This window comes from Ostrea edulis, chromosome 5 (assembly GCF_947568905.1).
Source record: "Ostrea edulis chromosome 5, xbOstEdul1.1, whole genome shotgun sequence".
Classification (NCBI taxonomy): Eukaryota; Metazoa; Mollusca; class Bivalvia; order Ostreida; family Ostreidae; genus Ostrea; species Ostrea edulis.
In genome coordinates, this window is record NC_079168.1 from 91954190 (window position 1) to 92086618 (window position 132429).

The following is a 132429-nucleotide window of genomic DNA, read 5'->3' on the forward strand; positions in this document are numbered from 1 at the left end:
TTTTTTTTTTTTAGAAGATTTTCCCTATAGCAGGGATGTGACTGAATTCCTCAGAAATCAGTGGAAAATTGGTCAAAAAGGGAGGAAAACACCTCACCCTACCTAGAAAAATATCATTTTCTGCCATTTTAGATCAAATCCAGAATTTCATTTTATCAAAAATTGAGCAAATCAGAGGATTTCCTCTGAAAAGAGGAAAAATCACACCCCTGCTATAGATTCGTATGCAAAACTTTGATCTCCCATTGTGGACCCAACCTATCCTCGTAGGCAATGATTTAAACAAACTTGACTTTGCACTATACCAGGAAGCTTTTATGTAAATTTGAACTTTTCTGGCCCATTGGTTTTTGAGAAGATTTTCCCTATATATTTGTATGTAAAACTGATCCCCTATTGTTGCACCACCCTACATCTGGGGGTGGGGTGGGGGTCATGATTTTAACAAACTTAAATCTGCACTAAGCCACGAAGCTTTCATGTAAAGGTAAACTTTTCTGGCCCTGTTCATGTGAAGATCTTTAAAAACTAGTTCTCATTTTGGTGTCGAAAATTTTTGTTGCAAAATTGTGATTTACTGTTTCAATGACAGAAATAAATTAGGTTTATAGACTTGTTATTAATATTTGTAAGAAAACCTATCTAAAGGCTCTGAATGAAGTAAAATTTCTTGTACAAAAATAGATTTCTATATAATTAAGGGATACTATATGATACATCTAGAAGATACAAGAGGCCCATGGGCCACATTGCCCACCTGAATCACCTTGGCCCTTCCGTTGTTCAGCTGTTATGATTTTAAAGATTTTTTTTATCAATCTTTATTCTCATGAAAAATGTTGACCCCATATTATGGCCCCAAAGGATCACATCATAACTGAAAAAGTCAGTGTATCAAACATGCAATGCACATGCATGCATGTTCAGAAAAAACTGACATTCCGTCTGTACATCTACAGATGCTATACTATCACCCTATAAAAGGTTTCATCTTAATCCCTAGGGTAGTTTCTGACGGACAGACAGATGACAGACAACAGGCGATCAGAAAAGCTAAGCTCAGGTGAGCTAAAAACCTGTGACTTTCACTTCCAATGCTGGGTGCCTGATGAAAGAACATCTTGGGGTTGATGGGACTTATATCTCATATTTGCAAACCAAGCTCCCTAATTAATGTGCTACCATGACAACCAAGACAGAGTGTGGTATGGGTATTATTAAAGATGGGCAGTGATCAAATGAGAAGCTCTGCAATACATATATATCATTACTACAGTCACTTGATTCGAAGAGTCAGATCACGTTGAGTTGACAGGCACAGATCATCAGATCACACGCGATGCGAAGCGTATAGTTTGATCTGATGATGCGCGCCTGTCAACAAGACGTGATCCAACTCTTCGGATCAAGTTACTGTAGTAATGATAAATTTATTATATACCCCCTTATGCATTTTAAATCCACATTTATAAGATAATAAATGTAATCCAAATTATGAAAAATATAGACATACAGTGAAATTATATTTTGTGTACGCAGTTTTGTTTGTGACGCGGTCAATATTTTCCACATAAAATGTTGCGGTGATGCATTGTGACGTTATCAGTTTCTGAGGATACTGATACGGAATCAGAAAAGCAGTGTGGTGATCAGGAAAACCGGATCACACTCTGTGAAATCCACAGTATCAAAAAACGATATATTGATGGGTATATAATAAATACCAGTACAGTGTATGCAAGTTGCATACAAAATTAAGGCATCGGGCATATGGACATAAAATATGAATGTATCAGATCTACAATCAAAGATCTCATCCATTACAACATACAACATACATCAGTTTCACTGCTTTATTCCATTCAATGAGTATCACTGTAATTACACAATTACAAGTCATGTTTTAATTACAACTCGTGTTTTGGCATGTCAGTTTTGATATTCCCAAGCTGAGCACTGTTACATAGGACTAACAGTGGAGGGAAAAAAGATTTTAAAAATACAAAAAATTGCACTTTGCCCCTCATTTGACATCAGGTCATATACCAGCATAACCCTTAGTCGTGGTATCACTATGGAGACACTGACAGTTCTATTTCTAGATAAGTCCACCGGCCTGCATGGCTTTGATGGAACGCAGAGCTTTTTTGGCGGCAGCACTTTTGGCAATTCTGTAGTTTCTGCCCACCCCAGTAAACACACCTTTAGTCACCACATTGACGCTCACTCTTATTTTGCCTTCTAAAGTTCTTTCTGGTTTTCTGTAATAAGATTAATAAAGATGAATAATTTTTTTTGGTCTTTTTCACAATATGAAAGTAGAATTTGATCCAATTTATTCCATTAATAGTACTCTACTAGTCCTGTACATGTTTAATAACAATTATCAAATGCAAATAACTACGTATTTACACAATCTAATTAAAATCAGATCCTAAGATACGCTCATAGTCGCTACAATAGGATCTGACATAATCCCATAGGAGGTCACATCCGCATGACCTTTCGCTTGGAATATTCATGAGAACTATTAGCCAGTCAGATTGTGCCACACAGACATTGATGGCTATTTAGGCGGTTCCAGGCAATTCGTAAACAAGTTGTAGTAATCTCTTCCCCACAAAGTTTACTCCACACTATAAAATTGTATCTTCTCACATAAAGAACTTTAAAACTTTTGCAATAATGCCTTATCTACTCCATTCATACAAACAACAAAAGGTAAGATATCAAATACACCCAAATAAAATTAATTGTGAGTTGCAATTTATGTATGGGTAGGGACGGGTATGATTTGGATGGTTTTCTTAATTAACACGAGGAATATAATGCCAGTCGACGTAAATGGTGCATTGTGACATCACATCAAGCTGCGATGTGTTTTCTTTCAAACCAAACAATTGCAGCCATTTTCTTTGAATTATGAACACCAATGACTTCATAGGCAACACTCTGATTGGCTAACATAAAGTTCACATGAACATGACCCCTAGTTGAGTTATGTCAGATCTTCTTACTCAGAGTATACGACACAGACCTAAGTCTGATTTTAATTAGATTGGTATTTACATAATCACCCCAAAAAAAAATTAAATTCCTGATGTTATAAATATTCTGCGACTTTCAAAGCTTTTGCTGGACATTTTGCTCTTTTGAAACCTACTCAAACTTGGCTGTCTCTGGCTCCATCTCCAGCAGTTCGCGTACCGGAGACTTTGGGATACTCTTCAGGTATTTGTCTGAGAAAGAGAAAGAAATAAATGAACAGTTTGAAACTGCATATAAATTTCAGTATCTTGAAGGTTTTATAACGTGTTCTAAATTTCAAACAACAATAATCACTCAATTGTATCACATTAATTAGAGATATGAAATCGTATGACACTTGCCAATCTGGGGCTTCATTATACGATAGTAAACTTTCCACACAGTGTCCAGGGACATTCCACTGTCCAGATAGATGGCTCCAGCTAATGACTCGAAAATATCCCCCAGAGCTTTTGGCACCTCCAGTTCCACATGCTCTTCATCCTCTCCCTCTCCCTGCAAGTTTTAATCATTTAAAAGGTGCTTCAGTATTCTATCCACTACTAACATACTGCATTTGTTAGCTTCAGTAGTGAAAGAAATAAAGATCTCCTTTAAAGAAACACACAACACTGCAAGCATGTTACTGAAAGACAATTTGTTTTACAAACCTCATCATCACTGAGATCAATTTCATCTTCACGTTCTTTTTGCCTTGCCACAAATTTTTCGATGACCCCAAACAAAGGAGGAGAAATGGCCTTAAAATACTTGTGGAAGTCCCACTTCACAGCCAGGGCAGCGAAAATGTTATTGTTGACCAGTGCTGACCTCAGGTCAGTGAGCACACCTGGCGAGTATTTGCAGGAGTCTTCATAAAGATGACGGGTAATGACATAATCCAAAATGGCATCTCCAAGAAACTCCAATCTGACAAACATTAAACTTTCAATAACTGTCCAAACAACTAACTGGAAGGTTGAACAATGACTGTAGAATGCAGAAGGCAGACCAAAGTCCAATATCATTTGAGCCGTTCCTAGCAAAAAGGGCCCTTAAGTATATTAATGCTAAAGCGTGAACTATAGAGAACATCCCTCAAAATATTAGAGCAATATTGTTGGATAAGATAAGGGCCTTTTTTGCTAGGAACGGCTCATTTCTATTTATGAATCCTGAACAAAACTGCTTTGACATACAGTAAATAAGTATAGACAACATCATAGGCACAGAAAGTCACATCTATCAACATAGGCCTAACTTTTGCAGCCCTTCACCGGCAGTGGTGACGTCTCCATATGAGTGAAATATTCACGTGAGGGACGTTAAACAATATTCAATCAATCAACCCGAAAGAGTTAGACTACATCAAAGGGGAGGCGAATTTCATTTATATGTGGTAACTTTCACAGGGGCCATTTTTAATTATTATAATAACAAGAGGCCCATGGGCCACATCGCTCACCTGAGTCACCTTGGTCCATATCAGAAGATTTTCCATATCTATTTGTATGTAAAACCGTAGTCCCTATTATGGCCCCAAACCTTCCCCTGGAGGCCATGGTTTTTGCAAACTTGAATCTACACTATGTCAGAAAGCTTTCATGTAAATGTGAACTTCTTTAGCTCAATGGTTCTTGAGAAGAAGATTTTTAAAGATTTTCCCTATATATTTGTATGTAAAACTTTGATCCCCTATTGTGGCCCCATCCTACCCCAGGGGGCCATGATTTTAACAAACCTGAATCAGCACTATATCAGAAAGCTTTCATATAAATCTCAGCTTTTCTGGCTTAGTGGTTCTGGGAAGAAGATTTTTAAAGATTTTTCCTATATATTTGTATGTAAAACTTTGATGCCCCCCTTGAGGCCCCATCCCATCCCCGGGGTCCATGATTTTAACAAACTTGAATCTGCACTATATAAAAAAAACAAAAAAACAAACAAACAAAAAAACAAAAAAAAACTTTGACCCCCTATTGTGGCCCCATCCGATCCCCGGGGGCCATGATTTTAACAATTTAGAATCTGTACTATATCAGGAAGCTTTCATATAAATCTCAGCTTTTCTGGCTCAGTGGTTCTTGGGAAGAAGATTTTTAAAGATTTTCCCTATATATTTGTATGTAAAACTTTGACCCCCTATTGTGGTCCCATCCGACCCCCGGGGGCCATGATTTTAACAATTTAGAATCTGTACTATATCAGGAAGTTTTCATATAAATCTCAGCTTTTCTGGCTCAGTGGTTCTTGGGAAGAAGATTTTTAAAGATTTTTCCTATATATTTGTATGTAAAACTTTGATCCCCTATTGTGGCCCCATCCGACCCCTGGGGGCCATGATTTTGACAATTTAGAATCTGTACTATATCAGGAAGTTTTCATATAAATCTCAGCTTTTCTGGCTCAGTGGTTCTTGGGAAGAAGATTTTTAAAGATTTTCCCTATATATTTGTATGTAAAACCTTGATCCCCTATTGTGGTCCCATCTGACCCCCGGGGGCCATGATTTTAACAATTTAGAATCTGCACTACCTAATAAAGCTTATCTATAAATTTCATCTGTTCTGGCCCAGTGGTTCTTGAGAAGAAGATTTTTTAATGACCCTACCCTATTTTTACCTTTTCTTGATTATCTCCCCTTGGAAGGTGGCCTGGCCCTTTATTTTCACAATTTAGAATTCCCTTTACCTAAGGATGTTTTGTGCCAACTTTGGTTGAAATTGGCCCAGTGGTTGTTGAGAAGAAGTTGAAAATGTGAAAAGTTTACAGATGGACGGACGCCGGAATATGGGTGATCAGAAAATCTCACTTGAGCTTTCAGCTCAGGTGAGCTAAAAACATCATTAATGCATACACCAAGGTAAAATGTACTCCAGACAGTAGGAAAAGTAATAAAAGAGCAAATTACTGTTATAATGAAATTGCTTCGATTGTTTATACTGTGTATATACATGTACTTGCATAAAAGTTTACCCACACATAAGTCGGTGACCCTTTTTTCAAAGAACATTTAAAAAAAAAAAAATTAATTTGACACTTACCCTTTTATAAGTCAGACTGAATTTTTTATCAGATTGTCCATCAACTTACTACCTATTAGCAAGAGTTGTGTTTCTTTGTTGTACATATATTTTCTGAACATTGATCTTGGCCTGAAGGTTATAAAACTTTTACCAAACTCATACTTAAACTCAGCCATGTTTGTTTTGATTACAACTCTGAACAAGCTTCGAAACATACTCAAAAAATCTAAAGCATTTGAGTATGAGAATAATCTTATAAAGTTTTATAACCTTCACATTTGAGTACGAGTACGATTTAGTGCACAGAGTTTGAGTATGCAAACGTGCTCAAAAAAGTTTTATAACCTGCAGGCCTGGTCTCTTTTACTGATAACCTGCAGGCCTGATCACTATTACTGACAAGAGGCCCATGGGCCACATCGCTCACCTGAGTCACCTTGGCCCATATCTGAAGACTTTCCATATATATTTGCATGTAAAACCTTAGTCCCTATTATGGCCCAAACTACTACCCTTTGCAAACTTGAATCTACACTACGTCAGAAAGCTTTCATGTAAATGTCAACTTCTTTGGCCCAATGGTTCTTGAGAAGAAGATTTTTAAAGCTTTTTCCTATATTTGTATGTAAAACTTTGACACCCCCCCCACTTGTGGCCCCATCCTACCCCCTGGGGGCCATGATTTGAACAAACTTGAATCTACACTATGTCAGAAAGTTTTCTTGTAAATATCAGCTTTTCTGACTCAGTGGTTATTGAGAAATAGATTTAAACTATATATTTGTATGTAAAACTTTGATCCCCCTTGTGGCCCCATCCTACCCTCGGGGGCCATGATTTGAACAAACTTGAATCTGCACTATGTCAGAAAGTTTTCATGTAAAAATCAGCTTTTCTGGCTCAGTGGTTCTTGAGAAGAAGATTTTTCCTATATATTTGTATGTAAAACTTTGATCCCCTATTGTGGCCCCATCCGACCCCCAGAGCCCATGATTTGAACAAACTTGAATCTGCATTATGTCAGGAAGCTTTCATGTAAATCTCAGCTTTTCTGGGCTAATGGTTCTTGAGAAGAAGATTTTTAGTTTTTTCCCTATATATTTATGTGTAAAACTTTGATCCCCCCTTGGGGCCCCATCCTACCCTCGGGGGCCATGATTTGAACAAACTTGAATCTGCACTATGTCAGAAAGTTTTCATGTAAAAATCAGCTTTTCTGGCTCAGTGGTTCTTGAGAAGAAGATTTTTAAAGATTTTTCCTAGTATATATTTGTATGTACAACTTTGATCCCCTATTGTGGCCCCATCCAACCCCAGGGGCCCATGATTTGAACAAACTTGAATCTGCATTACGTCAGGAAGCTTTCATGTAAATCTCAGCTTTTCTGGCTTAGTGGTTCTTGAGAAGAAGATTTTTAAAGTTTTTCCCTATATATTTGTATGTAAAATTTTGATCCCCCCTTGTGGCCCCATCCTACCACCGGGGGCAATGATTTGAACAAACTTGAATCTGCAATATGTCAGGAAGCTTTCAGGTAAATTTCAGCTCTTCTGGCCCAGTGGTTCTTGAGAAGAAGATTTTTAAATGACCCCACCCTATTTTTGTGATTATCTCCCCTTTGAAAGGGACATGGCCCTTCATTTGAACAAACTTAAAAGCCCTTCACCCAAGGATGCTTTTGGCCATGTTTGGATGAAATTGGCCCAGTGGTTCTGGAGAAGAAGTCGAAAATGTGAAAAGTTTAACAGACGGACAGACAGACGACGGACAAAAAGCGATCAGAAAAGCTCACTTGAGCTTTCAGCTCAGGTGAGCTAATAACCTGCAGGCCTGGTCTCGATTACCGATAACCTGCCGGCCTGGTCTCTATTACTGATAACCTGCAGGTCTGACCTCTATTACTGATAACCTGCAGGTCTGACCTCTATTACTGATAACCTGCAGGTCTGACCTCTATTACTGATAACCTGCAGGTCTGATCTCTATTACTGATAACCTGCAGGTCTGACCTCTATTACTGATAACCTGCAGGTCTGACCTCTATTACTGATAACCTGCAGGTCTGACCTCTATTACTGATAACCTGCAGGCCTGGTCTCTATTACTGATAACCTCATGTTGAATACTCTAAGTAAGAAAATAATTTTCTTAAGGTTATACTTTAGTTTTGGTCTTTTTGGTAGGGTGATTGAAACTGTAATTGCATCACATAAAACCTGGATATTTTAGAGAAAAATTTAATTATGAGATGCTCAATTCCCAAGCTATCTGTACCCAGAGTCCTGGCCAAGCCATCCTTCTAGTAAAGTGTGGTCAAATAATTGGATGATTTTAAATTACAAACTGGTTCTTCATAAAATGTTTGCATTAAAATGCAGTATATTGACTTTATCTTTTAAATAATGAATTAAATACGTTTTCATTAACAGCAGCACTGTATTCACAGTGGTAAGTACTCAGTTATTTCTAAAACTATCACCCTTGTTCAATTGCTTCTGATTAAACATTCAAATGCAGCAAGTTGTGTGGTAAGAAAAACTTTCCAGCAGTTGTATGTGTGCTTAAGTCAGACATAAACTGCAGAGTAAAAATTTCACACACCCCCCCCCCTCCCCCGACTTACATGCGAGTCTACACGGTACATGTGAGTGATCATTCTGTATGGTAATATGAACTACATGTATAATGAGAGCGTACACACCTTTGGTAGCAGTCTGTAACTAAGTGTATAATGAGAGCGTACACACCTTTGGTAGCAGTCTGTAACTACGTGTATAATGAGAGCGTACACACCTTTGGTAGCAGTCTGTAACTACATGTATAATGAGAACGTACACACCTTTGGTAACAGTCTGTAACTAAGTGTATAATGAGAGCGTACACACCTTTGGTAACAGTCTGTAACTAAGTGTATAATGAGAGCGTACACACCTTTGGTAGCAGTCTGTAACTACATGTATAATGAGAGCGTACACACCTTTGGTAACAGTCTGTAACTAAGTGTATAATGAGAGCGTACACACCTTTGGTAACAGTCTGTAACTACCTGTATAATGAGAGCGTACACACCTTTGGTAACAGTCTGTAACAGTGTTGTAGTGATACGAGGCGTGTGTAAAGGCTTGCAGAAGGTAAGATTTGTCCTTAAATTCATAGCCTATCTTCTGCTCCAAGGTACTGTATCCCTCCAGCAGACGACACAGAATTCTGTCATAACCAGGAACATGTGCAAGTATTGGAGATTCTGGGCATTGTAGACTCAGCAGCTCAGTCTATTCAGCAAACACATTAATCTTATTCAGCAGACACATTAATCTTATTCAGCAGACACATTAATCTTATTCAGTGAACACATTAATCTTATTCAGAGAACAAATTAATCTTATTCAGAAAACAAATTAATCTAATTCAGCAATCAAATTAATCTTATTCAGTGAACACATTAATCTTATTCAGCAAACACATTAATCTTATTCAGTGAACACATTTATCTTATTCAGCAATCAAATTAATCTTATATATATTCAGTGAACACATTAATCTTATTCAGCAAACACATTAATCTTATTCAGAGAACACATTAATCTAATTCAGCAATCAAATTAATCTTATTCAGTGAACACATTAATCTTATTCAGTGAACACATTTATCTTATTCAGCAATCAAATTAATCTTATATATATTCAGTGAACACATTAATCTTATTCAGCAAACACATTAATCTTATTCAGAGAACACATTAATCTAATTCAGCAATCAAATTAATCTTATTCAGTGAACACATTAATCTTATTCAGTGAACACATTTATCTTATTCAGCAATCAAATTAATCTTATATATATTCAGTGAACACATTAATCTTATTCAGCAAACACATTAATCTTATTCAGAGAACACATTAATCTAATTCAGCAATCAAATTAATCTTATTCAGTGAACACATTAATCTTATTCAGTGAACACATTAATCTTATTCAGTGAACACATTTATCTTATTCAGTAATCAAATTAATCTTATATATATTCAGTGAACACATTAATCTTATTCAGCAAACACATTAATCTTATTCAGAGAACACATTAATCTAATTCAGCAATCAAATTAATCTTATTCAGTGAACACATTTATCTTATTCAGCAATCAAATTAATCTTATATATATTCAGTGAACACATTAATCTTATTCAGCAAACACATTAATCTTATATCCATGAAGGTAGTGATAAACAAGTCAATGTTACAGGGGTTTAAAAAGTCTCATTTAAAGTCGGCATTTCGCAAATTCTATGGTCGCTATAATGATCTAGTTTGCCAATACAACCTACCACTGGGTCAAATGCTGTCTGATGTGTTTCATACCAGTACAGAACTATTATTTTCACACCAGTGGATGTTACCAGCATATTTTAATTTACTTACATTTTCATTTCTTCCTTTTTTGACCTGTGGCAGAACTTTAAGGCCCAACCAATGCATGAATTTCAGAGCAGCTTTCTTTCCACACGAGGTAAGATAACAGCCGATGAGAGATTCCACACAGTCTGCTATGCTCTTGTCGGGAATACTATGCAGAGTCTGCAAGTTGTAAGGGATCACGACTTGGTCCTTCTCCTCTTGTCTGACTCTCTCAGGCAAAGTCTCCAGCTCCTCTAACTGCTCCTCAAAATCCTCATGGTCTTCATTGGAATTTTGGACTTCAAGTCTCCTGCCATTTAAGGAACACCCTCTTCCTTCACCTGTGTCACTACTGGGATCATCAGTTGCATCAACAATTTTTGGAATCCAGTTCAAACTGGCATTTTCCTGACAAAATGCATCAAAAATACTGGCCTCTTTCACCTTCTCAAGCTGACCTAGATTGTTTCTTATCAGAAGAACTTTTGGAACTGGTCCTTTCCTTTTTTCATCATTGATGATGTAGCCTGGAGGTAACCAATTTTCATAGGGTTCAAACTTTGTGGATATCATGCATTCCGCAAATCCTTTCCTTTTACCGAGTCTGTACAAGTTACAGTTGCTGACCTGTTTACTTCTCAAGTAACTCAGCTTCCCTTCATGAATCCCAGGATAGGTACAGTACAGGTACACAGTAATAGCATACTTCAGAAAAGAATCTCCAATGGTTTCCAGCCTTTCCAAGCTGAAGAAATCGTTGGCATTGGACATGGTTAGAGCTTGCAAAATGGTACAAGGACTTGGCCCAACAAATGTACTCAAGTCCACTTCTTGGTCAAGAGATATGGACAGTTCTGGAAATTTGACATCCTCTTTGGTATCTTCAATCTTGGATGAATGACCACACTGCTTTTCTTGAAGTTTAAAAACACCTACATCTGGAAAATCAGTGAAAATGGGTTCATAATTTTGGTTGTTCTTTGATGGACTGTTTGTGACATGGGTATTCATCTCATTTAATTCTGCAGTCATTTTCATCTCATTTAATTCTGCAGTCATTTCATTCAGAGATTTCTCTGATATAACATGAACTTTATCCAACTTTTTGCTGATACTTTGGTCCTGCAAAGTTTCAACCCATTCATCATCATGTTTTAGAAATCCATTTTTGCCACATTTGGAATGATCAGACTTATTGCTTTGAATATCACAGACATTATTAGCTGCCTTGTCATTTTGGAATGCCACACTGATATTCTGCTCTCTATCACAGCTAGCTTTCTTTGTATCACATGCATCCTCTTCAGAGGTAAAACTGTTATTATCACAACTAATATGACTAGCTCTTCCTGAATCACAACCATTTATTGATTTATTTATGGATTCGTCATGTTCCTCATTGTCATTCATGAGATTGGCACTACCACCATTTTCCTCTTCTATTTTTGGATCAAATCCAAAATCCAATGGTTGAAATCGAAAACCCTCTTCCAACTTAACTAGCCCTATACCAGTTCCCCCTGCAATTTTCAAACGAATTTCATCTGCCACAAGCAAGTAGTTCAATCTATACAAAATGGTTGGTAAGCAGACAGCTTTCCTCCATAGTGAGGCAGGAAAGACATGAATCTCACAAAGTTCGGGGACAAGAATCTGTTTTTGCTGAAGGTTCTCCCTCCTTGCTTTTTTTGTTTCTGCACTGCTTGTTGGCAGGGCCACTCCTTTCTGATTCATGTATCTAGGAGTCAACAGATTCAATCTGGCAGAAGTATGGTCCACATCCAGTAGTGGTTGGTCTTGGTTGGTAATGGTGAGACCATACTTGGTTGTGTAATAGGCACAGAATGTCTTATATAACTCTGGAGAAGGAAATGGCGAGGAGGGATTAAGATCAGACCTGATTTCTGCCACGTAAAAATGCTGTGGTTGGTCAACATTGCGATAGGATGGCATCACTACTGCATCCTCATACTCCTCTTTTAAAAAGACAAACTCTTCTCTTTTGGAGTCATATATATTTCTCCGGATGTGTGATTTGGAATCTTCCACTTTTTTTATGAAGCCCCAGTCAAGGATCACATTGCCTTCACCATCTACAAGCAGCAGATAATATTTAGCAATAAACTCTATTTTTAAACCTTTCCTACAGGACTTATTTGCATTTACTTCTGCTGAGAAACTATCTATTATCTCAAAGAAAAAGAAACCAGAATACCTTTATTAAGTGGAACAATTAAGTATCCCAGTTCACTCTTTTCTGAACAAAACTCCATGGGGTCTTTCTCCAAACGGAGGACATTAGTGAACGTGAACCTGTGAAACTCCCTCAATCTCCTCAGTTCCTCTGAGGAAAGAGAAACGTTGCAGTTGAGAAGGTCAATGGAGGCATTTACCTCCCCTGATCTTGTATACACTGGGAATGTTGGCACCTTCCAAAAGAAACAATTTCTTTCAAACATATAGTATGTTGATATACTAGCAGTATTGCACATTATGAAAAGTGTATTAGTATCTATCATACATAAGTATTTTTATCTGCACATCTGACCATAATTTTAAACAAAAAAATTCATAAACTCATTCATTTTGGAGTAACAGGGATCAACATTAACAGTTATCCTATTGCCCAGGGCAAATGAAAACCCAGTTTGAACAAATGAAACTCGATACCCACTTTTCTGATCAGGCAAGTGATTATTTCAGTAGAATATGTGATTTTTTTTTTAATTGTTAAGCTTCATAAATATAGAATATCACGAAATGAAGTGTGATTCCATCTTTCCCGTTTTCTTTATGGAATCATCAAATTTTTTAACTAGTGAAAGTCCATTGTCATACCACGTTTTATTGAATCAGTAAGTCATTCCAAATAAAAAAACAAGCACCGCGGTGGTCTAGAGGTATAGCATTTGCCCCACATACAGAAGGTCGGGGTTCGAATCCAGGCTGAGACAGACCTAAATCATTAAAACAGATAGTGCCAGTTCCATCGCAAAATGCCCTTCATCAGGTATGAATGTCACAGGTCCTCAGAGATGACCTTAAAAACGGATGTCCCGTGTCACAGTAGGTGTATCATGTTAAAGAACCCTCACTGCTCAATGGCCGTAAACGCCAAGCATAGGCCTAAATTTGAAGCCCTTCACCGGTCTTGGTGAAGTCTCCATATGAGTGAAGAAAAAAGGGACGTTAATTCACAGTTGTAACCTCTTACATTTGGTAGGGTAAATAAGGAAATTCACCAACTGACCTTTATCTGACCCCGCAAAGAAATATAATTAAAATGACTGGCTGATAGGTGTATTAGAGTTTAAAATTTTCGGACAGCAAAGTTTTTCATTAGAACAAGTGAAAGTTTGAGTTTACTTGCCCAAAGGGCAAGCAAGATACTTGAATGAAGGAGAGATTTTACTTTCACATTTTATCACTTTTCCTACAGTCAGTGTGTATGACATGTGTTTATTGTACAATGTGTACCTGAGGAATCGGTTTGGAGGTAAGAATTCCAAATCCTCTTAAAGTGTCCTCCGGGGCACAGATCTTTCGACCCCTTGTGTTCTGTTCATCTGAGATGGCTTTGCTCAACTGAAGTGTTACATTGTACAACATGCACTCCTCTGTTGTGGGATGGCTTTGTAATAATGAGCCAGCTAGCTGTGAAAAACAATGAACACTTTCAATACTGCATAAACAAAAAAAAACAAAAAAAATTTAAATAAAAATTATTTTTACAAAATCTGCAGTTCCTTACAAAAGAAAATTTACCCGTTATGAGATTCAGTACATACTACCAGTCTTACCTTTTTGAAATAGTATTGCTTTCGTTTGGTGGTGCCTGGTCTTCCCTCTCCACTGAAATCTTCACCATCTTCCATCTCTAATAAGTCCTCTTCTTCTTCCTCCTCCTCCATGCTGAAGACTTCCTTCCCAACAGGATTAAGCTGATCATCTAGTTCTCCTTCAGTAAAGGAGAAAAAACATTCATGACTGTAATGTGTGGAATGCAAGGTTTAAAATTTCTCCAAGATCTTTTTACATGCAAGTTAAAGGGGCATTAGCTGTGAAAGTGATGGCAACAATATTTTCTCAAAATCGCTCAGTTGCATAGGAATATATGTTGATGACTAATAAAAACATTTATTTTGTACAAAAACAAGAGCAACCTACTAACACAACGTTAGATAACTGCTTTTAGTGTAAAGAAATATATAAGGAAGAGTCATTGTCTTGCAAGACAATAATTATTTAATCACCAAAATTACACATGCATGTCCCTGCATTGAGGTTAAACAGTGTTTGAAATAATTAGTGGTGTTATTACTGAAATATATTATATTGAGCAATTTTCATTGAATTCAGTTTTTTGTTTGCAAAGTGACAGCTAATGCCCCTTTAAAGTGTCATTCATATTTCCTAACGTATGTTCATTTACAACAGGCTTTACCTGCTTTGTGTAAGCATTCACATAATTTAAGAGCTACAGCTTTCTTGGCAAGATTCTTTGTTGGCATTGGTTCTCCCTGTATAGAAAAGTATTAAAAAGTATGGTAAATGAAGACAGCACTAATCAGAATACTACAACAATACATTGTACAAAGACAGTCTTCTTATTTTCATTTTTTATGTTTTGGTACCTGAACAGGATGCTTGTAAGGGGAGTTAATAGGCAGACTCAGTGTGGCAACATACAGCTTCCCCTCCTCACTGCAAGTCTCCTGCATTGTACACTTCGGGGTCAGGTGGGTAAAGGCATCACTGGGTAACTTTGCACAGTATCTGTGAGTCAGAGCAAAATTAAACTGCATGCACTACAACAAATTGCAGAATAACAGAATTCTGTACCTTCCAGATTTTCATTACAAGAAGACTTTTACTGCAAATTTTATTCGTGGTAAAATAGAAGTTTGCCATTTTTCCTCACTTTTATAAACATTTATAGAATTAGTTTATATTTGATATTTTCCATCATAAAATCTTGACAATTAGAACCTGTTCACAAAGGCGATAGCTGTGTTCATGGTGACACAGATCTGAGGATTGCCTGCGTTTGGAAGATATGACGGTAGAACTGATGATCCATTCTCATAAAGACAGTCTTCCACATCCGATTCTTCATCATCAATCTTCTTTCCTATCAATACCTAATGAATACAAAATACATGTGCCTTTAAAGTACTTGAACGTCCCAAGCCCTTAAGGATGGGTGAGGGGCGAGGGGTGGGGTAGTAGGCACTTACACTTTCTATTCCCTTGAACACACTGTAATCCTTCATGAAGGTATCCTTCTTGTTTTCTTCTACCAGAATTAAATATTCAGAATCCCTTGCCCTGGCTCGTCCCTAAAACAAAACAAATATTACTATGTGTTATGTTTAAGCAAATGGAAATTTAAGGTGTATCATATTTAAAAAGTGTGTATTAAAATACTAGTGTATATAATAGCACTTTTTTGAAGTTAAAGTGCTGTATACTTATTAATTAATTAGGTAACTAATTAGATAGGTGGAGCATGTTCTAGTATTCCTACCTTGGACTGGCTGTATGACTTGTAACTTCGAGGAGGATCAAACTTGACAATTAGATTACATTTGGGAACATCTATTCCATCCTCCAAAACAGTGGTTGAAATTAACAAATTCAGATCTTGCAGTCTGAATTTCCTCAAAACATCCTCTTGCTTCTTCCAGACTCCTTTCTTAGATTTTCTATCTTTCAATCCTTGTCCAGTTAAATGCTGACTTTTCACGAAACAGAGATTTTCATCCCATGAACACACTTCTTCCAAAAACTTGTTAATAGCCAAGGCAACATAACGGTGATCTACAAATATAATACCACAAAGGTATTTTTCGTTGTCCAAGTTCAAGGGATCTAAAGGTTTTATTTGGTTCTCATTTTCTGGTTCCTTTTTCACAGCTATGTGGAGAATGTTGCCTTTGTATGATCTGTCTGTTTCCTCATCTGAAATGATCTCAGAGTCATCTGACATTTCTGATTCCTCCTCCTCGCTGTCCCCATTCTGACCCTCCTCATCCCCCTCCATGTCCCCCCCACTGCTGACTATCATAAAATCATAGTCAGGCTTGTATTTACGCAAGTGGTTCACCAGTTGATACACCCTGGGTGTAGAATACTGTAGCAATTCTTCTACATCATAATTTGGTGTAAAATTTTGTTCGAACAATGTGGTCACTATTCTTAAATGTGTTAAACAATATTTCAGAAATTTTTTGTGTATTGACACCATCTCGTGCTTATCCACTTTTTCTATCTGATTGATGAACATATTTGCAATGCATGATGCACACCATGGACCTAATGTGTACAGAATGTGAAGACATTCTGTAAAGACAAAAATGGGAATTTCTTTTGGGTCACGATTATCATCTTCTTCATCTTCCATATTGCAGTCTCTCAGAAATTCCAGAGCACTGCTCAAAACATCGTCTAGCAATGTCAAAGTACCAGTCATATCCTCATAGTTGTCACAGTAGGTTAAGTATTCCTTTGGACGGATCCCGTACCTCTCTGCGATAACCAGAGTGGCAGTCTCTGCCTTGGCGTGATAATGATCTTCCAGTGATGTAATGATACTGCCCAGTTCCTCTGGATCCTGACATTTTTGACTAATAAATGAAGATGTCAGTCCAAGGATCCTACATGAATGATCTTTTGGAACTCCGCTGTGGATGATTTTCATGATGCTTTGGTATGGGTGGTCTTGCTGCAGAACAAGGTGACAGTTTTCAAGTATGACTAGACTAATTTGACCTGGAAGCAGAATATTTTTCAGCAGCAAGTCACTGAACACAGATGGTTTTGTCACCAATATTTGATGGTCATTGAGCAATGTTTTTGAGTCTGATTCCTCTTCTAATGCCTCTGGCAATGAAATAACGTTAAGATCACTGTGATGCTTGATGACTTGACACATTTCTTGAATCCTGTCATCTGCAATAAAAATAGGTATTCAAAAACACACAATAGTATTATCACTGATATAAGCAAATGCTACTATATGTACAGTGCTCCCTCGATATATTGCCCCTCATTATAATGTACAGTGCTCCCTCGATATATTGACCCTCATTATAATGTACAGTGCTCCCTCGATATATTGCCCCTCATTATAATGTACAGTGCTCCCTCGATATATTGACCCTCATTATAATGTACAGTGCTCCCTCGATATATTGACCCTCATTATAATGCCACCCCCACTTACTGCCTGAAAATCCCAAGAACAGATTTCCTCCCATGTTAACAACTCCGTTATAATGCCAACCCTGCATAATGACATACGCTACGGATTTTCACAAACAAATGGTCAAATTTTATTGGGTTTACCCTTGATAATAATGCCAATTACCTATCACCCATCAGTAATCATACCTGTACTTTGATTGCGGTGCAGTGAAGTGTGACAGTCTGGACAAGGTATTTAGGTTAATTACTAATAATTGCTGAATTAAACTCAATATAATCCAAATAACTTTATGGTATTAAATTTCGTTTGACTGCTCAGTGAATTGTTCGTAATGGTGAATTCGTTACCTTGTCACCCCCGCTTTATTGCCCAAATTTGTCTTGAACAAAAGTTGGCAATATACCGAGGAAGCACTGTACATGTATTCATATTCCATTGATAAGAATAATTGAAATAAAATAGTTCCTTGAATTTTTCACTTAGTATATGCTATCGGTATGTCATTTACTTAATGTTTCAAATGAAACTATTGCTTTGGGCTTATTGTAAAAAGCTGACCATGGACTTTGGAGAGTTGGAGAGGGTGGAGTCAGTCAAAATTCAATCACAATTTTAACCCTCCTAATGTCACTGTAAAAGTACGGGTTACCTCCCATTGTATTTTAACGCACCGTGTAGCAAGAACAACAACTCTGCATAAATGAAATATTTTTCATTGAAGAAAGTAGCCTATTGCGTGCTTTTGAAATGTATTTATTAACAAAACAATACATACGGTTTTCATGAAGTATTAAGTAAATTTGGTCACTCATTTGAAATCTTGCTTAATTGACTAAAGTACATACAAAAATAATTTTAAACCCCCTTCCATTGGATATCCTTCCAATTTGCAGTCGTGTAGTTTTTAGATGCTCTGTAGCATATTTCAGCACACACACACATACACGCATGTATTCATGGTGTTTTTATTTTTTTCTGAAGTCTCACACAGTACGACTATTAAAATACATCATATCTGTTACAAACAAGAGGCCCATGTGCCACATTGCTCACCTGAATCTTCTTGGCCCTTCCGTTGTTCAACTGTTGTGATTCTAAAGATTTTTCATCAATCTTTATTCCTAGGATATTTTTTGACCCTATATTGTGGCCCTATCCTAGCCCCAAAAGAATCACATCATAACTGAAAATGAATTCATATAATAAAGAGTTCCCTCAACATGATCTTGCTGTTCTGGATAAAACCAAGGTCACAAGGTCATAGATCATGGTATAATATGAAAGACCTAGCCATAAGAAATCTGACTGAATAATGTTGAACATCCCTCACGAGAATTTTTCACTCATATGGAGAGGTCATAAGAAATCTGTATACAAAACATGAAAGCTATATTTTAGATATTGAATAGGTAAGATTTTTATTAAAAGCAAGTCAAACTTCAAGGTCAAGATCACAAGGTCAAAAACGAAAGTATAACAAGGTCTTGTCATAAAGAATCTATAAACAAAATATCAAAGCCCATCTTAAATAGTTCAAGAAATATTGAATAGGTGAGTTTTTTAAAAGGCCAAACTCCAAGGTAAAAAGATCAAACAACATTGTGTCACAAGGTCTTGTCATAAAGAACATATCTTAAAAATATGAAAGCCCTACCTTAAATAGTTCCGGATATATTGAATAGGTTCTTAAGTATATAGGTTCTTAACAGTAGGTTAAACTCAAAGTTCAAGGTCACAAGGTCAAAGGACATATGAAATGAAAGCACTTGCTATAAGAAATTTATATGCATGATATGAAAGATCTACCTTGAATAGTTCATGATATATTGTATAGGTGACTTTTTAGAGTAGGTCAAACTTCCAGATCAAGGTCACAAAATCACACACCATTGCTTCAAATGAAAGGTCTTACTGTAAAGAATGTATTTACAAAATATGAAAGCCCTAGCTTAAAAAGTTATTGCACAAACTTGGATCTACTCTATGTCAGGAAGTATTCATGCAAAGTTGAACTTTTCTAGCCCCATGGTTCTTGAGAAGATTTTTAAAGTTTCCCCTACATACTCGCAAGTAAAACTTTGATGACATATTGTGGTCCCACCCTACCCCAGGGGGCCATGATTTTAACAAACTTGAATTTGTACTATGTCAGGAAGCTTCCCTGTTTATTTGAACTTTTTTGACTCAGTGGTTCTCGAGAAGATTTTAAAAGATTTCCCCTACATATTCGCATGTAAAAATCTGATCCCCTATTGTGGCCCCATCCTACCTCCATGGGCCATGATTTTAACAAACTTGAATCTGCACTATGTCAGGAAGCTTTCATATCAACAGCTTTTCTAGCACAGTGGTTTTTGAGATTTTTTAATTGACCCCACCCTATTTTTGTGATTATCTCCCCTTTGAAATGGACATGGCCCTTCATTTGAACTATCTTGAATCCCCTTTGCCCAAAGATGCTTTGTAAAAAGTTTGATTGAAATTGGCCCAGTGGTTATATAGAAGAAGATGAAAATGTGAAAAGTTTACGGACAGACAGACAACGACAGACAAAATGTGATCAGAAAAGCTCACTTGAGCCTTTGGTTAAAAGGGGGAATCCTTTACAGTTTATGAACATAACCGCTATGAAAACTAATGATTCAAGAGTAAATTAATTTTACTATAAGACTCCACCCCTACAAAACTAAGTGGAGCAAACATTGTCTGTGACTAAATTTTTACAGCATCTCTATACTGTAACTGAAGTCCACGGTGAGCCTTTTACCAGTGTTTTAGTACTATTTTTTCTATGATCCTGACTTTCAGTACTTTGATTTCTATGATCTTTTTGTGTACCTGAGCTCAGACAGACTACACTTCTCTTCCCTTCATTTTGTAGCTGCTTCCTGAGCTCTGTGGAGAACTCCTTCAGCAGCATCACAGATAGAAAGGTATTTCCTCCACTCGATCCTAAACACACAATGGTATTCTTCTGTAAGGCTGCATCAAGAAGTTCCACCTACAATTTAATACTTTATTGTGACAGGCTTTCTAATTCATATGCATTATAAAAAATACTACTTATTATTATGAATATATGTTAACAAACTTTTACCAATATACACTTGCGCTCTTTTTCTAAGATTATTCTCTTTATCTAATGATCATGCTGATACCTGATATGTCCTCGGGGTGAAAGTATGAGAAGGAATGTCTTCATTTCGCAGATGGCGCGGTAACCTTTTAGCGGTTCCACTTTCTGTTCTAACCATCTGAAAGATAGAAAATTCACACTGTAAGCCAATTCAGCATTTATAATTCATAATCCTGGGCCTATGCCTAATAATGGATTAAGTAGGAGCATCTTATCTGTCTACATGTTGCAAAGAATTTAAGATAGTCCTAATTTCTTTCACAATAGCAATGCTCATGCTGCAAAATATGCCCATCGAAGTACTCAGTAAATCAATATCATTTTATCCATAAACACCGACAGACAGTACTTTACACTTGAATGATTATAACCATTTATGAATCCATCTAATACAATTCCGTGGCGATTGACCCGCGTCAGGTATTGTACATTTTTTATGGAGTATTGCGGTATTCATTGGGGTTTGTGGCGATTCCTATTCCCTGAAAATTTACGATAATTTGAATATTTTTTGAGTCAATTGCATATTTTTTGGTATTTTCCTGTAAATAAATGATGTGACTCTGTCTAAAGGTGTATTTGGTGTTGACTTTTATGCATAGAATTCATTGAATAGGCATTTATTAGAGTTTTGTTTGGTTTCTGATGTTAAGAAACTGCATCAGGAAATGTTACATTCAGAGATTCCAACATTTTCCCTATGTTTTCCAATCTTTACATCATGTTTAAGTATAAAAGAGGGGTATGCTGAGACACTCGCTTTCTTCTGCTCTGGATTTACTTTGAGAAGGTGTGCTTTGGGGATATAGGCTTGGGAGTTTTTGAACTTTTGGATTAGTTTGAGGATTTTATTAGGAATTTTGAGGTTTTAGAGCTTTTGGATTAGTTTGAGGATTTTATTAGGAATTTTGGATTAGTTTGAGGATTTTACTAGGAATTTTGGATTAGATTGAGGATTTTACTAGGAATTTTGGATTTTATTAGGAATTTTGGTCATATTCCACAATTGCTTACTAAGGAAATAAACTTTTGTTGGAAACTTTAATATCTTACAGTTTACTGTTAAATCTTGGAATTTTTTTCAATTTGATCAGAAATTGAGCCTGGTGTGCCTTGCAATTATTACTTTAGTTAAGGCCACAATTTTTTTATTTCTTGGTTTACGGATCTGCCGACCCTAATTTCTGGGGAATCGGAAAAAAAAATAAAATGCAAAATTGCTACTTTTTTTTAATTCCGCCGATTCTATCCAAAATGTCAAACCGAAAATAAAAATAAAATGCATTTTCAATTTTACGAATAGAAAATCGTGAAACGCAAACCTATTGATTTGTATGTGGTAATCACTATTTGTTTTGCGAAATATCTTTATTCCGTATTTTTAAAAACCATTTTAATAGATATGGCCACGCACGTTGACAGTAACGATACCTATATCGTTCTTGTTGACGAAACAGATGCCAGATGGCATTTCGTCACGAAAGAAAAAATGAATTGATAGAAATAAATATTTCTCATATAATTGGCGGTATTCTTACTGCTAACATAACACGAAATGCAGTGCTATTTGGGTGTCTAAAGATGAGAGGAAGGTACAGTTGTTAGCGACTTTACTAGATAGGATGTTCTATCGTTAAAGTGATAATGCCCTACGGACCCGGTTTGAGTGTGGTGAGGGCCTGTACCGAGACATAGTTAGATTATTCTAACTAGTGACTTTATACCACAGCAGTACATGTCATAATAAATGTATTCAATTCAATTATTTATTGATTCACCAAGCATGTTGGCATACAATCATGTTACATAATATGAGATATATAATGACAATAAACTAATTACTAACAGTTCGTTTACATATATGTAAATACAAGTATATATATTTGATATGTACCTGTGATATTAGACTATATGCAATTTAGTATTGCATATTACATAAATTAAATGTAGTTATAGCACTCTACTTTTGGTGCACAATTCAAAACATTCATGTAAAAATTCACAAAACCTTCTAGCATGAACTACATTGATAGGGTTGCATAGTGCTTTACAATGGTTTTCCTTTGATATATCATCGTCTGAATTGTAGATGTTCAAAGGGTAATATTTCTTTCTTATATCTTTATGTATTTGAATACATGTACGTGCATATCTGCTGTCAAAAATCCTAACAGTGTGAGAAATTATTAGATGCTTTTGATATTATAATGAACGCCTGTAAAAATTTGACCAGATAAAACTCAGAAAGGTATGCATATTTCTCGTAAATTAGTATACCTTGTATAGTGGTGGAAAGAATTTGAGTATCAAATAAAAATGAAAAACAACAAACATTTCTTTCAAAAAGGTGGTAGCATGATAATTCCATGGGCATGTCTATGTGGGGAAAATGGGGTTAAAAATTATTTCATGGGGGTATAAACATTCTGAAATTAAAAATGGAATTACTACATACAATTGTAATAGTGCTTATATTAATTTTTTTTCTTTATGTTTACAATTTGTAAATTGTAAAATCTTTATTGAGCATATAAAGCAAAATTACTGAACTAAAATCTTTATTGAGCATATACAGCAAAATTACTGAACAACATTATATAAATACTGGATATTTTACAACATCAAAGAGATATGACCTTGTACATTCTCGGCTTATGTTCTACCAAAGTGTAACATACACATGTAATAGTTGTACTGTATAACATGCAGGATGGCCCAATGCAATACAACTTTTGCCAGAGTAAATACTGGACTTGTTAGCATCCAGCATGTTTTACAGCACATTTCTGTAAAAATAAAACAAACAAAATGCATGCATGGGAGTTGCTTTTTTTCTTGAAAGATATTCAATTTAAAAATAAAGTGCAAAACTTATTTACAAAATCTTTTACCATGGTGGGTAGAAGTTTTGAAAATGCCGACTAGAAATATTTCTTAGTTGCCATTTAGCGACCTGTTAGCAAATGTGACTTGGAGCGCTGTAAATAAAATGTTGAAAAAATATTGTTTTTAAATTATTTTCAATAAAGACGCCAAAACACCTGTTGATGGTAATGTTTACTCTCTCGCTAAAGAGGGATAATCGCGTTTTTGCGAGAATATCTCGCTATAGGGGAAGTCGCTAATCTAAGGAATATTGGTATTGAAAACTGAATGTGAAAACAAGGACAATTCAGACAATTATTTCGATAAGATTTGTGCATTTGTGCAGTACAAAAGTCCCAAAACAGCACCAGACACTGATCCAGTACGAAATAAATGGATTAACCAAGTTTTGTCATCATTTCATCTACAGGCTACAGCTTCATAAATCAAACCATTGCTACATTTAAGTTCTGAAAATTCAAATGTTAATATATCTGATAAACAGAAGTACAATAATGAATATATAAACTGGTTGGGAACACTTCCCCTATAGCGAGATATTCTTGCTAAAACGCAATTATTCCTCTTTAGGGAAAGAGTAAACATTACCATCAACAGGTATTTTGGCATCTATATTGAAAATAATGGCAAATCCCGTGCAACGCTGAGTAAGTGCAACACACAGTCAACATGATGCGAATTGTTTCTTTGAAATTGACAACATAATCAAGAAATTGCATATCAAAGTTGCTGCGCAAGAGGGAAGCAGTCTGAAATCCAAAACACATCGTGAGTGTTTTTGTTTTAATTAATATATTTGCAGAAGTATCAGACATTTTAGCACTTAAATTTTTCTTCTTTTTACGTGAAACACAAAGAGATGTTCTCCACGGGTGTTTTTCTCAGTTGTACGGGATATATTCTCTCTCGCTAGAGAGGGATAATCGCATCTTAGTGAGAATATCTCGCACTAGGAGAAGTGTTCCCAACCTGATAAACAGGGTATGATATAGCCTAAATGATTGAGATAATCATAATAATTCTATTCATTATATACCCATCAATGTATTGTTCTCTGATACTGTGGATTTCACAGCATGTGATCCGGTTTTCCGGATCACCACACTGTGGTTTTCTGATTCCGTATCAGTATCCTCTGAAACTGATGCCGTCACAATGACGTCACAATGCATCAACGCAACGTTATTTGTGGAAAATGTTGACCGCGTCACAACCGAAACTGCGTACACAAAACATAATTTCATGGTATGTCTGTGTTTTTGATAGTTTGGATTACATTTATTATCTTAGAAATGTGGATTTAAAATGCAGAAGGGGGTATATAATGAATTTATCATTACTACAGTAACTTGATCCGAAGAGTTAGATCACGTCTCGTTGACAGACGCGGATCATCAGATCAAACTCGACGCATCGCGTCTCGTGTGATCTGATGATCCGCGCCTGTCAACTCGACGTGATCCGACTCTTCGGATCAAGTTACTGTAGTAATAATATATATATCTAGTTTAGCTGCAATAATGTAGCCCTCTCCGATTGGGGGGGGGGGGGGGGGAGAGAAAGAGAGAGAGAGAGAGAGAGAGAGAGAGAGAGAAACGTCAGAATAAAAATAATCCGATAGGTGCTATTGAAGAAAAGGAAATTCGAGTTAAAATTTAAAACTCACTTCCTTTACAAATTGCATAGGCCTATATCCTACAGAACAATCGCATTGTTTGAAACGTTGAAAACATCTACATATATATACCTCGACAGACTAAAGCTTTCCACTGTGCAAAAAAAAAAAAGTATTCAGCTAGCATTCACATCATCATGATCACCATGTTGAATGTTCTTCATTGTTCGCTTCCTGAGCGACGTATAAGACAGACATTTTCATTTGATACTTTGCTTGTTCCAACCAATCAAAATATCTATACGAAATAACTGGTTCAACATGTAAACTGGTTCTCAATGTTGTAAAGTCCCAATGGGTGACATGAAGAAATACATAGTTGAGAAGGTATTACGGTATAGCACCTATCATTAAATATCCTGTCACAGCCGATCAAACTGTGTTTATGATCAGCAGAACTGGTTTCATATCCAGTTGACAATCTTTGTAGATCTAATAAAATGAGATATTTTGAATCAGCTTATCAGATGTACTCCGAAATAATCTTGCTTTTCTTAGTAACTCTTAGTTAGAATAATCTAACTGTGTCTCGGGACAGGCCCTATCGGGTCCGTAGGACATTATCATTTTAACGATAGAACATTCTATCTAAGTAACTCTTAGCCTCGAGTTAGACTGTAATTGATATTTTGAAACGGATCAACCTCAAGGGGATAAAGAATTAAATGATTTTAATCAAGATATAGGACCATGTCAAAAGAATACAGTACTTGGCCATAAGTATGTCCCCAAAGAAAATTTCCACTATATATTTCATACAAAACCAAACATTTTCAAAATTTTCGCTTGGAGCCAATTTTTCCTCTATTTGAATGAAATAAAAAACATTTTGTTTAAAAATATCAGAAGAAACTGTCATAATTTTGAGGGGAAAAAAATGTTACAATGCAATATTGCAGAGAGATAACATTTCAATCATAATGTTGATATTTTTAATTCCAAAATTACACATACTTATATAAAGAGTAAGTACTCTCAAATCAAAACCTTGTATTAGAATTGTCAAATCTTTACAATAGATTATGATATAATAATTCTGAAATTATTAGATGATACTGTAAATAATTCTGAGATCAGTGCTTTTTATTTCATCAAAATTGATCAAGAAATGAGTTTAGGAAAATTAATTGAAAACATAATTATCCAGGTTTTGTATGAAATATGAAGTGGAAATTTTCTTTTGGAACATACTCATGGCCAGGTACTGTACATTGAATATTTATACACAAACATTGGCTCTGTATTCAAGATAAGCAAGGCTATACTACAATATATAGAGAAAAAAAACCTTTAAAACATTACTTTCTTTCAAACACAGTCGAAGGTTGTGATTTAGCTTAAATGGTGCTAAAGTATACTAGTACTTACCCTGCATTGATCAAGTTCATCTGAACAAGGGGAAAGCCCTCTCCCCTCCCCCTCCCACCCTCTGAATAGTGATAAATACTTCGTAAGAGGTGTTTTAACGAGCCATTAAATAAAATTTTAGTGTAATGAGCTACCTTAAGAAAGAAATTTCATTTTTGAAAATGCATAAGCATTGAATGCTTTATGCCAGTATACTTAATGAAGCATTTTAAATTAGTATTTGAAATAGACTTTGTAGTTTTCTACAGTGTCCTAGTCTTTGGATGGGAAGTATTATGGTATAGTAATGTCTTTATATGTCCATCCATCCATTTTAGGTTTTCGCTTTCTATTTTCATTTTTCTGTTACATATCAAGCTGAACTTGCTCTGTAGCTTCTTTGTGAAACAATGTAAATCATGATGCAATTTTGATCCATTTGGACCTCTTTTGCAGGAGTTTTGCCCCTTTATTTGAAATTTAATGTTACATGGAGCCTGGAGGGTACATAATTTGTCCATCTAATTCAATGTTGATTTTCTTCAATTTTTGAGAAAATTACTGTTTGATGAACTTGGTCAGTTTTGAGGAAGTATTATTGGTTTGTATGTTTAGCTCCGCTCATAGTTTTCAACAACTTAAAGATGTACATATTGCAAGGATTTTGATTCCCAACAATTTTCTTATTTTCTTTGATGTTTGAAAAAATTGCAGGTTGTTGAAGTTTTGTGGAAAATATTTTACATAATTAAATATTTTTTTGTTTGTCTATTTACCTTCTGTCACAGTTTTAAGCAAGGGCCTTTTATTCATGCGATGCAAAAGAAATTGCGGCTTGATGATGCTAATACTACTTTTAGTAATTAAAGTTCTACAAATCATGGCTTAAGAGAAACACCCAACATAAGCTTGTGACGGTTGTATTATGTACCATTTATCAGAGTCATTGGAGGCCTTGCAAAGTCTGAAGGGATCAAGGTGACTGTGTACAGAATGGGCCAAATAAAAGTTTCTTGATAGTATGTCACTGGTCTTGTTAGCTCAGTGGTAGAGTGTTTGCTTCATAACCAGGAGGTCAAGAGTTTGAGCACCACTCATGCCATGGCCATGTTGATCCTAAGACGTAAGCATTTTCATTTGATAATTGGTACATTTTTAGTTTGCTTCTACAAAATTGACAAGAACTAATGGAGTCACGTCCACTGTCACACCAGCTTAAGGTAGCTCACTACACTAAAGCTAATACTCTGTATAACACTACGTCACAAGATGGCGAAAAATGCTTTGTGGAATTATTTGTATCGATTGATTTGTTCGTAGCTCAGTGGTTAAATCATTGGGCTGATGAACTGCAAATCTCGAATTCAAATCCGCCAGAATCTTTAAAGTTGTTCATATGTGTTGAAATAAATTTTTGAAAATCATGTTTTTATCCAAATTTGCATATTTTCTGCCTTTTTGACATATATCATCATGTCTTTTATGATTAAATCAATTCGTACTGATTTGAGAAACTATTTCAGGGTATAGTGAGCCACCTTAAAGTTTATTACTTCAAAGTTTCTTATTTTTGTAGACAACACTCATTAAAACTTTTAGCATAGTAATACCACAATCATAATAGCTAAATTATTCATGATCACCTACATTTCACAGTTTATTGACTTGGTTAAAGACTTAAACCTAATTATAAATTTGTCTTTTTTCCAGGTCTAGTCTTTGTACCTGAATAGTTTGATAAATTTCCAACCATTCCTATCCTGGTTCCTCAATTTTCCCCTTTACCATAACCTACATAATGAACTTTGAATATTGTTGCGGTCCAGTAATTTTTGCAGCCAGTAGGAGACTGATGTGTTGCCATGCAATACTCTCAGAATGCTTGTTTGATTGAAATTTTTAGGAATGAAATTTCACTTTTGAAGGTCAAACAATATTTGAGATATCATCTTACAAATTAACAATATGTAACCACTAACCAGGTGACTTTGACCTTTAAACCTTTAATCATAGAGAGGTTCATTGCTAAACTTCAAATGGTATTTGAAATGACATTTGTAAAAACTGATATTTACTGGACAGATCCAGATTATTTGAATGGACTTTTTTTGTATATATATTTAGGCACCACCAAATATTTATTATATACCAAACTTCATAACCGAGGAAGAGGAACAGTACCTACTACATCAGGTTAATTCTGCACCAAAGCCAAAATGGACACAACTTTCCAACAGAAGATTACAGAATTGGGGCAAGTTCTGCATTTAGATACATTTCTTTTAACATAATCCCATGTTTTAATGAGTTTTAATGCAGACATGTACATGTAGTTATAGAGATTAGAAACTGTCTGCCATCACAATTTTACAGATGCCTTAAAACACCCTTCCTATCTCACAAAAGAAATACTGAGTTTTATATGGGTACCAAATGTACTCTATTAACTAAGAGTTCTGGGAGTTAGAATTTCTGGCTTAATTAATTAAGAGTTCTTGGAGTTTTATTTGGTTTAAAACTGTCCAGTTTACAAGGGCATTGTACTGCACAATTTTATACCTTTAAATCTGAATAAGGTTACAACATGTGGAATAGTATACATAAAAAAAATTAATTGCTTGAAAAACAAATTCTGGGGCAATGGATTTGATTCTTGGATTGAGCTACAGCATATATAAACAAAATCCATTTACAGTAACAGCATAAAGTACAATATTTATACCCTGCACAATGAAGGTGTGGAGAGTATAATGTATTTGACCCATCTGTCAGTCCATTAGTCCATCAGTCGCTTTCTTGTCAGCATAACTCCTCTGAGACTGCTTAACAGAATTTCGTGAAACTTTGTAGTTAATAAGTACACACTGTGTAGATGTGCATGTTCCCGGGTAATTTTGATTCTGAATCAACAATTTTTCTGGGAGTTATGCCCCTTTTGAACTAAAAGATTTCTCAAGAATGTTACCACTGGGCCACTAAAGCTGAATTACATGAAGGTGTTCTGATATAGTGGAAAAATCATGACCCCTGGGGTAGGGTGGAGCTATAATAGGGGATCAAAGTTTTACATTTTGATATATAGGGAAAATCTTTAAAAATCTTCTCAAGAACCACTGAGCCATAATAGTGGAGATTTACATGAAAGCTTCCTTAGGGCTGTTCCATTAAAACATATGAGGTACCCGGGGACGGCAATTTAAAAAAAATCTATGGGTGCTTGTCATTGGTAGAAAATTGCATCTATGGTGGGTACCTACTGCCAGAAAACTGCATCTGTGGGTGGTTGTTTTGATAAAATCTTTATTTTTTTTACCGAAACTGAGAGGAATGCAACAAGAGAAGGGAAGGGTTGAAAGTAGAATGTGAAACAAACGCCGTTTTCTGTCTTCATTTTATCTCGGTCGATGAGGTTCCGCGATCCGGTTATCGTTTCCGGTTTGACTCTAAAATTATAGCGACCGGAAATTAGGGCCGTGAGAGGGCTTTGCCCTCTATTAATTTTTTTTCTTTATGTTTACAATTTGTTAATGTAAAATCTTTATTGAGCATAATACAGCAAAATTACTGAACAACATTATATAAATACTGGATACATCAAAGAGATATGACCTTACACATCCTCGGCTTATGTTCTACCAAAGTGTAACATAGATACATGTATATAGTTATACACTGAATTTGAAATTGCATTTTTTTTCCAAAATTCATATTAATATACTAGTCACTCTAAAGAATTTTTTATCTAATATTTTTAAAATACATGTTTTGTTTATTTGTACTCATGAAATAATGTTAATGATTTATTGAAAATGAAACAATAGATATTAAAAATGTTTATTTTATTTTATTTTTTTCCCTCCCGACCGACCCTAAATTTTATTTTTAAAATCCGTAAACCAATAAATTAAAAAACTGTGGCCTAATAGTTGTTCTTGAACATTTACAAAACTAGGCTTTTTATGGACAGGTAGACTTATAAAATTGATTTAGCTCATCGTGTTTAAGAAAGACAGTCTTGATAAAATAAATTGATGGTTCTATGATTAAGCTTCATTGATGGCCAGTTATTTGAATGGTGATGAGACCCAAGATACTCTTCTCTTTACTATCATGCTTGGGAACATCTGAAAATAGACCTCTATTCAGGGGTTATAAATAGTCATTCATACATATTGAATTTAAAGAAAAAGTGTATTTCACATTTATTTCACTTCTATGGGTGGTGCCGCACTATCTAAAATTGCTTCTGTGAGTGGTCCCTCATTACATTTTTATGCTTCTATGGGTGGTTACCCAAATTTTAAAGTGCCTTCCCTGGGTACCTCATATGTTTTAATGGAACAGCCCTTACATAATGCAGATTCAAATTTATTAAAATCATGGCCCCCTGGGGGAAGGGTGGGGCCACTATAGGGATCAAAGTTCTTCATGCGAATATATATGGTAAACCTTTAAAAATCTTCTTCTCAAGAACCACTGAGCCATAAGAGTGGAGATTTACTTGAAAGTGTAAAATTCCCAACATAGTGCAGATTCAAGTTTATAACAGAGTACAACAAAACTCACTAGTTTGTAAGAAATCTATCATATCTTTTCTTTAAAACAGGTGGCTTGCCTCATCCAAAGGGTATGGTGGCCGAAGAAATACCACAGGTAGTGTTTACAGTTTTGTTACAGAAATACCACAGGTAGTGTTTACAGTTTTGTTACAGAAATACCACAGGTTGTGTTTACAGTTTTGTTACAGAAATACCACAGGTAGTGTTTACAGTTTTGTTACAGAAATACCACAGGTTGTGTTTACAGTTTTGTTACAGAAATACCACAGGTTGTGTTTACAGTTTTGTTACAGAAATACCACAGGTTGTGTTTACAGTTTTGTTACAGAAATACCACAGGTTGTGTTTACAGTTTTGTTACAGAAATACCACAGGTAGTGTTTACAGTTTTGTTGCTACTCTGTTGGATGAAGAATTTGGATTAGGAACAAATGTCTATTAGTTTATTTTTGGCCATTTACTATAAACAAACAAAACATTCATTCCTTACATCCATATTTTATTAAGTATTGGCTTTTATAAGTTATGAGGTCTTTTGCACATCAGTGTCTTCATTGAGAATTGGAAACAATATTGAAATACCAATGCTATTTAGCTCACCTGAGCTTTTCTGATCCCCCGTTGTCCATCGTCTGTCTGTAAACTTTTCACATTTTTATACGCCCGTCTTAAGATGGCCCGTATTATGTTATGGCCTTCATGTCCATCCGTCTGTCCGTCCGTCTGTTAGCTTTTTCGTGTCCGGCTCATAACTTAAATACTATAAGGCCTAGAATAATCAAACTTTGTCAGTTGATACATCTTGGGTAGAAGGTGTGTCGCACATTAAAACCAGGTCGCTGTGACTTTTAATTAAGAAGATATGGCCAAATATGGTAAAACCCTGTCCGGCTCATAACTTGAAAACTATTTGATCTAGAATCATGAAACTTGGTCATCTTATGCATCTTAGGTAGAAGGTGTGTCGCACTGTACTTTAAGGTCACTGTGACATTTAGTTGAAGTGATTTTTTGAAAAAAGTATGTTATAATTGGTACAATCCCTACTCATATAAGAGTTTTGTAGAAAACCTCATTCAAAAATGTTACATCAAGAAAACACATATTTTTTTTATGATATACTGTACAGCTTTTTTTTAGCCTATGTAATGTTTCCTTTGTTTCTAACAATAACATGAGAAATTCCACTTGTCCCATGGGAGTAGCATGCAAAGGGCATTTTGACAAGACTAATTAATGAGTTTTGTGTAGAGCATCTCTGATCAACATGATCAAGCAGGTGTTATCTTTATCTCTAGGGAATTGGGCAGAGAGATCTTAGCCTCTTAATTGCAGATATACCAGAAATTATTTGTGAAAGTGAATTTGTTTGTTGTGGTTAGTCTTTATTTTCAAAATTAATTTGACATTGTACTATATAATTTTTAATTTTTTTTCTCAGCAACCTATATGCAGAGTATCATTTCTCACTAAGACAACAAATGGTTGCAATATGTATAAAGGCCTATTTTAATGATTAGTATTTTGATGTTTTGTTATGGCTGTGGCATTGTTCAGAAAAAAGATATACAATGAACAAAGCTGCAGATTGGGCATTTGTGTAAATCTGAACAGATGAAATAGTATTGCAATAACCATATTAAAAAATGTTAATTCAAGAAACTACACATTCTTCATTATATACACTGTACTATACAGCAGTATATAACAAACAAATTATTTCTTTTGTGTCAGTAACAAGAGAAATTTCCCTTGTCCCATGGGTGTAATTATCAAGCAATTCAGGAGGCATTTTGCTAACAGAAAAATTGCATTCTGTCAAATTACAGATTAATTAATGAGTTTAGAAGATTTCTGTTACAGCAATCTGATCAAGGAGGTGCTATCTATATCTCTTGCAATCAGGGAATTGGGCAGAGGAATCTGGCCTTCTAATTGATCTGTCAAATTTTAGAACAGTTCTAATTGGTAGCCATTACTTTGAAAGTTAATTTGGTATAAAGTTTAAGAATTAATATGATATTGTAAAATATATTTTTATTTTATATCTCAACAACAAGGTGCAGATTGTCATGTCTCACTAAGATGACAGTTTTACAGTCTAAGAATAAACATAATGACTAATGTTTGATGTTTTATTACGCTGTGCATTGTTCTTCATTCCTTAAAATACAATGAGCAAAGCTGCAGATGTGCATTTCTCAAGTCTAACACAACCAGTTGAGAAATATATGATGTATTATTTTTTTCTAATTAATAACTACACCATAGGAGATGCACCAGTGTTTGAAATAACCGTTTTTAATCTATATTTATTTATATTGACATCACCATGCATATTTTACTTTTATACTTGAAGATTTGACAAAGGCAGATACTGATATATGTATTTTTTGATATGTTGAATAAATCAACCTTTTTGAGTATTCCCATTTATTGTAAGTTGTTTGCTTGGATAAAGGGCTATCTTGCACTTTAATCATTTCATTGAAAACATTTGGGAAAATGTTTTTATATCCTTTTAAAAATCATCAAGCTTACATTATCAATATTTGAAGCAATGTCACATGAGGCCATAAAGTGGGTAAGATTCTTAAAGGAAGGTTGACATTTGGTTCCATGCATACCTATCTCTTCATGGTGATATGTTCATGTTAACAATATGTGACGGGCGTATCATGTGCCGTGGCGGTGCACTTTATTTACTTCTTCTCAAAAACCACTGGGCCAATTTCAACTAAACTGGACAAAAAGCATCCTTGCTTGAAGGGCTTTCAAGTTTATTCAAATAAAGGGCTATGCCCCCTTTGAATGGGAGATAATCACAAAAATGCCAAAATAGGGTGGGGGTCATTTAAAAAATTTCTCAAGAACCACTGGGCCAGAAGATCTGAAATTTTCTTGAAAGCTTCCTGGCATAGTGCAGATTACAGTTTGTTAAAACCATAACCTCCAGGAGTAGGATGGGGCCACAATAGGGGATCAAAGTTTTACATGCGAATATAAAGGAAAAATCTTTTAAAATCTTCTCAAGAACCACTTGGCCAGGAAAGTACAAATTTACATAAAAGCCTCCTGACATAATGCAGATTTAAGGTTGTTAAAATCATGGCCCCCGGGTATAGGTTGGAGCCACAATAGAGGATCAAAGTTTTACATATAAATATATAGGGAAAATCTTTAAAAATCTTCTTGTGAATAATCACTGGGCCAAAAAAGTTCATATTTACAGGAAAGCTTCCTGACATAGTTCAGATTCAAGTTTGTTAAAATCATGCCACCCCCACCCCCCTGGGAAGGATGGGGTCACAATAGGGGATCAAAATTTTACATACAAATTGTGTAAGGAAAATCTTTGAAAATTTTCTTCTCAAGAACCATTGGGCAAAAGAAGTTTTACATTTACATGAAAGCTTCCTGACCTAGTGCAAATTCAAGTTTGTAAAAATCATGGCCCCTGGGGGTAGGTTGGGGCCACAATAGGGATCAAAGTTTTATATGCAAATATATACCGATAAGGAAAATCTTGAAATATGGGCCAAGGTGACTTAGGTGAGCGATGTGGCCCATGGGCCTCTTATTTTTTTTTTTTTCTAGTGGCTGAAAATTTACACAGAAAAAGTAGCAGCCTTGGGGTTATTTGGTGACAAAATGCCGAACCATATCCTAGTCAATGAGTACCTGGCTGGACAAGGAATTATGGTAAAAGTTGCTTATGTTTTAAACAAATGACATACTTCCTGTACATTGCAAATTATCCATTTTGCAAAAAAAACTTTTCTGAATTTGCTTGTATATTCAAAAATACTTGAGGGTATGAACTGTGATACTTCACGCCAGCATACTTTATGGAGCACGTTAGCGCTTCATGAAAAATATGCTGGCTTGAAGTGCTGCAGTTCCTTCATGTATTTTCAAAAAAGAAGTTTATTTCTTATATTTACATTCTGCTTTCATTTCTGTTGAAATTCCCAGCCATTGATATTAACGTACTATATTTATCAAGATTCATACTTGCTTCTTTCACAACAGAAACACATTAAGGAAGAAAGTGCTATCGTTACAAACATTGGAAACATAAATACATGTATATGATTTTGCAGCCACATGAGGATGGTCCTCTCTTTTTCCCAGTCGTCTCCACAATAAGTCTGGGGTCCCATACAGTGCTAGAGTTTTATCGCCCACTTAATGCAAAGAATGAGTACAGGGAGGATGTGGTAAGTTAAATCAGAGAATCTGTACAGAGAGGATGTGATAAGTTAAATCAGAGAATCTCTACAGAGAGAGTGTGATATGTTATATCAGAGAATCCGTACAGAGAGGATGTGATAAGTTAAATCAGAGAATTCATATAGAGAGAGTGTGATAAGTTAAATCAGAGAATCCGTACAGAGAGGATGTGATAAGTTAAATCAGAGAATCCATACAGAGAGGATTTGGTAAGTTAAATCAGAGAATCCGTACAGAGAGAGTGTGATAAGTTAAATCAGAGAATCCGTACAGAGAGGGTGTGATAAGTTATATCAGAGAATCCGTACAGAGAGAGTGTGATATGTGAAATCAGAGAATCTGTACAGAGAGGATGTGATAAGTTAAATCAGAGAATCCGTGATAAGTGAAATGCGTACAGAGAGGATGTGATAAGTTAAATCAGAGAATCCATATAGAGAGAGTGTGATAAGTTAAATCAGAGAATCCGTACAGAGAGGATTTGATAAGTTAAATCAGAGAATCCGTACAGAGAGAGTGTGATAAGTTAAATCAGAGAATCCGTACAGAGAGGATGTGATAAGTTAAATCAGAGAATCCGTACAGAGAGAGTGTGATAAGTTAAATCAGAGAATCCGTACAGAGAGGGTGTGATAAGTTATATCAGAGAATCCGTACAGAGAGAGTGTGATAAGTTATATCAGAGAATCCGTACAGAGAGAGTGTGATAAGTTAAATCAGAGAATCCGTACAGAGAGTGTGATAAGTTAAATCAGAGAATCCGTACAGAGAGAGTGTGATAAGTTAAATCAGAGAATCCATACAGAGAGGATGTGATAAGTTAAATCAGAGAATCTGTACAGAGAGGGTGTGATAAGTTAAATCAGAGAATCCGTACAGAGAGAGTGTGATAAGTTATATCCGTACAGAGAGGATGTGATATGTTAAATCAGAGAATCCATACAGCGAGGATGTGATAAGTTAAATCAGAGAATCCATACAGAGAGGATGTGATAAGTTATATCAGAGAATCTGTACAGAGAGGATGTGATAAGTTAAATCAGAGAATCCGTACAGAGAGTGTGATAAGTTAAATCAGAGAATCCGTACAGAGAGAGTGTGATAAGTTAAATCAGAGAATCTGTACAGAGAGGATGTGATAAGTTAAATCAGAGAATCCGTACAGAGAGTGTGATAAGTTAAATCAGAGAATCCATACAGAGAGTGTGATAAGTTAAATCAGAGAATCTGTACAGAGAGGATGTGATAAGTTAAATCAGAGAATCTGTACAGAGAGGATGTGATAAGTTAAATCAGAGAATCCATACAGAGAGGGTGTGATAAGTTAAATCAGAGAATCCGTACAGAGCGAGTGTGATAAGTTAAATGAGAGAATCTGTACAGAGAGGGTGTGATAAGTTAAATCAGAGAATCCATATAGAGAGAGTGTGATAAGTTAAATCCATACAGAAAGGATGTGATAAGTTAAATCAGAGAATATGTACAGAAAGAGTGTGATAAGTTAAATCAGAGAATCCGTACAGAGAGAGTGTGATAAGTTAAATCAGAGAATATGTACAGAAAGAGTGTGATAAGTTAAATCAGAGAATCCGTACAGAGCGAGTGTGATAAGTTAAATCAGAGAATCTGTACAGAGAGGGTGTGATAAGTTAAATCAGAGAATCCATATAGAGAGAGTGTGATAAGTTAAATCCATACAGAGAGGATGTGATAAGTTAAATCAGAGAGTCCGTACAGAGAGGATGTGATAAGTTAAATCAGAGAATCCGTACAGAGAGAGTGTGATAAGTTAAATCAGAGAATATGTACAGAAAGAGTGTGATAAGTTAAATCAGAGAATCCGTACAGAGCGAGTGTGATAAGTTAAATCAGAGAATCTGTACAGAGAGGGTGTGATAAGTTAAATCAGAGAATCCATATAGAGAGAGTGTGATAAGTTAAATCCATACAGAGAGGATGTGATAAGTTAAATCAGAGAGTCCGTACAGAGAGGATGTGATAAGTTAAATCAGAGAATCCGTACAGAGAGGATGTGATAAGTTAAATCAGAGAATCCGTGATAAGTGAAATGCGTACAGAGAGGATGTGATAAGTTAAATCAGAAAATCCATACAGAGGGAGTGTGATAAGTTAAATCAGAGAATCCGTACAGAGAGGATGTGATAAGTTAAATCAGAGAATCTGTACAGAGAGAGTGTGATATGTTAAATCAGAGAATCCATATAGAGAGAGTGTGATATGTTAAATCAGAGAATCCATATAGAGAGAGTGTGATAAGTTAAATCCATACAGAGAGGATGTGATAAGTTAAATCAGAGAGTCTGTACAGAGAGGATGTGATAAGTTAAATCAGAGAATCCGTACAGAGAGAGTGTGATATGTTAAATCAGAGAATCCGTACAGAAAGAGTGTGATAAGTTAAATCAGAGAATCCGTACAGAAAGAGTGTGATAAGTTATATCCGTACAGAGAGGATGTGATAAGTTAAATCAGAGAATCCGTGATAAGTGAAATGCGTACAGAGAGGATGTGATAAGTTAAATCAGAGAATCCGTGATAAGTGAAATGCGTACAGAGAGGATGTGATAAGTTAAATCAGAGAATCCGTACAGAGAGAGTGTGATAAGTTAAATCAGAGAATCTGTACAGAAAGAGTGTGATAAGTTAAATCAGAGAATCCGTACAGAGCGAGTGTGATAAGTTAAATCAGAGAATCTGTACAGAGAGGGTGTGATAAGTTAAATCAGAGAATCCATATAGAGAGAGTGTGATAAGTTAAATCCATACAGAGAGGATGTGATAAGTTAAATCAGAGAGTCCGTACAGAGAGGATGTGATAAGTTAAATCAGAGAATCCGTACAGAGAGGATGTGATAAGTTAAATCAGAGAATCCGTGATAAGTGAAATGCGTACAGAGAGGATGTGATAAGTTAAATCAGAAAATCTATACAGAGGGAGTGTGATAAGTTAAATCAGAGAATCCGTACAGAGAGGATGTGATAAGTTAAATCAGAGAATCTGTACAGAGAGAGTGTGATATGTTAAATCAGAGAATCCATATAGAGAGAGTGTGATATGTTAAATCAGAGAATCCATATAGAGAGAGTGTGATAAGTTAAATCCATACAGAGAGGATGTGATAAGTTAAATCAGAGAGTCTGTACAGAGAGGATGTGATAAGTTAAATCAGAGAATCCGTACAGAGAGAGTGTGATATGTTAAATCAGAGAATCCGTACAGAAAGAGTGTGATAAGTTAAATCAGAGAATCCGTACAGAAAGAGTGTGATAAGTTATATCCGTACAGAGAGGATGTGATAAGTTAAATCAGAGAATCCGTGATAAGTGAAATGCGTACAGAGAGGATGTGATAAGTTAAATCAGAGAATCCGTGATAAGTGAAATGCGTACAGAGAGGATGTGATAAGTTAAATCAGAGAATCCGTACAGAGAGGATGTGATAAGTTAAATCAGAGAATCTGTACAGAGAGAGTGTGATAAGTTAAATCAGAGAATCCGTACAGAGAGAGTGTGATCAGTTATATCCGTACAGAGAGAGTGTGATAAGTTAAATCAGAGAATCCATATAGAGAGAGTGTGATATGTTAAATCAGAGAATCCATATAGAGAGAGTGTAATAAGTTAAATCAGAGAATCCGTACAGAGAGGATGTGATAAGTTAAATCAGAAAATCCGTACAGAGAGAGTGTGATAGTTAAATCAGAGAATCCATACAGAGAGGATGTGATAAGTTAAATCAGAGAATCTGTACAGAGAGAGTGTGATAAGTTAAATCAGAGAATGAGTACAGAGAGGATGTGATAAGTTATATCAGAGAATCCGTACAGAGAGGATGTGATAAGTTATATCAGAGAATCCGTACAGAGAGAGTATGATAAGTTAAATCCATACAGAGAGGATGTGATAAGTTAAATCAGAGAATCTGTGTTGCGAGGATGTGATAGAGTTGCCTCTCATCTTTTCCTAAACTATATATGAATAGGAAAGCTTTGAGTCACTTCCAGAACACCATTTTATTCTGATTTACACACTGCAGTCATGTGATGTTGCAGTTTTAATAGCTCTTGATACTTCTGGTGCAGACAATACATGAACAGGTAATAGGGGATTTTCTAGTTTTTCCATGTCCTGTTTTATTCAGCATTTAGTCACTATTACTCATAGTTTTTTTTAGACATTGTCATTTCCAGTTTATTGTCGTTAATTAAAATACCCAAGTGTATAGCCTACTGAAGTGGATGTTGATTCAATGCAAGTATCGAACTGAAGAAATTTTTGTCATTGATTAGTGTTTTTTGTTCCTTTTATCATAAAAGTAACCTATAAAGGCTATGTAAGCTTGCGATTGGTATGAATTTGGAAATCCTTTTTAAAAATGTTGTAGGTATTCAGTATAGAATTTTTTTATCTCAAGTTCTTGAAAGTCAATCGATGATCGATAAAGAAAAATGATTGAATTATTGGAAATCATCAATAAAAATGTGATAAAATAATTCAGACATACCAGCTATTGAAATTTATGACGTCATGATTTATCTTTGCTAATATTGGGCACCATTGGAATGAACGGCGATTTCAGCATTTCAAATCTGATAATGGATATATCAGGGAGGGGGAGGAAATGGTCCCCTTTTTAACAACCATTGTTTTCTATTATTCATATATACAAATAAAGATATATTTTGTGACACAACCCCCAACCCCAATTTTTTATGGCAGCAGAAGTGAATGGTATGAATGCAATTTCGAAGTTATGAAGTTAATCCATGTGTTCTCCCCTCGATTCAAGAAAGAAACTCTTTGTATGTATTAAATTAACGTAATAAAGGGGGAACGTAATAACGGGGTTCCACTGTATTAAATCTTAGAAAAGCTTTATCTCTATTTCCGTAGCAGGAATCTCCCTTAGCCTTATGTATTGTGACAATTATTTGTTATCATAATGATTATAACAATATTCATGGCCTTCAGTGTCAACTGAGCCCATGGTTAGTAGCAATAGACTGTAAGCATGTTGTGTGTTGTGTGCATAATTATAAATGAAACAGTGAACAAGTGAATGAGGGTTTTATACTGGAAGTATTTCATTTAAACCTTGTTCTTCTGAAGTACAATGAAAAATGAATACAGCTGTGTGCCAAAATTACATCATTCATCAAGGGAGGGGGATGAACATGGGCTGATTTAAATGCTTCAAACTTCATCTTTCCTTCTATTGTAATTGAATTTGAATTGTACGCTATAGTACTTGGTAATCTTTAAGGTCTGTGGGCCTCTTGATCCATTTTCCAATACAGAAAAAGGGGTGTTGCTGCATCAGAAAGATCACAGCAACATGGTAAACTATTATCAAAGTTGAATTACACGTTAGGTTTGTAGTTTCTTGCACTTTTCTTTCGACACATTTATGCTTCAATATGTAGCCTTGGTATGTTCCCAACAAATTGCCCCCTCCCCAGCTGGTATTGGGAAGTTGTTCCGTTGCAGTTCATTTCGACCTGCTTTGTAAACTGAGGTACACATAACACCCATTTTTTGGAAATATTGTTTAAGCTCTGGTACATATAAAGTGTAAAAATCTGTCATGTTTTTAATTTTCTTCCACTTCTGAATAGGGCTAGCGAAATGTAAAGGAGTGTATAAAATTGGAGGGAGAATGGTGTTCCAGTAGTAACCCAAGCTTTTCTATTGAATAATTTTATATGATCAAGGTAAAATTCTTAGCTACAAATGAACTTTTAAGAAAGTTCATTGTAGGGAATGTTAATCTTTGAATTTGTAAAAGTGGTTTGTAATTTGCGTTTCTTTTGATGGCGATTATAACAATTGATGATTTACAATACTGATATTTTGTTGTCCTTTCTATAAATAGTGCTTCATTTCCATGTAGGGTTTATAAGTTTTCCTCTGGTTTCTTTCCAGCCTGAACAAACTTCCTTTGACGACCGTTTTGTGACCTCCATTTTGCTGGAACCAAGAAGTCTTGTGTTTGTGTGTGATGATATGTATAAAACTTATTTACATGGAATAAGTGAACGGACTTTTGACACAATCACAGAATCCATAGCCAACATTGAATTGTGTGAGATGGCCAAATCAGTGAATGACAAATTAACAAGGACTTCCAGAGTGTCATTAACTATTAGACATGTTCCAAAAGTGTTGAAAGCTAAGATCATGTTTGGTAAAAAGTAAAATTTCCTCTTTTATTACTTCATTTTCATTGAGGGTTTCAAGTTATTTAGATTATGTTTGCCCATCCACTTTTCAATGACATTCTGTAATGTTTTCACATTTCAACTTATTCCTTAGAGTTATTGGGCCATTTGTGCCAGTTTTCAGTGCTCAAGAAATCTTGGATGCAGGGGCCTTCAAGTTTGCTCAAAATGAAGGTACAAACCATATCTCCTGAGATGCAAGAATAAGTAGCGAAAATATGGTGAGATATTGATTTGAAACTTTACTGATGACAAGTCTAGAATTTGATATACATGCAACAAGTGAAGATTGGGCAATGTCAGGATCTGATTCTGGACTTTATCTCGAGCTAGTTGACAACTGTTCATGTCAATGAAGCATCCTCATAGAGTGTAGATCATTTGCTTATGGAACTTGGGTCACCTGTGTAAAGTTTTATATAGAAACAGGAAAAAATGATATAAACGTCTACTTGAATCTGATTAAAACATTTTTGTTATGCAATCCTTTGTGTTTTTAAGCTTTTATATAGAAGAAAGTCCACTTGTAGCGAAAAGGTTACCTGTAGGTGTCCAATAAGCTGACAATTGCTGTCCATTATTTTAAAGAACAGATACTGTCCGCTCTTAAAAATAATGGAAAGTAATTGTTAATTTATTGGACAGTGCCAAGTAAACCCAATAACTTATTTGACGTCTACAGGTAGGCTGAAAATAAGAGAAAGACAATACGTTTGTCAAAGACATACCAATTTAATTTTAATTTCCCTACAAGTAAGAATCAACACAGATATCGGAAAAATCACTGAAACACTTAAAACAATATTTTCCCTTAGTAGAATTATCTGCTCCAAGCGTCACAATTTTTAAATTCCTTTGGCTATTATTATATCGCATTAAAACTTAAATTTGAAAGACATATTTCCATGCTGTATTTGAATTTCGTTGGCACATTCCAAAACTTTCATGATGCTTTTTAAAAATGTTTTCTTCATTAGCATATTCTAATTCTGAATTATTATTTTCGCTTTCATGAATCGATCATTTCATTTCACGAGATGGGCTTATTGGGTTCTTTTGGCTGGCGTTAATAATTACCTCATCCAAATATTCGAAAAAACAATGCTTTTCAGATCAAAATTTGGCTCCATAACTTTCTCACCCTCCATATACAGAATAACACTTAAGATAGTATTCACAGTACTTTCATTAAAATCCTTAAATTTTGATTGTGCAATGAAAATGCTCTCCCCATCATAGGATGACTCGGGACTACAGTGAGTGAATATAAAATCTGCAGGACAAGACTACTTACCTGAAATTGTCCAATATGTGAACAAAAGAAACAGACTTTTATGCATGGCAGACTATTCAAAAATAGCCTTATTCATACTGATCATTGTCAATGGGTTTACCTGAGCTTGTCCATTCTTAGAACAAAAGATGTAATGTTTTAAGTAGGATATAAGCCTCAAACTGTCCATTCTGTGAGAGAAAGAATATAACTGATCAAGGCCCATAGTTTTTGGCTTATATCCTTTACATAAAACTTTGATCCCCTATTGTGGTCCCATCCTAACCCCAGGTTTCATGATTTTAACAAACCTGAATTTGCACTCCAGAACCACTGGGCCAATTTCAACCAAACTTGGCCAAAAGCATCCTTGGGTGAAGGGCTTTCAAGTTTGTTCAAATGAAGGGCCATGTGCCTTTCAAAGGGGAGATAATCAAAAAAATAGGGTGGGATCATTTAAAAATCTTCTCAAGAACCACTGGGCCAGAAGAGCTGAAATTTGCCTGAAAGCTTCCTAACATATTGCAGATTCAAGTTTGTTCAAATCATGGCCCCTGGGGGTAGGATGGGGCCACAAGGGGGGATCAAAGTTTTACATACAAATATATAGGGAAAAACTTTAAAAATCTTCTTCTAAGGAACATACAAATATATAGGAAAAATCTTTTTCTCAAGAACCACTGAGCCAGAAAAGCTGATTTTTACATGAAAACTTTCTGACATAGTGCAGATTTAAGTTTGTTCAAATCATGGCCCCCTGGGGTAGGATGGGGCCACAAGTGGGGGGGGGGGTGTCAAAGTTTTACATACAAATATGGGGAAAATCTTTAGAAATCTTCTTCTCAAGAACCATTGGGCCAAAGAAGTTGACATTTACATGAAAGCTTTCTGACGTAGTGTAGATTCAAGTTTGCAAAAATCGTGGCCTCCAGGGGTAGTTGGGGCCATAATAGGGACTAAGGTTTTACATGCAAATATATATGGAAAGTCTTTAGATATGGACCAAGGTGACTCAGGTGAGCAATGTGGCCCATGGGCCTCTTGTTTGACCCAGTGTTTCTTGAGAAGATTTTCCCTATACATGTATATTTGTATGTAAAACTTTGATCCCCTATTGTGGCCCCATCCAAACCCCAGGGGTCATGATTTTTACCAACTTGAATCTGCACTATGTCAGGAAGCTTTCATGTAAATTTCAGCTCCTCTGGCCCAGTGGTTCTTGAGAAGATTTTTAAGTGACCCCACCCTATTTTTGCAATTATCTCCCCTTTAAAGGGGGCATGGCCCTTCATTTGAACAAACTTGAAAGCCCTTCACCCAAGGATGCTTTGTGCCAAGTTTGGTTGAACTTGGCACAGTAGTTCTGGAGGTGAAAAGTTTATGCTGATGACTAGACAACAGACAAAGGATGAGGTGAAACAGCAATTAGAGTACACCCCCCCCCCCCCCCTCCTTTCCGTGGTCAATAAAAGCAATAGTACAGTACGAATTAAAATTTTGTACATAGAGGCCACAGACGATGTTTTCTAAATAATTTTAATTTTCTTCGTGAGGAATGTCGAAATATCAATTGATTTTTAAACCCCATAACAAGCAGTTTTCGTCATAGTACTCCTTCATGAATAATGATAAACAAAGTGGTCGGGTCTTAACACAAAGGACACCATTCACTTTAGGAAAATGAATAGATGACATTATTTAATTGTGTTAGAATCTTGATATTTTTTATCAAATGGAAGCTTTGCATGATTTTCACTGAATACATGTACATATATCCTGCACATGTGATCGGTATTTTGACAGTCTCTACCCAGAGTTGTCGTTCCTTGCTCTCACTTACACCTCTGTTAACGTCTCAAAATAGGCAATGCTATTCCACATGTATATCCACTTTTCCCCGGCTAATAAAACTAAGAACAATTTTATAAAATATCAGGAAAATGTAGGACAAGCAACTATTTGTAGATTTTTTTCCATTACTATATATTCTTCATGTGCCTATGTATAGGCCTGGTGCAATAGAACTACCCAATATCCACGTTTCAACCCAAATCAATGCTTCTTGTGTCACAAAAAGACTTGACATCTGCTCAATATTTATTTATTTACGTATATTTTTGTAACTGAAGTCAAAACCATACTTTATTTGAGCATACGTGCCATTTTACAAAAATCTTGTAAAACCCTTGAGACGTTGACAGAGGTGTAAGTGAGTGTAAGGAACGATAGCTCTGGGTAGAGATTGGTATTTTGAATGCATGTTACGAGGGCGAGTCAATAAGTAACCAGCTTAAGTTATTTCCGGTTGAGATCCACCTCTTCTTTTTTGATGTAATTGATCTCTAGTGTGATGCACTTGGACCAACGGTGTTCAAGTGCCATCAGCCTGGAACTGAAAAAGTCAAGGTCAAACAGGTTTCCATAATGGAGGCTTCTAGTGAAAATTTGGCTTATCTTCTTTTATGTCCCCCCCCCCCCCCCCCCCCATCAAAGGAGAGAGGCATATTGGTTTGGACCTGTCGGTCGGTCGGTAGACCACATATTGTCTACTCAATATCTTGAGAACCATTCACTTCATGATAATGATCGATATTTCATATGTGGGTTTGTTATGAGTAAAAGAGGACCCCTATTGTTTTTCAGATCAAAAGGTCATGAATCTAATCTGGACATAAGAATATACTGTCCGCTCAAAATCTGGATAACCTTACGCTGGTACATACATCTTCAGGAGAAGATGACCCCTATTGATTTTGAGGTCACATGGTCAAAGGTCAATGTGGACATAGTAATATGTGAGCCGTCACGACAAAACCAGGCTTAGTTGAGTTTTACGTCATAATTGAGAAAACGGCGTTAAAAGAAATGTAAAACATTACGTTGGTTTTGTTTTGTTTTGTTTTCCCCCCACGTTATTGATTATGTGTCATATATCGAGCTGCGTCCTTTGTTTTGTTTGGTAATATGAAATGATTATAGATTGCCCTTTTAGAATATGTAAGACAAAATTGTAAAAAATAGTATAAAGTCATAAAAACTCTAATAAAAAATATATGCAAAGATTTAGATTGGTAAAAAACTGAGTGTAGTACTGCACAATGTAGCGAGATAAAATGTCGGCCTACTTATGCACGTTAGCATTCATGAAAATTACTTTAAAAGTTGTTCATCTTGTTTGGTCGGCCTCGGACTTGTCGAAAACGAAAGTAGCAACTTAGCGGGTGTTGTTGAAACGCGGTACGGAACATGGAATGGAATGTCATGAGTTCAATTTTTGTTCTAATCAGCATGACATGTTCCACAAATTAATGTACATAGTTTATCAATATCAATAAGATCATTGTTTTTGTTGTATGTGTTTCTATGTAAGTGGATAGAGGTGTAATATTTTATTAGTTATACAAGGATATCGAGAAAACTACATGCATTGTGATTATGGTAAGTAAAAAATAAAATGAATTGATCCCTACATAGTTTAGCAATGGTAATGGTTTTCGTGCATATTTTGTTAATTACAATTTTGCTGTCTATTTAATCACTAATTAATCAATACTAGAATTTACGAAAACAAAATATGTGAAAACAAATGCAAAGTCGTTGAAATTAAAAACCAAAAATTCACACTCATATGTATCTGTCAATGTAATTATTGGACTGTGTTATGAACTAAATAAGAAAATAAACTATACATATGACAATTATTTCAACTCTTTCGAAAAATTTACAATGATTGCTTGATTGTATCTTGCTTAACGTCTCGCTCGAGAATTTTTCACTCATATGGAGACGTCACCAAGATCGGCGAAGGACTTCAAATTTAGACCACCTTTGCTCGGCGCTTACGGCCATTGAACAGTGAGGGTTGTTTGGCGTGCCACTCCTACTGTGACACGGAGCATCCGTTTTTACAGCGAATTACAAAACACCGGTTGAGTTTTCTATTGCCTGCTGGATTGATCAATAGACTTTACAATTTGGTCAACCAAGAATCACATTTGGTCTGAATTTAGGTCACAAAGTTACTCAAGCGTAGATTGCTTTTACAGGTAAATCTGAGTTGATTTCAGTGTCTTTTGCAGCTATTTCCCTAGTTTTTTTTAAAAAGTGAATATCAATTAAAATCAAATTTGATTATATTTCTCTCAAATTTACATTTGAATACTTTAACATGTTTAAGTAAAAAAAAAAAGTTGCACTCTCTTTCTCTTTCATATTTGAAACATTATTTCTAGTCTTTCTAAATCAATAAATTTGGAATAAAATCAAATTTGATTATATTTCTCTTTCAAAAATACCTTTGATTACTTTAGTAAAGAAAAGGGTGCATTCTCTCTCTCTCTCTCATAATTTTTTAAATTATTTATTAAATTGAACTCTACTAAACTCTCACCAATTTCACTTTAGAAATTTTCATTAGACATCTCACAAAGTGTCCACATGTACCATTCATCTGTTTGTCAATCTATATTTGAGGTCAGTCCATGATTCATATCACACAAAGAAAACTTCCAGAATACTCTTCTATTGTTACTCACCGTTTCTGACCAATAGAATTCATGTTATTCTAGCTAAACCATTCAGGTTCAGTCTTCTATTGTTTAGTTATTCTATTTATAGTTTTCAGGGTTGGTAAGTGCACATCTACCTAGCAGTGTCTTTCTTTGGGAATTTTACAACACCTATTCAGCTTATAACCATGAAAATAATAAGATGGAGAGATATTTTAGAAATAGAAAGGAAATTTCTGAAGAAACAAACGGCATTATCATGTTATTTGATTCGCGAGAAAGTGTAAGAATTATTTGCTCTTTAAATTTGGTTTATTCCGTTGAATTACTATAGGATTATGCAAATTTTCAAACATTTGCATATGGCACAGGTGAAAGAAGTATAAATTAAAACAACCTTGTAGGGGGATGGTGAAATTGCTGAAATTATTACTGAAATAATCAGTAAAACTAGATGGGGTTATTGTCACTCACACTGAGAGAAAAAAGTTCTTTGTCATACCTGAATAACTCTGTGACCTAAATTCAGACCAAATGTGATACTTTGCTGACCAAATTGTACAGTATATTGATCAATCCAGCAAGCAATTGAAAACTCAACCGGTCTTTTGTAATTCGCTGTAAGGTCATCTCCGAGACATTCACACCTGATGCCGAGCGCTTGGCGATGGAACTGTCACTAACGACTAAGGTCTGTCGCGATCGGGATTCGAACCCCGGCCTTCCGCATGCGGGGCGAACGCTCTAACCTCTAGACCACTGTAATTGACAATGAATCCACTTTTGAAAAAAAAATTACAATTTTTTTTATACATATGCTTGTATGTTTTGTTTTGGAGGGTGTAAGTGCTCTTAGCACAAACATTAATCATTCTTTCGCAGAAATGTTGACGTCGTTGAATGAGAAAAACTATGCTATAGACAGCAGGATGATGCCTGTAAAGGGATTTTCTGCCTCCATGTTTTATTGACTCAATTACAGGAAAAGCAGTATTTTTTGCTGCAGTAAAGGGAGCGCAATACTTTTGACCTAAACATTTAACCAATTTCACATTTGAAATTGAAACCAAAAATAATTGAACACCCCCCCCCCCTCCTTCTTCAACGGCAATGGCAGAATTAAAGACATGCATGTTTTTAGTTTTTGTTTGAATTGTTATATTTCAATTGTTTCATTTATGATTAAAAATCTGTACTATGAACAGTATATTCAATACAGTATCATGAGGGTGACATTAAGAGTTTAAATCTGATTTTAAATCCCTGAATTCATCGTATCAACAAGTAGAGATGTTAGTCCAATGAACATGCACTGTACTTGAAATTAACTTCATTTATATTTAAAAATAGATTAAAGGACACATCACATGTTTTCAAAGTATGCTTTATATGTATTTTGTCTTTCTTATGCTTACAGTATAATTAATTCTGATAGTTCATTCGCCGAAATATTGCGATAATTAGCCACAATACGGATTTAGATCTAAGTGCCGATTTCAAAACTCGAAAACTACACAAAATATTTCATTTAAAACGCATTTAGAGTAGTTGTAGGCATGAAAAGAATTAAATTAATCTTGATGAAAAAAATTAAAAGTTTAGAAACATGAGATATGTCCTCTACGAAACTCCTTTAACAACTATAATAATTATATAATCAGAAAGTTTAATTAACCTGATTCAAATTGATCAGTTCTTTATCTTTTCATAGATATTACATGTCCTTCCAATCATAACTTGGTTAAATCTTTTCTTTCCTTTCTTTCTTGCAAAAGAGGGGGGGGGGTGTTACAGTGAATGAAAACTATATGTACATGAGTGCACAATAAGACACTAGAAAATATTCAAAATATATCATATCAACTATATCTCCTCAATAATTTTAACCTGAAAATCAAAGAAGATACATGTAGTAGAGAGTGCAATGATACCGGGTATTACCCATGAGTCAGCTGCGTTTGTTTATATACATGCATCCCTCTAAAAACAGGAAATAATTGTAATTCACATTAACTCATTCTCTTAAATCAAGGCTGGTTATGATTTTTAAAAAAAAATGTATTTCATTGCTTCAACCATTCAATGTAGCAAGACCTATGTGTAATTATGATAGTAAAAAAAAAATCGTTCTATCTACATATTGATTTTTTTTCGTTCCGTTTTCTATTCCGCGTTTTAGCAACACCTTTACGAATGCAAACAATCGGTGCAATGGAAATAAGACTTAGTAAAAATTTCACTTGTATTTGATGAATTACGCTAAAATTACCATGAGTCAGTCAGGTATTATCAGTAAAGTACCGGACGAAATGATCTGTGGCCATTTAACCAAAACTTAAGTAAATTTGAAATTCGTTAATTAATGAGCTTTCTGCACTTTTGTCCCAAAATTAATTAGAACACCTAAGATATGCAAATAGTACTCAGCGACTGTTATTAATTTGTTGTCAAGAATACAATGACTTTATTGTAGGAGTAAACATTTTCGATTCTTTTAGTGTTTTCTGTTCTTAAAAGAACAGTAAACATTATAAAAATATTGCACACGTAACGTTACATATATAAAGGTAATTCAATTTTCAGGAGGAAGGTGTCAACTTTGCAACTCAATAAATATAAGAAGTTTTCATATTTTTATTTATTAATATAAAACCTATCTAAAAATGTTAAAATCTCATTTTGTTGAAAAAACGCAATAAGCCTGGTTTTCTGGTGGCTCATCACATATATATTGTCTCCAATATTTTAAGAATATTTGCTCGATTGACACCAAACTTGGTATACTGGTACAGCATAAGGAGTAGATGATCCCTATTGATTTTTAGGTCACATGGTCAATCCACTCAACATAGGAAGATATTGTCTGCTCAATATTTTGAATTGATGATACTACTATCAATTAAATGATGTGTGTATAACCCTTTTCAATTTTGCACCATGGGGTCATCTGTGTTTTACAAACATCTGTTTAAAATATCAACGATATGGGCTACGTTTATTGCCATACAAAATTTAAGTTTATGATAATATACAACCATAGCCTAAATCATTTAACTGTACATAATATCATCCATATATTTCCAGATCTGTAAAAGTATGGGCAGGGCCTATAGGAATTTCAGCTAATGAGGAAACCCCAAGCTTAAACTCAGACCGTTTGTGGCGAATTTATGCACCCTGTACACATTTAAATCATGAAAGTGCAGTTGCATCATAACATGAAACATGCATTCTGAGAATATTGCATGGCAATACATTGTCCCCTACTGGTTGCAAAAATTACTGTACCACAACAATATTCAAAGTTCATTATGTAGGTTATGGTAAAAGTGAAAATTGGGGAACCAGGATGGGAATGGTTGGAAATCAACTACTATTCGAGTAGAGACTAGACCAGGAAAAAAGACAAATTTACACATATAATTAGATTTAACCAAGTCAAATAAACTATGAAATGTAGGTGATTATGAATAATTTAGCTACATTGTTGTATTACTATGCTAGAAGTTTTAATGAGTGTAGTACTCTTATCTATAGAAATAAGAAACTTGGATGTAAACTAACAATTCATGCTATTTTTCTAAGCCCAAGGGCCATAACTTAATGAGCAAGATGCGTTTGTAAAACACAAATGCCCCCAATAATGACCAATTCCAAAGATGGCCAAGGTCACAAGTACAAATATCTTGGTACCAGTAGAAATATCTTGTCACAAGAAATGCTCATGTACAATATGAAAGCTCTAATATTTACCATTTAGAAGTTATGACCTGTCAAATTTTTTAAAAGTAGGTCAAATGCCAAAGGGTTTAGTACCCACAGAAAGGTCTTGTCACAAGGAATACTCATGTGAAATATCAAAGCTCTAACACTTACTGTTCTAAAGTTATCAGCAAGGTGAAAGTTTCAGACAGAATTAAACTTAAGAATGACAGACAGGAAAATTTTTTTCTTGGTTTCCACAGACTTATAATCCCCAAGAAATATTCAAATTACAATTTCATATTTACTACTGTACTTTTCAAAAACGTCAAAACAAATTTGTTAATGATAAAAGCGATGAATGTAAACCTAGTGTTTACAGGTAATAGGAATTCCAATAATAGGCCTCTGTGTTTTCTTTAAAGGGAACGTAGGGTATAAAAAAATATTTTCACATTTCAAATACTAGATATTTAGTAATTAAGTCCACTGGTTATTTCCATTTGATTGTAATCTGTTGTGTAGAAATTGGCATTTAAATATAGCTACACATCATCTGCTGGAGGCTGCCATTTTGCAAAATAAAGTTATCGCTCTTCAAGATATTTCCCACAATCCCATCTGCTAATGACGTATACCGGGCAATTGCCTCTCAGTGAAAGCAGCTGATCATGTCTGACTACAAAGGATACCAATATGAGGCTGATTAAAATGAAGAGGAATTATTAGCAGCTTCAAATGAAAACACTAGTGAATTGGGATGGATTGATGAAAGCGACACTCTTAATTCTTAAACTTTTAATTTTGAATTCTTTATACAGGATTGTTCATTATCTTCACTTCTTCATTCTTCACTTGAACATTCCTTAGCACATATGATGGACAATGACTGGACAATTCTATCTGTATATGTTGCACAAAGTTGATTTATTCTTCAATATGGATTGAGAGTGGGATAGTTTTGTCACTATTGATGTCTTCATTGAGCTGAAAATATAAAAATGAAATCAAACCATTACTTTATAACTTAAGTAATGAATTTTCGTGAAAGTGCATGTACATGTACATGTATTTCACACAACAAAGAGTTTATTTTTCATAGTAGTTTTCTCTCTTTCTGATTTATTATTACATCTGTTTACAAGAGAATCTTGCAATGTGAATCTGTATACAGCACAAATCAGTTGATTATCACTACACCCCTGCAGTAATTGCCACGTAAATGTCAAGATTTGAAAGATTAACTGCACAGGGGGAATTGAAATGACCTTGGTTGTAAAACGTTGTTAATCATTTATAGAGAAATGCATCAAATTACCTGTTTCCTTAGATGCTAATAGTCCAGGTTGGTCAATAGGTTTCCAAAAGAAAATGGATTAGCTGAAAAATGAAAAATACTCATAATGACTAATTAATTATAGATACTATACTTCATTTGTTTACTTGTACATTTTCAATTTCTTTAAAAACAATAGGATAATACAAAATGTGCTAGTGCTGTGATGATTTTTGAAAGTATTACATGTATCCTGCTTTTCCTTTTCCTCATCTTTTTGAGCTATTTTCTCTTATTTTCTTAGGCTTGCTGCCATCAAATATTTTAGTTACTGCATCTTCTTTTTAATAGGTTTTGATGTGTATCCCAATATCTTAACTTAATTAGATATTAATTTAACTTTGAATATTTCATATTTAGCCTATACAAAATGTTCACTGGATAAGGATATTAAAATAAACTGAATTAGATTAAATTAGAAAATTATTATTATATAAGCAAAAGTTTGTTGTAAATAAACTCTGGTTATTGACACATTAAGAATTATTAGTATTTACCAAGTAAAAAGCAAATATAATTTATACTTACCCTGATATCCTCTTTAAAAGAATCTTTCTCAAAATGCCGTTCAAAAACAAAATATTCATTTCCAAGGTTATGTATCCAATTCTTGCACAATGTTCATAGTTTTTGGGGAGATCAGGGATGCTAAAAGGTAGATACATGTATTCCTTTTCCTTTGACCACAGTGCAAAATTTCGCTTGCACTCCCGACATTTAAATTATAGATACTCTGTAACCCATTTAGTGCTATAGGCACAGCAGTTGTAATGAATTGCCGCATACACGTCATCAGCCGCCATGATAAGAGATTCTCCCATTCAGCTCAGTTTTCAGTGTAAATGACAGATTAAATCTTGTTATCAGCAGTAATTATTTTTTCTATGCTACATTTTGTTGTCTGCATGGTACCAGTTTTCACATATCAAAATTTGATTTTTGACCCTACGTTCCCTTTAAGTATCCCGTTATAGATTTTCAGTTTAAAATTAGTTGATTTCAGTGATAATTTATAATTACCTGTAGGTACAAACAGACTAATTTGATCTCCACCGATAATTGATCATAGATCACCAGAACAAAGTGAACACTACCTACTTTGTGAATATTGAGATAAAATGTCTCTAAATGCTAAATTCTCGGTAAACCGGCCATTTTATTCGGTCCGAGAGTCAGCCGGTTTAGAGAAGTTTCATTGTACATGTACTTCTCATCTTATGCATGGCTCATGACATTCAGTATACAAAATATGCTCCTAATCAGTTGTACAATGTAAACTTTTGCGTTTTAATTGCAGCTTCTATAGAATTCTGTTCCGTCTGCAGAGGGTACAATTCCGTTGGACTATGTTATCCTATTTTCAAGTTCCATCAGAGTAAAATTATAAGAAAACAGAAAACTAAATTCATAAATATTCTCTTTTAATGTAATTGTTGGATGTGTTATGCAATCAAACTTATATTGAAACAACAATTTCATGTAATTGAGGTCTCTGAGTCATGTCTAGACACACATTCACCACATGTAACACCATGTATCACAGAGCTTAGCACTACAGGCCGAACTGTTCTCTGCTCTCACTCAAATCCAGCCAAGAAAGTTTTCACAATTTCTTTTAATTTAGCATCTGTTGCTTCTGTGATTTGTCCATCAGTACGAATCTGTGCAAGCAATGCCTGCTGGTGTCCTCTGATGTGATCTACGAATTCAGATTCAAACTGGGTTATCTTGGAGGGATCTATTTTATCTAGATGACCTTTGACACCTGCATATATGACTGCTACTTGTTCTTCAATGGCCATTGGTACTGAAATATTCAACAGTAAAACAAATAGAGACACTTTCATTCTAGTACATAAAAACTGGATATTATGTAGGCCTACTGTTAGTATGGATACGTCCTGTGTGTTGTTAATTACGCATATTTTCTTTGCAAACCGTCTGTGTAGTGTCTAATTATGTGATGTCATCATCATCAATTGATAATTGCATAACTATGGAAATGGTACGCATGGGAGTAAATATTGTAACAGCTTACTTAGTGTAAATACCCCCCCCCCCTTGCAGAATTTTGGCATTTACAGTAACACTCACCATACTGTCCTTGCTTTAGAAGTTCAGTCAGACGCACACCTCTGTTCAGAAGGTTTTGTGTAGCCTGATCTAAATCAGATCCAAACTGGGCGAAAGCTGCCACTTCTCTGTACTGGGCCAATTCCAGTTTCATGGATCCTGCCACCTGTTCAACACCAAAACTCATTTATACAAGCATCATTTTCTTCTAACAAAATTTCATTACTTTGAATCAGTTGTCTACTTCTGGTTGGGATTTCTCAACAAAAAAAAAGAACAACAAAGAAACACCCCACAAGAAGTCCACGGGCCACATCCCTCACCTGAGTCACCCTGGCCCATATTTAAAGATTTTCCCCATATATTTTTGTATTTACAACTTTGATCCCTATTGTGGCCCAGCCCTACCTTTAGGACCATGATTTTAACAAACTTGAACCTGCTCTATATCAGGAAGCTTTCATGTAAGATTAAACTGTCCTGGCCCAGTGGTTCTTCAGAAGAAGATTTTTAAAGATTTTCCCTATATATTTATATGTAAATTTTGATCCCCTGTTGTGGCCCCATCCTACCCCTCAGGGGCCATGATTTGAACAAACTTGAATCTGCTCCATATCAAGAAGCTTTCATGCAAGTTTCAATTTTTCTGGCCCAGTGGTTATTGAGAAGATTTTTATATATAACCCCACCCTATTTTTGCATTTTCGTTATATCCCCTTGGCACAATATTTTCCAACTAAGTTGTATCCTGAAGTTGTAAAGTCAGTTGGATAGATGGCAATTTCTATATCCCTCCCCCTCTATGTTAAAACATACTGTATACCTGTTTCATAGCTTTGGTCTGGGCAGCAGATCCTACACGACTGACAGACAGACCTACATTAATGGCAGGTCGGACACCCTTGAAGAACAACTCGGTTTCCAAGAAGATCTGCCCATCTGTGATAGAGATGACATTAGTTGGGATGTAAGCTGACACATCACCAGCCTGTGTCTCAATGACAGGGAGAGCGGTCAGAGATCCACCCTTATTGTCATCATTCATTTTGGCTGCACGTTCCAACAAACGGGAATGGAGGTAGAAGACATCTCCGGGGTAGGCTTCACGTCCTGGGGGACGACGCAGCAACAGAGACATCTGACGATAAGCTACAGCCTACAAATATACCCACAATTCCAAATATACCCACAATTCCAATGTAACACTGACTCACAATTAACTACAGCCTACAAATATACCCACAATTCCAATGTAACACTGACTCACAATTAACTACAGCCTACAAATATACCCACAATTCCAATGTAACACTGACTCACAATTAACTACAGCCTACAAATATACCCACAATTCCAATGTAACACTGACTCACAATTAACTACAGCCTACAAATATACCCACAATTCCAATGTAACACTAACTCACAATTAACTACAGCCTACAAATATACCCACAATTCCAATGTAACACTCGCTCACAATTAACTACAGCCTACAAATATACCCACAATTCCAATGTAACACTGACTCACAATTAACTACAGCCTACAAATATACCCACAATTCCAATGTAACACTGACTCACAATTAACTACAGCCTACAAATATACCCACAATTCCAATGTAACACTGACTCACAATTAACTACAGCCTACAAATATACCCACAATTCCAATGTAACACTGACTCACAATTAACTACAGCCTACAAATATACCCACAATTCCAATGTAACACTGGCTCACAATTAACTACAGCCTACAAATATACCCACAATTCCAATGTAACACTGACTCACAATTAACTACAGCCTACAAATATACCCACAATTCCAATGTAACACTTGCTCACAATTAACTACAGCCTACAAATATACCCACAATTCCAATGTAACACTGACTCACAATTAACTACAGCCTACAAATATACCCACAATTCCAATGTAACACTTGCTCACAATTAACTACAGCCTACAAATATACCCACAATTCCAATGTAACACTGACTCACAATTAACTACAGCCTACAAATATACCCACAATTCCAATGTAACACTTGCTCACAATTAACTACAGCCTACAAATATACCCACAATTCCAATGTAACACTGACTCACAATTAACTACAGCCTACAAATATACCCACAATTCCAATGTAACACTGACTCACAATTAACTACAGCCTACAAATATACCCACAATTCCAATGTAACACTAACTCACAATTAACTACAGCCTACAAATATACCCACAATTCCAATGTAACACTGACTCACAATTAACTACAGCCTACAAATATACCCACAATTCCAATGTAACACTGACTCACAATTAACTACAGCCTACAAATATACCCACAATTCCAATGTAACACTGACTCACAATTAACTACAGCCTACAAATATACCCACAATTCCAATGTAACACTGACTCACAATTAACTACAGCCTACAAATATACCCACAATTCCAATGTAACACTAACTCACAATTAACTACAGCCTACAATTAACTGGCTAGATACATGGAGGGAATGTAGGTAAAACAGAAGTAAAGGAACCCACCTGTTTTGACAAGTCATCATAAATAATGAGAGCATGCATGCCATTGTCTCTGAAATACTCTCCCATGGCACAACCTGAGTAAGGAGCAAGGTATTGTAGAGGAGCAGCATCTGAGGCCGTGGCGCTGACTATGATGGTGTATTTCATAGCATCTAAAACAAAATATATAAATTAGCAATCAATCTGTATAAAACAAAATATATACATTAGCAATTAATCTGTATAAAGTCAAACATCTAAAACAAAATATATAAATTAGCAATCAATCTGTATAAAACATCTAAAATAAAATATATAAATTAGCAATCAATCTGTATTGACAAATTTACTTGGTTGATGATTAATGAAGACAAACCAGTAATTGTCAAATTGAGTGAATATTTATTTAAAACTTTCAGAAAAAGAACTGATGCTTTAAAACTGCAAAAATCATTATAGTTTATCATTCATATGTTGGTATAATACTGATACTGTCCATTTACTTGTGTATACACCTGATTTGCAATTCATGTATGTATGTACTTGTTTCCCCCACATGCTACATCCACATGTAGTTTGCAGTTCATGTAATCTGTAGTTAATGTTGAAAACTTCCTTTTTTTTTTTTTTTTTTTTTTTAAAATAAATTTCCTTCCTTATATGCTGTCTTGCTTTATGCCCTCTGGGCCCAAAATTAGAATAAACTTATCTTTAATATAGTAAAACTTCCAACACCTTTGTTCAAGAGACGATTTTCTACTTACCGGCATCTGTAAGCCTCTTCACAATCTGAGCGACTGTTGACCTCTTCTGTCCAATAGCCACATATATACAGTACAGTTTGGCTTTTTCATTATCAGATTCGTTGAAACGCTTCTGGTTGATGATCGTGTCAATGGCAATAGCAGTTTTTCTACAGTAACAAATGTATGTAAGTATTCAACACAAAAAATATATGTGTTGCATCTCTAAAACCTATCACTATATGATTAACAGACTTACCCTGTCTGTCTGTCACCAATGATCAGCTCTCTTTGTCCTCTGCCAATAGGCACCAGACTGTCCACAGCTTTAATTCCAGTCTGCATAGGCTCCTTCACAGAGATACGGGGGATGATACCTGGAGCCTTTACACCCACACGAGCACGTCCATCTGTATTGACAGGTCCCTGAAATATATATCAAAACCTTTACAACTTAACTAAAAATGATTGAGAATGAAAATGACAAGACGTCACAATTAAAAACACCATGCATTGCACAAGATTGCAATAAACTTTAGGTAAATTAGCAAAACTTTCCAAAATGTTTTGGATAATGTAGGCGAAAATATGAAGAAAATGCTTTTCTTTACATGCTTGGACAGGCATACAAGTATTTGTATCAGACATGTCAAGAATATGTAATAAATGCAGAGAAATCATTTACTAACTGTCTACTGATACAATGGAATCCAAAAGAATATATTTATACTATTCACATTCTCTTATTGTAATATACAGATGCATAAACATGAGTGATGCACATGGCATCCTTGCCAAGACAAGAGGCCCATGGGTCACATCGCTCACCTTGGCTCATATTTAAAGATTTTTCCTATTCACATGTAAAACTTTGATCCCTATTGTGGCTCCAACCTACTCCCGGGGGCCATGATTTTTACAAAATTGAATCTGCATTATGTCATGAAGCTTTCATGTAAATGTTAACTTCCCTGCCCAGTGATTTTTAAGAAGATTGTTAATGATTTTCCCTATATATTTGTATGTAAATTTTTTATCCTCTACTGTGGCCCCATCTTACCCCCGGGACCATGATTTTTACAAACTTTAATCTGCACTATGTCAGGAAGCTTCAGTGCAAATGTAAACTTCTATAGCCTTATGGTTCTTAAGGGAAAAAAATTTGAAGATTTTTTCTATTTATTAGTTATGTAAAACTTTGATCCCCTATTGTGGCTCCATCCTAACCCCAGGGGTCACGAGTTTCACATACCTGAATCTGCACTATGTCAGGAAGCTTTCATGTAAATCTCAGCTTTTTTGGCTCAGTGGTTCTTGAGAAGAAAATTTTTCAAGATTTTCCCTATATATTTGTATGTAAAACTTTGATCCCCTATTGTCGCCCCATCTTACTCTTGGGGGCCATGATTTTAAGAAATTGAATCTGCACTATGTCAGGAAGCTTTCATGTAAATTTCCACTTTCCTGGCCCAGTAGTTTTTGAGAAGAAGATTTTTAAAGATGCTCCCTATATATTTGTATGTAAAACTTTGATCCCCATTTGTGGCCCCCATCCAACCTCCGGGGACCATGATTTTAACAAACTTTCATAAAAATTAATAATTTTGTTTCCCCAGGTAATTTATATAATTTCAAAACATTATTCATCTGAAATAGGAAACATGTGGTGCTAACTAGGTCACAAATGACTGACAGCTTGTAAATATATGAACACTTAGAGGTATCAGAAGTAAATTCTAAAGGATTATATATACTAGGACTAAATTTTACTTTTGGAGATTGAATTTCGAATTAGTATCTATGTAGAGGGAAAATAATTGCGAACAGGAAAACACTTCCAAGAGATTTAAGTTCGAGCCATAGAGAGTAACCTGCATGAATAAATTTCCCGGGAAGAACACTGTCTGAAGTATGGATGCCATATTGAAAATCATGCTATTTACCTTTCCATCAATTGGAATACCCAAAGCATCTACAACACGACCAAGCATTTCTCTTCCAACAGGCACATCCACAATAGCTCCTGTTCTTTTGACTACATCTCCTTCCTTGATGAGTTTGTCATTACCAAACACTACAACACCAACATTGTCTCTCTCCAAGTTCAAGGCCATACCCTGAAATTTAAATAAGCATTCAAATTCATTAACAAAGTCTTACAGAAGTGGCTAGATTCATAAAATCATTGCATTATGGCATAAATCAAAACAAAATTTCATGTAATTAAGATTAACTTTAAAAGTGTTAAAAATCATGAAAGAACAGAAAATGCTTAGGTTGTGTACATCATGTTGTAGTATTAATAAAACTCTTGCCTTCAGTCCACTAGAGAATTCCACCATTTCCTCAGCCTGAATGTTCTTCAGACCATAGACACGAGCAATACCATCTCCAATGGACAGCACGCGACCTGTCTCTTCCAAGTTTGATTGGGAAGAAGCTCCCAAAATTTTTTCTTCCAATATTGAAGACACTTCAGCTGCACCACCTCCTGTGTTTCAACACACAAAAAATGAACATTTAACAAGATGTGTTTGCGAAACACAAATACCCCAGATAATGGCCAATTCCAAAGATGGCCAAGGTCTTAAGGACAAATACCTTGGTACTAGTAAAAAGATCTTGTGATAAGAAATGCTCATGTGTAATATGAAAGCTCTAATACTTACCATTTAGAAATTATGATCAATGTCATTTTTTTTAAAAGTAGGTCAAATGATTTAGTACCCATGGAGAGGTCATGTCACAAGGAATACTCATGTGAAATATCAAAGCTCTAGCACTCACTGTTCAAAAGTTATTAGCAAGGTAAAAGTTTTTAAAAAGTAGGTCAAACCCCAAGGTCAATGGGTAAAAATTGTTGGTACTTATGGAAAGGTCTTCTCACAATGAATACTGCTATGAAATATCAAAGCTCTAGCACTCACTGTTCAAAAGTTATTAGCAAGGTTAAAGTTTTTAAAACATAGGTCAAAATCCAAGGTCAATGTCACAGGGTCAAATATGTTGGTACCCACGGAAAGGTCTTGTCACAAGGAATAATCATGCGAAATATCAAAGCTCTAGCACTTACTTTTCAAAAGTTATTACCAAGATTAAAGTTTCAGACAGAATTACAGAATGACAAATACAAATGCCCTCCGATCTTCGAGGCATAAAAAAATGAACATTCAATACCAAGATAATTTATAAATTTATTAAAGAAAGATAAAATCTGCTTACCAGCTGCATTTTTTCTTGGTGTTGTTGAAAAGTTTTTGGAAGCTACACATCCTGCTGCCCATGCATTTTTGCTCACCTAAAAATATTTTGCATATATAAACGACTGCTTAAAACGAGAAAATAAATGACAAGAGACCACATCACATACCAGAGCTGTTGCATTTTCACTATGTAAAAACATTAAATCCCATCTCTGACTGGAGTGGGAGGAGGGGGTCATGGAGTGAACTAATATAAGCCTACTCTATTTAACAATACAGTAAAACATGCTTAAACCGAAGTGCTGAAGATGAGCAATTTTGATTCATAACCGCAATTTGTTAGAATATGTTTGAAGTTCATAATTTGCAGGGCTTGCGCTGCCCATCGCATTTTGCAATTTTTCAGGAAAAATTGCAACAGAAATTCCGGAAATGCGTCTTGGACATTTAGTATTTTAGAAATTGCGGCGCCATCTTGAATTTCAGCTATTGGCATCCAAACAGCCTTGGGGCTGATTTACCTGTGCAGAATGTGGATACTGTCCTGTGGGAACAATAGACTTAGGGGTGTCTTGTTTATTTAGTAGTTTACACAGGACAAAGGGTTTATCCTCTGTGTGCAGGTAGGTGTGAATGAAATGAACTTTGCATGTGGGAGTCTCCTACAAATCATAATGAATTAGAAATAAAGTATTCTGTATACTGGGGAGAGATAACCCCGAGTCATTACTGGGGAGCTACCTGTTTTGGACTGGGTGGAATAAAAAGCATGTGAATGTGCACACAAGCTAGTTAATGGAAGATATTTCGGTGTCAATGAAAACATAAAATTTAATTTGTCAGTTCATCACAGTACAATAACAATTTCATCTAGAAAGTTAAACTATTGAATGTTCAGCTACATTGTACATTTTCTAATCCATTTGACGGTAGTATAGTTTATAAACGAAGGAATGTTGGGAAATTGCATCATTCTTTGGGTCTTTGGTTTGATCTATTTGGAAAATGGTCAGGAGGAAACGAAAAATTGTAGGTTCTTTCGAAATTGCTATGCTGTCATCTTTTGACGTCACATCATCTCAAGCCATTTAAAATTTATTTCAGACTTCCTGAGTTCCCTTCTTCACTACATGATGATATTCACTGAATGACCACCTTATCATTCTGGATTTCAAGATGAAAACAGTGAATTCTTTGAAAAATGTGATGTTGTGAAACTATGATGATGTGTTATGTATTACAGTAATTTATGTTCAGTAACTTTGTCATCAGTGACTTTTTATAGAGTGCAAATTTAATGTTAATGATGAGTATTAGATGTCATTTACACAACTAACATGATTAATAAACATATAGAAACTCATTTCTTGTCTTTATTTAAAGTAGTCAGTCATAGGCTATGAAATACTCCTAAATTTTTCTGGTATGAAATAGAATTGAGTCATTTTAGCCAAAAACAATATTTAAAAATAAAAAACCATGATTATGCTACAATATCATCTACACTGACTGAAAAGCAATCTGCTGAAATACAATTTTCACAATATCAAAATAATAGTGATTTATGATAAAAGCTGAACAAAGCTATGTTGTAAGAATAATCAGACATATATATGATATGTTGTATATGCCCTCTTGATTAATATACATAAAATATAGATCTACAGAAAACGGTATGAGTCGATGCACGCGTGCCAGGTTGTGACACAAAATTTTAGTCCAGTGTGAGCCCTGATTTGTTTAAAAACTACAGGGAATGGAAATCACTTCACTGGAAGTGTGAATTCATTATAAGCATGATAGCTGTAACTGTGTAAATGTATCTACGTATCAATTTGACTTATGGCGACGACAATCATTCAATTATGAAATATATAATCGTTAACAGAATCAAAGAGCTTAAAACAATCGACCATCGTTTCATCACTATTTCGGACAACAAAGTTTTTCATTCTGACAAGCTATGTTTGTATCTATTTGCCCAAAGGGCAAGTGAAAATTTTAAAACGTTATTGTCTATCCCTGTGAACTGAATCCAAAATAGCCAAATCTTGCTCTTTTGAATAGAAACCGAATCGTGCTAACCCTGAATTGTTCCTGCCAGTGTTACTAACTTTTTGCTTCGAAGTTCAGGGCACCTATTCACAAAATATCTTATGACTGAGATCAAAATTTAAAAACACTGTAATTTCCTTATTTTTCATTTCTTGTAGACTTTCTTAATTAATATGTAAAGTACACTCATGGTTTATAAAAGTTGAATACATACTTATGACCTTGTGATCGGTATTTGATTATCAAACAGAATTCTTTTTTCCATCTTAGTCATAAGATATTTTGTGAATAAGGGCCCTGGACTTTGACAATTCAATCTTAATTTTTTCACTTTGAAATATTATAAAAGTGGATTTGCAACATTGATGCAAAACTGGGATCTTGTACTTCTGGACTCCAACTGACTTTTCATAAAATGAAGAAATCCTATTATCTTAATGAAGAAATTTTTATTTTGAATGGTTTGGGGTTGTTTTTTTTTTTTAATAATGTGAAATATTTCATAAAATTTAACCCGAATTTCCTCTGACACATTATACTGTAGTATATACTTCAGAACTAAACCAAGCTAAGGTGGGGATAGTCTGGTACCATGGCTTTAAAGTTCAAGTCCAAAATTTCTTCAAACAGAAGATATATATAAATTTCTAGAAGAAATGCCGGACTAGCACTGTTGTTTCATGTATAAGCATGAAAAGCTGAAAGACAAACACGACAAAGCAATGGATTTTCTTTTCTTGAACTTTTTTTTCAGTATAAAACTTTCAAATACACAGGATTAATGAAAATAATTCATAGATCGTCTCTCTAAAAATTAAAATGCGCTTTGCTGATTTTTTAATACAAGTTCATACCCTAGGAACACAGTAACAAAGGTCACACTCAAGTAATGTGTTTTGTCTTCGTGACAACAAGGTGCTGGATCGTGTAGAAAATGGATACATTAGTCTTAGGGGAAAAATTAAAATAAAAAGCGTTTTATTTTTAATGCTAAAATTGGCCCTATTCGAAAGACAAACATCATGTTCTCCGTGACCTTCGGATGTTCGCCGGTGTATACAACTGGACAAATGTCTGTTAAGTACCTTAAACCCATGACAGGTAATAAAATGAATGAAAAGTCACCACTGAAAATACCTGTGAGGCAAGTCTTGGAATATGCCTGGATAAATTGGATGCAAATCGTGCCGTCAACATGGTTAATATGAAAAGTCCTTCTGCGGTGTCGCACAATATGGCGGCAGAGAACGTGCGAAGCGTAACCCGTATGTACAGAGGTTAGCCTAATACAAGCTAGGGGACAAAACTATTTTACTCTTAAAATATATGAAGTACACATATTTAAATCAATTTCTACATTCTTCAAAACATCATCTCAAACAATAAACAATCTGGAGTAAATTGATAGGGAGAAGGAGTAGATGGCCAAATCGTCTTAGCAAGTTGGTAAACCAGTAGTAAATCTCTATTTCTTACCCCCCCCCCCCTCTCTCTCTCTGTCACACACAGAGAGAATGGAATGGAAAACAGTTGATTATACAGAGATTAATTTTCAGTTCATACAGTGGTATATATAATGAACTTTTGACCGCACTTTATCATGGTAGATTACTCTGATTTCAAAATGTTATTATGAAAATAGCAATCACCTAGCACACAAAATAATGACAGCGAACATATGGAGAGCCAAATTAACATACACTCAAATAATTGAAGATACCATTAATCATTCGAAGATATCATCAATGTGTTAGGATTATTGCTTGCAAAATTTAATTTGGAGCTCGGTATAAATGATTTTATGATCTCTTTCATTCAAATGAAGATATCTTTAATAATTTACAACGCTTTTGTACAAGGAATTAATGCACACATCCATTATGTTAAAGAGAAACAATTCAACTTCAGCTGTGGATATGTTGAACTGAAGATATCTCTAATTACATAGTTGCTCTCTTTTAAAAAATTATTGGACGCATTAATTGAATTAAATTTATGCGCGCATTATACCGAGTTAAATTGCTCTCTTCAATTGAATTGTACTGCGCACATCAATTCAATTGTTTGTAGAGCATCAATATTATTCATTAAAGAGATCTTTAATATGCATATTGTTGCGCGAGTCAAATGAATTTATGATATTTTTAAATAATTAAAGATATCTTCAATTGTTTGAATTTATGCAAATTTAGCTATCCATACGAACAAGGGTAAAATACACATTAGACATACATATTTAAGACTGTATAAGATATACATTTATTATGTATCATGTGTACATTAAAAAAAGTATACATGATACTTTAAAAAAAAAAAAAAAAAAAAAAAAAAAAAAAAAAAAACTCGAAAAAAGTGGATTTTAGTGGTGGATTTTATTTATATAATCAATTATTCGGACACAAATCATGCAAAGCTTCAATTCATTATTCGGGAACAAATAATACAAAACTTCAATATCTGACAACCGAGCCCCTGCATGTGTATCTAACCACTAAACTACCCAGGTCAATATAGCCCTGTAACTACTACCATATATCTTAATCAAATTTTTAGCAACATAGGACTTTATGAATTGATTGAATAATTAATTTACTATTTAGCAAAATACATCTGCATTGTCATTTTTAATTCCTCGATTATGTACATAACCACTATCTCGAGCATTTGGTGCATTTAGTCTCAGCAGTTATAATTCGGATTTTAAAATTTTTCATTTGGTTCTGTAATTTGTGTGAAAGAATAATTATCCGGTTTGATGGTTATTGAAAAGAATCATAATTATCATGTTTGCGAATGGATAGTGCATTTAGTTATTCATACCTAAATGACAAGAAGATGCAAGGTGAAAATTCTATAACATGTAGTAAATCAAAGTTTTGTTTTGTTTCCCTTTTTGGGGTCTATCATTTTGACCAAATTGATAATGGCAATGGGCAATTATGTAAGCTTTATTTTTGGGGGTAGGGTGGGGTACAATATACAAGTCAACTCGGCACCTGGTTAATTCGGCACTTGAAAAATAAGTTAATTCGGCACTTGGTTAACTCGGCACCTAGTGAATTTGGCCTCGGCACATAGTGAATTCGGCACTTGTTTTGGTTTGTTTTAAAGCTGTTTTTATATGAATAAAAGAAAGACGAATTATGAGATTTTTTTGGGTACTTGCCACTATTGTTCTTTAGGGGTGATAATTAGAAATAAAATTTTATGAGACAGGTAATATAAGATTGGTCAATTAAGGGATGACTTTGTTAAAACAACTTGGAAGTAGTAATAGAGTATCACAAGGTGATAATTACGAGAAAATAATTAGGAGACATGAGATTACTTCAATTTCGTGTCCTATATATATGTATCTGCCTAAAGAAGAATGTATCAATCATGACAACAAGACAGAGGTATGCAGTACTTGGGTCTTCCCATGTGAGAAGATGCTATGAATTTGACACGGCAAGAGACGGCAAGAGCCAGGACCATTGGCTTTTTTCCACAAAGGTGGGATGCGTGCCCCAAGAGTTCCCAAAGACGTGTGGAATGATTTGATTGAGTATTGCCCTGCTACAGTCTTTCTGCATGTTGGCGGCAACAACATCACTGCCTCATCCCAAAAAGAAGACATCCTTCGACCAATTATTGATTTGGTTGAACAGTTGTATGCGTCTGGTGTCGAGCGAGTGTTGGTAGGAAGCATAATTCCAAGAGGCGAGTCACCAAAGAGTCCTGGTCTATCCAGTTTTCTATTCCAGAAGAAGGCGAAAGTCATAAACAGAGCCCTATAACGTTACTTCAAAGAAGACTACGTGAAATTCAGGCTCGAGTATCCACAGCAGTATGTTGCTGACAAGATACATCTGAATCAGAGCGGCCTGCAGCACTATTTATCGACGATAAAGAAAGCCCTCCGATGTAAATAAAGATTACAAAATACAGAATAACAAAGGCCCTTTTAAGGGCCACAAAATTATTTCGAAAAGAAAGCCTTAAATTATACAAATATCAAAAAATGTGTTTTAAATTAGAAATGAAAGCGGAGTAGATTTCATTTCACTTTTCAGTTGATTAAAATAAATGTTTGAAAGATTGCAAGATACAGAATATCAAAGGCCATTTTAAGGGCCACAAAATTATTTTTAAAGGAAAGTACACAAAATATCAAGAAATGAGTTTAAATTAGAAATGAAAGCTGAATAGATTTTCGTCCTTCAATATCGATTAAATTCAGTGTCCTTGAAGCTATGGACTGCCCTGAAAGACCATTGCCTGATGCCCAAAAGGGAACCAACCCGGAACACCAAATTATGTGTTAATAAATATGAACTTTAAAACAAATGCCTTTTATTTCATTCATACATTGTGTGTTGGATATACATGCGTTACTGTAAAACGGGTATTTTCAGTATATCAAAAATTTTGCGATTTGATTTGATCCCCTAATGGCATCAAAGTATATCTATATTTTTAGTTTCTGCGGTCCAATTATATCTATAGAAAACTAAATATTTTGTACTTGTAAATTTTGAGGATTTCTCTTAATTACCACAAAAATGATATACCCGTTATACAGTATCTGTGGTTTATGTGGGACTCGTGTGTTATAAATGTGTGATTAATAAATGTTCATGTGGAATACATGTTGTATGCTGTATCTATGTGTTATTTAAATTGCATGTTGGGTTAAACTATTATTTATTTAGATTGTATATGGTGTACATGTAGAATACATGATGGATGCACATAAAACTAAGCAGGCAATCACTATATATAGTGTTATGGTTTTATTTCATAAATTATATCCTTCCATAGTTGTGTCATTGGAATCTGAAAACGTATCAATATAAACCTGTATTGATATATACAGTGTATAGAGGAGATGTGATCTCTGATTAATAATTATCAGTCTGGAGACATAGTTAATACAAGATATTTAGCATCCAGATTGACTGGTAGAGCTGTCGTCTGGTAACGAGTTGCAAATAGGATTTGGCTACATTTGATAAATTATATAATACCGTAGAAAAATGTCATATTTTGAAATCACAAAAACAACTAGTGCAATACCTGTACTAATAATATTCTTGTTTTAAATGTATGCTAAAGAACCCCCTTGAAATAAAAATATATTTTGGAAATATATATCAAATATTACAATGAACATCACAAGTACCTAAGATTTTTCATATTCAAATAACACCGGAATATCTTTGTAAATACATGTACAATGTTTACATGAGACTGGGAGGACTCGGATCGAGGAAACATAAAATCTTCTTTCTGATTAATATTAATAACACCATCTGGCAATCATTTCTAAATAAATGTTGAAGACATATCTCTTACAAGTATACACATACCATAGCTTGACAGATAATTTGGCCTGAAAGAAGAAGTTCATACTTTTCTTTCACGTAACACTCTTTATTTGTTAAGCTATGGCGTGTTTACAAAATGTGAAAGTTTGAACTCTACATCTCTCATAATTTTGGACTATTTGTAAAAATAAATATTGGACGGTTTTCACTTTAGCGTATCCTGAACTAAAACCTAGAAATATTACACAAATATTGTTCAGTATACTCATTATTCTTATATTCAAAATTATAAAGAAGTGACGAATTAACTCGGTGCCAAATTCACCTGCTCAATTCACTAAGTTAATAATAATATAGAAATATTGCACACATATTGTTCAATATAAACAAAATCCTTATATTCGTATAAGAATATATATATATATATATATATATATATATATATATATTCTTTCTTTCAATTCTTTATTGGCACTAAAGCACATTATATAAGAATGTGTTGTTAGCCATACATAGATACACATATATATTGATATATTACAAAATATCAAACTGTTGAAAACTTATTTCTAACATTAAAACAGTCTCTGATGTATAGACAGGTTTGTTTTGTAGATACAAGGTTATATGGATTTAGTAAACAAAATAAGGTATTAATATCTAGTAGTTTTGAATGCAATTTTCTAATATGTTCATACACAGGACAATCAAGTAAAAATTGTTTTTCATCTTCAACAATAGTTTGACAATGAAAACAAAATCTATTTTCTCTAGGAATGACAGGATTACAATATCGACCTGTTTCTACATACAACTTATGTGCACTTATTCTTAATTTGGTAAGATAAGAAACTAAATTCTTAGGAAGTGGAAGACATAAATATGGTTGGACTTCTAGTTTCATAACATCATGGTTGAATAATGTACTATAAAATGAGAGCTTACCACTTTGAGTGTTGTTAATATGTTGAAGTTCAGAAAAGAATTTATTTTCAAAGAATTTTTTAAGTTTAGGAATAAACATTTTACATTCAGTGTCAACGTTAACATTTAACATCTTTTGTATTGATTTTATACAAGTTTGCCAGCATTTTTTATTTTCACTAGCCAAGTGTACATCTTCCAAGTAAGCATTCCTTAGTAAAACATTGTGATTATCATTAGATTTTGCTAAATTTTCCAATCTAGAATAGTATTTAATAGCAAGCTGGTATATTTTGGCATGAATAGGGAGAACACCTAATTCCATTTTTGTTGCCAAGTTTGATGCTTTATTATGTACACCTAAGATGTTTTTCAAAATAAAATTCTGAATTTTTTCAAAAGGAGTTTTATCAAAATTATTGGGGTTTGCATTAAAGTCAGAGATCCAAATTTCTGAGGAGTATGTTAAAATTGGGACAATAATTGATTCATATAGTTTTAACCACAAGTTTGGTGAGAGATCAGAGCCAAAAGGTAGTTTACGCTTCAAGGCAAAGTAAGCTTTTCTGGCTCTAGCAGCAAGATCCTCACAGGCATGTTTTAAATTGCCATTTGATTGTAAAATTATACCAAGATATTTGTACTTATCAGTTACATCTATAGTAGAATTGTTATAATAAAATCCATAATTGATCTTTGTTTTCCTGGTAGAACAAACCATAACCTTTGTTTTTTCTAAGTTTACATGCAACTTCCATTCTATACAATATTTTGAAAGAGTGTCTATACAATTTTGGAGGCCTTCAGCTGACTCTGATAATAAAACAAGATCATCAGCAAAAAATAAGTGATTAAAAGTTATATCACCTAAAGATACAGGATAAGTTACTACTTTATCAAAGTAATTTTCAAAGTCATCAACAAAAATATTAAATAAAGTAGGACTTAAATTGTCCCCCTATATATATATAAGTACCGAATTCACTAAGTGCCGAATTAACCAAGTGCAGAATTCACTACGTGCCGAATTAACCAAGTGCCGAATTCACTAAGTGCCGAGTTTACCAGGGGCCGAGTTGACTAGAATTCCGTAGGGTGTGTACCAAATGGAGACATTTAATGAATAAATAACTTTTTCCAATAAAAGAGATCTCTTGAGAGAATTTCATGTAAATATAGCAATAGTTTTATCTTAATTACGAGTTCACAATTGTGCAATTCAATGGTAAACAACTACGGTATGTCATAACACCTCCTTTATTCGTCCCGTCTTGGGATATGCTAGTGTAGTGTGGAATAACTGTACAGTGAGAGAAACCAACTCTTCCAGATCAGCACTTTATCATGAGTTTGGATGGGATAATTTATCATATGTTGACAAAAAATAAATTAAAAAAAAAACTAACCTTATTTTACAAAATGATGAGCCTGAGCCCCCCCCCCCCAAACCAAAAATATTACCCTGACCTTACCAGTTATGTATTTCTTACACAACTTTTACACCTTTCAACTATGACTCAAAAAACCATGGTTACCATGGAAATTCAATGCATTAAAATCTACTTAAATTTTGCATCTTGGTCCCCTTAAAACTTGGCTACAATGAAAAAGTGAAGATAATGAAAAGTGATGAATCTTATAAATCCAATAAAAAAATACAAAATTGAGAGTAGGGCAAACACAGACCTCTGGAAACACTAGAGGTGGGAGTAAGCATCCCCTGTTGACCAGTCTCAGCCACTGTGATCTGGTGAATGGAGTGATCTGTAGTCCAAATCAGTATGAAAAGAACACATTCAACCTAATGACAGGTTGTGTTTGCAAATTAGATCATTAAAATGGGCGTAGAATTTGTGGAGTGCTAACTTAAATGAAACTCTTGAATCCCTGTAAATAGTTCCATGTTAACCATACAGGGAAATACAATCTTGATGGAATTTGATCATGTCACCAAATATTTCTTAAGATGAAATGTCAATCACTGTTAACATAAGAATTGCCTGTAATTAACATATTACTATTGTTTAGGCAAAGTAGTGTAAAGCAGGATTTATGTAACTCTCTCTCTCATGGGGGTGGGCCCTCCAGCATACTCAAGATCACAACAAGAACTCCCTTCCTGGGTACTGACTAAGTGAAGACCATACAAGTATATGTGTCCCTATACAACATCGTTAGATGACATTAAAAAACATATCACAATTATTTGTTTCTACAGGCAACTTCTCTCTCTCTCTCTCTCTCTCTCTCTCTCTCTCTCTCTCTCTCTCTGTCTGCAGGTATGATTCAAAATACTACAGATGTATGGCAGATTATGAAATTCTCTCGCTCTCCTTGACCTTTTTAATTCTTTGGTTAGCAAATGATGGATAATTGGTCATTCAGGAGAATGCCAAGCTAATATGTTTTATGGTGTGACCATTGAGACGAGCGAAGCCCATTAACATCTTGCAACATCATAGTAAGAGATGTATTTTAATACCATATTTTTATGTATATGTTAGAAAAAGAATTAAAAAAATATTTTAGCATAACTAGGATTCGAACTGGGGTTGTTGTGATCTGGAATTGCCAATCCGGTGTGTTTACCACTTGACCATTGCAGATTATTGCGTAACAACTTTGCTATCGTATATAATCTGCAATGGTCAAGTGGTAAACACACCGGATTGGCAATTCCAGACCACAACAACCCCGGTTCGAATCCTAGCTATGCTAAAATATTTTTCTTTCTTTTTCTAACATATACATAAAAATATGGTATTAAAATACATCTCTTACACTTAGTAGACATTTTATCCGCCTCTTCATTTAACGCAGGAAATATAGCGCAGTGGATGTAAACAGTTACATTGTGACGTCATATTAGCTGCAATGTTTTTCTCTCTTTCAAACTAAACAAAAACAAAACGTTTGAAGCTATGAAAAAGCTTGTCTGGAATTCAAAAACGGTCATGGTACTTTCTAAACAATTAATCTAATTATTTTAATTATGGGATTGTCAATGAAGTATACTGCAGCGACGGCGACATTTTTCCAGAAGCATTATGAGTAATACTCATCTTTTTTCAGTTGATGAAGAGCAAATCACGTGACTCATATGTGTAATCACTGGAGCGAGCTTAATAATAATAATAATAATAATAATGATTGGTTTTATATAGCGCATTATCCAGCGTATGCTGCACAAAGCGCTTTACAATAATCAATGTACATTATTACCTCGGCAGACCTTATATCAATCTAGAACTTTCTCAGCCTCCTAGGAAGCATACAGTGCAAGCTGCCATTACAAGCGCTAGAGCACTAAGATTCTAACAATATCTTTCACTGTCTTTAGCCAGGTACCCCTTTTACACTTGGGTGGAGTGAGGAAATTCATGTAAAGTGCCTTTCCCAAGGACACAACGTCAGCCCTGCCGCGGCCAGGACTCGAACCCACGACCTTTCGGTCGAGAGTCTGATGGCCTAACCACTCGGCCACCGCTCGCTATTAAGGTCCTTCAAAATACAATGTAGCCTGCTAAAACCCACTGAATGACATTAATTATTTTCATGTTTTGATTTCAGGTGCGGATATTCGTTACAACATGATGACTACCAGCAATTTATTTCGAGAGGCACAAGATGAAGAAATGGAACACAAAGTTAAAAAAGGTTCACAATTTTTTGCGTAAAAACTTCTTGCTAGTATTCATAAAGCATTGGGAAATGGTTTTAAAGGGACTGATTCACGATTTTCCCCAAAATTTTATTTTTCACTTTTAATGATCAAAATCTACTGTCTAATATGTTTAAAAGATTTCACATAAAAATCAAGGTTATGCATTATCACAGAAGCTCCTTTTAAAGAGTTCATTATTTGTTTTGTAAACAAAGGTTGCGGTATGTTATTGTTCACAAAATTTTCAAAAGAAATGGATATCTATCTAAGTTTATTATAACTTTCACATTTCAAGCATTTTTCGGGTAACATGTGACATCTAAAAGTTAAAATGTTCGACTATGCAAAATTAAGATGCTTTATATCACAAAATTGATATTTCACGTGTTTGTTTGTATACATAAAAAGACTCGAGTCTTTGTTTACATAACACATATTGAAGGCTAAAATATAGCTTTTATTCTTGCATTCAGAAGGTCAAAATTTTGGTTGTCAACATTAAATGAGTTATACTTTTAATATTTAACATCAAAAATAAAAAATATTTTGTTCAAAAATCGTGAACCAGTCCCTTTAAAGATACATAATTTAGGAAAATTGTTATCAATTTCCAGTTTTTAACTTGCATCAAATGATGGTTAAGTAAAACTTGTACTGTAGACCACTTTAATTTTGCAAGACCTTATTTTCGCAGGGATACAATGATACATTTATTCATTAGACAGCTAACTTTCGTGAGACATTATTTATTGATTAAATCTTGTATGTGTAAGAGTTTATTAGCGAGAACTAAATTTTCACACATGGCTAGTCTTGCAAAATTATGCTAATTAATGTTCTCATGAATAAAATGCTATTTACAGTATTATGAATAGTTGTTATATAATGTATCTATTACATTCATATATTTTTAGTTGCTGAAAAAATATCAGAGAGTATGAATGTAGTGGCCAATGAACCATCCTTAGCTTTTTTCCGCATCCAGGAACATGTTAGAAAGTCCCTCCCCCAGCTTGTGGAGCAAAAGGTACATAGATTTTGTAATCTTCTGATTTGTTGAATGCTCATTATACAAAACATGTGGCTTTTACAATTTTACCATTGTCCATCAGAAATAACATTGAAGGAGGATAAACATTAGCATAATTGATAATGTTCTTTGTTTGGAAAGCATGAGGTTCTGGAAACGCAACAGAAGGTTCAGGGTGCAAGTTTTGACACAGAATATGCCACACAGTAAGAAAGAGGATTAATGGATTCAGTCATTTTGTGTTACAACATTATTTATTAATAATCATTGTCATGTCTTTTGATAAACTTTATCATTTGTATTTAGCGCTGTCAAAAGTCTTCACAAGAGTAGTATTCACTTTGAAAATATCCAAGACTTGTTGAAGAATGCCATGTTTATGAAGCAACAGATTGATTACGAAGAAGACAGAAAGTGAGCACAATTTGAATTATCCTCTTTATCTATTAAAGATTCTTATTATGTTCTCCAAACAAAGTTTGGGAACATATTGTTTTTACTCTGTTTCTTCTTCTTATTTTTCCCCAGCACTTTTTTTTGTTTGGGAGTGTTCTTGGAAATTACACAAGGCATTGAGATGAAACCTTTTTTAGGATGATAGTACAGCATCTGTCGATGTGCAGAACAAATGTCATTTTGTCTGAACATGCATGTACCGGTATGTACATTGGATTTTTGGTAGACAAACTTCTGAATCAGTCTAACTTTTTAGCTCACCTGAGCTGAAAGCTCAAGTGAGCTTTTCTGATCGCCTGTTGTCGGTCATCTGTTCGTCTGTCTGTAAACTTTTTACATTTTCAACTTCTTCTACAGAACCACTGAGCCAATTTCAACCAAACTTAGCAAAAAGCATTCTTGGGTGAAGGGCTTTCAAATTTCTTCAGATAAAGGGCCATGCCCACTTTAAAGGGGAGATGATCACAAAAATGCAAAATATGGTGGGGGTCATTTAAAAATCTTCTGCAGAACCACTGGGCCAGTAGAACTGAAATTTACATGAAATCTTCTTGACATAGTGCACATTCAAGTTTGTTAAAATCATGACCCCTGGGGTAGGATGGCACCACAATAGGGGATCAAAATTACATACAAATATGTAAAATATAAAAAATCTTTAAAAATCTTCACAATAACCACTGGGCTAGGAAAGTACAAATTTACATGAAAGCTTCTTGACATAATTCAGATTCAAGTTTATTAAAAGCATGGCCTCCAGGGGTAGGATGGGGCCACAATAGGGGATCAAGGTTTTACATACTAATATATATAGAAAATCTTTAAAAATCTTCTTCTCAACTATTGGGGCAAAGAAGTTTATATTTACATGAAAGCCTCCTGACATAGTGCAGATTCAAGTTTGTTAAAATCAAGGCCCCTGGGGGTAGGTTCGGGCCACAATAGGGATCAAAGTTTTACATGCGAATATATAGGGAAAATTTTTAGATATGGGCCAAGGTGACTCAGGTGAGCGATGTGGCCCATTGGCCTCTTGTTTGTTTTTCAATGAAATTGTTTGAGAGTTATGCTGTAGGTCTATATTTAGTTCCTTAATTGATTGGCTTGGTAAATATCACCAATCTGCATGCACTTGTGCTTCTTTTTGATTGGATAATGCTAAAACATCAATATCTCTGTTATGAATGAAGGATATGAACTAATTTTCATAGAAGGTAGGTAATATGAATATATAGATTAGTAAAATGTAAACGTGCATCATCTTTGGAGATGTCATTCTTTGATGGATCATAATGTTTTTGTTTTTCATCAAAATATTTTACGTTGTAGATATATCGTGGTACTAAAATGGCCATAACTTTCTAATATTGAAAAAGACTCGGAGAAAATGAAATTTTCATTGCAGGTTTATGATATCAATGCCAAATAAGTGGTGTTAATAAAAATTGCTAAATCAAATTTGTGTATGTGTGAATGTGCATGCATTGTGATTTTTAACATCTAAAATCAAGTATTGATCTATAACATTAATGATTTTTAGATTTCAATGTTTTTAAATTGATGTTGTATATATATAGTTTTGGACTCTCTACTGATAAGTGTAATCAACATCACTTACACATTGTCCGTTCAGTTTTGATTGCCAGGCTGATATTTAAATACCTGTAACTCTCTCGTGAATGAGAAAAATGGAATGATATTGACATCAATGGTACTTACTTTAAGAATCTAGAACATAAGGTGGTTGGTTGTGTTGAAGTAGACGTGTATGGATGTGCATTGTTTTTGGACTTCCTATTTTGGATTGACTTTTATTTCCCTCATTTTTCATTGAAATCTTTTGAAATTTATTCTGAATTCATATATCAAGACTTGTAACATATCTGTATTGTCAAATTACTTAAAAGAAATGTGCATTGAATTTTTGATTGGATGATACTTATACTTCAATTACAGATTCATTTCTTAAGGAAATGATCTGGAAGTTGTGATATTATACAATTTTTGAATTTTGATGAGATTTACTCATGACTATATGGACTTGGTCAGGCATTAGTTGTTTATTTTAAAAATGATCAGATATTTTATAACAGTTTCACAATATTTAAATTAAAAAAACCCCAAAAACATGTGTATTGTAACACATCATAACAATCATATTTCAACAATCCAAACCTAGAAACTGTAATGGTAATAAAATTTCTTCTCCAATTTTTACATTGTAATTGATAGTGATGTTTGGTAAAGCCGCATCATTTGACTTACCGGTACATGCTGTTAAAATGCGCAATTTGATTGGTCGATAAAATGTCAGCAAAGCTATGGTTGGTCAAGAGGGAAATCATAAATAAACTTCCCAACGTTAGTTTTGGAATGAACTCACTCTGGGGTACACACCAGAAAAGGTCGTCTGGACCAATCAGAGGGCATAAAACTTCCTGATCATTTAATAAAGGTATCACTTAGTGGCATTGTTAAAATTACTATTATTGCGCATAAACATTTGCTTAATTTTGATTGAATAATAGGTAAGACTTGTGTCTCAAATAATTGCTTTGAAAATTATACTATACATACTGAGATGCTTGATGAATTGGCATGGTAAAATTTACTGATTAAGAAGTGCATGCACATTGGTTAAATTTTGATTGGATAATGCCTTAATTTGTATAGCTCTCCAATAAATAACAGAATAATGTGAAATTTTTACTGTATTTTAATATCTGTTGAATGATTCAATAGAACTTACTGAAACAAATGGCACCACTTTTTAAATGGAAGGATATTTGAGGAACATCCACAACAGTCCCTGTTAAAATGAGCATTAGTTAACTTTGATCCATGTGACATATCAGTACATTGGTACCATCACATGACATATCTGTACATTGGTACTGTCACATGACATATCAGTACATTGGTACTGTCACATGACATATCAGTACATTAGTACCATCACATGACATATCTGTACATTGGTACAGACTCATAACATATCAGTACATTCGTACCATCACATGACATATCAGTACATTAGTACCATCACATGACATATCTGTACATTGGTACTATCACATGACATATCAGTACATTGGTACTGTCACATGACATATCAGTACCTTAGTACCATCACATGACATCAGTACATTAGTACCATCACATGTCATATCTGTACATTGGTACCATCACATGACATATCAGTACATTAGTACCATCACATGACATATCAGTACATTGGTACCATCACATGACATATCAGTACATTAGTACCATCACATGACATATCAGTACATTGGTACTGTCACATGACATATCAGTACATTAGTACCATCACATGACATATCAGTACATTAGTACCATCACATGACATATCAGTACATTGGGACCATCACATGACATATCAGTACATTAGTACCATCACATGACATATCAGTACATTAGTACCATCACATGACATATCAATACATTGGTACCATCACATGACATATCAGTACATTGGTACTGTCACATGACATATCAGTACATTGGTACCATCACATGACATATCAGTACATTGGTATCATCACATGACACATCAGTACATTGGTACCATCACATGACATCAGTACATTGGTACTGTCACATGACATATCAGTACATTGGTACCATCACATGACATATCAGTACATTGGTACTGTCACATGACATATCAGTACATTGGTACTGTCACATGACATATCAGTACATTGGTACTATCACATGACATATCAGTACATTGGTACCGTCACATGACATCAGTACATTGGTACTGTCACATGACATATCAGTACATTAGTACCGTCATGTGACAGTATAGACAGCATATAGTGTACACTACCATAAGAAAATCCAAAACGTGTACAATTTCCAAGGAAGTATGCCAGAAAAAATATCCCGGTGATCTTAAAATTCTATTTAATAAACCCCTCTCTGTTAATTTAGGTAGCATCACCTACCTTGCAACTATTTTCCACTGAAGGCCTTTACATATCCATCCAGACTTGAGGTTACTTTTGCTAATTGTCAGCATTTGAAAAGTTTAATTCCTTTACTGAAATATAGATCTACAGCCAGTGAACATCAATGCAGGGTGAAAATGTCAATTTTAATAATGCCATGAATGACTTTGCAGAAATGTATGATAAAAAGATATAGAATGTATTGCATTAACAAAAGTGATACTAAATCTGATCTGTGCAGTATCGGTGTTTCAGTTATATGCTTATGCATATAGGAATTGTGAAATGAGTCTTGGATTGAAAACTGCATTATATCAGCACCTCAGTGAAAATATCTTCGTTAGCACAGGTCTTAGAAGGGCACAATCCACACAATCAAATAGCAGTGTTGTTCATAAAACCTTGAAAATGAGGATATTCCTGCCAATTTATATGCAAGAAAACATCAAAGATGATACACACACACACACACCTACCCACCCACCCACCACACACACCTACCCACATACCCACCACACACACACACACACCCCTACCCACCCACCCACCACACACACACACACACACATGGACCCTGCAGTGAGCATTTTGATTTATGTGCTAATTATGGAAACTTTTTGATGCTTCTATTTTATAAAGTTTTAGAAAATAACAAACATTATATAAATATTGCATGTAGTTGAGGGTAACATTGAAAATTTTCACCCCGAGAAAACCATTGTCAACCGAGGCATAGCCGAGGTTGACAATGGTTTATTAAGGGGTGAAATTTTTCAATGTTGCCCTCAACTACAAGCAATATTTGTTTTATTATACTGAATGTTATATAAACAGCAAAGCAGAAAAAACTTACGTCTGTTTACATTTGATCAATCACTGTCATGCGATATCTCGCATATCAATATGGGTATTCGTGTTTATTACAAACACTCAAATGACGTCGTCTAACAATCTACGGTGAACCGTACGCGCATAAAGATGAATAAGATAATTTTTTATAATATCACCCGTTGTCAAGTACTGTTACCCGTTGCTAGATGCTATCACTCTGGAGCGTGTGCTTTCTGTTCTCAAAGGGTAACAATATGTTTTTTCAAATGCTTCTTGACCGATCAGGTTCGAGTATTTTACATGAAAGTATAATATTATAGTTAATCTTATTGAGAGCGAAAGAGGAATTTTTTGTAAAGTTATTCAAACCTAAATTGAATGTAAGTCAATTAGTTAATTATTATAACTCAGATATTATATTTCAAGTCATTGCTTTATTTTTGGTACCTTATTGACTTTAACTTGCGCCAATTTAGTATGCTGCTTTTGTGATGTCACAATACCGATGCCTTAACTATGTCATATCAAGTACATAGTACTCTCTATGTATTTGTATTTTAAATTATTATACTTTCATGTAATTTAGTCAAATCTGATTGGTCAAAAACATTTGAAAAAACATATTACCGTCTGAGAACAGAAAGCACGAGCTCCAGGGTGATAGTATCTAGCAACGGGTAACAGTGCTTGACAATGAGTGACATCATAAAAATTATCACATGCATCAAATTTATGCATGTACAGTTCGCCATAGATTGTTAGGTGACATCACTTGAGCATATATAATAAAAGCAAATACCCCCATTGATATACAAAACATTGCATGACAGTGATTGATCAAATGTCAACAGACGTAAGTCTTTCTGTTTTGTTGTTTACATTCAGTATGATAAAACAAATATTGCATGTAGTTGAGGGTAACATTGAAAATTTTCACCCCTCGAGAAATCATTGTCAAATGAGGCGTAGAGTAAATTTTCAATGTTACCCTCAACTACATGCAATATTTATATATTGTTACACTCTGAAGATCCGCTCACATAGATCGTTACACAAGGATCTGAAGTAACCCGATAGAGGGTAACATGTAGTGATCTATGTGAGTGGATCAAAGAATCTGATTTTAATCAGACTGCCAGCCCTTTGCATTCTAAGACCCCCTAGCCAACATTGGAATCTCAGCTTGATATGATATACTTGTACATGTATGATCTGAAAAGGACCAATGCTTTCAATGAGGTTTGATGATATAATTATGACAGAAATCAGAGAAAAGCCCAGTCTAGCCTGTATATAGCTGCCCATGATGACAGTGAAGTATCTGTGGCAAGAAATTCCAAAGAAATATCTACATCTAAATCCGACAACCATTTGTAAGATAAAGCATGGTTGTTGTGCATGTGGCCACCGCTATTTTTGTGCTGATGTATTTATTTCATCTCGAGGCCATATTTTGTTTAGTTATCCCAGCATTATGGTAGTAAAATAGTCATATTTATACAAAAATTCATCATAGAAATTTAAAGGTTGAGTAACAGTCAAGGAGCATTGTCAGTATTAAAAAAATGTGCATAAGTTGCAATGGCTTGCCTCAAAATTTAAGATGGAATTAAAAATGTGACCCCTTTAGATATTTTTTTTTACATGTATCATTGGCCAAGATGAATGATTTTATCCAAATTTTTGGGGGGATATATATTATAATAATTGTTTTTAAGAATTAATATTCTGTTTGTTCAAATCATGGCCCCTGGACACAGGATGAGCCCACATACTATACTGGGTAAAAATTTTACGTGGGAATATTTAAATATCCTCTCAAGAAGAGTGTGACCATGATTAGTTAATTGGATATGCAAGCATCAAAAGGTATAGTGTAGAATATAGATTGTTTAAATCATGGTCCCCTGGGGTTGGGGGGTTGGATGAGGCCTCAATAGGGTATCACAGTTTTATAAAGTAATACTTATATATGAGAAATTATCTTTAGAGTTCCTCTAAACAAGAACAGTACCATAATTAGTCATATTGATATGCAAGCATTCACAGGTAGTGCACCTAGCAGTTCATACAAATCATGGCCCTGGAGGGTAGGGTGGGACCACATTATGGCATCAAAGTTTAACTTGGCATATGAGAAAATCTTCTTTTGAAGAACAGCAGGGTCATTAGTCATATAACGATCTAGTTTGCAAATACAACCTATCATTGGGTCAAATGCTGTCTGATGTGTTTCATACTAATTGTTAGACCGTTCTTGGCACACTGATTTTAACTACGGATAACTCTTAACCTGATCAGGATATAGGGCTCACGACGGGTGCGACTGGTCGACAGGGGATGCTTCTTACTCCTCCTAGGCACCTGATCCCACCTCTGTTGTGTCCAGGGATCCGTGTTTGCCCAACTCTCTATTTTGTATTGCTTATAGGAGTTTTGAGATTGATCACTGTTCGTTATCTTCACCTTTCATAAATATTCAATTATCCTCAGGTAGTGGAGGTTCAAGTTCCTTCAAATCATAGTCAAAGGGGTGGTGGTGGTCAATAGGTTGTTGATTGATTTACTGTTTTTATGTCCCTTTGAGAATTTTTCACTCATATTGAGACGTCACTAGCTGTAGGTGAAGTTCCACAATTTTAGACCTATGCTTAGCATTCAGGGCCATAGCAGTGAGCGTTCTTTATAGTGCCAATGCCTGCCGCAGCACGAGACCTCTATTTTTAAGGTCATACATGAAAGAGCCATGATTTTCGCTTCTGAATGTCGAACATTTGGCGAAGGAGCAATCACTACCTTTCTTAACGTCTTGGGTTTGACGCGGCCATGGCATGAGCGGGGCTCGAACTCACAACCTCCCAGTTACAAAGCAAACACTGAACTACAGTGACCGGTGGTCTCAATGGGGGATCAGAGTTTTCCATGAGAATATATAGGAAAAAATCTTGTTCTCAAAAGCAATAGGGTCATGAGCAGTCAAATTGATATGCAAACATCCTCAAGTAGTGCAGATTCAAGTTTGTTCAAATCAATGCCCCGAAGATACAGGTTGAGGCCTCAATATGGATTCAAAGTTTTACATGGGGATAAATGGAGAGAACAAAAAAAGAAAATCTTCTCAAGAAACCATAACTATAATTAAGTATGAAAGCATCCTTAGGTAATTCAGATTCAAGTTAGTTTGAATTGTGGCCCCAAGAGGTAGAGTGAGGTCACAATATTCTAGTTTCAAGATAAGAACTCTTCTGTGTAGGTGGTGCATTTAGTGGAACTGGGACAAAGTGGACCTACACAGTCTCCATGAGGAAGACAATATAATGTATTAAAAGTGGCTTCTGTTTAAATATTCAAATGTAGGAAATACAAAATACTGTCGAAAGAAATATTTTACTAAAGTGGAAACATAAAAACAATGTCATATCTGCAAGTAATAGATATATGTTAAATATGATGCACACGAGCAACGAAATAACACGATATAATAAGAATTCCATGTATATGTTAAATATGATGCAGATGAGCAACGAAATAACACGATATAATAAGAATTCCATGTATATGTTAAATATGATGCAGATGAGCAACGAAATAACACGATATAATAAGAATTCCATGTATTTGTTAAATATGATGCAGATGAGCAACGAAATAACATGATATAATAAGAATTCCATGTATATGTTAAATATGATGCACATGAGCAACGAAATAACACGATATAATAAGAATTCCATGTATTTGTTAAATATGATGCAACGAAATAACATGATATAATAAGAATTCCATGTATATGTTAAATATGATGCACATGAGCAACGAAATAACATGATATAATAAGAATTCCATGTATATGTTAAATATGATGCACATGAGCAACGAAATAACACGATATAATAAGAATTCCGTGTATTTGTTAAATATGATGCAGATGAGCAACGAAATAACACGATATAATAAGAATTCCATGTATATGTTAAATATGATGCACATGAGCAACGAAATAACACAATATAATAAGAATTCCATGTATATGTTAAATATGATGCACATGAGCAACGAAATAACACGATATAATAAGAATTCCATGTATTTGTTAAATATGATGCACATGAGCAACGAAATAACACGATATAATAAGAATTCCATGTATTTGTTAAATATGATGCACATGAGCAACGAAATAACACGATATAATAAGAATTCCATGTATATGTTAAATATGATGCAGATGAGCAACGAAATAACACGATATAATAAGAATTCCATGTATTTGTTAAATATGATGCACATGAGCAACAAAATAACACGATATAATAAGAATTCCATGTATATGTTAAATATGATGCACATGAGCAACGAAATAACACGATATAATAAGAATTCCATGTATATGTTAAATATGATGCACATGAGCAACGAAATAACACGATATAATAAGAATTCCATGTATTTGTTAAATATGATGCACATGAGCAACGAAATAACACGATATAATAAGAATTCCATGTATTTGTTAAATATGATGCAGATGAGCAACGAAATAACACGATATAATAAGAATTCCATGTATTTGTTAAATATGATGCAGATGAGCAACGAAATAACACTATATAATAAGAATTCCATGTATATGTTAAATATGATGCAGATGAGCAACGAAATAACACGATATAATAAGAATTCCATGTATTTGTTAAATATGATGCAGATGAGCAACGAAATAACACGATATAATAAGAATTCCATGTATTTGTTAAATATGATGCAGATGAGCAACGAAATAACAGGATATAATAAGAATTCCATGTATTTGTTAAATATGATGCAGATGAGCAACGAAATAACACGATATAATAAGAATTCCATGTATTTGTTAAATATGATGCAGATGAGCAACGAAATAACACGATATAATAAGAATTCCATGTATTTGTTAAATATGATGCAGATGAGCAACGAAATAACACGATATAATAAGAATTCCATGTATATGTTAAATATGATGCACATGAGCAACGAAATAACACGATATAATAAGAATTCCATGTATATGTTAAATATGATGCAGATGAGCAACGAAATAACACGATATAATAAGAATTCCATGTATTTGTTAAATATGATGCACATGAGCAACGAAATAACATGATATAATAAGAATTCCATGTATTTGTTAAATATGATGCACATGAACAACGAAATAACATGATATAATAAGAATTCCATGTATTTGATCACTCACTGAGTACTAATCATTTACTTGGTTTATGTATCAATATATATGTAACATATATCTTGTATATGAAAAAAATACCCTTCATTTCAACAATATTTCAAGTTATTGATCACTGTAAAAATCATTTGTCATATGAGGTAGTTCATTGGTTAGTTGCAGTTCGGGGAACATCCATTAGATTTACTTATATTCTTGTTGTAGTCCAGCTTTGTTTCAATACAATGAACAATTTATTGCATGGATGTTTGGGAGATACGAAGATCTATTCACCCAAGAAAAATCACATTACTCGAAGACAACAATTTGTCTTGGGTGAATAGTTCTTCAGATCTCCCTTGCTATCATGCACAAAGCTTAGAAAAAGTTTGTTGCCAGTGGAGAGAAAGTGGCAAGAAAAAGACATTTTTGTGACAGTGTACATAGTGAATTTATTATTCTTTAGTAACATCATATTAATTTTGTATATCTCACCTATTTAATGATTAACTACATGTAGTAGATAAAATGCTAATATCTGTTATTTTGAATTATGGTTATAATTAGTCTAATCTGTTTTGATTTTGCCAACATTATACAGTAAAACATGCTTATAACAAAAACTTATAACAAATTCATGCTTACTGCAAAGTGATATTTATTCCCCTATGAGGGAAAAGTAAAAATTATATTGAATATAATGAAGTTTGGTTATAATGATCTATTTTTCGCTGGCCCTGGAGGTTTGCTATAACCGTGTTTTACTGTATAATGAAGTTTGGTTAATATAATGAACTGTTTTTCGCTGGTTCTGGAGGTTTGCTATAAATGCGTTTTACTGTAGTGTGTTGTCCATATTTTCTAGTCAGAATCAATATTGAAATTATTGAATTTGTTTGGTTTGAAAAAAAATCACCCCACAAATCAACATTTTCATGACATTCTTTTTTTCTTTATTTATCTTAATGAATGTTTTTAGGAAGGGGGATCTTGAATTCATTGCCATTTAGATAAGAATGAGAAATAATGTTTTGCAGGTTAATAGTAAAACCTTGGTTTCCATGGCAAAAACTTTATAAATTAACTCAGCTACCGAGTTATCATTGATGTTGTGTGTTTGAATGTTGTGGTGTAAAATACATGTATTTTAGTCACTGTTATATATTCACAATTTTTGCCTGTAAAGTATAAGTTTCTTTCAATCACATGGGTAAGAAAATATAATGATTTGTAGACAACAGTGATTTTTGTCCCCCACCGCAACGCGGAAGGGGACATAGAAATACTGGTGTCCGTCCATCCGTCCCACTTCACTTTGTGGACGCAACACCTTCAAAACCACTCAACGGATTTTGTTCAAATTTTGTAGGATTGTTAGTCACCATATGTAGTTGATCATATTGCACCAAGATTTTGATTCAATTAACTTTACAGGAGTTATGAGACTTTGTTGAATTTGTACATGATACATGTACTATAAGAGCTTTTAGAGGACGCTATTCCTCCAAAACAACTCAATGGACCATGTTCAAAATTTGTAGGATTGTTAGTCACCATATGTAGTTGATCATATAGCGCCACCATTTTGATTTGACAAATTTCACAGGAAATATATGAGACTTTGTTGAATTAGTACATGCTGCACTATAGAAATACTGTGTGGATGCAACTCCTCAAATACCACTGTACGGATTTTGTTCAAATTTTGTAGGCTTGTTAGTCACCATATGTAGTTGATCATATTGCACCACCATTTTAATTCGACAAATTTTACAGGAGTTATGGGAAATTTGTGCTTCCAACTTTTTTTTTGTGTCGGTGGGGGACATGGCTACGCGTAGCAATCTTGTTTACTTTAAATGAACCTTACTTTATAATGGGTTTTTTGTTTTTGTTTTGTAGAGATGACCATAATCTGACATCACCTGGTAAAACTTCCATCAACAGCACTGTGGTGGATGGACAAGACAAAAATCAATCATGACACTTTATTCATTTAGATTTAATTTATTGGTTTTATGTATACACCAAAACATTCACTGTTGTAAAAGAAATAATGTTGTATAATCCATTACATAAAGCTTTGTTAGAATATACCAATATTCCGTTTTTGTTTAACTTTGAATTTATTGTTTTATGGCAGAATCAATCAGTTTCACTTCCTGGCATGTTTACAAATATTTTTCTAAACTGGTGACCTCTGAGGTCAATGCACATCAGAGATTCTGACCAGGAATTGTACATGTACTGTCAGGAATACAATAATTCATGATTGGATATTTTCTGCTAATTTGATAGATTTATTGCTTCAGATCCACCTGATATAGCAATGAACTTTTAGTAATAGTTACATGATGACAGGAGATGATGTATACAAAATATTGTTGATTTATTGCATACGAGAAGGCAGATATTTTGTATACATCAACAAGCTGTCAATAATGTAACTAATTTATCCCATGACCTTGTCCCTCATATTTGGTATTTTTTTGCATCCAGTCATAAAAAGATTCAAATTGCAACACATGATTTATTCAACACTATGGAAATAGTGATTTTATTTTCATATTTATTTATTCTGCTAAGTCTGTCTTGATTAAATGTTGAATCTTGTCCTTGTCTCATTTGTGTTGCTCCTACTTCATTTGTGAAATGTTGCATCATACCTTTATTCATAATTAAATGTTTAAGAAGTATAATTGTAATCAGCATTTTCTTTTGAAGCCGAGATATATTCCAACATGAGAGGCCTAAGGGCCACATAGCTCACATGAATCATCTACTATGATTTTTATACACCTGTCGAAAGACGGGACATGTTATGTTATGGTGCTGTCCGTCCGTGAGTCCGTCTGAGATCATGTTTTCCAGACTTTTTCCCATAACAGACGCATGAATTTTGTCTCAATTTCTCCCTCAAGAAGTGTAAGAGCGAGTTTTCATTTCAGCTGGATTGGTGCGCCCTGCTACTTTAGGGCTAAAAGGAGGTCAAACATAAGTATGTCAAACAGTTTTCTGGACTTTTTTCATTATAGATTTAGTCACAAGCTTCCTTTTGGAGGAATACAAGTTCAGTTTGGATATCAGTTGGATTGGTGCACTGTGAACTACTATCAGACTAGAAGTTGGTCAAACAGTGTTCCAGTTTTATGGATACAGCTATTGCCCTATAGTCACAACCTTCCTCGCAGAGAAATACAGATTTAATCAGCATTTCAGCTTAATTGGTGCACCATGACCTACTTTACGACTAAAAGTAGGTCAAATAGTTTCCTGGACATTTTCTCATTGTGGATACAGATATTGCACTGAAATTTTGTCATCACTGTCCAATGGGCACATGATGTACCATTTGCAGTACTCTTGTTAAATGATTTTTTTAAAAAATCTTTATTCCCATGAATTTCTTTTTAACCCATATTGTGGTTCCAACCTAGCCCCAAAGAGTCATGACATAACTATGAGACAATATCTCATGGTAAAACAAGAAAAAACAAAGAAGACAATATCTTCCCATATCCAGAGTGGATTGCTCGTTGACTATTGGCCATGTGAGGTCAAAATCAATAGGGGTCATCTACTCCTCAAAATGTACCAGTGTACCAAATTTGATGTCTAGCAAGCAGACGGTTCTTAAGATATTGAGTGGACACTGGACAATACTTGGTCTACAGACCAAATCTAGTGAACATTGAGTGGTGGGACTAGAATATCTCAACAACCTTCTAGCGATCAGACAGATATTGCCTCTGTACCGCCAAACTCTAAATTCTTGAAACAAATTAGCATGGGGAGGAATGCCATTTCGTTGGATTGTTTAAAATTATCTCCCCTTGAATCATTGGCTAATTATGTAAATAGTTATTATCTTAATTAATATTTCAGTGATCTTGCCTTGCAAGAATTATTATTGTACATATATTTATTGAATTTAGCTGATTCATGAAAAGTAAAGTAAAGGGTTGTACTTTTATTAACTATGGATGTGTGGGGGGAAAAGCCGTTCATTAAGTACAAAAGATCTCGCTTATAAGGTGAAGTTTAACTTACAAAACGCAGATGATATATGATTCATATATGATTTTTTGGACAGCAAGCAAGAAGTATATGTTGGAAAACTTTCCTCGAGTACTTGGGGGCCGAGTGGTTAGAGCATCGCGCTCAAAATCACATGGCCTCTCACCTCTGTCGGCGCGGGTTCGAATCCCGCTCACGCCGGTAAGTGAGAAAGTTTCCCTGTTTACTTTCGGAAGGTCGGTGGTCTCTTCGCAGGTGGTATCTGGGTTCTCTCTTCCACCAATAAAAACTGGGCGCCACCAGATAACTGAAAAATTGTTGAGTGTGGCAGAAAACATCAAGCAATCAATCCAGTACTTAGGAATTTGGTGCATTTGACTCTTAGACAGAGTTGCGGGTACTTGGTGTTTGTATTCTCGTGAAGTATAGATAGGAAGGTTTGTTGGTACGCTAGGTACGCATTGTGTTGGTATTCTCTGCACAGGTACTAGGTATTAGTAAGGCTCTGCAGACTTGGTGAGCCTTAGGTCTCTGTGAGGTTTTGTGACTTGTAGTTCACAGCCATAGTGAAGGTCAGGTAGACTTATTGTATACGTTGCACGTATCTGTATATTTTGAAGTGCACCAAGCTTTCTGAGGTCTGCTACTATGCAGATCCCATCGCATGATACAAGGCAGACAGATAGTCTGATCCCCTACACGTTACATGGCAGCGGTTGGATACAGAGAGTAGTGTGATGCAAGCCAATGGCTGATCCTTATTGTGAACCTCAAGGAGCTGCAACAAAGTTTAGTGGTGAAAAAAGAGTTTGACCATTCCACTCGTATGCGCCAGAAAACTACATAGCAGTCATCCTTATATGATTTAAGAATGGAAATCGGACACGCGTCTATGTTTCCAAGACAAAGCGCATCACCAGTCCCAAGTTCACACCCTGAGTAATAATGACCACAGAGGAACCAAACCTAAAGAAACTATGTCGAGGTATGATATATTGATGATGATGACGATTTGATGTGGGGAGTGATAACATGGAGACCATCAACAGTGAAGTTCTCTTCTCCCAAACGAGAAAATCTTTACAGATTGAGAAATGATGAACTGCCCTGAACAAGTGGTGTACAGATGAAACCAGCCACTTATGATGAAACCATTGCTTGGCAGGACTATTACAGTCACTTTGAAGCGTGTGCAGATTTGAATATTTGGAAAGAGAAAAGTAATGGCACATATCTTGCAGTGTCACTGCGGAGTAATGCACTTGGTATTTGCCAAGAGGAAAGACACCTGAATATAAGGAGAGGTTCGCACCTCAAAGTCAGACAGAGTTCTATAGGGTACATATGAAAGAGCGATGCCAGAAACCAGGGATGACGCTCCCAGAGATTGAACAGGCCATCCGCAGGCTTGCAAACCTGGCGTGCCCTACATCCACCTCAGATAATAAAGAGACACTGTCAAAAGACCAGTTTTTGAATGCCCTTGTTCATTTCGAGATGCGAATCCTTATAAAGCAATCAAGACTTACCAATCTCAAAAAGGCGATCGAGTTGGCCGTTGAGTTAGAGGCTTACAACAGAGCTGAGCGTAAGAGTCATCGTAGAGCTATCCTGGTTGAATCAATCGACAATTGAAACACAGTCTGTCAGCTATGTTAGCAAAGCTGACCAAGAAGTTGGACAAACTACAGAAAGATGTAGACAAGATGAAACAACAGAACACCTCGTCATTGTCTCCCATGTTCAACAGATTCATATGTCAGTGAGCGCAAGGAAAAGAAAGAAAACGTTTCTATACTGCCATAATGCTGGTCATGTACGAGGGCTGTTCGATATGTAATGTGTATTGTACGATATCTCAAAAGCATTCGACTCAAATAGTGAAATGAACATTACATCCCTTCAAACTATTATCCACTGTTTGAAATACAAAATTTCAATCTCTGAATCCTTTTCTGAAATGCGTCACGGCACGCTGATTTAGGTAGACCTCTGAGGCACTGACTGATGCAGAGCCAAGGGCTTGTCGGGACTTGTAACGACGACCAGATACAAACTTTTTAGGTTTAGGAAAAAGGTCGCATGGGGCTAGATTTGGAGAATATGGTGGGTGTGGCAAGACGGTAACCTTCTCCGACTTCCAAAATTGCTTCACAAGCTCAGATGTATGTGATGGAACATTATCATGAAGTAGATGAACATTCCTAAATCCTAACACAGGACGTCGTTTATGATAATATTTCTTGAGGTTTTTAGTATAACATCTCGGTAATACCGACTTGTAACACGTTTGCCCTTCGACACCGGAATTTTGTACGGCTATACCATCACATGAGAAAAATATGCAATAAAGAACCTTCTTTGTGCTTGTGGTTCTTTTGGCAACTACAGGCCGTCTACCGTGTTTAGTTAGCCATATTTTGTTTCCAATTTTTCTTATTGGTTCGAAATTGTGAACCCATGTTTCGTCACCAGTAACAGCGTTTGCAAATTGTCTTTGATTGAATTTGGGAAACATTTTGAGCAATTGCTTAGCGGTTTGTACTTGTACCCGTTTTTGGTCATCTGTCAATATATGCGGTATCCATCTGGCAGAAATCTTTCATGCTTTCAAAATACGCTTCAAAATGAAATGCACTCGCGATAGCAATATATGTGAACAGCTTTGGCAATATCACGAATCGTGTATCTGCCATCACTTTCAATTATTTCCCTGACTTTTGAGACATTTGCCTTGCCTGTTACAGTCACAGGTCGGCCATATTTTGCTGCATCTTTGATGGACTCTGTGCGAGTCAGAAATTTCTTTCTCCACCTACGAACTGTCTCATAAGATACCTTATCAAACCCACAAACTTCCCCCAATTCAGTAAAAACCTGACCGAGTTTTGTACGAACTTTATATAAGCTCTAATTTCTTCAATATTCTCAAACCCGTTTCCCAACCATTTTTACAACAGTGGTCAGCGACTGGCTCTATGGAAATGACTATAAATTTAAAACTATGTGGAGTGGAAGGCTCGTGTTTATACCATTTGAAAGGTATTGGATAGAACTATTCAAGAGTTTCATTATCCACGAAATCGTACAAAGCGTTATCGCGCTGAGGTACGATAAACATTGCATATCGTACAGCCCTCGTACCTAGATGATGTCTTTTGTTGAAGAAAGCTAATAACAGTAAAACAGACAAACCAAACGACAAGTATCAAGGCAACCTACACATGGCTCTGTGGGTGCCAATAGTATAAAGGTAGAAGGTGGATTATTTCTGAGAGCTAATTTCCAAGGCATTGATGTTCGATTATTTGTTGACACAAGGGCAACTCTTAACTCTTGTGTCAATTGCAGTGGTTGAGGGAACCGCGAACAAATATATGCCTATATGTGATCCAATGCTAAAGAATGTCAAATGGTAAAGGGGTATTCGTACTGAAGGTAGCTTCTCTTGCACAGTAAACGCTGCTTTGGTAGATCTAACAGTAGACGGTATCATAGGTCTGGACTTTTTGACAGAGTACAACTATGCTGTAGACATGCGAAAGTAAGCTAAGAAATTACTATTGGGGACCATAATAAATTCCAGATGGTACAGAAAGACCAGTTTAGATGTTTCAGAGTAGGGACACTGAACACTGTCATGATACCTGCGAACCAAGAAGTCATAGTTCCAGGAAAAGGTTGCGAGAGCATCAGAGAGCCTGTAGAGAGGAGCACCAATGCCATATCTGCTGTGGCTGGTAGATCGTTAGTTTCTAGTACTGATGTGGTACCAGTACGTATGCTAAATATCACAGATGACCCATGCCTAATTCGAAAGGTCATCTGTGATATTTAGCATACGTACTGGTACCACATCAGTACTAGAAACTGGTTTCATGATGTGTCTAATCTGACATTTCAATATCAACTTTGAACGGCGGACGGTAAACTGTCTTTATTGACAGGCGATTGGTGGATGAAAATTACAAGGATGACACCAAACCACGAACTACGGTCGTCGGTGGTGATAGAAATCGAAGTTTCGATAGGTTGAACTATATATATATGTACTTTATTTTGAAATGATGAAAAAGGAAATGTCTTGTAACTATTTGTTTTTGTAGTGATGAAATTAAAGCCAGAGACATACACTTTTCACCACGAAAAAGCAAAATCTCACAAAATGACAACTGCCGTATTGGAAGTATCTAATACACGACTTGACTTGCAGTATCTACAATGGGGGAAGGGGGACTGTGTGAAGAATTAGTTTCTTAAATGTTTGTTTTCTGCTCCATACTTTCCTGGACTCAAACTTGTTATAAACTAAATGATTAAAATCACTTTAACTTGTTTAGTGATATTTTATTTTAGAAAATGTTTAACTAATTGCGAGCCCAATATACGCAACTGTAAATAGTGTATCGTATCGAAAACTCTTGACCAATACACACTCCTATATCTCACACATGTGTATAGTCTGGTCACTGTGTCGTCAAACAAAGAAATGTTTCAAAACCATGTATGCCCCCAGGTACAAAATTGAAAACAATTCAAGATATTGAATAAACAATATCTTCCTATGTCCAGAATGGATTGACCTTTGATCATGTGACCTAATCTAATCCTTACGATGTACCAGAGTACCAAGTTTGATATTTGACAAGGAAAAGGATATTGAACGGACAAGACTAGGTCGAAGGATCAACCGACTGACAGATGCAAAATTATATGCCCCCCTATTTTTCAAGGGGGGTCATTGTATCAAATGTAAACCCAGAGGATATTGCCTAAGTCAACTTATCTTAAAACTCAGTCAAAATCCAAGATCAAAAATTACGATGTACCAAAAAGAGGTCCTATCACAAGGAATGCATACATGAAAGATGTATCACTCAATGTTCAAAAGTTATGAGCATTTAAATCCTAAGATTAAAGTATCAAAATTTGGATCAAGATCAGAAGGTCAAACAACATGACATTAACGTAGTTCCACACTCCTATGACGTCATAAGATTTTCCAAAGTCAATAATTTAATGACTGGAACATAAATTTTGTTGGAGTCTTTTTCAATAGTTATTGTAAAAAATCTTGTAAGCCATAAAATGTTTCAAAAGTCTTAGTTATATTTGAATAGTCAATAATGTGTTTCAAAATATTGAATCCAAGGACAATAACTCTGTTTTCATTAAATTATTTATCAGGTCCATTATGCAATAGATTTCCTATATTTTTCACAAACATTTTTTTTGTTTGGAATCAATAAATTAACATTCAGAGTAATGAAAAAATGCAAATTAGTTAAGGATTTCCATATTAATTTTCATTACAGACACTACTGAAGTCATGTACCCCTAGTAGATTTTTATGAAATTCATTGGAAACAGTTATTTGTCATTATTTTAAAATAAAAACAACAAGAAAATTGTTTAATTGCATTTATTTATCAAGAAACATTTCAATAACTAAAACACATGTCATTTTTAATATGTTCATCAAGTTTTAGAATAATAAGTGCAGAATTATTGAATTTGCGTTGTTCTCCAAAATGTTAAAAAACGAATAAATGTGGACACAGTTTCCTTATAGCATGGTTTACATATCATTTTTTCTGTTTATATTAGTAGATGTACATCTGTTATAGTTATTTATGGGGAAAAATCCATACCTTTCCTTAATAATTTCGAATTTATAGCTTCTAGAGTATGTATACCCCCATAAAAAACCGAAGTCTGGCACCATACAGCTGAGCTATTCAAAATCACTCATAGATTAAAATTTTATGTAATTTCACGAAAAGACACAGATAATGATTCCTTATCACCTTGGTAAAATTTTTGTGAAAAATAAAGGAAATCTATTGCATAATGGACTTGATAAATAATTTATTGAAAACGGAGTTATTGTCCTTGGATTCAATATTTTGAAACATATCATTGACTATTCAAATATAACTAAGACTTTTGAAATATTTTATGGCTGACAATCTTTTTTAAAATAACTATTGAAAAAGACTCCAACAAAATTTATGTTCCAGTCATTAAATCATTGACTTTGCAAAATTTTATGACGTCACAGGAGTGTGGAACTACGACAAAATATAAAAGTTCAGATGTTGCCTAGGTTAGATTTTTTTAAAAATAGGTCAAGCTCACAAGGTAAAAAACGTTGGTACCAAAAGAAAGGTTTTATTACAAGGAATACACAAATGTAATATGGGAGATATATCACTCAACATTTTCAGACAGACAGGACAAAAACAATACCCCCCCCCCCCTCCCCACCTTGTCTCTAGTCACGGGAACATATTAAAAACTTGAATCCACAGAGCGTATGAGCATTTGCATTTCGATATGATTAAGTATTGTCCTGCTAATACAGAAAAGAATTTGTTTTCATTCATTTCCTGTATATACAGGATCTCCCATGGTTTGTGGTTTGATATGATTTATATTCAACGAGATGCGTGTTTTCTATTCCCGAGCTTTGGGAATACCTTACTGTATTGTTGGGAATTTTTTCTGGGCCAGGAAAGTTGAAATTTATACGAAAGGTATCTGACAAAGTGCAAATTGAAGTTTGTTAAAATCATAGCCGCCGGGGGTAGGGTGGGGCCACAATAGGGGATCAAAGTTTTACAAGTGAATATATAGAAAAAATATTTTAAAATCTTCTTTTAAAGAACTCCTGGGTCAGGAAAGTTAAAATTTTCATGCCACCTATTGTCCGTCCGTCCGTCCGTCCGTCCATAAACTTTTCACATTTTCACCTTCTTCTCCAGAAATACTGGCCCGATTTAAGTTTGTTAAAATCATGATCCCCGGAGGTAGGGTGAGGCCACCATAGGGGATCAAAGTTTTACATACAAATATATAGGGGAAATCTTTAAATCTTTCTTAAGAACCACGGAGCCAAGAAAGTTCAAATTTACATGGCAGCTCTCTGACATAATGTAGATTTAAGTTTGTTAAAATGATGGCCCCGGGAGTAAGATGAGGCGACAATAGGGGATTAGATACAAATATACAGGGACAATCTTTAAAAATCTTCTTCTTAAGAACCACTGGGCCAGAAAAGTTTACATTTACTTAGCAGCTCTCTGACATAGTGGAGATTCAAGTTTGTTAAAATCATGGCTCCCAGAGGTAGGGTGAGGCCACAATAGGGGGTCAAATTTTTACACACCAGTGTATAGGGAAAATCTTTCAAAATCTTTTCAAAAGCCACTGGGCCAGAAAAATGGATACAAGTTTGTGCAATTCATAGTACCCAGGGGTAGGTTGGGGCCACAATAAGGGATTAAAGTGTCATATGCTGATATATAGGGACAATCTTTAAAAATACCTCTTGAACTATTTAAGCTAGGGCTTTCATATGTTGTATATATATTCTTTACAGAAAGACCTTTCATGTGATGCAATAGTGTATGATCTTGTGACCTTGACCTGGAAGTCTGACCTACTTTTAATAAAAATCTGATCTATTCATTATCATGAAGGACCTCCTCTCTTCAAAAGCCTGACGTACTCAATATCTCCTAAACTATCTAAGGAAAAGCTTTTATATTGTATATGAAAGGCGAAGATAACGAACAGTGATCAATCTCATAACTCCCATAAGCAATACAAAATAGAGAGTTTGACAAACACGGACCCCTGGACACACCAGAGGTGGGATCAGGTGCCTAGGAGGAGTAAGCATCCCCTGTCGACCGGTCACATGAGCCCTATATCTTGATCTAATCTATTCAATATCTGCTCATTTATTTAAGATAGAGCTTTCATATTTTGTATATAGATTTCTTATGGCAAGGTAATTCGTATCATAATATGATCTGTGACCTTGGTCTTATCCAGAACAGCATCATCATGTTAATCATATTGGTGTCGAAGTATTTCTGTGTTATATGAATTCATTTTGGTTTATGTGTGATTCTTTGGGGCTAGGTTGGGTCCACAATATGGGATCAAAATTTTTCACGGGAATGAAGATTGATAACAAAAATCTGTTGAAAATCACAACAACTGAACAATGGGAGGGTCAAGATGATTCAGGTGAGCGATATGCCCCATGAGCCTCTTGTTGAAATTTATGTAATGGGTGATATCCACTGGATAAAAGAGTAAACATGATAGATTTCAATGTTAAAACTTGATCTCCTATTATGGCTCTACTCTACCTCTGCGGTCCCTGAATTGAACAAGCTTGTATTTGCACCACGGAAGATCCATACATAATCATATGACTAAATCATGGCCTTCTAAAATGTTATTGAGAAGATCTTCCCTATATATTCCCATATAACACTTTCATCCCCTACTGTGGCCTCAACATACCCCCAGGGACATTTGAAATTGTACTACCTGGGAATGCTTGCATATTTAAAATATGAGTAATCATGGCCCTGTTGTTCTTGAGAAGCTTTTAAAAGATTTATCCTATATATCCCTACATAAAACTTCGATCCCCTACACTGAGGAGTCCTAGGTGTACCCTTCCTTGCCTGCATACCCCTTTTGCGGACTCTTCAAAGATTAATTTGTTATTTGCCTCCATTATGAGGCGACAGGATGTAAAATTAGTAACTTTCAGGTGAGTTCGATTGCCGCCCTGATTCCGTTTTAGTGTTCATTGTGTTTTCTATTTCTTGATCACCTTTGTGTCATTTGATCACCCCATATTCAATCATTAGTGAGGTCTGAAGAGATTACCCCCTCGGTCACCCCTACGTATCCAAACTAAAGGCAGAAAATGATAATCCTCAGGGTCCACTACCTTGTGTCTCCTTTCGTGGTCTCTTCAAATATTAAGTTGTTTTTAACCTTCATTATTAACATTAGGAACTTTCAGGTGAACTCAATTTCCTTCAAATATCAAACTTGATAGTTAAGAATATGTTTATTAATTGTATGATCTACTTTACTCTGTTAAAGGGGCATGGACACGATTTGAGCTGAAAATTTTCAAATTTTATTTTTCCATTTTACAATGCTTAACTATAGTATTTCTGATGGTCAACCAAAATTTGAATGTCAGTTGTTGAATTACAAGTGAGATACAGCAGTCGCATTATTTGTAATGTAAACAAGGTTTGTGTCATATTGTTTTCATCTAGATTCTTAATGTTTAAACCAAAATGAGATGTGCCAAACACTAGTATATTCAACCTATGTTAACAAAAACATTGCACAAGCCTTGTTTACATAACAAAAAATTGTGAGCTCTGTATCTCCCATGTACCTTGACAACTGACATTCAAATATTTCTGACCATTAGAAATACCTTAGTTAAGCATTCTAAACATTAAAAATGAAAAACAATTGAAATATTTCAGCTCAAATCGTGTCCATGTCTCTTAAAATTGTTTGGACAAACCAACCTCGTTGAGATGCAGTGTGATGTTCAGAGGGAAAATGAATTTCAGGAAATGCTACAAAGTTCTTGTTTGAGTTTCCTTTTCATACTTTGACGGATTTCCATTGGAATTACTTCCATGTTAATTCATTACCTTTACAAAGTTTCCTCTTTCCAATAGTTTTGGACACAAGTACACGCTTTACGCCAATTCATATAAGTTCATTTAATAACTTTCTAATGTCCTTCACCATTGTTTTTGGAAATGTCATTACCACCTAAATACAATCTCAGGCTAAAATTCAGTCATTTCTTACATAAATTTCTTGTTAATGTCCGATGCACTCATGCCACCCTACATCACAAGACTGTATAGAAACTTTATAGTGTATATATATAGCTAGAACCTAATATAGCTTTAATCAAATTATATCACTTAGATTATCCAAAGCAGATGAAAACTCTTCATGTAATCAAGATACACAATTAAAATAGAAAAAATTAGAATTGTTAATATCAGTTAGATTACCAACTATTTACGAGAGGGCTTTAGATGTCTGGGTTTCAACCAGAGTGGTTCGACAAGTCTGTGAAAGAATTGTTATGCACCTAATAACCTCTGCAAATTGTGTTTTATTATATGCAATATTAAGCAAGAAATTACGAAAAAAATCGCCATTATGGACTTTGGCTTGCTATCGCTGACCAGATTGGCGAGTTAGACTGTATGTGTCTGCAACATTACATTCATTCACTGTGACCATTTTCAGTGAATTTTGTTTCAGCATTCATGCTAGTGTCTTCTTTTCAATTTCTTTTTAGTGTAGTAAGTATGAGGACAATATCTAAACAGTGGTACTTTTTATATGTTAATGTCTACAACATTTTTTTCAGATCGACTTGGTTAGGGGGAGATAATTACAACTCTTTCAATATAAGTATTTTCTTTTAAAGGTAATTCTAAGAATTTAAACTAAATTAGTGAAAATTAATGCTGATTAACTAGAATGCCGAAGTAAACTATTGTCACAATAGGGGAAATAATCATGTAAATGATGAAAAACAGACGATCCAAAACACGCGCCAGAATCCGCCACTCCTGTAGATTCTTGTCCGAGTGGACGTCATCTTCTGCTTTTGATTCATGAAATGATCGATTGCCACTCTGCATCGACATAGGCCGAACAATTGTCACCGTGTGGTTGAATTTGTTTGTTTCCTGTGGAAATTGTAAAGTATTTCCAATTATACAAACACCATCCCGGATCCATGCGTACTCAATATTTTGGAATTCAATTAGTTGCTGTAAAACTTTTTTTCCAACCGAAAAAAAAATTAAAACTAAACTATACACACCTTCTCTTTTTCCGCCTCCTGGTCCAAATTCCCGATTTTTGCCGTGTCACACAGTATAAAACGCAACTTCATGAGGAACAATCGTTTGGCCCACAGGGGAACAGGGCTGGTCGATATTTCACGGAAATGTAAATACAAGACCCAAACAGCAAACATGCAAGAAAGGCAGACGATAACCATGCACACAGAAAAGTATACCCCTGTAAATGACATGAAACTAAAAATATAATTCAAATTTCAATACACATGTAAAATGATAGGATCCCATAGAATGAAATGACCCACCAATAATTGGAAACGTTTCCGCGGAGGCTGGTAATTTATCGGACACTAACAGAAGGAAAACGGATAGCGACAGTAGAACAGTTACTTCCAACGAGACCTTTTCTCCAGAATCAGCCGGAAGTATGAAGCCCAGGGCGGCGAGAGCCAACACAACTGCACAGGGGAATATGATCGTTAACACATAGAACTTGGGTTTGCGCTTCATCAGAAGGTGAAACGTCACATCCGGGTAGGGTTCCGGACAACAGTTGTAATACTGTAAATTACGCTCACTCCGAAGGCTGACGACTTCCCACTCATTGTTGGCGACAAACGAAGTCAAATCTCCTGCAAACGAAAGACAAGCAATCAAACAAATACATTTGGAGTTTGCGCATGAAAGTGCACATATCATATATTTAAATCTCGGTCCGAGACCGTTGAACATGAATGTAATATCTGACCACCTAGGCACCCACCTATGGAGTGCCAAGAAGGAGAGTTTCGGAACACCGTTTTACCCGAATTTTATATACGCCTTTACAATTTGAAAGTACCATGAATTTCTGGTTTCTTGCAAGGTCATCAGAAGAGGAAGAAAATTAAAATCAGAACAGATTTTTATATCTTAAATGTACCAGAGTTTAAACAAAATTTCCCAAAGTGTAATTACGTGTACCTCAGTTGGCAAGGCGGAACAGGTTAGATTATGTGAAGGTGCAACACAACTGCTACTCGCGGCGACGACCTTGGGGGTTGGGGGGGGGGGTGCCCTGTGGTGTCCCACCGAGTCGCTTGATCATGAGTTTTCCAACGCAGCCAAGACAGCGAAGCTTGTCTACTTTTTGGGGTCCCTTCTCTGTTTTGGGAAAGGAAAATATTTAATATCTGCTATGCAACCATATAACTTTGCCGCTCCACTGTTTGACAGTACTCGGTAGAACTCCTGAGCTACTTGTACATGTATCGACTGAATCGGAAGTATCGAAGGCTATCAAAACTTCGAAAGCACATTCAAGTTATTGCAATGTAAGTCTCGTTTCTTATCACTTCCGGTGATGCATTTCCGGTGACAAACAAATCCGATACAGTACAATGAGTATAGAATTGGGCCAACTACGTCGGAAAGACCAAAGCTTATGGGTAAATTGGAGAACACTGTGTACCGCAACCAATTTTATATCCCTGTTTAACAAGTATACGTGCATTGTCAATGCATAGGTACAAGTGTCGATGGAGAACAAGTTATATAAAGTAAACAGGTAAATGTGAGTATACGTTCATCTTCAACTTCATGAATGAATAATCGATAATTACGCAATTCATTTATACTTTTAATTAACTTACTTCTTCTCTTTCAATTCAAACAACTAGGCCTATAATTGTTAATAATTAGACATACAAAATATTGCGATGTTACTAAAATTGGGGAGGGTGTTATGGTTATATTATGGCCTATTACAACACACGTTTTTTTTTTTATCTAAACAATTTGGAGCAATGGGTATTGTTAAGATTACTTTATTATCTCTGACTTGATTAAGTTTGTATATTTAGCAAGAAATTACAGGACAGGGTGGGTGGGTCAGAAAGGTAACAGGAGGCAAACGCCAAAGAGCGTAATTTCAGTAATTCAGGAGAGAGTTTGTAGAATGTATATTTTCTATATAATTTAAACGTCCATTGCACAAAAGTTAGTTAATTTCAACTGACAGTTAACTACACGTTAACACTGTGAATGTTCAAGTTAATGACAAGTTAACTGTCAGTTAAAGTTAACTAACCTTCATGCAACTGGATCCTGTTTACAGCCAGAGAAAAAAAATGTGTTAAGCATCAGAGGAGTCTTGAATTATTAATTTCTGAGCTCACCAATATTTTCTTTGTAATATTATTCCTCGTACGTGTGGCATATACAATACTAGTGCTTAAAGAAATAGAAAAATGCTTCTACTAACAGCTACGGCTGGATCAGAGGGAGCGATGTACGGAATTAAAGGAGGACTGAGGAGTTCTTAATGTGTTGGTGTATTTTTAAAAAAATTGAATTGAATAAATTTAGAGATGTGGCTGCACTAGTCCGATTTTGAAGTTTATCTCTCGATGGTCTGTTCCTACCAACACATGATGTGTTACTAGTCACCAGGAACTCGAGATGCTGTTCCTGTTCCTACCAACACGTGATGTGTTACTAGTCATCAGGAACTCGAGATGCTGTTCCTGATATAGTTGAAGTGAAGAGTTCTTTCTTTGCAGAACAGATAACGATAGATAAAGCGGTACACAGTGTAAAGACTTTTACCTGGGTATTTTTTGTAAGCATTTCTCATGGTTGGCTCTTTATTGTGGATTCTCTTTTAATAGGCTTCATTGTACATTATATATAAACTTTTTGTTACATTTAAAATACAGGAAGAGCATTTACTACCTCAAGTCCAGCCATCCTTACTATCACCTGATAAAAGGCCAGCTTTTGTGCAATATGCATTGTTGCATCTCGATCGTTTGAACTACGGCCGACTGTAAAATTATCCGGATCATCGAGGACTCTTAGTCAACAAAGAACATTGCAAAGTGATAGAATTTTATTGATGCTACTTGATTATTTGGACAACAGCTGACTGCAGAATTATCCCGGATCATAAAGGACTCGGAATGGACACATAACATTAACAGAAATATTTCCATTCTTGAATGAATTCAAAATCAACATGTATTGATAAAATATACTTAGTAAAAAAAAACATAAGTAGTGCACTTGTTATTTATAATAAATATTTAACGCACAAGTTTTATTTAATTCATACAGGATTTTCAAAAAGATATTAATTCAGATTAAAACGATGTTCCGGAGTAACCCTAAACTCTCCTATGAACATAAACTCAAATAATTGAAAATAATTTTAATTATTTGAAGATATCAACACTTCATTTGATGCAGACATCAATTAAAGATCTCTTCAAATAAATAATGATATTCAATTTCGAATTATTGCACACAATAATTAAATTGTTGATAGCATTAATCATTCTGCTGAATCCATACGTGTAATAATTGAATTGTTGCTCTCTTCAAATGAATTAATGATATCAACAATTGAATTCATGCGCGCTATAATACCATTGAAGAGCTAGAGCAATAATCAATTGACGCGCTCATCAAATTCAATTCATGCGCGCGATAATTTGATTATTGCTCTCTTCGATTGGATTTCTGATACCGATATCGTAAGGTAGCTCATTAAGGTCTTCCGTAACAACGGAAGACCTACTGATTGTGCTGGTTAAAGGACACATATCGTGTTTTCAAAGTATACAAAATTATATGCATTTTATCTTCCTTATGATTATAGAAAGTAATTGTAATAGTTCGTTCCCTGAAGTATTGCGATAATTAGCCACAATACGGACTTAAATCTAAGCCCCGATTTCAAAAAGCCTAGTTAATTAGATAGGTAGTCACGTGGTACAGTGACGTCATATGCGACCTTCGTCGATCAACTTGTTGTAAAAGTAGTGTTAGATATTTTTAAAAACTCGGGTTTTAGGGGCCTAATAAATTTACCATGGATAACATTTATTTCGATGTTAACAAATTTCCCGAGTCTTATATCTTTTAGCCACCAGTGCATGCAAATAGCGGCCCAAATGTAGCGAGGAAAGCGAGTATGAAATCTGCGAGTAAATAATGTTTACATGGGATCACTGTCTAAACAGAATATGGTAATGTCATTTCTGTAAACAACTGTAATTAGCGTTGTTGCTTTTTGAAAATAAACAGTGCAATTATTATTAAATTTATTTTGGAGAAGTTAAATAGATCTAAATTATGATACGATTATGTATCATTGACAACTAGGCCTACTGTCACGGGTGCATTTCGAAAAAAAAAATAATGAAAATTATCAAACTTATGGTGAAAATCCCAATGCCTTTAAATTATTTTATTCAAGCAATTTTATTAATCATTATTTTTTTTGGTTTTGTTATCTACACGTTGTTACTTAGGAAGTGGGAGCGCGGCGTGCTGTACGTTGTTGTAAACACGTACGTGTTCCTTTAAAAAAAAAATGAAAGCATTATAATTCAATTCAAAGTTGGAAAATATCATATTTTATTATTTATAATTGAAAGTTTAATTATCTTTCATCTTCAAATTTCTTTTTTAAAACTACCAGTTGGTAGACACTGCTAGCGAAGTTCTGCCTATATGGTGTGACAAGGTGAAGGTCAGTTGGTGCGAGTGTGTATTGAATTTGAGAGCAGAACGGAAAGCATAAGCCGTAGGCCTATATGTAACAGTGGGTAGCTTCGATAGAACCATTTTCTCGCAGTTTATCTACGTCTTTGTCCAAGTGCTTGTTTGAAAAAGTACAGGGACAAATTCTACTGGTTTTTTTTATGGCAAAGTCGTTGTGCCGACAAAAAATATTCACGTCTTGTCCCTCATACCTTCCTTCGAAAATTGAAAAAAACACAGTCCAAAGCCTCTCTACTGACAGCAAGTACACCCTTAAACGGCACAAAACACCCTAATGCAGTGTTATTTACAAGCCGTTAATGTGATAATTGTTTGTTTGTCAATTAAATCTAATCTGTTTATGAAATGGCTAACAACTGTTTTCAAATCTTCTCGCTCGAGGTCGCATATGACGTCACAGATAATGGCGCGTAAAATATCGAAGAAAATATGCATATCGCAAGATTTGAATTTCATCGCTTTCAAACTCGAAAACTACGCAAACGGTTTCATTTAAAACACATGTAAAGTAGTTTTAGGCATGAAATGAATTAATTTTGCTGAAAAAATTAAAAAGTTTAAAAACATGCGATGTGTCCTTTAAGATTATTCTTTTTTTCCCCTTTTTCCTAGACGCTAACTTTGAAGCTTCATATCTCGCTCATTTCTGCATGGATTTTGCTCAAATTTTCAGGGTTTATAAATTTTACAGAACAATTTTAAAATTATGTACTACATTTAAGAAATTCCCTTCTGTTCACGAGTTATTCCCCTTTGAATGAAATTTTAAAGGGCTTTGGTTTCCAGACAAAGGCTCCGAGACTGTATAAGCTTGAGCAGAAAATGCATTGAAAATGAAAAGTAGGAGCATTGTAGTTGTGCACTTCGTTTTTTGTTGTTTTTTATTTTTATTACAGCGTTCGAAATGGTGGTTGACAGGGTTAAAAAATTAGGACGCCTAAAGGAGCAAAAAATTACAAATATTTTCCTTTGTATCTTTTAAACTAAAATATTTTGTTAAGACGTGTAGAACAAAAGTTGTGCAAAATGTAAAGAGCTTTCTCTTGATATCCCTAAAAAAAGGGCTGGCCCCTTAAATTAGGGATCTGGGGATCTTCAAAGTTTTCGCTTTATAACTAAAAAAAAAACGGTAAATATTTCGATATGGCTTTCGCTGGAAAAGTTCTTTGATAAATCTGACTTTATGAAATGCTAATATTCTTTTAAAATAAGGTTTTAACGTGATCTATGGTTCCTTTAAAAATCATCTATCGACAACTTTCTTTTTTTTTTTAATTATTTAGTAGCTTTAATATAAACAATCGTTCCAAAGAAAAAAAGAGGAAAAGGTTATCTCTTCTACGTTTATTATTAAAACAACGATATATTTAATTGAAGAAACAAACCTTCAAGCACAAAATAACTCAGTCATTAACTACACGCATCTTACATACACTGCGGGATTTGTTTTTGTTTACAATTACGTAACCGCCTCGAGGAACCATCGCGTGTGAACCAGGGCATGTACACAAAGTAAACATTGTCGTCCTAAATATAACAAAGAATGTTATGTTTTTGATCATATTGGATTTTTCGAATAATTCAGTCTTTCCGGGGATGTATATACTTGTTTATACGTGCCTGGTCTTACATTTTGATTTGTTTTAAATTCAAAACTCTAAAGCATTGAGTCAGGCATCAATTTTAAAATCTGCAATTTAATATACAGTTAGTTTCTCAATCATGTCTAATTGCTAGGTTTTTATGTCACACAGCTCCGACGGAAGACCCCTCATTGCTATGCAACGAGCTTTGCTCTAGTTACACTAAATTTTTATTTAATGACTCGTGAAAACACCTCTTATGAAGTATGATTTCACCATCGAAAAAGTGATAAGTGCTCTCAAGTATTTCATATGATTTGTCTGTGATTTATCCCGGAATGATAAAATTAATGATTCTAAATAGCAATTTATTAATTTGAAATAACAAATTGATAATCTCTTATAACAAATTAACAATTTGAAATAACAAATTAATAATTTATTATAACAGATTGATAATTTGTTTTAAGAAGTTAGTAATGTGTTTTAAGAAGTTAGTTATTTGTTATAAAAAATTAGTAATTTGAAATATCAAATTAGTAATTTGTTATAACAAACTAAAAAAAAAAGAAACTGCTGCAGCCCTAATATACTGTAATTCCGTATAAACCTGTAGAATGTTTGGCGACTATGTCGATTTCTTGACCGTTGTAAGTCCAGGAACCCAGTTTGATGGTACAGCTTTGTGTGTCGTATGGGAAATAAGTAACATCTATAGAGCAGGCCATCATAGCCACTGTTGGAAAATTAAAATTGGTTGTTCCATTGGAGTCCACGGCAATCCGATAAAATTGCCGTCCTGGCATATCCTCACCCTCATAAGCACTGACCAAAAAATTAGAAGAAAAAAATTATAATTATGTCACATAAAATTTATTACAATTTCCTTAATTAATTGCACTGTGTCAGGTACCTCTCAAACAGAGTGATGTCAGGTGACCAAAGTTTTCCACTGGAGACAGACAAAGAAGTGAGACCTCCGTAAGTGGCTGGAGTCCACACGAGGCTACAGTCGGTCCATCTCTAACAATGAAGCGTTCACTTTAAAACAACAACTACAATTTCCAGAACTGCTGTAGCATTGGCAATACTTTTGTCTTTCCTTGTGTTGGGCGATTGAAAAAATACATGTATCAATACACGTCCTAAAATATTCCGAGAGAGAGAGAGAGAGAGAGAGAGAGAGAGAGAGAGAGCTGTATTATGTCAACAGATTTTTTAATGCAATTCAGATCTGTAAATATCGATACATGTACCTGGCGTAGCCACATCTTTATTTTCAGTATCTGGTCTCTTTCGTTCTGAATGTGAATACAGAAACAAACATAATGATCTGACTTCATAGAATGACATTTCATTTAATTAATGAAGAAACCAACACAGAATCATGTAGTACATCTTTGCAAAAGTACATGATATTTGATACAAAAGGTTGTATACACTTGACTCACCATATTTTAGATTTCTTTAAAACGTCCACGTGTGTTGAAAATTAGGTCATGAGAAATTAACTGCTGACTTCGAGAATTATTATAAACACGCATAACATCTTCTTATTCTGTCTTATTGATATTGTTAATTCTAGCGCAAAATTGGTTCAGCGTAGCGAATGTACCACAATAGTGAAAAAACAATTAAGGGCAAATGCCTCTCTGGCGAAAAGATATTTTACCACGCAACACCAACAGACACAGTACCACGGAATCATTTAAAGTCCTTCTGATGTGGTTTTGTACTCTAATTACTTCGAACAAGTGGATTATCTGAATATAAGCTATTGAAGATGTTAAACATATATCATTAAAATTATTAACATGATAATATTTTAATTCAAAATGGTGTCATAGTTTCATGGGAAGATTATTTTGTCAGTCTACCTATGCCTTCACAAAATTTAATAAAGAGTCTGGAGGACGCAGACAAATATATTTCAGTATAAACACTTATGCAAATCAAAACTTTTAAGAGACTTTTATATTGAGAAGTTGCCCCATTGTTTCCGTGTTTCACTCTTTAATAATTCACATCTTTTAATCAGGTTAGTGGGGAGAACTGTTCTGAATCTTTGAGATCATGTGCTTTTAAGAAATAGTTCCCTGATATTAAAGCCACATTCACAGTGCAGGGTTTGACAATGGGGTTTTAAGTAATATATTTGAATGACACACAGCGAATGGGACAAGCATGTGAAGCAAAAATAAAAAAAATGCATTGTTTTTATATAGACTGTTAACTGTTACAACCAGCCGAATGAAATATTTACCAGGGAAATAATTTCTCGAAGGGCCATATCAAGAGTGATTGTGACATTGTTGGTATGGTTACATCGAGGCAGGATTTCGTTGTTATAGCTGGATAACAGAGCGTTGTAAAGATTCTGCTCTGTTGTGGAAGGAACAACCCCTGTAACAAGACAATACGTTACACTGCTGTGAGTTCAAGATAGGCAAGCACGCACGCACACACACACACACACACACACACACACACGCGCGCGCGCACACAGAAATAGAGTGAGATACATAGGCGATATTGCATTATATGATGCAGACACTTTTTGGATTGGTGATTATATGATGTGGTTATTTCTTTATATTTTATTTTCAATGCGTTTGATATCTTACAAATTGTAACGAAACCATTTCTCATGAATGCGTTGCAGTTGTGAACAATGCGCGTATGAATCTTACTAAATATAGTGAGTCTATTCAAACGGCTGGGAATTCAGACAGAAATGAAAATGGAATGTAAATATAAAAAAAATAAACTTCATTTTTGATAATACACGAGGATATAAACATGCGGATATTATATTGTATTATGTACTGATTTGGGAACAATTCGATCTTTATTACAAACACTTTAGCTATTGAGCATAGTACCCACCTAAACAGACATTAATGGGTTTGGTGCACCGCATTAAACATTCAGGCACTATATCATTTCTATATGATAAAACTTGTATCCATAATTTTGTTTTCTTTTTGCAATTAATGTAAAATTTATTTTATTTATAATGTATGCAGATGACACGATGCGTTTTCAGATATAGCAGATGGTTTACAAAATATGTTAAATACTTGATATAGTTACACATCCAGATGGAAACTAATAAAACAAAACATGTTGTTTTCAGAAAAGGTGGTAAACTGGAAACAACTGTTATACATGGTGTTGTGATAACGTACCTTTAGAGGTGGTAGATAATTTTAACAAATTAGGAGTCACTTTTAATTTCAATTGTAAATTTAACAAAGCAAAACGGAGTATTTCAGTTATGCAATGTAAAAAGAGTGTGAAAGTTAAAATTATTTGACACATATGTGAGTAGTATTGCGAATTATAGTTGTGAAGTGTGGGGTTGTATCTTTGCAAAAGAATTCGAAAGTGTACATTTCAATTTTGGTAAGAAAGTCCTAGGTATTAAAAAATACACAGCTTCGATAATGATTTACTCAGAATTAGGTAAATTCCATTAGAATTAGAAAGAAAATTTAGAATAGTAAAATATTTTCAAACTGAGAACCACTGAGAACCGGTATTTTACGTAATATAGACTCTGAAATGTGTAAACAATGTCTTTTGGAACCAAATATCACATGTTGGTTATTTACTGCAAGGGATATGCAATTTTCTGTTGGACTAGGGTATGTTAGGTACGAAAACACTATTAATGAAAATCTGGTGTTATTACAAGACAAAGCTTAAGGTTAAAGGATATATTTATACAAAATTAATATGATTAGTTTTTTGCAATGATTCATCGATGTGTCACTGGTATCTAGGTATATTTACCATGGATCTGATTTGCAACTTTATATAACAAATCGATTCCAGTTCAATAAATGTAACGAGTGAGTAAATCTAGATTTTCCTTTCATAAGCTGGAAATCGAAAGAGGGAGATATTTTGATATACTCGAGTGTAACAGAACGTGTAAATTATGTACACATAGAAATATTGAAGACGAATATCACTTTATATTTATTTGTCCTTTATATGAAAAACTAAGAAAATCATATACTGATAAGTTTTATTATGAAAACCCGTCAATGTATAAATTATTACAACTGTATTTTAATACAAATGGGTTTGTGTGTAATATGGGGAAATTTTTAATATAAAGCTTCTAAACTGAAATCAGAGGCCACCACATAAAGGACATTTCAAGAAACATCTTATTTATAGTATTTAAGACGCATTCACAAATTGTTGTTATAACTTATTGATTTATAATTTTATTTCAATATTTGTTCTTTGTACATGTAACCTTTAAGCAGTACTGCCTTTGGTTATACACAATACCTGCTAATTTTGACTATGGATTATAATGTATTTCGTTTACCTGATCAAGATGTATAGGGGGTGTTAGACTAACCATTCCGTAATGTTTACCTCGCAGAACCTTTAACAAAATGCAATTTTGCAGATTTTAATTTTTAAAAAGTTTTAAACTACAGTCGCGTGACAAAGAGAGTTTCCAAATATTTTCCTTATATATAATGAAATAACCACATCATAAAATACAAAATTTCCATCAGATAATGAAATAGCCAAAACATATAATGTTCCTGTAACATACAAAACAGGTACGGCATTTTATTAGAGAAAATTAGCTCCCGAACAAAATTCAATAGCCAGCTAAAATAATAAACATGTATAGTTTGAAGTGTGAATATGTGTGTTTGAATTTAGAGGTTTTTGTATATATTTTTTGTTGTCTTTAGTAAATCTTTTTCTTTTGTCTAAAGGAGGGGGCAAGGTAAGGCATCCTAAAACATTTAATATTGTTCTTGTTGTTGGTCATTTTAGTGCTTTCTCTCTGTATAAAACCAACAACACTCTTATAGGACCGGATTTATCAGCAAGATGCGAGGTCAGTGAGAATGATTAAATATATATTTATATATAAGCAATATTATCAATGTTCAAAAGAACCCATCCCTTCTATAGGACGGAGAATGAATGAATTGAATATATACTACATTGAAAAAAGGCAAACTTATACTTACCTTTTAATGTTGATGAAATCGCGATTAAAACGATTACTCTGTCCATTGAACTGTTTGGTCGTGTAGTGATGAAGACAGCGTGCGTCACTGCATGTCGCAGAATTCGCTAATCGTTTAAAAGTCTATCATTCAATCAATGGGGGTAATCTCTTTAAACGCCAATTGAAATACGAAATCGTAAAACTGCCCAACCCTTCAATGTCTATGACATATTCATAATTAGGAAAAATCAATCTTCCTCCGGAAAACTGCAATAAAACACCGGCAAGTAATGCCCAACGGAGCCGGTCCCCGATAACTGATACACCCGTTACTCAATACGACAACACAGGGGTCGGTCCCCGATAACCAATACACCCGTTACTCAATACGACAACACAGGGGTCGGTCCCCGATAACCGATACACCCGTTACTCAATACGACAACACAGGGGTCGGTCCCCGATAACCGATACACCCGTTACTCAATCCGACAACACAGGGGTCGGTCCCCGATAACCGATACACCCGTTACTCAATCCGACAACACAGGAGTCGGGACCCGATAACCAATACACCCGTTACTCACTACGACAACACAGGGGTCGGTCCCCGATAACCAATACACCCGTTACTCAATACGACAACACAGGGGTAGGTCCCCGATAACCGATACACCCGTTACTCAATACGACAACACAGGAGTCGGGCCCCGATAACCAATACACCCGTTACTCACTACGACAACACAGGACTCGGTCCCCGATAACCGATACACCCGTTACTCAATACGACAACACAGGGGTCGGTCCCCGATAACCGATACACCCGTTACTCAATACGACAACACAGGGGTCGGTCCCTGATAACCGATACACTCGTTACTCAATACGACAACACAGGGGTCGGTCCCCGATAACCGATACACCTGTTACTCAATACGACAACACAGGGGTCGGTCCCCGATAACCGATACACCCGTTACTCACTACGACAACACAGGACTCGGTCCCCGATAACCGATACACCCGTTACTCAATACGACAACACAGGGGTCGGTCCCCGATAACCGATACACTCGTTACTCAATACGACAACACAGGGGTCGGTCCCCGATAACCGATACACCCATTACTCAATACGACAACACAGGGGTCGGTCCCCGATAACCGATACACTCGTTACTCAATACGACAACACAGGGGTCGGTCCCCGATAACCGATACACTCGTTCCTCAATACGACAACACAGGGGTCGGTCCCCGATAACCGATACACCCGTTACTCAATACGACAACACAGGAGTCGGTCCCCGATAACCAATACACCCGTTACTCAATACGACAACACAGGGGTCGGTCCCCGATAACCGATACACTCGTTACTCAATACGACAACACAGGGGTCGGTCCCCGATTACCGATACACTCGTTCCTCAATACGACAACACAGGGGTCGGTCCCCGATAACCGATACACCCGTTACTCAATACGACAACACAGGAGTCGGTCCCCGATAACCAATACACCCGTTACTCACTACAACACAGGACTCGGGCCCCGATAACCAATACACCCGTTACTCAATACGACAACACAGGGGTCGGTCCCCGATAACCGATACACCCGTTACTCAATACGACAACACAGGGGTCGGTCCCTGATAACCGATACACTCGTTACTCAATACGACAACACAGGGGTCGGTCCCTGATAACCAATACACCCGTTACTCAATACGACAACACAGGGGTCGGTCCCCGATAACCGATACACCCGTTACTCAATACAACAACACAGGGGTCGGTCCCCGATAACCAATACACCCGTTACTCAATACGACAACACAGGGGTCGGTCCCCGATAACCGATACACCCGTTACTCAATACAACAACACAGGGGTCGGTCCCCGATAACCAATACACCCGTTACTCAATACGACAACACAGGGATCGGTCCCCGATAACCAATACACCCGTTACTCAATACGACAACACAGGGGTAGGTCCCCGATAACCAATACACCCGTTACTCAATACGACAACACAGGACTCGGTCCCCGATAACCAATACACCCGTTACTCAATACGACAACACAGGGGTCGGTCCCCGATAACCGATACACCCGTTACTCAATACGACAACACAGGACTCGGTCCCCGATAACCAATACACCCGTTACTCAATACGACAACACAGGGGTCGGTCCCCGATAACCGATACACCCGTTACTCAATACGACAACACAGGGGTCGGTCCCCGATAACCGATACACCCGTTACTCAATACGACAACACAGGACTCGGTCCCCGATAACCGATACACTCGTTACTCAATCCGACAACACCGGTAACCAAGCCTTGATTTCTCGAAATAAACTCAAAACTTGGTCTCAAGTCTGGGGTTTTACTCAAAATTTGACTGCTCAAATAAAAGAAACTCAAACTTAAGTTTGAGATTTTTTAGAGACATCCAAGCCAGAATTGTTTTGGTTCGTTACAAAATTTGTTTTATATGAATTTATGATTTGCCTAGGTCATAAAACCAATTTCAGACGTAACTATCTATGTGTCTGTTTTATTTACCACAGATTAATAAATGTGACAAATGACGTATATACATGTCTTTTGACCTGTGGGGATCCGGGTTAGAATAGATCCTCAGTACCCCTTGCTTGACGTAAGAGGCGACTAAATGGGGCGAACATTCGGATGAGACCGCAAAATCCGAGGCCCCATGTCACAGCAGATGTGGCACAATGAAGATCCCTCCCTGCTCAAAGGCCGTAATCGCCAAGCATAGGCCTAAATTTTGCAGCCCTTCACCGGCAGTGGTAACGTCTCTATACGAGTGAAAACTTGCCGAGCGGGACATTAAACAATACAACCTACTTACAGATCTTTTGGGGTCATATAATTTTGGGAATCGTGCAATTTTGCGTTCCGGTCAGACGGCTAAATACCTATAATTTTGGTTCCGGGTTATAATTTAGGTTCCGGCCCGTGTAAGTTTGGTCCTGGTGTAACAGTAAATAGGGACTCCTCAGGAGTAATTTTTCTACAGATATTTGATCAATTTTTAACGCTGAAAAGACCCGGAGCCAGGCCGTTAATCCCTCCCAAGCTTGAAATTTTAACCCTTGTTGTAGAAAAACGACCCTTAGAGATCAATTCTGGTGGGTCATATTTCAACATTGAAAAATGACCTTAAATGTACAAAATGCTTTCTGTACAGTCCATATCAAGGCCAGATTGATTATTAATTTTAAACAGAGGCTTAGTCACCAACTTCATCAAGCAAGTTAAAAATATATATATTAGGAAAATGTGGATTATGAATAAGAATATCCCTTGATTTTCATGCATTGTATTGTACAATCATTAGTAGACTCTACTGGAAGCAAATAAAAAATTGTGATAGGGAATCGGGAGGGGGAATTTACATGTCTAAAATAATAAGTGGCGGTCCTCCCCCAGAAAATTATTGAGAAATGAAGTACAAAATAATACAATCATAAGACCGTTTTAGGGATTTTGACATTTTGAATATCATCCCACAACAAGGAATTTTGAATGCCTCAACACCAATGTGACTAAAATGACCTTACTGTTCTGGGGGGAAGGTCAACTTTGCATGGATCATGGTATGAAAGATCTTGCCATAAGAAATCTATATATACAAAATATGAAAGTTTTACCTTGAATAGTCCAGGAGATACTGAATAGGTCAGAATTTTTAAAGTACGCCATACTCCAAGGTCAAACACCGTGGTATCACAAGTTCTTGCCACAAATTATCTATATACAAAACTTGAAAACCCATCCCTATGTAGTTCAGGAGATATTCAATAAGTTATTTTTTTTATTAAAAGCAGATCAACCCCTATGTCACAAGGTCAAACATCAAGGTATGAAATCAAAGGACTTGCAATAAGAAATATATATACAGAATCTGAAAGTTCAGGAGATATTGAATAGTCTAAATTCAAAGGTCAAGGTCACAAAGTAAAAAAAAACAAAAAACCAACGTTCATGTCACAAAAATATGAAATATTTACACAGGACCTCGGTTTTTGCGGTCTCATCCGAAATCGATTGAAAGAAAACATCACTCTAAAATTTGATAACAAAAGCACACAATTGTAGTCAACCAAAATTGAGCGTATAAAATGTTTTCAAGAGACTGTTTTTGTGATGAAAGAACCTATAAAATTGATATTAGTAAGTACAAGAAGCATCGTTTTATTGATTAGTTATGAATTTAACATTGAATTCGGCTTGCAAGTACATGTATTTAAAATCGGCCCTAAAATGCCGCCTCCAGTTGAAGGCGGCGAAATTTCCACACTGGTCTACATCTAATCATAATGGAGGAAGGGGGAGGGTGTCTTGAAACAATTGCTGGTACGTAAAACGAGAGAGGGCACACTTTTTGTGACATATTATATTCACCTCCCTAGTCTGAAATATCTGACGTTTTCCAGACATTTTAAGATTTTGTTATCTACCGTGCCAGGAAAACGTCAGAACCGGCGCCATTACGAAAACTGGCTGTGTCACAGCAGGTGTGGCACGATAAAGATCCCTCCCTGCTCAACGGTCGTAAGTGGCGAGCATAAGCCTAAATTTTGCAGCCCAGGGAGGGATCTCATCCGAAGGACCGCCCCATTTAGTTGCCTCTTACGACAAACAAGGGGGTACTGAGGACCTATTATAACCCGGATCCCCACGGGATTATAGATAGATAGATAGATAAATAGATAATAATTACTTTTCGCAATGATCGGTAAAAGTCTTCGTGTATCTTTTTTATTTTTTACCTATATATTGTCGACTGCCCTATTTCGGTGACTGACTAGAATCGGTGACCTTTTGTTTACGTGTGCGCGTTGTCGTTTCCGTGTGTAGATTGCGTCATCAATTTTGAAACGAATTTGGTATTATCTCTGTGTGATAAATGTATTCCTATATATTCCTTTAGTCGAGCTAAAGTTGTGAATCCGGAAGTGGATTGAAAGTTACCGATACATTGACCAATCAAATAGCTAGATTTTAGCCAATCATAATGCTCAGTCACTATCCAATCAGCTTGAAGCTGTAGGGTATAAATACTGCGAAACAAAGGCAGTCTACACTTAAAAGAGAAAGCTTAACAACGGTAAGGTATAGACGTGGCTGAATAAGTCTTTCCTATACAAAGTCAGTAATAATGTAACTTTATTAAATACTTTACATAGGAATGAGACATTGCTCACCTTGACCCTTACTTCCGCTACATTATTCTCATTAATACAGACTGAGTCAAATTGAGCAAAGACAAATATTGAGTAATTTTGAGTTGATCAAATTTTGCTATAATTGAGCGTGATTTCATTGTTCTTTGTAAAATAGCTAATCATTGGAACTGATCATTGTCTCAAATCATTTTATTGCCAATCGCTGTTCAATATCTCGGAATAAAGCCGAGAGGACCCACATCGCTAATCAATATTTTGAGCAAGTAGCTCAGTCTAAATTGAGAAACCACGGTTGCACGCTACAATTTCACCGTAGTGTTTGCAAACATGTATAGAGTACGCCTTCAATTTTTCTTCTTCCGAAAATGAACTACTAGAGGGAGAATATGCAAAAAATCAACACGAGCACCCCAAAAATAAGCCAATTTACTTATTACTTCTTCAAGCAAACCTTCAAATTAACATAAAGTACACCAAAAGTCTAGACTTCTACGCTGTTATTTTATTCATTGACGCTTAGTTGCACATGCCTCCTATATATACGTTTTAACAGTTACAAACTGGTCACCGAAATAGGTGACGTCACCGTTTTTGGAACACAAAGTGACATGTTTTTTGTCACGAAAATATATTCAATTAACGTACCAATGAATTTGGAATTTTTGGATGAAAGTAAAGGAATTTAATTACTTTAAAGGTTGGTGTGTAATTTATTTACTTGATCCAAGTGATTAATGAGAAAATCACGGTTTATCACTAAGGTCACCGAAACTGGTCAGTCGACGATATATATATGTATATATATATATATATATATATATATATAAGATAGATAGATAGATAATAATTACTTTTCGCAATGATCGGTAAAAGTATAGGTAAAAAAAAAAAAAAAGATACACGAAGACGTTTAGTAAAGCTTTAGCGCTTTCATTTCAAATCTTCAGAAGCTTTACATGTGAACGTCTTCGTGTATCTTTTTTATTTTTTACCTCTCTCTCTCTCTCTCTCTCTCTCTCTATATATATATATATATAACCAACGTTCATGTCACAAAAATATGAAAGCCTTGTTACGTACCACACACAAATTATGAGCAAGATTACAGTTTGGGACAGACAGACAAGACAGAATATTATATAGTCGCAGGAACAGAAGAAAGAAAAACTTGAATCCACACAACTTGGGGACATTTGCATTTAGATTTGATATAGCATCGCCCTACTACTTTTGAAAAGATTTTGTTTTCAAATTAATTTCCTGTATATTCCACAGGCAATTGCATCACTTGGGGGAAGAATTTACTATATAAAGAGTATAGTAAATTCGACCCCACAAGCGATGCAATTGCCTGTGATATATTCTACATTCCGGGAGTATATTTACATATAGCTAATGACCCCAAGTTGTGTGGATTCAAGTTTTTCTTTCTTCTGTTCCTGCGACTATATAATATTCTGTCTTGTCTGTCTGTCCCAAACTGTAATCTTGCTCATAATTTGTGTGTGGTACGTAACAAGGCTTTCATATTTATATATACAGGTAAGATGACCATTTGGTCTATAAGCTTGTTCAGTTTGAGGTAGATATTGCTAATCTGCCAAATGACCTTAACTTTAGTGTATATTGAACTTATGCTTTACATACATATACTATGCTCGCTGGGATTTCCTACCGGACTTTTGCGAGATGGGCTGACTTTTACAGTCAACGGCTGACTTTGACACAAGCATATAATACGGAAACCTTTTCGCGACATATCTGTATGAACCGATGCAATGTACAGAAATGGTCAAGTTGTCCAAACATTATAGAGTTGTTCCAGTTCATTTCCATACTTGTACACTTTCTAAAACAGTAAAGTCTATGTGACCTAATATCCTCATAAATATTTTTTTGTCACCTGACCCAATGCAATTGGTCAGCATCCGTCGTCGGGCGCCGTGCGTGAACGCTTGACTATTCTTAACTTCTTCCTGATTACTGCCATTTATTCTATTTTTTTTTCAAATTTGGTATGAAGTATCTACGGGACAAGGGGGTATAACGTATAAATTTCAGGACTTCTGCACCCCCGGGACCTTAAGGATGGAGCAAACATTGACCAATGTTAAAAAACCTTCCTTACATCTGTAGGAAAAACTGAAAACATAGATCTGGTCATGTAGAGCTGGAAGGCCTCTACCGAAATTGTAAAATTCATGATATCCGGGGTAGACATTCTGACTCTAGAGCGGGGCCAAACTGGGTACTAGTATTTAATGTTTTTGTGTCAACTATTTATATAGCATATATCTTCTTCAATGCTATGCTGTGGGCACATGGGGAACAAGGGATGACACGAAAATAGGATACCGGTTGTAAACAAAGCTCAAAATCACTTTAGTTCCAAGAAACAGATCGAATCTTCCTATCCAAAGGGTGTTAAACGTCTCGTAATACAAGTCCAACGTAGTACGATCCTTTCATATTTAATTTAATTAGTTTTATAAACGAAAATAATACAAGCCGTCTGTGCTGTCGTCGATCACGCACAGGAAAAGATAATGGCGTCGGTGGCCTAGTGGTTAGGCCGTCAGACTCTCGACCGCGGCAGGGCTGACGTTGTGTCTTTGGGAAAGGCACTTTACATGAATTTCCTCACTCCACCCAAGTGTAAAAGGGGTACCTGGCTATAGACAGTGAAAGATATTGTTAGAATGTTAGTGCTCTTGTGCTTGTAATGGCAGCTTGCACTGTATGCTTCCTAGGAGGATGAGAAAGTTCTAGATTGATATAAGGTCTGTCGTGGTAATAATGTGCATTGATTATTGTAAAGCGCTTTGAGCAGCATACGCTGGAAAAGGCGCTATATAAAACCAATCATTATTATAACTCCTGCAATGAAAGTAACGTAGTCCAATCCTTTTATGTTGGATTTAATGAGTTTTATAGACTAGAGTGTTGTACACTGCATTTAAAATCAGGCTGAAATAAAATATTACCTTACAAAGAAAAAAAATCCCGTTTTAAATACCGTTATTTGCGTAAAAAAAGGTCTAGGTTTTTCGTTTTAAATATAAACACTCCCGAGAGTTTCCGAAAGCTGGAAGTTAGTTTCATTGCCATCTTCACAAGTCAAGGTTTATTGTTTCGTTACTTCGCACTAACCCTTGACATCAGTCGCTATTTAAAAGTTGGGCTCGAGAAGAAGCACATGATTGGTTTGCAGCCTGAAGCTGCAAACCAATCAGACAACGGCTTTTATAACCGGTCGAAAACAAAACTAAACAGTAAACACGCATGGCGACGGCATTATGGTGTAGAATTTGTGGCCAATTAGTACAAGACAGATACCGTCGATTGATTTTCGGGAGTTCGTTTTGCTTGAAGAAACAATTAGAAAAGGTTTTGGGGTATGAGCCGAATGAAAATGATGGATTGTCGAAGTACGTTTGTCGACTATGTTTTAACAAATTAAACAACTTCGTAAGATAGCGATTTACCCTGCCGGTTTTAGTCCCAATAAAAACATCTTTTCCTTCTCTGATACATGATATCAAAAGCTTTTGATTTTCAGTCAAATGATCGATTTGATGTTTTTCACATATCTTTTCGTCAAAGGACGTCATTTTTTACTTTCTGTGTATTCCCTTACCAAACTTTCATCTGAAACAAGAAATCCCATTGGCTGATTAATTTTAGCGTATTACGTCATCCTTCTTCTCGAGCCCAACTTTTAAATAGTGACTGATGTCAAGGGTTAGTGCGAGGTAACGAATCAATAGCCCTTGACTTGTGAAGATGTTTCATTGCAGGAGTTATCTTTTCCTGTGCGTGATCGACGACAACGCAGACAGCTTGAATTATTTTCGTTTATAAAACTCATTAAATTAAATATGAAAGGATCGGACTACGTTGGACTTGTATTACGAGATGTTTAACACCCTTTGTATTAGAAGATTCGATCCGTTTCTTGGAACTAAGGTGATTTTGAGCGTTGTTTACAACCGGTATCCTATTTTCGTGTCATCCCTTGTTAGATATTTATATATAGATTGAGAACAAAATGGATAAGAAGCCCCTGTGCTGTGGGTCTCTTGTTTGTTAAATATTTTAGATGAAATAATTCCAGTTCCTTCCCCGCCAAGCTCTGTTTTTATATGTCAGTAATGAAAAGATTAATCGGAGACTGGGACAAGACTTATGGCTTTCATAACGCACTAGGATTACTTTTCAATATTTACGTACTTCATATTGGACAGAATGAACAGATATAAAATCAACGGGGTTTGAATGGCTATTTCTACAAACGAAATATGAGTTTTCGGTTCACATGCGGCTTTAATAAATGTTTGGACAGAAATATATTGGGAAAATATGATAGGATTTTTTTTTTATATTATGATGCAAGAATACAGCGACCTGCGCCGTAAATCGAAGGTTCTTATAAGGGTCGGATTTGTAGCTCTCTGGTATGTCCAAATATTTCCCCAGAGAGCTACAGATCTGCATTAGTGCAGATGCATACGTAATTCCCAATTGTAGGTACGTTCATCATGTTCTGTGTTGTACCTGTGTGTGTTTGATTGAGTAAAGCTGTATAACAACTTCATACATTTTTATGATAAAATAAAACGCAAAACTCCTGCATAATAAACTTACATTCGATTTATCATGATGCAATGATTTTAATCAAGGTATCTGTGCAAGTTAAAATTTTATACCCAGGTATACATGCATAAATGAAATGAATCAATAGGCTTGTGTTTTTATATTTTGACAACTTCTTTAACAGGCCTACTGTAATAGTATTATAACGTACAGCGATCTGGATACGCACGTCGTTGCTTAGAGAGAGACTCTACCATATCACTACGTAGAAAAGCTAGCTCACTAGCGATGCAGTACAAATTCCCTACATACTGTCTGCTACAAATTCCCCGCTCAGGGAAGCGTCATCCCGAAGCTTAGCTTGGGCCTACTCTGCTTTTTGGCACCTCTTCAGCAAAATCATCTGCCGTTTATGACGACAACCGCCGTCGTCCCAGGACGAAACCACGTGCGTGCATGGGCACAATGTTCCAGAGTTCCAAACATACTCTACCTGAAGGAAACCTCTGGACAGAGTCACTACACTGTCACCATTTTGTAACGTGCAGCGGTTTGAACACACTCGTCTTTGCTTAACTTGTGTGATCAAGAGAAATCACTAACAAAGCTAGTTCAAGAGCGAGGCAGAAGTACCCTATATACTCTCTAACAATTCGACATTACATGATATATTTAACGATATCGTGCTTCCATACATTACTCAGGTTTAAATGTCCAAGTCAAGCCGTTGACTGTGAAAGTCAGTCGTTCTCGCAAAAGTCCACTACTGATACTGGTCGCGGTAACTCAGTAGTAGAGCGTTCGCTTCATACGTGGGAGGTCGTGAGTTCAGCTCCGCTCGTGTCATATCCGGGTCAAACCCAAGAAAATAGGTAGTGATTGCTTCTTCGCAAACCGCTCTGCTTTTAGAAATGAGAATCACAGGTTTTTCTGATATGACCTTCAAAACGGAAGTTCCGTGTTGCGGCAGGTGTTGGCACGCTTATTTAAAAACAACCCTCACTACTACGGCCCTGAGCACTAAGCATGGGTCTAGATTTGTGGTACTTCACCTATTTACAGCTCTCGAAAGGACGTAAAACATAGTAGTAGCGATATCTCATTTGAAAACGAACTATGAGACCTTGAAATACACCTTCTATAAAAATGGTGAAAATTAAAGCAAAATTTGACACAACCTGGAACGGATGGAATCTTTTATTCAATTGAAACAGCCTTTTGATCTATTCTCTCTCTCTCATAAAACATTTTCTGTAAATTAAAGATTCATGCATATACCACTTGTGTTAATATTATAGAATAGAAGAAATAAAGAATTATAAAAAAAAAAAAAAAAAAGAGGAAAAAAAAAAAAACACCAGAAGAAATGTTTGTAAAACATATATGCTCCCCATGGTGCAAAATTGGAATGGGTTATACACATGCATCATGTAATTGACTTAGTATCATCAATTCAAAATATTGAGCAGAAAATATCTTCCGATGTCAAGAGTGGAATGACCATGTGACGTAAAAACCAATAGGGGTCATCTCTACTCCTTTTGCTGTACCAAGTTTGGTGTCAATCAAGCAATTCTCAAAATATAGAAAACAATATATTACTATGACCAGTTTTACCTTTGACCATGTGACCTCAAAATCGATAGGGGTAATCTTCTTCTGAACATGTACCAGTGTACCAAGTTTGATTGTATTGATTGATTGTATCTTGCTTAACGTCTCGCTCGAGAATTTTTCACTCATATGGAGACGTCACCAAGACCGGTGAAGGGCTTCAAATTTAGGTCTATGCTCGGCGCTTATGGCCATTGAGCAGTGACGATTCTTTAGCGTGCCACACCTACTATGACACGACCGGGTCATCCGTTCTTAAGGTCATCTCCGAGGACCCGTGACATTTACACCTGATGCCGAACGTTTGGCGATGAAACTGTCACTACCTGTTTTAACGACTTAGGTCTGTCGCGGCCGGTATTCGAACCCCGGCCTTCCGCATGCGGGGCGAACGGTCTAACTTCTCGGCGACCGCGGCGGTCTCTCAAGTTTGATGTCTGTCAAACAAAGGGTTCTCAAAATATTGAATGGACAATATACTCCTAAGTCTAGTTTGACCCTTGACCTCAAAATCAATAGGGGTTATCTTTTCCTGAAGATGTACCAGTGTACCAAGTTTGATGTCTGTCAAGAAAACAGTTCTCAAGATATTGAGCGGACAGTATATTCCTATGTCCAGTTTGACCCTTGACCTAAAAATCAATAGGGTTCATCTTCTCCCGAAGATATACCAAGTTTGATGTCTGTCAAGCAAAGGATTCTCAAGATATGGAGCGGACAGTATATTCCATGTCCAGTTTGACCTTTGACCATGTAACCTCAAAATCAATAGGGGTCATCGACTCCTTAGGATGTGCCAGTGTACCAAGATGGATGTCTGTCAAGCAAAGGTTTCTTAAGATATTGAGCGGACAATGTCTTCCAATGTCCAGAGTAGATTGACCCTTGACCTTTATACCTGAAAACAATAGGGGTCCTCTTCTCATAACAACCCACATATGAAATGTTACGATCAATTATATTTTGATTGAATAGATATATTAATATCAAAATCTGACTATTCCTGGATACATTGTAAACAACCCCTACTCCGGAAAAGATAATTTATATGCAGACAAAACTGACCATTCACACTATTTGAATGTTTAAATACTGTGTTTTGCAGTAGAATATTCATTATTTCAACACCATAATAATCGTGCAAAAAAAAAAAGAAAAAAAAAAAAAAGAAGAAAATTTCATTTATTACATGTATAAATGACGATTATTGTGATTGCGTCATAAATACTGTACTGTACAATTTGGTTGGGAATAAATCATCAAGAGGTTCCCATTTTGTCAAACACGTTAGTTATATTACAATACACAAATCGAATCGTAAGCCGTTCTATCCCATTCATTGGGATGAAAGCTGATTGGCGGAGAGAGAAATGTGAAAGGTCGGGTCTGTGTTTGGGCGTTGTCATTGGTATTTGTGAGTTTTCTATATAAGCAGGATTCGCGCCAAACCCAAACTCACCATCTGACACTCCTACCCGGGCCAATGATTTAGTATTCATACAGTATGTAAAAGTATATCCAAAGAAACTTCAGTTTTCGAGTCGTCCAAATACACGGTAAGAATTTGTATTTACTCTAATGGTAAATAATAATCTTATTGCCTTAAAAATTCATTATGTTATGAATGAGATAGAAAGAGAGAGCATATTCAATAATTGTATATATTTTAAGTCATCCTCCAGAATTGGGGTAGGAATTAATAAACACTAGAACTCACATAAGCACTTTGTGTTTTTATAATACTAAACAGTTATAGAGATATTGAGGATTATCAATTATATTATCTGTGCTTTTCGTTATTAATTTTACGTAATTTTCCTTCAAGATCTGTGATCAGTGTTCAACAGTCATACAGAAATTAAGATAAAGCTACAAACACCCTAGTCTTGTATAACAAAATAACTATGACTTTTGAAACATCTACCACCAAAGGCGATTGTGTGTATGATACATGTATATAAATGAATAGGGTGACTGTCCTCCAACAAGAAACACAGTCTTATGATCAGAGTTTAACATCATGATCATGCATGCAGCGTTTTAAACAAAAATGCATAAGTAAACATCTAAGCCTTGACTAACGAAATAATTGTTTTATGACCTTGACGGGTGCATATAATGATGTGAATCGTACAGTGTATGTGACTCTACCAATGTATCTGTACTGCTGTCAATCAACTCAGCGAACTGGAAATAATGGGGAGGGTGGATCAATGTCTGCTCTATCCTTTACTACTTCAAAATTCCGTTTGCGCTATCATAAAATCAGTGGCGGATTTAAGGGGGCATGGGAAGCGCACGCCCCCGTCCTCCCCTAATTTTTTCTAAGTTTAATGCTATTATATATTTTCTCTCAGAATACAATTTAATTAAAAACATGATGGAGTACATGTAAATAAATGACGTAGATAATGTGAATCAGTGAATCACACCACTTTTTAACAATAGGATTCATAAAAAAACCTGTTAGTTCTTCAACTCGGAATGTTGAATTTCACTGTTTATATACCGGTTTAGGTTTCAATCGGACATGTCCATTCAATAATGCAGTAGAACATACAAAAATATTTTAAAAGTAGCAGGTGAATCTCAAGAGATTTTAAAGTACTAAAACATCCCGAGAGTTACGAGAGAAAAACCGAAGCTTGTCTGGCTAGTGAAAAATCTTGGATAAATAAATTAATCTGTGATGGAATTTTTCGGCATTTGAGTGGGGTTTGTATTGGCCAATCATTACAATGCTTTGAAAATGCCTTCAATGTTTAAATTACGGGTTATTAAATTTTTCATGATGACATTGGTCGAGTAAATTTGTCAATTAGCAAATATGGCTAGTGTCTCAGAAAAAGTTTTCGCGAAGACTAAATTGTGGATATCAATTGATTTTTTATGAAGAAATTCAATATTCACATGAATTTCTGAATTAATCAACATGATCTCTAAAATGCGCATCCATAACCGATTGACACTTTATTTGATGTCAAATTGAAATGTATAAATCAGTTATTTTTCCTGGATGTCGCCCATGTCTGTAAATGAAAAAAGCTCGAGACAGTCTACAGCGTTCAGAGCAAACAGGATTTAATGACGTTATAAAGTTATTCCCAAATTAGATTACAACAGTGAAGTCGGGTTTTTAAGGCACACTAATTCCGAAATAGAAATTGAATGAAGCAATTCTACCTTTATACTTAAAAGCAATAATATACACAAACAATTCTGGAAATCAAAGTTAACATTAAATAAAACATTATTTTATAGATGTAGGTCATACGATTTCACCTTAACTTGTTAGTTTTACGGAGTCAAGCGTTTTAAATTCTTTATGTCAAACAACTCTTGATGGTACTTGGTTACGAATCTTTAAAACAGTAAACGTAACAACAGTACAGTTATTGCGTTGTTTAGCAGTTTTAGAACGCATTAGTTGTAATTTTACTTTGTTCATTGTATTTTCCCCGTCCTCAGGAAGGGGCAAATTGTTCCCGAAAGACAATCAATATTGTTCGTGTCGTTGGTTATGCTTTATAAAGCTAACGCTTCGACTTTTATATTTTCGACCTTGGAGGTTATCCTGTAACATACACTAAAACGAAATCTTTATTTCTTAAGATTTTGAAATGACGCGTATGAATACATATATACGTAACAATGTAAACAATAACATGGTTATGCGAGTTGCTGAGCAGAATCAAATGGATTGCACGCCAAATTAAAGGTGCAACGGTTAAAAGATGGATTATATGAAGAGGACAAGCAGTGACTATAAATAGCGCTAAAATTTGAACGGGAAAGAGGCATTCATACCAGAGAAAAGTAGTCGCGAGTGCTTAGAGCAGATGTTCTCCCGGACCAAATTTTCTTCCAATAAGCATGGTTGTTAAGTCATCACTTTAAAAGTTATTTAATGATTTAAAACGAAATAAAAATTTAGAGAAGGATCAATCAACTTTTTTTAAAATAAAAAGGCAAAAGATGCACCAGTGCAGATTGTTGATCGTTTAGGATATATACGTGTACGTGTGTGCCTTTATTCTGCTTAAGTGGATCAAAAATATTTCTACAGAGGACACTCTTCGTACATGTATTTACATAAAACCCAAAATTGTGTTTATGAACGCAGTGCTTGTCTGTATCTTGAGGGAATCAATGCACGCGCATTTCATAGGATTGTAAACACGTGCGGAGATAACACAAAGATTTCCAAAAAAAAAAAAGGTCAAAAGTATTCATTAGTTCGAGTCCCATGGGGATCCGGGTTAGAATAGGTCCTCAGTGCCCCATTGCATGTCGTAAGAGGCGACTAAATGGGACGGCCCTTCGGATGAGACCGCAAAAACCGAAGTCCCGTGTCTCAGTAGGTGTGGCACGATTAAGATCCCTCCCTGCTCAATGGCCATAAGCGCCCAGCATAGGCCTAAATTTTGCAGCCTTTCCCCGGCAATGATGACATCTCCATATGAGTGAAAGATTCTCGAGAGGGACGTTAAACAATATTCAATCAATCAATCATTTGTTCGAAAAAATAGCTTAATGATAAATCAATTTAAAGTGTATGCACACATTTTCATTGTAAAACCTTTTTCACTGATCATCACCTTTGGTGCGATGTTGATGGTTGAGTCACGTGATACATGTATATAAGCATAAACAGGGTTCATACTTTGTTTTGAAAATGAAAAGTTTAAATGTCGCAAATACGTATTTGCGTCAGTTTTTTTTTTAAAATTAGAGTTTGCTCTTTCATATTATTAATTTTAAAAACACCAGATTGCTACGCGTAGCCACATGTCCACCGCCGCCGCAAATAAAATTGAAGCACAAAAGTCCCTTAACTCCTGTAAAATTTGTAAAATCTAAATTGTGGTGGAATATTATCAGCTACATATTGTGACTAACAATGTTGCAAAATTTGAAGAAAATCCATTTCGCAAAAAAAAAGGAAGGGGGGGGGGGTTGACAACACCATGGACAAAACGCTTTTCATTTATCTTCATATCTCAACTACAGAAGTCATATTGCGAATTTCTGAGAAAATAACTTTTTATTTTCTTCATCAGTATATACACTATAAGGCTGAATTCAATGTACATGTAATTGCAAGAAACGAACAGTTTTAAAATACAAAAATGCTGATTATTTACTACATTCCAACAAACACTTTTACAGTAAGTAATTATCCTTGTAAGTGAGTTGGCCTCGATATCTTGCATGACATATGCACTCAAAATAATAAGAATAAAAATGATTGGGAATTTTTTCAAAAGATAATAAATTCCGCTTTAACAATCAAAACTGGTTCCAGCAGAAGTAAACATATGACAGGTACAAGTGAAAGCGGACAGAAAACATGAACATCTCAACATCTTATAGTCTTTATTGTCATTGAACAGCTTTGTGAAATGTAAACCATTATGACTGAAGAGATGAGTATACGTCTATCCATGCTCAGTTTTAATAATTCCATGCAGATATCACAAACGTTAAGTGGTTGGAAATCGAACATGGCTACATGTGTGTATACAATATAGATGTACATGTATTTGCTTCTGCAAAATGAAGACTTTTCAACATATTGATCTCAAGAACAAGACACCTTCTAACGTGTGGCAGAACTCTAGATTCATGTGCACGGTGAAATTCCCAAACACTTCAATGTTTTGAAGCTGGCTCTTCCGGCTTACTGATAGTTCCTTGCTCCACGTGCTCTTTTAGGTTTGTCAAAACCATAGTTTTAGTAGGAGACATTGAATAGCACACACTTCATTCACTTGCAACTTTTAAGCTTAAGGAAGCCCTGACTGCATCTGTAAGAAAAAATGCATGTATTTACGAAAGGGTCCAATCCGGAACCAAAATTGAGGTCCAATCCGGCACGCTTATCGTGGAAACGACCATATTCCAATCCTGCACATAAGTAAATGTTCAAATTAAGATATTTATCTAACCAAGGCGATTTAAGGGACAAATCGCATACATTGGATCAAGTTTTCATCAAAAAATATGTGCCGAGTCTATTTTACAGAAATTATCTTTCTTAAAATGCATTAAAACACAATTAGAAACATCGTCGCCCGCTTCGAATTCTATCGAGAAAACATCGTCAACTTCGATCAATGAATTTACAGTTGTACGTGTACATGAGTAAGAATTCCAACAACCAATCAACTTAATGATGCCTCCCTGGCCAGGCAGTGTTTTAAATTCATAAATTCGACGTCTAATAAGTCGGTAAAATGAAGAGTGTTAAGAACCTTTATTTGGAACTGCCGTCTGCCATCTTCTTTTGTCCATTCCTGCACACGATCATGACAGTGATATTGTTAATGCCATCTTCAGTTAATTTTTCTCCATATTGTCTACCAATCACACTTATCACTTCCGGCCAATGAAATTCTGCTACAGATCCAGATATAAAGAAAGTGTTAGGACCATACTGTCTTAATTTGGCCAACATGTCTAAATGCCTAAGTATTGAGGTGTTCCCCGAATATTTTAAAAGTTGGCAAATATCTGATTTTCTCTTAATAACTTAGAAATTCTCTGATGATCTTTTAGTTGTCCACATGTTATGTCTTCTTGAAAGCTATTTCTGGTGGTGATAGATGTACATGAACTTTGTTTTATTGCTTTATCTTTCCAACCAAACCAAAGACATGAAAGTGTATTCTGGGCTTTTAGCAAATCTGCTGTCACAGGCTCTTTAAATCAGCACGGATCATGGACGATATTCCTTCCTAATCATACCGCCAGTTCCTTAAGATCAAATTTACAAACAATTCCCTCTCAACATAAGCAACATTCTTAGTCTTATTTCAAGTTCAAGTCTACACCCTGTATTTCCTACAGCTATACTTCTACTATTGCATCCAAACTTTTTAATGATAAACAAACTTTGCAGAGCCTAGATATAGACCATCTTATACGTAATCCACCAACGTGTTTTTGTTGTTCGTTTTCTTTCAACTATAGTCCAGCTGGGCATGTCATTACTGGTGATGTTGATATATAGTCCAGCTGGGCGTGTCATTACTGGTGATGTTGATATATAGTCCAGCTGGGCATGTCATTACTGGTGATGTTGATATAGTCCAGCTGGGCATGTCATTACTGGTGATGTTGATGTATAGTCCAGCTGGACATGTCATTACTGGTGATGTTGATATAGTCCAGCTGGGCATGTCATTACTGGTGATGTTGATATAGTCCAGCTGGGCATGTCATTACTGGTGATGTTGATATATAGTCCAGCTGGGCATGTCATTACTGGTGATGTTGATGTATAGTCCAGCTGGACATGTCATTACTGGTGATGTTGATATAGTCCAGCTGGGCATGTCATTACTGGTGATGTTGATATATAGTCCAGCTGGACATGTCATTACTGGTGATGTTTATATATAGTCCAGCTGAGCATGTCATTACTGGTGATGTTGATATATAGACCAGCTGGACATGTCATTACTGGTGATGTTGATATATAGTCCAGCTGGGCATGTCATTACTAGTGATGTTGATATAGTCAGGCTGGACATGTCATTACTGGTGATGTTGATATATAGTCCAGCTGGACATGTCATTACTGGTGATGTTGATATAGTCCAGCTGGGCATGTCATTACTGGTGATGTTGATATATAGTCCAGCTGGACATGTCATTACTGGTGATGTTGATATATAGTCCAGCTGAGCATGTCATTACTGGTGATGTTGATATATAGACCAGCTGGACATGTCATTACTGGTGATGTTGATATATAGTCCAGCTGGGCATGTCATTACTGGTGATGTTGATATAGTCAGGCTGGACATGTCATTACTGGTGATGTTGATATATAGTCCAGCTGGACATGTCATTACTGGTGATGTTGATATATAGTCCAGCTGGGCATGTCATTACTGGTGATGTTGATGCATAGTCCAGCTGGACATGTCATTACTGGTGATGTTGATATATAGTCCAGCTGGACATGTCATTACTGGTGATGTTGATATAGTCCAGCTGGGCATGTCATTACTGGTGATGTTGATATAGTCAGGCTGGACATGTCATTACTGGTGATGTTGATATATAGTCCAGCTGGACATGTCATTACTGGTGATGTTGATATATAGTCCAGTTGGACATGTCATTACTGGTGATGTTGATATATAGTCCATTTGGACATGTCATTACTGGTGATGTTGATATATAGTCCATTTGGACATGTCATTACTGGTGATGTTGATATATAGTCCAGTTGGACATGTCATTACTGGTGATGTTGATATATAGTCCAGTTGGACATGTCATTACTGGTGATGTTGATATATAGTCCAGCTGGGCATGTCATTACTGGTGATGTTGATATAGTCAGGCTGGACATGTCATTACTGGTGATGTTGATATATAGTCCAGTTGGACATGTCATTACTGGTGATGTTGATATATAGTCCAGCTGGACATGTCATTACTGGTGATGTTGATATAGACCAGCTAGACATGTCATTACTGGTGATGTTGATATAGTCAGGCTGGACATGTCATTACTGGTGATGTTGATATAGTCCAGCTGGACATGTCATTACTGGTGATGTTGATATATAGTCCAGCTGGACATGTCATTACTGGTGATATACTAATAGTTGAAAATCAGGACCTCAAATAACTTATTCTAAAAGGTCCTAAATACAGAAAACGTCGGTCTTTTAATTGTTAAAAGCATAAGAGGAATATTAAAATCCCGCATTAGACATATTAAAACAAAAGTACGTACCATTTATCCTTCTGTGTTTAGTAAACCAGAAGTGATAAAAGAATTAGATAGGTTACATGAGGAATGTTTTGGTTCCAGCTGACAAAGCTTGTAACAACATTGTCTTTGTTTGTAGGGCTCATTATTACAACTCTATTTTTAAACGAACTTGGCATTAAATCCACATTTGGTAATCGTACTTATACTTCAACTGCCCTTTCAAAAGATGAAATTCTTCAAAACCATGCTTCAGTTTTAGACACATTTAATATTTCAGCCAATGGGTCGAATGGATATGAGTTACCATACCTATACTGGATTCCTAAACTACATTAAAAAAAAACTTACAAAGATACATTGCAGGATCCAGTAAGTGCTCTACCAAGCCCCTACTTTGCTCCTGACGAAAATATTAACAGCTGTGAAGGAGGAACTTCAAACTTACTGTGCGACTACATATGCCAGAAGTGGTGTTAGTGAAAATGTGGATTTTAAAAAATTCTGAAGAACTTTTAGTAAACTTGAAATCGCAAACCTTTTCCCAAATCAATAACATCAAAACCTATGACTTTTCAACACTATACACGACCATACCTCACGATACCGCCGCGGTGGCCGAGAGGTCAGAGCGTTCGCCCCCCATGCGGAAGGCCGGGGTTCGAATCCCGGCCGCGACACACCTAAGTCGTTAAAACAGGTAGTGACAGTTCCATCGTCAAACGCTCGGCATCAGATGTGAATGTCACGAGTCCTCGGAGATGACCTTAAAAAGGAATGACCCGTGTCACAGTAGGTGTGGCACGCTAAAGAACCCCCACTGCTCAATGGCCGTAAGTGCCGTGCATAGGCCTAAATTTGAAGCCCTTCATCGGTCTTAGTGACGTCTCCATATGAGTGAAAAATTCTCGAGTGAGACGTTAAGCAAGATGCAATCCTCACCATAAATTAAAGACTAGACTTTTTGACATCATAGACAGTTGCTTCTTCAACAAAAATGGAAAAAGAAAATATTCATATCTAGTGATCAGTCATCCAAAAACTTACTTTGTTAAACACCACTCTCATTCCACGCACAAGTTGAAATAAATATGCTTCTCCATCGTCAACTTCCCATATTTATGTAGCAATATTCCATTATCACCTGTGTTTATATCTCTCAACTGATTCGATATGCAAGAGCTTGTTCTACGTATAGTCATTTTTAAATCGAGTCAAGCTACTGACAAACAAGTTGATGGTACAGGGGTTTCAACAGTCTCAATTGAAATAAGCATTTCGCAAATTCTATGGTCGTTATAACGATCTAGCTCGTCAATGCAACCTATCATTGGGTCAAATGCTGTCTCACGTGTTTCATACCGATTGTTAGGCCGTTCTTGGCACTCTGATTTTGACTACGGATAACTCCGTTTACTTGATCAGGATATAGGGCTCACGACGGGTGTGACCGGTCGACAGGGGATGCTTACTCCTACGCACCTGATCCCACCCCTGGTGTGTCCAGGGGTCGATCCGTGTTTGCCCAACTATCTATTTTGTATTGCTTATAGAAGTTATGAGATTTATCACTGTTCGTTGTCTTCGCCTTTCATAGAAGTCTGGAATTAATATATTTTTGGGGTGTTAACCTTATTTTCCTTTGATTTGGCATATTGTATGTAAATTTTCCATCAGGAAACAATTAGGGGATAGACATCTGTTCCCACTCTTGGTATTTGTTGTTATTGGTATTTGAACTTCTCCAGGTGCTATGTTTAAAATTTGATTTGTATGAACATCAGGTCGATCTGTTGGATAAATACATGTGTCTATATTCACACTTCTCTCATTTTGAAGATTGGTGACATTGTTATGGATGGCCGAATTGTTTGTTG

The 132429-nt window shown here is 35.4% G+C and overlaps 5 protein-coding genes and 1 long non-coding RNA gene across 13 annotated transcripts in view; 3 read left to right on the forward strand and 3 right to left on the reverse strand.

Moving 5' to 3' along the window:
• Window positions 1–1839: 1839 nt before the first annotated feature.
• Window positions 1840–25583, reverse strand: LOC125649770 (endoribonuclease Dicer-like). Of its 2 annotated transcripts, XM_056139273.1 has the most exons (17): window positions 25428–25583; window positions 20817–20912; window positions 20497–20659; window positions 15979–17402; window positions 15689–15790; window positions 15441–15592; window positions 15086–15227; window positions 14896–14971; window positions 14252–14409; window positions 13929–14105; window positions 12667–12880; window positions 10476–12544; window positions 9124–9326; window positions 3699–3957; window positions 3390–3543; window positions 3164–3239; window positions 1840–2261 (listed from the first exon to the last, which is right to left on the reverse strand). In XM_056139273.1, exons 2-17 carry the CDS (start codon window positions 20910–20912, stop codon window positions 2099–2101), a joined length of 5628 nt encoding a protein of 1875 aa, XP_055995248.1. In that variant the 5' UTR covers window positions 25428–25583; the 3' UTR covers window positions 1840–2098. The 2 variants fall into 2 exon arrangements, with proteins under 2 accessions (XP_055995248.1, XP_055995249.1); XM_056139274.1 differs by lacking the exons at window positions 20497–20659; window positions 20817–20912; window positions 25428–25583 and adding an exon at window positions 19465–19486.
• Window positions 25584–25599: 16 nt separating this feature from the next.
• On the forward strand, window positions 25600–42217 carry LOC125649781 (alpha-ketoglutarate-dependent dioxygenase alkB homolog 6-like). Of its 6 annotated transcripts, XR_008795692.1 has the most exons (9): window positions 27851–28627; window positions 28827–28956; window positions 31309–31355; window positions 34859–34963; window positions 35365–35481; window positions 40779–40853; window positions 40939–41030; window positions 41131–41226; window positions 41438–41575. XR_008795692.1 is itself a non-coding variant. In XM_048877551.2 (6 exons), exons 1-6 carry the CDS (start codon window positions 25650–25652, stop codon window positions 41708–41710), a joined length of 705 nt encoding a protein of 234 aa, XP_048733508.2. In that variant the 5' UTR covers window positions 25603–25649; the 3' UTR covers window positions 41711–42217. The 6 variants fall into 6 exon arrangements, 4 of the variants coding, with proteins under 4 accessions (XP_048733513.2, XP_048733508.2, XP_055995288.1 ...); XR_008795693.1 differs by lacking the exon at window positions 40779–40853 and having other exon boundaries at window positions 27854–28627; XM_048877551.2 differs by lacking the exons at window positions 27851–28627; window positions 40779–40853; window positions 40939–41030; window positions 41131–41226 and adding an exon at window positions 25603–25682 and having other exon boundaries at window positions 41438–42217.
• Window positions 42218–51873: 9656 nt separating this feature from the next.
• LOC125651804 (uncharacterized) lies at window positions 51874–53488 on the reverse strand. The gene is made up of 3 exons (XR_007361351.2): window positions 53081–53488; window positions 52535–52596; window positions 51874–52203 (listed from the first exon to the last, which is right to left on the reverse strand). It is a non-coding gene; the product is annotated as an uncharacterized LOC125651804 (long non-coding RNA).
• A 468-nt stretch (window positions 53489–53956) lies between these two features.
• Window positions 53957–64474, reverse strand: LOC125650579 (ATP synthase subunit alpha, mitochondrial-like). Its single transcript, XM_056139311.1, has 10 exons — window positions 64304–64474; window positions 61131–61206; window positions 60224–60399; window positions 59852–60025; window positions 58168–58334; window positions 57930–58078; window positions 57187–57338; window positions 55449–55781; window positions 54647–54791; window positions 53957–54359 (listed from the first exon to the last, which is right to left on the reverse strand). Exons 1-10 carry the CDS (start codon window positions 64361–64363, stop codon window positions 54130–54132), a joined length of 1662 nt encoding a protein of 553 aa, XP_055995286.1. The 5' UTR covers window positions 64364–64474; the 3' UTR covers window positions 53957–54129.
• A 1393-nt stretch (window positions 64475–65867) lies between these two features.
• LOC125651626 (BLOC-1-related complex subunit 8-like) lies at window positions 65868–87268 on the forward strand. Of its 2 annotated transcripts, XM_048880312.2 has the most exons (7): window positions 65868–66008; window positions 72970–73056; window positions 73978–74090; window positions 74235–74299; window positions 74400–74507; window positions 80620–80730; window positions 86472–87268. In XM_048880312.2, the coding sequence occupies exons 1-7, from the start codon at window positions 65960–65962 to the stop codon at window positions 86551–86553; spliced, it is 615 nt and encodes a 204-aa protein (XP_048736269.1). In that variant the 5' UTR covers window positions 65868–65959; the 3' UTR covers window positions 86554–87268. The 2 variants fall into 2 exon arrangements, with proteins under 2 accessions (XP_048736269.1, XP_048736270.1); XM_048880313.2 differs by lacking the exon at window positions 80620–80730 and having other exon boundaries at window positions 65869–66008.
• Window positions 87269–123172: 35904 nt separating this feature from the next.
• LOC125649369 (vesicular glutamate transporter 3-like) overlaps window positions 123173–132429 on the forward strand; it is a 53517-nt gene continuing 44260 nt past the window's right edge. Inside the window, exon 1 of the mRNA XM_048876866.2 lies at window positions 123173–123377. The gene's annotated coding sequence lies outside the window, so the exon portion shown is untranslated. The remainder of the gene's footprint in view (window positions 123378–132429) is intronic.

Excerpts from the sequence above, each read along its gene's own strand:
- LOC125649770 (XM_056139273.1), bottom strand. The coding sequence starts at position 20,912 with ATGGTTAGAACAGAAAGTGGAACCGCTAAAAGGTTACCGCGCCATCTG. Across the intron at positions 15,228-15,440 it reads GCTATCGCCTTTGTGAACAG|ATACTGTGCAAAGTTACCCA; the intron begins GTTCTAATTGTC and ends TCTGACTCACAG. Across the intron at positions 14,410-14,895 it reads TGAATGCTTACACAAAGCAG|GAGAACTAGATGATCAGCTT; the intron begins GTAAAGCCTGTT and ends CCTTTACTGAAG.
- LOC125649781 (XM_056139312.1), top strand. The coding sequence starts at position 28,565 with ATGCAATACTCTCAGAATGCTTGTTTGATTGAAATTTTTAGGAATGAA. Across the intron at positions 28,628-28,826 it reads ATGAAATTTCACTTTTGAAG|GCACCACCAAATATTTATTA; the intron begins GTCAAACAATAT and ends ATATATATTTAG. Across the intron at positions 28,957-31,308 it reads CAGAAGATTACAGAATTGGG|GTGGCTTGCCTCATCCAAAG; the intron begins GCAAGTTCTGCA and ends TCTTTAAAACAG.
- LOC125650579 (XM_056139311.1), bottom strand. The coding sequence starts at position 64,363 with ATGTTGACGGCACGATTTGCATCCAATTTATCCAGGCATATTCCAAGA. Across the intron at positions 61,207-64,303 it reads TTCCAAGACTTGCCTCACAG|GTGAGCAAAAATGCATGGGC; the intron begins GTATTTTCAGTG and ends AAATATTTTTAG. Across the intron at positions 58,335-59,851 it reads GTATTCCAATTGATGGAAAG|GGACCTGTCAATACAGATGG; the intron begins GTAAATAGCATG and ends TATATATTTCAG.
- LOC125651626 (XM_048880312.2), top strand. The coding sequence starts at position 65,960 with ATGGATAGTGCATTTAGTTATTCATACCTAAATGACAAGAAGATGCAA. Across the intron at positions 66,009-72,969 it reads AAATGACAAGAAGATGCAAG|GTGCGGATATTCGTTACAAC; the intron begins GTGAAAATTCTA and ends TTTTGATTTCAG. Across the intron at positions 74,300-74,399 it reads GACACAGAATATGCCACACA|CGCTGTCAAAAGTCTTCACA; the intron begins GTAAGAAAGAGG and ends ATTTGTATTTAG.